At 41.2% G+C, this 131592-nt stretch overlaps 3 protein-coding genes and 1 non-coding gene across 6 annotated transcripts; 3 read left to right on the top strand and 1 right to left on the bottom strand.

The window, feature by feature from the left end:
- Nucleotides 1–3244: 3244 nt before the first annotated feature.
- nwd2 (NACHT and WD repeat domain containing 2) lies at nucleotides 3245–53062 on the top strand. The gene is made up of 8 exons (XM_030076194.1): nucleotides 3245–3259; nucleotides 4446–4617; nucleotides 14578–14666; nucleotides 26499–26615; nucleotides 39492–39695; nucleotides 41969–42119; nucleotides 44562–45151; nucleotides 49134–53062. The coding sequence occupies exons 1-8, from the start codon at nucleotides 3245–3247 to the stop codon at nucleotides 53028–53030; spliced, it is 5235 nt and encodes a 1744-aa protein (XP_029932054.1). The 3' UTR covers nucleotides 53031–53062.
- An 8372-nt stretch (nucleotides 53063–61434) lies between these two features.
- Nucleotides 61435–94954, top strand: LOC115376101 (uncharacterized). 2 transcript variants are annotated; one of them, XR_003929775.1, is made up of 4 exons: nucleotides 61435–61690; nucleotides 78000–78052; nucleotides 85059–87103; nucleotides 94944–94954. XR_003929775.1 is itself a non-coding variant. In XM_030075568.1 (3 exons), exons 2-3 carry the CDS (start codon nucleotides 78021–78023, stop codon nucleotides 85834–85836), a joined length of 810 nt encoding a protein of 269 aa, XP_029931428.1. In that variant the 5' UTR covers nucleotides 61435–61690; nucleotides 78000–78020; the 3' UTR covers nucleotides 85837–87251. The 2 variants fall into 2 exon arrangements, 1 of the variants encoding a protein (XP_029931428.1); XM_030075568.1 differs by lacking the exon at nucleotides 94944–94954 and having other exon boundaries at nucleotides 85059–87251.
- A 4523-nt stretch (nucleotides 94955–99477) lies between these two features.
- On the bottom strand, nucleotides 99478–128369 carry rell1 (RELT like 1). 2 transcript variants are annotated; one of them, XM_030076678.1, is made up of 8 exons: nucleotides 128102–128369; nucleotides 118668–118889; nucleotides 113191–113262; nucleotides 107497–107551; nucleotides 103416–103664; nucleotides 101016–101148; nucleotides 99621–99664; nucleotides 99478–99541 (listed from the first exon to the last, which is right to left on the bottom strand). In XM_030076678.1, exons 1-7 carry the CDS (start codon nucleotides 128124–128126, stop codon nucleotides 99629–99631), a joined length of 792 nt encoding a protein of 263 aa, XP_029932538.1. In that variant the 5' UTR covers nucleotides 128127–128369; the 3' UTR covers nucleotides 99478–99541; nucleotides 99621–99628. The 2 variants fall into 2 exon arrangements, with proteins under 2 accessions (XP_029932538.1, XP_029932537.1); XM_030076677.1 differs by having other exon boundaries at nucleotides 118668–118892.
- Nucleotides 128370–129050: 681 nt separating this feature from the next.
- trnan-guu (transfer RNA asparagine (anticodon GUU)) lies at nucleotides 129051–129124 on the top strand. Its single transcript has one exon. It is a non-coding gene; the product is annotated as a tRNA-Asn (tRNA).
- The last annotated feature ends 2468 nt before the right edge of the window (nucleotides 129125–131592 follow it).

Raw genomic sequence — 131592 nt, forward strand, 5'->3', positions numbered from 1 at the left:
AGACATGCCGAACTGCCTTTTTGTGACTCTCCCTTCCTCTCCAAATGTCTCACACAAACAACCATTTAGCTGAAGCCATTTGAGAAGTAGGTATCTGGTTGTATGTGTGAGTGTGTGTGTGCAAGCATATGTGTGTGTGTGTTCGGGTGTATGGTGTGATCCCTGACCCCTTGGAAAATGTCTCCACAGTGTGATATTCTGTGTGCGTTGTGATACTGGGGACTGGATGTGTCTTTGATGACAAAAGGCATGTTTGTCCGATGATGAGGATATGGATTTTTGTCTGGGGCTATGTGCACGTGCATGGGTGAGCACGTTTGCATGTGTATGTGTGAGTGTGTGTTTGAGTGAAAGTGTGCCAAGTGAACAGCCAGGGTCTGTCCTTTCTGTCTGTGTGTCTCCCCAGTGACAGATCACATCTCGTCACCGTGGTGACTCATACTGGCTTAGAGTAATACAGGGGCTGGGGGATGGGAACATGCACACACATACGTGCACACACAGACATGCACGCATACAAATACTTGCAAACGCACATTTTGCAATACATCTTGTGTGACCATACGCAAGCAGATACATGCCATGTGCACACACACTCACCCACACCTGCAGGCGTTCACTCACACTCACGTACACGTAAACACAAACTCATGCACACACAAATGCCCTTTGGCATGTAAGCACATACACAAGCACACCCACATTAGCTGCGGACACTGATTGAACACATTGGTCACCTGCCACATCGTGCCAGCCAGTTGTGTTCAGTTGAGTGCCTCCTTTTGCACAACTGTGATGCATTAATCCAGTGCAGGTGCACCGATGATTAATCTAACTGGGGATTATGAAAGGGAATGGAAGAATCAAGTAAATAAAGGTCATACCCTGTTGGGAATAAGACTTCCTCCTCCGGTGCCCGGCTTGAACTGTTCCGGGGCTTGAATGTGTCTCGGGCGTGGGCTGGTGGTCCTGCGGGCTGCTTAAATGTGTCACTCAGCCTGTGGAGCCTTAGAGTCTGCTTCAACACCTGCCAACACAACAGTAAGTCACATCGTGCCTGTTTGTTTATCTAACTACAAGGTTACAAGACTTTAAAATGTGTTAAATTGTAGCATTTGTATGCATGTTAATGCACTTTGTAGGTTTTCTGTCATTCTGGAAAAAAGTAGATCCTCTAATTACAGTGGCATAAAGTTTGAATATAATGTGCATTGGGCTTTGAAACCTAAAATATGAAATATGAAATAAGATTTGCAGCCTCTTGCAACATTAAATGGTCATGCTGTTGTTTATTAATGGGGGAGGAGCTGTGATGAACTGTTTCCATTAATATTTCCATATCTCTGTTCATTTGTCTCCATTGGACCTGGTCGGGTGCTAGTTCTGAGTCTTCTGTGTGCTTATATGCAATGTAACAAGTCTTTGCCACGCTAATAGCACCATTTGTTTCAAAAGGCAGCGTCTCATTTGAGATTGTGTCACTAATCCTCCTCTGTTTACTCTGTCCACATAATTTTGAAAGTTTTTAATCTAATAAATATCAGGTTATTTGCTTCCTGTGGAATTACTGTCTGAGCCCAAACTAAAACTGACTACAGGCCTAGTAGGTTGTGCAACATCTAAAGATCAGTCTAACATGTACACTGAGGCAGTAAAAATTTGTTTGGGCTACATACATACATTTTAAGTGATGGTGGGATAAAAAAAAAAAAAAAAAGTCCTACTTTTATCAGTAGGAACAGTCTTAAATATAACCTCAAATTTTGACAAATGACAGTCAGGGTTGTAGGTTTGTTTTTGTTTGTTTTTTCCTTTTTGTAAACTGCCCTACCTTCAAAAACATCACAATGGCTGGCCATTATGGGCCAGACGACAAAACCACATCCTTCATCAAATTCGGGGAATTGCTGCCTTGCTGCCCCTTGAACACTAAGACTGAGGGGGGAAATATATGGTTCAGCGTTTCCCTCACAAGAACAGCACAGTAATCAATTCCGTTTAGTACAAATCCAATGCACTTAAACTTCCAGCGCGAATAACCAGGGGCTGCAGAGCAGAGGTACATTTATCGATAAGGCATTTAATTCAAACCCCTCTCCCCCGCCTCCTGCTGAAGTGCTCGCCTCCTCCTGCTGGCCCAGCCACAGCAGAGGACGCACACCTCCGGTACTTATTCAATGACGACCGGTGTCGGACCCGCTACTCCAGGAATAACGCGTTACTGACTTCGTTACTCATTTCAAGGTAGAAGCCCACCATAATTTCACGTTTCAGTTCCACCTTTAGCATTAACAGAGGCACTTTTACGCCTAGCTTACCTTCAAAGATAGGGATACTCTTCTTCTGTTAGTGAAAGTATTGCTCTTCCTGACCTTATTTTCTTTTTTTTACAGGATAAATACGTCCACCTAGAGTATCTACACGTTGTGCCATTTCTTAATAGCTCACTTAGTGCAATTACGAGAACTTTTTCCATATTTAAATCGGTTGGCTACAGCATAAGCGACTTTTCCCCCTCTGATAATGGTAACGTCAATGTTAAAGATGAGGTCGTAATTTGTTGCATTGTCCGTGAATGGTAAGAGTAATAACGTTAGCTGGGGCAATACACTGCTGACGGTGCGGTTCATTATAATTTTCATAAAAACGGAGGCTAGCAGTAGACTGTCTGCCGGAGAGAGAGAGAGAGAGAGAGAGAGAGAGAGAGAGAGAGAGAGAGAGAGAGAGAGAGCTCTCCAGCCGCCTGCGTCAATATCGGCAGAAAGAGCCTCAAAGAATATACGCGGAAGTTTTATATTCTGCCTTCAAAGTAATAGCGCATTTGTTTCATTTTGAGAAAAACAGGTGAGTACCGGGTTGCTTTGCCGAATACCATTGTTTAGAAGAGATACTAAGTGTGAGAAAACGTCATTTAATTTAATTTTATACCACAGATTCATCTTGCCAATCTAGTTTTATTTTGCATCCATTATCTTTAGTTGATTGTTTCAACTTGTCAGTCAGTGGGCGCTTTATTTTGAAAATACCCACCGGGTTCGTGGTTTTATTTTGGCCCGCTTCACAATGTTTCCAGCTCAGAGCTCGGTCGGCTCGTAGAGACAGCAGGATGCCAAGGAGAGCTCTCCGCCAAACGGCGTCCGTTTTACAGTCTCCGGGTGCCGAGTCCTGGCCACGAAAACTCTGATGGGCGTTTTTATCTGCCTTTTATCGTCGTTGACGTTTGGATATTTTCGGGAGTCACGAAATGAAGCGAATGAATGTGAGCAACAAGAAGTGTCCTGTTGTTGTGCCTGTCCTCAGCATCACTCCACAGTAGTCAAGTCCTTTCTTTGGATGCGGTGCCTCAGTGATTTAGTTGTCTCTGTTAAAGGATTTGTTTAGAGTTTAGTAGCGGACTACCCAACTTTTCCCTCCCTTTTGTTGTCTTTTTCGAGGTTTTCCGTCTGTGAAACAAAGATTTCAGGATAGAACAACTCCGGAAAACCAGCGACTTGACATCTCCTGGCGGAATAACCATTGTTAGCGGTTATTCGCCTTTACTCTTCCCTCTGCAAGCATCTTCTCTGGGGTGGGATTATGACCGATGCTTGCCTTGTCCGTCTATTTGAGTTTTGTATCGTCTTATTTTGTTTGTCGGTTTGTTTGTTTCACAGTGGCATGAAAATTCATGAATGCGTCCAAGGACATGTATTCAAATTACGCATGCATCATGACGGTAGCAGGCTGTGCGTAATAACATACCTTCGACATGAACGCATTAGCAAACATCTTAAATCTCATTACCGTGCTCAGTGATGTATTTTGCCTCGGACTTTGCAGATCCATACCAACTTGATTATTGCGTGTAGTGTGTGTGTATGCATGGGCGTTAATTGGGTATGGCACGGTATATTAACTCGCTGTTTCTTGACTATAGACTACTATAAGCGATCACTTGATGTTTGTTACTGAGGGCTTAGTTCAAACAAAAAACAACAGAAATATATTTAGAAGCCCTAATTTATACACATTACCAGTGAAGCATGCAGGTCCTATTCTCAACACTGCATGCGCCTGTGCAACATAGTTGGGTGACCTACATCTAATACTGTAATACTGTAATTTATGACTGATCCGAGTGTATTATAGTGCAGAGCAATATCACTGCCCATAGAAATTAAGGAGATAAAACAAGTTTTTAAGTTATTGTAGCAAATATGTGATGCATGTCCATACCTTAGCCATGTGTGAGAATCGGGTGAATTGATGCCCTGTGTGTAGTGGAAGAGGAGAGTCTGTGCGCAAACATGCACGGCTGTCCAGGCGCATGTGTGTGCGCGCTTCAGACCACTCTAATATTCCCCATCTGCGTGTGTGTGTGTGTGTGTGTGTGTGTGTGTGTGTGTGTGTGTGTGTGTGTGTGTGTGTGTGTGTGTGTGTGTGTGTGTGTGTGTGTGCGCGCGCAGCCACGCTGGAAGTCGCCCCCCATGTGGCCGTCGGGAGTGGGGAGCAGGCAGCCCTGCCCGCGGGAGTCGGCGCTGCGCAGGGCTGCCATCAGCGGCAACATCCTTGCCCTGCCGCCACACCACGTCCCCACCGGCCGCAGCGTCCGGGTCTTCATCTGTGCCAACCCCGATGGTAAGAGTCACTACCCCACCCCCCTTGCTCACGCACGCTCACCAACATACCAGTACTTTCCAAGCCTGGAGGGTCCATCAAATGACACAAAAAATAACCACATTTTTTTTTTATGACACAGCTTATTCTTCAAGGCTGTTTATAATAATAAGGCTACATTTTGCATCCAGAGTTATCAAACACATTTTAGGGTACTCAGACTATTCAAATTACCAGTTCATTTTTGCACAAGTCCTCAAATGTAGGCCTAACCTCTTTTAGATAATAGCCTTTTGAGTATAATTGCTTTAAATCAGAGAAATTCAATTAAAGCAAGTCTCTTGTTGAAAGATTTAATTATGTGTTTCATGGTTATTTGTTGAGAGAAGTTACATTGGAACAAATCAAGCAAAATTTGCCTAGACATAGGCTCAGAATGGCTCTAACATCCTTAAATAAGGTTAGTTAGCATAAATGGATCATTTGCCAAGCTTGACATGTTTGTGCTGTGCAAGATACATGTTCAGTATTATCTGTGAATAAATTAGGTCTGTTTTTGAGGAAAAGTCAGCTAACAGTTGATTGGGGACTATTGAGCTGTGACATTGAGAGATGCACTTATCCCACGGGATACCACTAGACAACTGGGTGAACTAGAAGGCTGCAGTCAGTAGAGTGCAGATCTCCACCAGGCGTATCTCTCCTTATCCAGTGCTCAGTCTTAGGTTACAAACCACCCCTTTTTTGCCTGCTGGGAGAAGGGAAACACAAAAAAATTTAGCTTGATAGGTCCAGTAGTATGCGAGATTAGCTGCAGACAGATAAACACACACACACGGACATTAAAAACAGTATCTTTATTGGCATTATGACTTTTGTACACCAAGTCCAAGTCAAGTGAATATAAAATATGGTAAAAAGTTCTAAACATGCAGTGCTCAAGATAAAAAAAATCAACCTAATAAAATGTAATGCCTGTAGGTCTGTGGACGCACCGCCTCCCTGCACAGGAATGCAACCAAGTCAAATATGAACTTGCACTTTTCAAAAAGAAAAGCTGTGCTATGCAATCACTTTTGTTGCTGTCTAGTAGTTCTGCCTTTGCTAATGTTCTGCAAACCACAGTCAGGTCAGAGAGAGAGAGAGAGAGTACCGTGGTGGTCGAGAGAGCTAGAGCATGAATGAAGAGAGGGAGCAACGGTCGCGACAACACACGTTTATCAGAGGTTTTGAATCACCAAATCCATGAGAGGTCCTTGATCATAACTGTGCTCAAAAAATATTCAGCTGATAGGCCCTTTAGTATGCGAGATTAGCTGCGGACATACACAAACAAACACACACAAAACCAAACATATAACATCCCCTCCATACCCTAGACATATATAACATCCCCTCTAGGCCGCTGCCCTGCGATGGTAATTATGGTTAGGCCAATCTATAATTTCACAAAGCAAATTTCCCCAAGATAACCCAGTGAATCAACATATTGCTTTCAACACACAGGGTGCATAATGTGAGCCAAGTGCAAGACAGTCGGGTCGTGAGGGAGACATCTAGTTGCAGCTCCGTATTTGAATATACCCTCTGGGCAAGGGGGTAAAAATAGGCTCACTAAAACTGGAGTAAACAAGGCAAGGGAAGTAGAGTAGGGTATGAGAGAGAGAAGGAGGGCATGCAGGGATTAAAAAGGGAGGGCACTCCTGCCGATGCATTGCTGTTATTTGTTTGCCTTTGGTGAGCAAATTGCAATGGACTGAAATGAATGCAATGACCTCAGATTTCACTTAGATTCCCTCACTGTTAATGGCCCAAACTAGATGGTGAGGACTAGCATTGTTTAGCCACCTGTAGCTGGCACAGTCATTTAGACCATCCCATCTCAGCATGCCTTTGATGCTCCAATCTATGCATGGATGGGAAAACGACAAGGGGGTTATTGCAAATAGAGCTTTTAACGGCGCTTGTACAAATGGAAAGACACACAGCTGAGTTAGAGCTGCGAAAAGAGCTAATTATGACCGCTGTTTCCACCGAAGCGAGGTACTAGTATTTGATGCTACGTCCTTATAATGAAGCCCAAGAGAGAAAGAGCTGAACATTAAACCAGCTGTAGAGCTACTTTGCACTCTCACCTATTTAAAGCAGTAATGCTACTGTTTGCTCCGCATTCATACCTGGATCATACAGCAGCTAGAGGAGCACACTCAGTAGAGTGCAGATCTCCACCAGGCGTATCTCCCCTTTTAGAATACCCAATGTGCTGTGCAAAACTGGAGAAAAATTAAATGAATGTAAGATTCAAAGAGTATAGAAAATAAACTGTGAAACTCCCAAAGCCCATTGGGTCTCTGTATCTGTTCCACTTTATTAAACACATTATGCCAGTGATCAGGAACCGGTGGCCCTGGAGGTCATATGACCTTCAACAGTAAAAGTGTTTCAAAAGGAGCACGAACACAAAAACAGAAGATTGAAAAATAAGCTGCTACTAAGGTCTGTCTCTCTCTCTCTCTCTTTCTCTCATACACAAGATGTCTGTTGTACATTTAATTTTTTACAGTCGTGAAGCATCAGACTATTTAACCTACTTTAACTCCCGCTTGTTGACAGATAAGTCTGACACATTAACAGTGTTGTTCTCCTATGTGTTTCCTCTGCGTTCTGTTGACTCTCTCTGTCAGCAAAGTGTTTATAAACTTGCCAAAAAACCTCAACACACGTCCTGGATTTTTTCACCCACGATCGGAGTGCGCACGGCCACTGTTGGATAAAAGAATGAGCGAGCTAGACAATGAATGAAGTGAGGGAGCAGTGTAGTGACCCAGTAATACGCCAAGAGAAAGATAGAGGGAGAAAACACCGGTGGTGAAGTGAGCTCAACAGTGAATGATGAGAGTGACTAGCGTATTGAGACCCTTTTGTATCCCTCTCCCCAAGAGGGAGAGGGAGAGAGAGAGACAGAGCAGTGGTGGTCGAGCGAGCTAGACGGTGAGTGAAGAGAGAGAGAGCGGAAGCAGCAAGAAGAAACATTTTTCAAAGGTTGTGAATACACACACACACACACACCAGACCAAAGGCATAATCTCCTCATAATTCTTCAAATTTGTTACACATATGTCCCTGCTTGGAGATGGTTAACTGCACAGTGTCAGTAACTGAAACTTAACCTATCAGATGCGTCCTTGTGATTGTCTAAACTACTCGCTGTCCTGTCCTGTCTTTCAAACCCCGCCCTTCTGATAAGAATGGTGAAAACAAACACAAGAAGAATTATTCACAAATATGACCCATGTCTGCCCTGCATCCTCCTGCAGTGCTTGTTTCTCCATGTTCACTAGAGGGGGCTGTACATGCACCATGTTGACAGCATCTAACTTAAAATATGTTCAAATCTACAGTATGATATGGCCCAAGCTGACCATGTACACCTTGAGACTGCAGGTTGTCCATTCTCAGTAAAGATAAGTTTGTTTTTTTTTACTTCAATGTCAACCACTCTGGTATAAAAGAAACCAGAAGCATCATTATAGGGCACTCTCAGGCTGGTGGTGGTCTGTAGGTTTACGAAGCAGGTTTGTGACTTGGGCTTTGACGAAATCTCAGATGTAGTCTGGGATTTGGGGTTATGTAATATTTTCATATGGAGTAACTGTTATCTTTTCCTGGTTTTAAAAGCTGCATTATAGTAAAGGGATGCAATTCAGCAAATCTGAACTCATTAGACTGTTGTGGCTGTTTTATTTTTTTGCCTCTACCTGCTTGGTCATCATATCCACATTACTAAAGACTTTTTATGAAAAAATTCACCAGTAGTTTTCCCCACAGTATCCTCACAATATCAGAATTAAGGTTCTCCGTCAAAGATGTTCTCATATTTGATTTAGTCATTTGCAACTGGAAAGTGGTCAGTTCAAATCTTAAAATGAGGGCAGGGGAAGTAAGTAACACTTTCTCTTCTTCACCAACTACTGTCAAGGTGCCATTAAGCAAGGCAGTCAAATTTGCATTTGTCCAGCTGAGCGCCCAACTGTTGCGTGTTCACAGTATGAATGTAGCAGTGTGAATATGAAAGAGTTGCTAAAGATAATGTGTGCTTAGCCTAACTTATCGGGATAAACAAATGGCACAAAACGTTGCCTTTTCACTATTTTGAATTGAATACCAAGGAGAGTGATCTCCGCAATGCCATCCACAGTGATAAACTCATGATCATAACAGTATAAATGTATTTTTATTGTGTCTGAGTGACTGGGAGCCCCACTCTGCTTTGATATACAGTGCCTACAATTTTATGTGCTCTCTGGTTATAGTGTTGGCTGCGCTGAATATACTGACTCTAATGCCCTTAATCAAAAGCCACAGATGACTGCAATGTTCTCCCACTGCTGTATTCAGCAATTCAGACCTCTGCTGTTTTTGGTTGCGTGGTCTGTAAAGGGGCATACCACTCAGTTTCAGTTCTGGATAACAATTCAAAAATGGGGGTTTTCTCAGGAGTTGATACAGCAGTGTGGTTTGGGATATCATCCTCATTCCATGATGTTAAAAATGAGCACATTATTAACATCACTCACATTCTTGGCTCAGGTGGATGACTGTGTGTGTGTATGTGTGTGTGTGTGAGTGTGTGGCCACAGCTGATCAATTAAAAACCCTGTTATCTGCTCCTGTCAATTACCAGGCAGCAGCAACAAACCAAAGAAGAGCCAATTGCAATTTTCCTGCGTGTGTGTGTGTGTGTCTGTGTGTATGTGTCTGGGTGTCACACAGCCTGTCGAACCAGTGTGTGTTTGTGCTTTTGTTCATGTAGATCCCTATAAGCATATCAACACAGCTGCATTACCTTGCTCTTACGTCGTTAACCTCAGGGGCTTTGGCATCGCCGATGTGCTATAGACAGCTATTTGTATGTAAGTTATCACTTTAGCTCTTTAAAGTTGAAAAGAGCAAGGGGCCCGAGGGATGCGAAGCAGAAAATCATCAACCCCTCCAATGCACACCATCATTCAGTCTATACAGCATGTCATCACTGAGACCACTGATTACACTGAAATTCACCCCACAATCCTGTTTATCTTTGTTCGGTAGATTCAATCCGAAGCTTTATCCCAGCTTTCCTCGACTCGATTGTCTCTTTCCTTTGAAAAGCTCTGTCTCTTGCTCTCTGCGTAATCGCTCTCCATCTTTCCCACGTTTAAATTTTGTGTTCATCGTCAATCATGTCAGACGCTTAAATGCTAAATCTATAAAGCCCAAAGAGAATTTTATGCCGGCTGGCCACTTTCTGAATTCAATCTGGCGAGAGCGAGAGCGAGGGAGAGAGGGAGTGGTGGAGGGATGGAGGGTGGAGTGACCGTGTCAGCGGTGGCTCTTGTTTAATAGATTGGTTCTCGGGGGCCGGTGAGGGTTTGGAGGCTAGCCGAGACCAGCCCGCTCTGCGGCGTGTGAAGTTTATGATGCGTGCTAGAGAGCTTATTTCTCTGCTGATCCGTTGTCCTCTGCCTCCTTACCTCCCCTCCTCCCCTGAAGGCAGAGAGGAGGCTGAATCTGACCTCACACTAGTTTGGCAGCAACTTTCAGTGACCTCGCTCTGACTTCTCCAGAGTGCTACAGAGCAATTCCGCACCCATAGGACGTCGCACTAACAAATTCAGCTGCTGCCCTTGCACATCCCACTTGCTCGCTGGGTGTTCGAGCATACTTGATGGAGCGCACTGTAAATGCACTTCAGAGGGGAATGATGGAGATGATAGTAACCTGCCCTGTAGATACACCTGAGTGCAATTACATAGTGATTATCCACTTGTAACCGCCGTAATTGACACCCAAAAAAGTAGCATAGTTTGCAAATGGTGTATAAATCAAGGGCATTTTTAATGTGCACAGAGGGGACCCTGCTGCTATAAGGTGTAGTGCTGCTTATTAAGAGTGAAATGAGCAATGTCTGATGTATCTTAAGGTTTTATTCAGTTACTGCTTGAAAGAGAGACTCTCTGGGAACTTATCCCTAACTGAGAAAGAGGACTACAGTTGCAGTACTGTTTAATAAAATGATACTTATTTCATGTCTGTAGGAAAATTTAGCCCACTGCCCAATATCATCAATGTAGACCCCAAAAGAAATATTTATAGAATCTGTCTGTAGGTCATTAAAGTCACAGTGAAAAGGATTTTTAGAGCCTCTTGTTGCCTTACTTACTGATCACAATTACTTACTCCTGTGGAACCAGGTTTTTGGGGCAGGGCTTCACAGTGAGGGGCATCTTTCAGAAATGTTAACCAATGGGTAATCAGTTAAGAAGAGAAAGGCCATTTTATTTGACAGGGACATGATTGTTCAAAAATGCATGTAATATTGCTTAATGTAGCTTTAAATAGGGGAATATTCTGGCATGGAAAATTCGGTTGTAAGTTGAAAAAGTCATTTTCCATTTCATTGTGACTTTAATTATGAATTAATTCAAGTACTCATATACGTGTGAAGGCCCAGAATCCGACAATAGTATCTCACAGAAGATACCACAATACATTTATTTTATTATCTCTTGATGTCTCGGGCTTTATCCGTAAAACTTAGTTGTCTTGTATTAAGCAAGGGATGTGTAATCATAGCTATTTCATCAAACATGAATTGCTGTAGCTTTTGGCCGGAGAGACAGAGAACGTGTCTGCCGCAGTTAGATCCACGGCCGGCCACTATCACCATCTGTTACTGTACACTGTAGTTTTTATCTTAGTTTGTAACCTCAAGTGTCCAATGTGCTGGTGGTGGCACAACAAGCTCCAGTTGCATCCCACGTTTTTTTTTTTTTTTTTTTCTCCCCTTCATTCCAATTCAGTGACACTCAAATTGCCCGTATGTCTCTTTGCACTCAGGAACGGCAGGAACATCTGGCCTTTGTATGGATGGCTGAATTATATGGCTGCAGTTTGCCTATAGCATGTTACGGTCCTCTCAGTATCCATTTGCTCACTGACTGTATGGTACAAAGTTTGCAGCATTGCGGTGCGGATTCAGATCTTGAGTATGTGCGAGACACTGAAATGACATGAACTGGTTGTCAGAGCCTTTTTAGCAGTGGTCACAGTCAGGCTATAGTTCATGTCTGTTTGATGATTCATAGTCTCTTTCCATTAATTATACACCGAGTTCTGAGATTTAAGATTATTTTCAGGGTACGTGGCAGAGGGAATAATGAGATGAGTCCTGTTCTATTGAAACTATTGGCACATGAAATGTACCTTAACCCACTGATTAACTTGGTGCCAAAATCGAAAATCGTGATTCTGCATTTTCATGTGCGGTGAACCATGATTATTTTTTTCCTCACTGTAGCTTTTTTTTTTTTTTTTTTAGCACAATATGAAATTACAGTGAGCACATTAGCAGAACGCCCGTCACTATTTTTCATTAATAATGCCAAGCCCAGTAACAAGTCTACCTTTTTGTACTGAATTGCTGCTTCATGTTTAAATTAAAAAGAAATAAGAAAGAAACACTAATTCCGGGTGAGATGAGTTTTTTCAAGGCAAATCATAATACAATACACATAATACTGTGGCCTGTTAACTGAAATAAAAGCCACACCATGAAAAAAGCGAACCAGTGCAATCTTACCATCCGTCTGTACAGTGTATAGCTGATGTGTGACCACCCAGAATGTCACACACACATTTTATTGCATCTTTGGGCTAGATGCAAAAATACAAAGGTGGTATCTTCTTTGCATGAGGCTCTGATCACTCTCTGAAGCACACAAACACAGTCACACACACGTACATGTGGCATACATGTTGACATGGACGACCACTGTGTCATTCTTTCGCTCACTCAAGGTTTTACGCCGCTATGTGTCTCTTCTCAGTATCACTCACTCACTCTCTCGCCCTCTCTCTCTCTCGCTTAATCAGAAATCTCAGACTGGGTATATTGCCTACCGAGTGCCTCTGGAGTGTCAGTTGGGCAGGTGTAATGAGGACACGATGATTACTTTGACAAAGCCGAGTTGATGAGACTCAGAAATCAGAGAGGGCAGCAGTAGAATCACCGTTATGTGGCGGAATGAAAGCAAATGGACCAGATTAATTAATATTGCTTGCGTTATAATGGCCATTTGTTTTTGGTTTAGGTTATATTAGCTGTGCTGGGCTTCATGCAAATTTATAACATGGACGTCTCACTGTCATATAATTGGACACAGCAACACAACAAACAGTCTCCATCTTAACAAGTCTCATGTTCAGTGTTAAAATATTAGTTTACCTAAGGGGAAATGAGATAATCCCACTTGTTTCCAATGTAGTTTCACTTGTTTAAAGTATAAAGTATAAATATGAAGTATAAATATGTTGAAACAAGGCAGAATAAGGCACATCAGCCCACTAGGATCAAGAAAATGACACCTAATTCAAGAAAATTCTGCAAACAAGAATTGATGCTGACATCTTGAAACATGTTGATTAGCACTGGAATCAAGTGAGATCTTTTTGGTACTTGTTATAAGAACAAGCAAGATTTTAAACACTGAAAATGAAATCAAACAACTTGGTCATACAAATAAGAAAACAATGCAGGAACAGAGGGTTTCCTGTCTTTTTGTGTTAATTGACTGCCCATGTTTTGAGGGAGGGACAGAGGAAGGAAAAGGAAGCGGTTGAGGGGGAGAAAAAACAAGAACAGACTTGATGTATCTGAAAGAAAAGATGGACTGGTCAATAATATTAGAATAAACAGAAAAAGTGGAGGGAGTGATGGAGAGAGAGAAAGCATCAACCAGCCTTTGTTTGTGGATATGTGGGTGTGTACACAAACAGACACACATAACACACACACACACACACACACACACTAAACGTCAAGCTGCCATACCTCATCATCATCCCATAAGAAAAAAAAATAGTGGTGACTTGCTGTTATCAGCACAATGCCAACAACAACACAGTTCTGTCTGTCAGGTCACATCAAGACACAGCACAGCCAGAGAGATTTGGATTGGATTTGTTAGCTACTTTTTAGCATTTCCCCAACAAGAAAAGCAGGCGTGCCTTCTGTTATGTGCCACTGTAGGAAAATCCTGTGCATTTATTGTACTTAGCATTGTGTAATGTAATGAGATGAGAGTCCCCACTGATGCAGCAGCAGCTGCCATTTATTTCATTTGCATACTCTCATAGCAATTCGCTTTTGATTTGACATTTTGCATGGGTAGCTGGGGGCGGATACATGTATGGTCCCAGCCCAGAGGCTTACTAAAGATAGATGAGAGAAAGATACGTCAGACCAAATTTGTGGGCTCTTACTCATGCTACGTATGACATGGCTACCGACTGAGGGGGGCTGTTTGTGTGCTGACCACCATCTGCGTGTGTGTGTGTGTGTGTGTGTGTGTGTGTGTGTGTGTGTGTGTGTGTGTGTGTGTGTGTGTGTGTGTGTGTACGTGCACGTGTGGAAGTCGGCTCCTTCGTCACATAGGCCTCTGCTGGGCATGTTCTTTTTTTAACTGTCCATCCACACCCTTCAGAGAGGGATAGAGAGAGGGAAAGAGAGAGAAAGAGACTGGGCCTGTCCACATAAATTACCGTAACCATTTGGAAGACAGGGGGAAAGAGAGAGGAGGAAAGAAAGTGGGACACAACAACGAGCCATGGGCATTCACTCTGTGACGCTCCGACTGTCCAATATGATCACTGCCATGTGTCTGCTGTAGATAATCATATCTTTTATGGGTGTTAAATAAGAGTGCATGTTGGAAAATACCACGTATTGATCCCGCGCTACTTTTATGTTGATGTGGATGGCACTGAAAGATATTGAAAGCTATCCAAATGCTTCAGTATTTTGGATTCCTAGAACAAGGAGGCAAACTTTGTTTTTCTCTGTGAATGAGCGCTGATTACATCGATTGCACACAATTTAAATTTCATTGAGGAAAGGTTTCAGAGTTATTTTCACGCTCTCTATTTTTGTTTTGTTTCCAGACACGGAGGCAGAGAGGAACGCACTGAAAGAGCACGTCTACCCCAAACTACGAGACTTCTGCCGGGAGAACTATGGGATTGAGTTCCAGGTAACTTGCTTTATTGCTGTCGTTGACTATTTTTGATTTTTTTCTCTCTGTCTTGCTTCCCTCTAAATCAAGAGACCTGTGACTTCCAAAGTGGTAGTTTTGCCAGTATAAACTGCCAGGCTCCTCCAAATCTACATCATGGCTTACATAGCAATGAATGCCTTGAAGGGTCTGCAGAGCGAGCCACATTCAGAGGCCCCTTTTCCTTTAAGCAGACAGAAGGCCAGTAGAGATAAGGCTTCCATCGGTGAGTGCTGGCACATATCTAGCTCTGGATAAGACAGCACGATGCTAGGGCTTTCCCTTTGTTGTTGTTAGAGAATTACCCCATTCTCCCCGTGGTGCCCACTGATCAAGGATCATTTGCATTGCAAATTAGCATCAGCGTACACGGAAAGATTGCTATCAGAGGTTTGTTTGTTTAACAAATCCAGGAGAGCCCTCGAGTCAGGGGGAGATTTCCACTATAGATTATTCTTGGAAGGATTTGAGGAGCTTTGTTTTCGATGAGGGATCGGTGACCCCTGAATTGTTCCCTAAGCGGTAGTGAGCGAGATGTTGTCAGCTAACACTCATTTCCTGTTTAGAATATCTAGATCATAAACAGCTCAAAGCACAAACATACCACAGGCATTATAGCAAGACTTCATAAAACAGTCATTCATAAAATAGTTATTAGAGTGACTGACTTCTGTGAGGATTATCGAGTCAGTCAGCTCAACTCCATGTGTAAATCTGCCTCAAATATATCAAAACATATGAATATTAAGTCAGCTGTTGCTATCCCGTTCAAAACCAAGAGGGGCGCCAAACTTTGTGACGAAGCTGCAGCAAAGAACGTAATGGATGTAATAATCTGCCTGATCCCAGTGATGTCTCAGTGATGTCTTTTGCTTTGACTGCTTGAGAAATTTTTGAGAATTAGAGGTGTAAATTAGTGATGTCAATCAGAGAATGCTTTTGAAAACAAACTGTAAAAGAAAATTCAAAATGACAACTGTTTTGTAGACATGAGTCATGATTTACTTCTTGACATACTAATAATAATATCATGGATATGGGTAGTTTTGCTACAAAGATTTGCAGCAGGAGATATTAATTTCTAAGCTAGCACTTTTCTTTGCTGTTATACTGACATGCATTGCTTCCAGTTTGGCTAATGAGTTCAAATAGAGCATATGGCCATGTGTGGCTTCATACAAACAAACTAGCCTGGCGCATCTTAGATTTTTTGCCTTTCTTTGTGCACCACCTAAGAAATTCCTGTTGAGCCAGCAGCTAATATTAGGCTATTACAAATGCTGTCCTCCTCATGTTGCTCTTATATCTTTAAAAATCACTATAGTAAGATGTTATCAATGCAGCAACAGCTGTGAGGAGCTTACGTTAGACATAAAACGGAAACTGTCACATATGGCTCTACTTTGACCTGACAACACAAGTATTTGCTGAGGGACTAGAGTGTTACTTGATTGCGAAAACGCTGATTTCTTAAATCCCTGGTGAGTCTGCAGACAAAGAGGATTTGCATTTTAGGCATTTAATGGTGGACTGAGTGTAACAGCGCAAAGATATTATCCAGTATTTACATGTGATCACTCTAAAGAAGTTAGGGTTGCAAATTACAGTCACGGGACAAAAGATGCAATAAATATTCCTTCATCTTTAATGTGTGGTGGAGAAGTACACAGTAACACAGCAGAAGCCTGGCAGAAGAGGTCTGGCCTCGGTATCTGTGGCCACGTGCCCGTCTGGTGATTCAGCTCGCTGTGATGGTGCGTGTGCTGAAATGATTATGCAGAAAGCCTGGGAGTTAATACTATGACTCACTTTACTCTGTTCTCCCTCCTTCCCTGCTCCCCCACCCCCACTCCTTCACAACCCCCACCCTTCATGAAAATCGGTACTTTAGCTCAAATCGAAGCTTACTGGTGCCTGATAATATTTTTGCACAAATGTGCAGGAGTTCGCGCTTTGGTTGTGAACCGTTTACGTGCATGAAATGCTGGTTGATTCCTAGCTGTCTTACAGGGTGGCTGACCCGTTACAGCTACTGAATCGAGTCATGTTTATGTTTTATTTTAATTTCCTATTTTTGCGTCGTCTCTCAAGCACATCCACTGACATACATATGCCAAGCTGCTGAAACCCAGTTCTCCCCAGTCTTTCATCACTTGACTCGGTTTCCATTCAGAATGCTCCCTTAAGAGGATGGAGAGGGATCGCAGGAGATAGAGAGAGGGATAGAGGGAGGAAGAGGGCACGGAAATCTTCCAGCCCAGGGGCCGAGGGCCGCGTCCTCATTCAGTCAGCGCACAGCAGCAACCAGGGGATCAGGCTCGGTGATCCCTCTCTCTGTCTCTGCCTCTCTCTCCCTCTCTCTCTCTCTCCTTCCTCTATTTCCACTACGTCTTCATTACGCATTTGCCCGCATTTTCAGAAAAATATACAAAATGCACACAGATAAAGACTTAGCCCTGAGTGGATGGGAATAGGATGGATAGTGCAGCTGCCAGAGAAGCACAGAGGACAGGGTTTAGACAAGGTTTTAGGCAGTCTGTAGCTGCACCAGATTACTGTCGGTCTGGGTGAGCACTGGTCTGCTCTGATTGAGCTCCAGTGGAAGCAAAACATACTGTCACAGGCCATTTGGTGTTATTGGTTAGGCATTGATCAGTGGATTTCATGCTCATGGCTAGGTCACTGGCCACTCAAATATATGGACACACTGCTCACTTCAATTTGAAGAGAGGCACACATGCTGGGATGCTAATCTCCTCATCCAGTACTACTCTGAAATCCCATTATCTTAACCCCTTTAAGTCTGATTTTTCCTTACATTTCCCTTGAAGTATCTTCAAAGTAAGATAAAGCATTTTTTCATATTGTACAGCAATGTCACATACATATTCTGTATCTGCTGGCTGCAACGCTTCATTTAAGATACATCCTACTAATCCTGAGTGAAATATTCAGACACAAGATACCATTGTTTTAAGGCTGCAGCACTATATCAGATAGAAAATATCTACATGTCTTGTGCATCATTTTATATACATTTCCCTGTAACTCAGCAGGACATATTCGCACAGCAGGCACTTGTAATGACAAATGCATGTTGCCTTAACATTACAGTCAGTGTATTGCCATCTACGGCTAGCCCTTATCTAACCAGAACAACAAACCTTAATTCTCGGCTAATTTATTTATTTATTTATTTATTTATTTGGATCCCCATTAGCTGCCACCGAAGTAGCAGCTACTCTTCCTGGGGTCCACAACAAACAACAATAATTATCACATATTACAGATCTCAGTAAAAACAGTTAACAATCCTAATAAAAACCTTTCCAAGACAAATAAAAGTCAAATAAAATCAAACATCACAACACCTCAACTTAACAATCATGATTTGTTCAGTTCAATCCATTCACATTAGGGTTATTCATCATGTGTTTTTTTAGCAGCCTCTCAAAACTTGCCTTACTGGGTGCTCCAGTGATCATAGTTGGTAGCGTATGCCATAATGTAATGGCCCTATAGATTACAGATCTGCATATTTCATTTGTTCTGGGTTTTTGTTTAACCATGTGACCCTTAGTAGCCTGTAACCCCACAGGGTCATAACAGGAATGACAGACTTGTCCTTTTCACCTACAAATTCAAAACTTCCACAGTCTTAAGTCTGTCTTCGTCTCTGCTGTTAGCCTTTTCTGGCAGGGTTAAACACAGTAGAATCCACCATAAACCTACACAGCTTATGTGCACAAACAAGCCAGGGATTTTACTTCATTTTGTTTTTGCAACAACAAAACAATCAGGATAACGAATAATGTAAAGTAACGACTTGCTGATTTAAGCCTTTGGCGCATAGCGGTCACTACAGTGGACAGCTGTTTAAAAGACATTTTCTCCTAAATGCAATGGTTTCTGTGGTGGAATTGCATATCAGCTGTTAGAATGCTCTCTGCTGCTCCCCTCCATTGAGGTTTATGCAGAGACTGTCAGTTCTTGTTGCTGAACACATATTAATATTAGTATAATGACATGGTAATACCAGTCCTGCATCCTTAAAGAAGTATGGAGACTCACAAAAGTGTTCATGCCCTAAGAAGAGTAAAAACACATGAGAAAAAAATCTTGACTCAGGCTTTCATAATTCATGCATCAAAGGGTTAAAAAAGTAACTAAGTAACTGATTACTCGAATTGAATAGCAGTATCCTGTTACAGGATGCTGACACTTGCAGGCGCACCAAATCTCGGGGCCACTGGAAACAATTGTTTTGATAATGTTGCAGGACCTTTCTATGGTTGCCAAACTCACTGCACATCTTTACAGGCACAAAACACACACACACACACACACACACACGCAAACTCTCACAGACGGTGCAATTGCAACAAGAGTTTCCTGGCCACAGCTGTGAGATTCTGTTCAACGGCTGTCAGTCAAACGTCCCCCACAACTCACAACACAGGCGGCAAGATGAGAGACGAGATGAGGGGTGAGCCGACATTTCACAAAAAAAAAAGAAAAGAAAAAAAGGCTATTCACTCAGTCTATTATGCAGGAACTTTTAAAGAAGGGGAAATAAGCCTGTCATTGTGGTTTTGTCAAAAAAAAAAAAAAAAAAAAAAGCCAGTGCACTTGGAACGCATCACCCACAAGGAGAGGGCTTCAAGAAAATTTAATTGCTAAGAGAGTTCATAATCATTTCTTTTCCTTCTTTTGGTTAGTTAGTTTGTTTGTTGGGTGAGTAAAAACATACACGTCAAAAAGATGCTTTTCCCTGCCGCCATGCATTTGATCTTCATAGCTTTTTTTTCCGAAATCAGTTCTGTTTACAAGGCTATGAATAGCTTCACAAACAATACAAAGCTCAAACGGTCCAGAGGAGAAAGTTAAAACGGGGTCGAAGAGGAGATAAGAGGATGTTGATGTTTCGCCTCTTTCTCTCCATTAGCATAGGCTATTTGAGGTTTGACTGCAACCTCTGCCGTGCCTCCACAGTGACGTTTCTAATGGGAAAAACTGTTGAATAGGAGAAACAATTTAAAGCATGAAGGATGGTGTGAGCCTTATTTATTCATTCCCCTTCGCCTTCCATCTCTGTTTACCTGGCTGCCTTTCTCTCTCGTTCTTCTCTCGTTCTTCTCTCTCTCTCTCTCTCTCTCTGTCTGATTCATTTGCTCCTTGGCAGCGGGCCAGCACACACATAGGCCAGACTGTTGTTTTCCTTAGTCAAGTCTCTACAGAATGGAGCAGAGATACATATCAACATGCAACTGCCTTGACAAGCGCGCTGGAGACGCTCAGCACAGATAATCAAAATAAAATATGAAAATAAATCTGAAGCTTCGGTTACAGATGCACCTTGAACCCACGAGAGATGATGAGTCATTTCCTTGGGGCTGAAGTGGAGGATTCGTCACCTCCACCAAGGAGGTTAGATATTCGTGTCTGTGTACGTCTGCAGGATATCTCAAAACTTAGGAATGGATTTCCATGAAGTTTGGTGGACAGATAGGCCTTGAGCCAAAGAACAATTGATTAGATTTTGGTAGTGATCCAGATCTGGGATTTCTGCCATTAGACGATGATCGCCTCTTCGCCATAACTACAGAACTAACAGAGATAGAGTGTGGACTCCAAATCCCGCGGCTGTGTTTGCAGGGTCAACAAATTGATTTCTGTTCAAATTGAAGTGATAGGAAGGAGGGATGATTTGGACCAGTCCTGTACAGCACTGGCAGAGGTTTGCACCCTTCCCCTCCAAGTGCCCTCCTGTTTCGTAACATTTTCACCTTTACTTCTACCCCTCCAGTGGATTTCGTTTGCCTTGGAACCACAGTGCAGTACAGCTGTCTGAGGGGAGCTAGCTAATTGGGAGCCATTGTATAAATTGTTGGTGTAACATAAAGAATATACGTGTGCATGACCGGCTGCTGTAGGGCAATATGGCAAAAAGTTAAAGTGTAGCTAGATTTTTTTTTTTTTTTTTTTTGCATAGAGAAATGAGGACAACAAAGTGACCTTCGTCCGCTTCAGTTTGTATTTCTGAATATATTTCCAGCAGTTGGAGTGTCTCATAGTGTGTTCACACCGTTAGAAAGCTCAGCAAGGATACCTAAGGAAAGACACTTACAGTTTTTTCACTACTTCCTTACTGATATTAATGCCCAAACTAACCAGAATCATTATCTCTGGTTATTTCCCCCCAAAGTATTGATGGTAATTGTGGTAATTTCCACACAGACAAGCCTTTAGAAGTTCAGATTCTCAGCCATGAAATGAGAATATACAGGAGAAGCTGTCTTGGCACTTTGACTCTGCTCATGCGTTGGTTCCAATGGGAAAGCATTAACAGGAATCTTAAGAAAGAACTGAGTAAGATTGACAGGCGTGACTGGATAATTTAACTAAAAATGTAATTTCTCAAGAGCCAGATTAACTGTGGAAACAAAAACGAATCAAATTAATCTTCCATGGTTTGAACCATTTATTCACCTACATTATCACATGGTTTGTTTAATGACTATGTGTTGATTTGCCGGTAGGATATATTGTTCTGAGTGTTTTCACAAAGGGCCTCCTACTCATTGTAGTAGCCAGTGGCCATGTCTTCTCATTACCTCGTGTCTTTGACTGGCTTTTAACCTTACCTTGCCATGGGTGAGATGCAGCATCTAAAAACTCTGCCATAATGTCCATAATAGAGCATATTAAACTTTCATGAACAAGAAATAGTTGCAGCAGCCAGTACTTGCTTTTAGTCAATATAGAACTAAGGAAATGAAACATAAGCGGTAAGAGATATAATATCAAAGTGGAAATCCACTCTTTTTTCCATCCGTATGATTGTCTGCGCAGAGTTTTGTCAGCTTCATTTTTATATTTGCATTTTGTGTTTAGATTTAATATTATAGCAAAACTTCCTATTTGTCCAAGGATTTGCAGCTAAAAGCTGTATTTCCCTTGAGCAGCATGAAGGCTTTATTCATCACACATTCTGAGTGACTCCCTACACGTTCTTATTAATATTGCCCGTCAGTAGACAGCTTAAGATATATTTCTGCTGGTGCCATATCTATTTTTACTGTTGTTTTGCCTGAGAGCCATTCTGTTGGTGGGTTTTTTCCGCCTTTTTCCCGCCTGATTTCATGCCCTTTCTTCCTGGGCATCTTGGGCATAATCCCAAAGTCTAATAGTCTAACATTCAATAAATAAAAAGGCTTCTCCTGCACTTGACCTGCCATGGGCAAACGCCTTCCAAGGGCATTAGAAAGCTGCTTAGCAGAAGCTGCTTCGGCTCTTACGTAAGTATCAGCACCCCCACTTCCATAGTTTAGGGGAAGAGAGAGAAAGAGTGGGAGACAGATGAGAGGTAAAGCAGAGGAACAGTAAAGAAGAAGTGATGAGAAGGGAATGTAAAAGCAAAAACAGAGGAAGAAAGAGGGTGGAAAAAACAAGGAATCTGTGAAACAAGTCCAGCCAAATCCAGTCCCACAGGAGATGTCTGTTCATTGGGCTGCGCCTCCTTCGTTAAAGGAGGAAAGAAGAAGAAGAAGAAAAAAACTCCTTAACTAATCCCTTTTCCAAACACTTTTCCTCTGAACTCCTGACAATAATGCCACTTCTGCTTCTCTCTCGTCTCATCTCTCTTACCTCCTCTGTTTTCATCTATATGTCCTTGCCCATTTTGGATAAACATTTTTGCTGTTTTTGTCCCTGTCTTTCTTCTCCTTCTTCCCCTTCTTCCATCTCTCCATCCTTCCCTCTTGTAAGGAAGGACACTTGACAAGGGGACAAATTAAATCAGTAACCCCCCACACACACATATACATGAACACATACAGCGAATAAATTACTAATGTCTTCATTTAGCTTTTAATAACCATGCATCCTCCCATCCCCCCTCCTGCAGGAACCCACTGGAAACCTATTATAATGGGGGGCACTCATCTCACTTCATTTCTCCTCCCTCTGGTCCTTGTCAACACCGGGCCAAGTTTAGCCTCCCACGTAACAGTGTTGGAAGTCGGTTAGTGACATTGATACCCAGTGACTCATGTGCCAAGCAATGAGTTTGCAACAATTGGCCGACATGAGGGATGCTTATTAAGGTGAGAATGACTGTGTGGGAGAGGTTTTCCAAGGTGATAGTGTGTGGTGGTCTAGGATGAGGCAAACTGTAGTTTAAAGTGCATAGCTTCACATTTTTCTATGTCCTCACCTACAGTATGTCATCTAGCACCACTTCTAACCCAAACATGTGGGTTTTACATGGTTTTATTTGGTTTTCTTTTCTTTTCTTCTTTTTTTTTTTTTTTTTACCTTGGAGTATGCACTAAAAATGCTGTTTACATTAGCAGAAATCCTTATTAGTCTCTTATTGGCAATTTATAATATTACATAGGTTAAATGTACACAGGTTACGATTATCTACCTAAAATGTAGAGCATGTTCTGTATCGACACACTTTTATGGGTCATAAATTAATGGGTGACCCATTCACACCTCTGTTTATAGGGGCTGAACCCGATTTACCTTGGACTGTTGCAAGTTTCAAAATGTAAGACTGAAATGCTAAGTCCTGGATGGTAGAGGGATTTTAGGTCAGTGTAAAAGGAGTATAGGTCTTTTGGTGGGAAGGTGGTCTATGGAAGAAGCAGACGGGTAGTTGACTGCTGTCTCATTGCACAGCCCACGGGTCAACAATCAAGTTAATAGGCAAAGGTCTAGCTCCAACCCTCCTACCAATCATGAAATAGACAAATAGCTCTTGGGCTGTCAAAGTGAAGTTCAGGCATCTTGGTTTCAGTGATGTCCTCTGGTTCCCGACTGCCAGCATGCTCTGTTCTCTGCTTCTCTGCGGATGTGTCAGTCATTGTGCAAGGCTAAACTCATTTGAGTTAGCTCCTGTGATGAGCAGCAGACCATGAAGGAAGACAGCAGCCCTTGCTGCTAAAATACTTAGGCTCCATACCTCACCCTCCAGTTCTACATTTTACTCCTCTCTCACAGCCAGCAGGGAGTCAGACAGGCAAATAGATGGCAATTCCAGCAAACCACCGGGGTTGTATCAGCTGCACCTAGCAGGGGGACTAGAGAAGATAAGACCCTGCTCCCAGTTGGTATTAACATCCATCCTGAGAAATACGATCACAAGCTGACACCTCTAATTACAGGTGTAAACAGCTGCAACGCGCCCTCAGTGTGTCTTGAGATCAGATTGCTCAGGCCACATTTGGAGGTAGCCTGGGATGTTTTTGTCCACATTGCATTTGAGTTGTAAAAAGACGTGTCCCAGGATGAATTAAAGGACTGCCTGCTCACCTCACGTCCTCTGTCTTCAGCTGTGGTCCAGCCCAACACTGCCGACACTGGCCAGACCATTACTTTTCCAATAGAAAAAATATCCTGTGTGACTCTGGCCAGCGCAGCTGCACTGTCAGCTGGTGGATCAAATGCAAACTGAAGGGGGTTTCTCTAAAATATGTGTTGACAGTATGGAGGGTTTTCCTTCAATATAAAATTTGGAGGCAGCAGCCTTTTAGATAACACCGATGCAGTATTGTCCTATGATTTAGGTTGTAGGTTTGTATCAAATATGCACAGATCAAGCATATATTTCTGCTCGACTTGTGTGTTTTGCAGTGTTTCAGTGTGGATTGCAGGCTGTTGGGCTCTGGAAATACTATAGTGGTGTATTGTGGATGAAACACCGATACCACATTTTCAAATGCAGTCACCTAACAGAGCCAGTGAGCTGCCAGCAGGAGGACTCACTGTCTTCTTAGAGAGAGGACAGAACAAGCAGAAGAGTGGTGTGGCCACACACACACACACACACACACACACATACACACATTTACCCAGGCCCTTTCTCTGGCGTGTCTCCTTCACAGGGAGATTCCCCCTGCAGTGTGTTTACAGTTGGAATTACCTGAACCACCAGCAGTTTTGACAAATGTGTTGAAGGGGATGAAGAGGACCCCCTCTGTTGTGTGCTTGTTATGTCTTCTCACTTGTCCCCACTGGTCCCTAGTGCCTTTAACAGTGTGGAGCAAGTGTGTGTGTGTGTGTGTGTGTGTGTGTGTGTGTGTGTGTGTGTGTGTGTGTGTGTGGTTCTATAAATAAGTGGATGCTGAAGGTAGTGTCATCAGTTCACGGGGTGCCTGCAAGTTTCATCAATTTAAGTGTAAGACTTGCCTCCTTAATGCTACAAAGAACTGAAAATAAAACCACTTTCATTAATGAAAAAAAAAAAAATAGAAAATGAAAACAAATGTTGACCTATCAGACAATAATCAGCATCACTAGGTTAATTTCTCACTTGAGGGACAGCACATGTTACAATATATTTAAGACTTTTAAAACTGAATGTAAGACCGAAATGCCAAGTCAAACTAAATTTCAGTCCATGTAAGGCAAGGATTTTAGATAATGTGATTTAAGACACTTTACTTTTTTTCGTCAGGGCTTGAAGGCACCTTGGTTCAACTTACACTTAGTTTCATTGAGGCTTGACCTGCCTCTATTTTTCAGCTTTCTCCAATCAAATTATTTGATTCCTTTCACTTATGTTTAATTTTTCCCTGTTCTGTTTGTGAAATCCATAAACCTAAATGCTGTGGTCTCGCTTCCTTAAATGGTTCTTTAGCAAGTTTTGCTGCATTTCCTGAATTTGCATACCTGAAAACTAGTTGAAGTGGTGTGTCTTTTTATCATGAAATGGTGACAGTGCTCATGTTATGCAAGGAAAAGTGTGCTTAAGTGGGGCTGTTTTACAGGTGCTTAACATATCACAAGTGTGCCATTGCAGTGGCGGACTCTTGCAATAAATCAGCAAGTGAATGACCATGTCTTTTCTTTTTTTTTCCTTTAGCACACAGGAGTCGTTCATACAAAAATCCACACAGTGTTTACCATCTCTTGCATAATGAGAGCAAACACATGACGAGTGGTCATAAACATGATAAGAATCTGCAATAGAAACCCCAAGGGGCTTTTCAAGAGTCTTCTCTTGTAAAATGATCACACATTCCAATGTAATATAAGCAAAACAGGGCAATGGAAAATAAAAAAGAAACAAAGAAAAAGAAGCAAATAGGAAGAGTAGGAAGAGAACACAGAAAAAGTGATCCCCAAAAAAGATGTATCATAAACAGCACAAAACAGTGTGATAGCTGATAACTGTGATTGATATAGATGATAATTATGAATTTAGTATGAGGAGGTGGTGGTTTTGTCATGTGATGTGAAGTGGAGTTCACCATTAAGAGCTGAGAGCTATGGTTCAACTACTTATTCTATTCTATTCTATTCTATGTTGTTATACTATTCTATTGTATCCTGTTGAGTTCTATTGTATTTGAATCCATTCTGTCCTCCTCTTGTATGTTGTTCTCATCTCCTATTCTGTTGTATCCAGTTGTATTCTACTTTATCCTGTTATATCCTTTTCTCTCCTAATCTCTTCTATCCTGCCCAGTTCTCTTCTTTTCACTTCTCTTCTATCCTCTTCTCTTCACCTATTCTATTGTATCCAGTTGTATTGTGTTGTATCCTTATTCTATTCTATTGTTCTGTTCTGTCGTCTGCTCTCTTCTCCTCTGTTTTATTCTGCTCTGTAAAAAATGTTCAGAGAGAGAGTTTTTATTTAAGCTTTTAATTCACTAATTCACTGTTGGTATGAACGGTGTATATACTGCACAAATTTAATTTCTGTTGCTTTTTCTCCAAGCATATGTACAAAGCGCTTCACTCCTTATCTCTGTCCTTTGTGTGTGTGTGTGTGTGTGTGTGTGTGTGTGTGTGTGTGTGTAGGTGGTGGATCTGTACTGGGGTATAGACCCAGAGGAGTGGGACAGTCCAGAGCTGCAGCGCCTCAGAATGAAGCTGTTGGAGGAATGTCTGAAGACCTCGGCTGGACCGTGTTTCGTCGTGAGTGTTACACACCGCTCAGTCTACAGTTACACTTTGATCATTTCGATGCATTTTTTGAGGTGACATCGCAAAGACTGGATTTTATCAGAGTTCACATCCATCCACACTTGGCCAAAATGCTCCTGTTATGCATGCACAGTGGCTGAATAAAGCAGAAGAAGTCTGTAAAAATCAGTTTTTCCTGCTCTTCCTCTCAATCTCCCCGTGTTGCTCTAATGTGAAAATTAGACTTGATTGTGCCCAGCCAACCACTTCCATGCTTGCTTTTGAAGATCTGACAACAGAGTGAAACTACCTCATAACAGTGAAATCTAATTTCTCTTCCAGACGTGCCCGTTTATGAATCTGGGCATGACCGCGTCGGATAAGAAATGACACTGAAAGCCTCGGATATCCCTTCATAAACATTTAGCTCTAGCTTGATTTAGCTTGTGTCACTGTGTTTGTGTGTGTACTTGTTTGTGTGTGTGTGTGTGTGTGTGTGCGCATGCGCTTGTCTATCCCCGTTTTACAGTTGTCCACCACCAGCATTAACTGGATGTGTCAGAGTGTGTGTGTGTGGCTGTGTGGGTAACCTCAGCTCGCGCAAATACATTGTAAACCAGTTAAAATGTATGAAAAACTAAAATCACACTTGCATGAATGAGTTATATTAAGACTTATGCGAGCAGAGAGGGGTGGCATTATGTGTAATTATGGTTCACTGACATGTGAGTGATCTGTTTTAGATCATTTTAGGCCACAGAGAGAGGAAGAAAGAGAGGAAAGAAGAGGAAACAAAGAGGAGAGGAGTGGAGAGAGAAAGAAAGGGGAAAGAGGGATTGATGATGAATTATTCAAATAGGACAGAGCTCTTTCTAGAGGTTGTAATTGAGGTGAGAGATCACAGGGAGAGGTAATGCATTATGTGCTGGAAAGGAGCCTTGGCCCCCAGGGAGCATAATCTCGCTACCTACATCGAGTCTTTCTTTCTTTTTTCTTTTCTTTTTTTTTATTCTTCTTGCTCGGTGTTCCTTCACCCTGCATGCACTGCTCCCCTCTGCTTTCATTCACAAACACTGATTGACACACACATACACTCTCTGTTACACACACACTGTACAAGTACAAACACACATACAGAGATACATTCCAAAATTGTGAAAGAAAAAAAAAACCTCCAGCAAATCATTTCATCTGGTACAGCGACTTAAGATTCTACATTTTACTGAGCTGATTTTCAAGAATCAGTGCATTTAAAGATTCATCTTATTTGGAATCAAGTGGCGTATTTATAGGTACAGTGATTTTAAGACAGCGTCTCATAGACATTTCTTTGGCCACATTTTATTTGCATTGTTCAATGTCAGTTCTCGCTGTCAAGTGACTATAATGTGCCACTAAGAATGGCTGCCTAGTTACAAGTGACCCTCATAACAGCGTGAGAAGTAGTCTATGAATCTTTAGCGTCTGGGTTAGGGTCAATGCTGAATAAACAGGGAAAATAATTACTATCAGTTTCAGCCAAAGCAAAATCAGTGTGTTGATTAAACACATTTCAATAATGTGGAACCTATGTACACACCGCTTTTAAGTAAATCTAAAATTTTCAGTGATAGTTTTGGACTTAATCTTGTCAATAGGGTCAGGTTTAGGGTTAGAGTTAGGTAAAGGTCATGGTCGGAGATACATCCCAAAACATCTGTAGCATGTCAGAGACCAGTAGAGGTTTTTGTGTTTTTTTGTGCTACAGTTATGTTTGTTGAGCCAGTTAAATGTATATGATTTCTAAATGGAAACTTAATAGGCATGCAAGTGTTAATTGAACATATTCATTTTGTCACCTGATAGTTAGCTGAGTGTCAAATCTGTTCAAATCACGAGTTGTTTAAACAGTTGAACCTGCTTAGAAACTAGAGAACGTATGTCACCCCAGATGCTGTCAGTTGTTTTAAAGTTAACCCCAAAAAATGAACATTTGGTCATTATATGCTCGCCTTCATGCCAGCTAAAATATTGCTGAAGATTTTATATCAGTGTAAGACGCAGTGAGCTAGTTGGAGCAGCTTCATATCAGTTCTCCAAAACAGCCGGAGTTAATACAGCATCTCTCTGTAGAGCTCCAAAAAGGACAAAAATATAGCGTTAAAATTACTACAAACATCATAATCCAAGTGTTGTGAAGCAAAAAGATTGCACTGTGGGTCCAGTATTTACCTCATTATCTCCTAGACTTGCCTCACTTGCTTCTGCTGTGTCACGACGGTAGCAAGTAGATGTTGCCTTCAGATGCTGTCGGGAATATTGCAATTACAGTTAGAGCACACTTGAGCTTTGAGCTGAAAGTAGAAAACAAGTTTTACTGAGTTACTTTGAACTGCAACAGCAGTGTGAAGAGGAGTATATTTGCATTGGTTTGTAGCTAATGTTTTAATTAGGTTATTGGATTAGAGTTGTTGTGCACCTAAAAGTTGAACAAAGAGTGAAAAAATGACATTGACAGGTTAAATTCAGCTCTCCCGTCTATATTTATGACTTTATTTGGTCTTAGTAGCACGCTTGCTGCTGTTGTGATAGTTGGCTCACTGCAAGTCAATGAGGATAATGGGATAAATATTGCACTTTTTGAAGGTTTGTGTCAAAACACTTGGACAACACTCTTTGGGGAATTTTTTGGTCATTTTTCACCTTTTTTGCAACTCTAAAGAAACATTCTCATTCACTCCAGTTGTTTTGGCTGAAATGATGCTGCACCAGGTAGTTTTCTCTTGGTTATATTGAGATAGTTATATTGGCATTGCAAATTGAGGAGGATCAATGTATCAATTATATATGTGATATTAGACCATGTGTCATCTTGGATTTTGGACATTGTAAAATTGTGATATGGCTTCAGTGTTGTGTTTTCTGGTTTTAAAGGCTGCATTACAGTAGGGGTTGGAAAAATATCAGTTTACTTAGGTATTGCAACTCTTTTTTCTACGATAGTTTTTTAACTGATGCTTTTGATTCCTAAATCGATAAAATTCTAAAAACAAAAATTGCAATAAATTGTAGTACCGAATCGCAGTACTTGTAGAATCACAATACTTGCAAGCTCAAATATTTAAATACTTAATGTGCATCGTTTTTGGAAATATGACCCATGAAACACAGTCAGTGTATCATTCAACTTTTTCCCATAGTCCAGTGTTAAACATAGCAAACAAAAATCGCAATAAATCATAATATTAAATCACTTACTTGTACACTTACAGTACTTAAGACTTGCAAGGCATATTGAATCGGCACCCAAGTATTACAATAGTATCGAAATTAGGAGATGAGCATATCTTTCTACATTACAGCGAAGAAATGCAGTTTTCTGGACCTGTTATTTCATCATTATATCCACATTACTAATTCTTGTTTATGAAAAATGTGTATAAGTATCTTATGAAAGCACAAATAGTTCACTTACAATATTGTCACAATGTTGATGTTGAGATATTTGGTCAAAGATATTGTGATATTTGATTTTGTCTATATAATCCAGCCCTAGTAAAACATATTTTTTGGTTTCTAACTTCCGTTAAGAAAAAAAAATGCATTTTGAGAATAAAATCACCTTTATGAATAATAGATTTTGCTGTGCCCTCTTAACCTCTTCCTAGTGCTGCATGCCACTGCACTAGTTCCTTTGTAGTATGCATAAATATTTCAGGGATGTAGCAGTATTGTTTTGCCTGGTTGCCTTTGGGTTGACCTTTGCTCTCTTTTCTAGTGGTTACTGGAATGATGGCACTCTAGGAGTTTATGATATTCTTACTAAAAGCACTCATTGTACGTTGCTCTGATCCAAAAGTAGCAGCTTAACATTTAAAATGTGAATGTAGATCAACTAAATCAGGCAAATCTGGGTTGATCTGGTTTGAGTTTAGCAGAAGTGAGACCCGGTTTCCACCTGGCATGAACATCCATCCTGTGTGATCCGATCACAAGCTGCCACGTCTAAGTACAGGTGTAAACAGCAGCAATGTGTCCTTAATGCGTTTTGAGATCCGATCGCTCAGGACGCTTTCAGAGGTGGCCTGACATGTGTCCCAGGATGAATTGAAGGACTGCCCACTCACCTGACGTCCTCTGTCTTCAGCTGCGGTCCAGCCCAACACCGCCAACACCGGCCAATTTTCCAATGTAAAAATCTGCTGCCTAACACAGCTGCACTGTCAAGTGGTGGATCAAATGCAAACTGAAGTGCAGGTGGGCTATAAAGCAGCTATTTAATTAATAGAAATACAACTTGGAGGGTGGGGACGACATGGGAGTCAGATTTGGGGTGCTCTAAAACATGTATAGAAAGTATGCAGGGTTTTCTCTTCCATATAAAATTCTCGGGCAGTGACAGTTCTTAAATTCATGTCATTACATGATTAAACACATTCTAACCCTAAATGTATTCCAGCAGAGTTACTATATGAATACTACAGAAATTTTACAGGCCACAATGTGAATGTGCACGTGTTTCATCATCCTCTGGGTTTAGTTTTCTTTTTTTTTTTTTTAAACCTTGTCTATCATTTCTGACACACATCAGAGCCGTGACAGTGGGAGAGTCCCCACCCACATTCACGCGTCCAGCCTGCAATAACTTACAGATGTGAAATACATGTTAAGTAACTGACAGCATCTTAAAATGAGGCTGGAGTGAGCAAGAATGCCTCCTTTTGTCAGTAGTCTGGTGCCTGCTAATGCCATTTAATTTTCACTTCATTTATGCATTTATTTATTTTATGTGGAAGGAGGACTAGCAAAGTAAGAATAGCTTTGTATGGTGTTACTTTCTATTTTACTGTGCATATGCTCTCTCTCTCTTCCTCTCTTCCTGCCTCAGCTAAAAAAAAACAGCCTGCAAATGTAAATGATATCTGTTTATCTGCACGTAGAGCTGGAAAGTGAGATTCGATCACAAGTGGGCAGGCGAGGCGCATGTGGAGACACATTTTAATGCCAGGTGTGAGCGGACAAAGTGAAAGCTGTCCAGTTGTGGTCAGGTCACCAAAGACACATTTTAATACCAGGTGGACACAGGGCATTAGTCTCCCCCTTTTGTGCTGAAGGTGTACATGCTGTGCCGATTTCATTCATTCCCATCAGCTTCACCACCCTCCATTCCTGCTGCAATTTCACCATCTTAACCCCGACTCACCCTAACCAATAAAACACACCAGGAAAATAGACACACATCGAGGCAGGCACACACACACGCACACACACACAGCTCTTTGTTCTGTCTTGATCTGATCCGTCTCTTTCTCTGTTTCTTTATTTCTTTCTCTCTCTTGCACTTGCATGCACACAAACAGCCGCACACTCACACAGGCACATGTAAACAACGTGTTGACCTGAGGCACTTTCTCTGTCATGGATTGAGAAGCAGCAGGGGTATCTTCTAACTCTGGATGATATAGATGTTTCAGACCCATGCACACTGCCTCGTACACTCAGAGACGAACAGAGAGACTCACACACACACATAGACACTCACCCCGCAGCACACATCCTCCCCATCTGGCCAGTTAAATCTTTAATGGCCTATTCCAGCGGTCCGGTCTCTGCGGTGAATGTAGATTTGTGTTCAGAGGACCCCCAGCAGCTCCACAGCGAGTGTTAACCATCTAGCCCCACTCAGACACGTCAAACCCAGCTGACAGCCGCTTCTGTCCCCGCAGCCCGGCCCTGCGTGGCCACAGGCCAGCCACTCCCGTTTCCAGGGCCGGGGACCTCCAAGCAGCGGTGGGGACTTTGATCAGGGATTTGGATCTTCGTTTCTGACAGTTCTGGGTTGTCTGGGCCGTCTCCTGAATGCCGTTGTTTATTCTGACAGGGTGCAAGGCCTAGATATATATGAGGACAGGGAAAATGGCAGCGGCTTTGGGGTGCGGTTGTTTTTGCACATGGCAAGCACATAGGTTGGAGAGCATGTGTGTTTATGTGTGTGTGTGTTTGTGTGTACAGTGGCTGGTCTCAGACCTTGTGTACATCAAGCTGGGTACATTTTAAAATGCATCGTTTTTTCCCCTGTCTGCTCAGGCCCCTCAGCCACAATAATTCTGCATAATCCACAGAAAACAGATATATTCAAATGCACCCTCCACTGTGGATACATTTTAATATGCTGGTGTGGCGTTCTAGAGTGAACTGAGTAAACAGAGAATTTCAAAAACATGAACGTTTGATTGGCGTGTGCTTAGTGTGGACACAGCCTCAATCAGTGGATTAAGCTGAGACACTCCTCGGTCTTCTTTCATTTATCTTCGGTGTTTGATACACACTAGAGACGGAACAATTACCATTTACTTAATAAACAGTGATAAGTAATTCAGTTTTAATTATCACACTAACTTTTGTAAACACGTCATGCGTGTTCTTACCTTTATGACCTTTTCTGATTTTCAATACAAAACAGGATGAAATAATCTCAGTGTGTTCGGGTAATTATTTAACATCTTCAGCATGTTTTAACAATACCAAATATAAAAAAAAAAAAACTTCATCATTTTGGACATGGTAACCATGTTTTTGATTTTTCTTATCGCCCCATCTCTAATATGCACCCATACTTTGTTTAACATACATTATCTTTCTCTCTATCTCAATTTCTATCTGCCTTTGTCACTCTCTCACACACTTGTTGATATTCAAACCCCACTTTGCCCACTCCCCATCACCATCACCGCCTCCATCACCCACCCAGTGACACCGAAGTGCACGCCATGCCACCACCACCACCACCTCAGTGTCATCCCACCTCCACACACCCACACACAACCACATGGCGGTAGGAGGGGACTTCAAAGAGAAGCTGCTCTGGGGGTCGGCAGCTCACAGCAACTGTCACAGAGCCACGGGCCAGCGCACGGCTCAGAGGAGGGGGAGCAGGAGGGTGAACGGACGGATGCAGTGGAAGAGGCGAGAGAAAACGCACAAATTAGTTATGTGAAAACCTCTTGCACGAGGGTGGGGAGGAATTATCTTTTAGCATGGGTGACATTGCAGTGATCTGTTTTTGATTATCGTACGCCCTGGAGAACGGGTGCGTGACAGGGAAGATGAAGGGAGAAGAAAAAGGGGGATGGGAGCTCAGGACAAGGTGTTTCCTTAGAAACACTATGCTGTGGCTCTTCAGCAGGAGAGGGGAAAAAAAGAGGAGAAAAGGGATTGAGAAGCGTAGAGGTGTTTCTTGCCGCCGCAGAGGTTCTGTGTGACAACTGGAAGCTCTCGATACACCATTTGGCTCATACACACGTCTCCTCTCTCACCTCCACAAATCACTTGATGCTGTGGATTCCCCCGTTCTCCAGTAGCATAATAATAACCATATCCAACAGCCTAGTCATCATGGAGACAGTAACGAGTCAGTTTTATTGCTGTATTTGTCTGTTGTTTATGTTTGTTTTTCTTACCTTTATGTTAGAGAAGACTCAATCCTACTGTTCATCTTAAACTGCTTCTAAATTTCAGATTAAGAACTAAACTGCCTTTGGCATAGCTCCTCTGTCAAATTACAAAACTGCATTCATTCACAAAACAGCATGCATATGTCTCAATTTGTCCATTGTTTTTTTTTTCATTTAGTGGACATGTATGACCCTATTCAACTGATTTAAGGTTGTGCTCGTTTATAATAGTTGAGAGTCAACTGTTATGTCCAGTCTCTCAAGGGATATGTCAATTTTTCTGTGCAAGAAAAGAAACAATCTCTCAGAAAGTGCTGTTAAAAGGCCACAGTTAAAAACAAGACAGGTGGCAGTGCAGGGTTGTTAAACACACACACCCACACACCCACACACACACACACACCACACCTGTGTGAAGGGGGCTTTTCTTCAACCTGTCGGTGCAGTACAGCTGGTTTCCATGGCAATAGCAGGGGTTGGCATGGTGATGGTGTCATTGACCCAGAGATTAAGCATGACAATGAGCCATGACTATTTTTTTTCTCCTTTTTTCTTCTTCTTCTTCTTCTTCTTCTTTCCTCCTCACTTCTCTCCAACAGTGTCAAATTCCCTCATGTAAAACCACTAAGCTTGATGAATGCCTCAAGGACGCATGTGGTTACACAGAACGCAGCCACACATCCAGTTTTGCTGCTTTTTTGTTTACCTGGAAATTTAGCAGGTTCGCTGGGTGTAAGAGGATAGTTTGGGATACTGTAGCTGGCAACTGGTTTCTTTTTGCTTCTCCCTCATTCATTCATTCACCATGATGTAACTGCTGAAGTGAAAGGCCAGACTGGCTGGTCTGACCAAAATAAAAGTCCTCGCTTAGAAACCAAGATAGGATAAAACCATGGGAAAAAAAAAAAAAAAAATAGGGGTATCGATCTTTGGCTTAAGTGAGATTCAGTTTGATTCATGATTCACTTGTTCAATTTAAGAACTTTTTTTTGGTGGAGGGGGGTATTAAATTCAGTTCGATTAAAATTTGGAAACCATGATTCGAGTCAATGATTCCATTCAGTGCTTTTCACCAAAAGTCTTTATCCATTAAATGAGCATGTGCAATAATATAAGACTATACTTCTCCATCTGAAATGTGAAAAAAAAATCAGACAACCGATTTGCTCAACATTATTTAGTAAAAAGAAAAAAAAAAAAAAAACATTGACAAAAGTAACAATTCATAGTTGATCAACATAAGGTTTAGGCTTTTTTGTAAAGATTCACGAATGAAGTAATTCCAAGCATTTTTCAGGCCAAAGTCAGTGTGATACTGAGCTCCACAAAATCCTGGTGTATGTCCTGGTACAGAATCATAAAAACACAGATACAATTGAAAAGACAAGACACTTAAGATCTAAAAAGAGCAGTGGAATTGCAAGGATTTATAATCGATGCATTGAATGAATTGTTAAACCTTTTCAAAGATCTCCTCTGCTTCAGTGGGAATAAAGAGGGAGTGAAAGAAATTCCCAACATTTGCCACTGACATTCAGTGTGTATGCTCATGCAAGTATTGCTTTAGTTCAGTCATTGCATGTAGCGTGGTCCGGGTTTGAACGCTGCCCTCGGACCAAGCGCGCACGTCACTGAAGATTAAGACAGTGCTATTTCTACGATCAGATCAGCTGCTCCTTTGTGGAATCATTTCCCCCCTTTGCAGTGCCAAAGCTTATGCAGCAAATATATAAACAGTTCGCTGCGCGTTTCATTGATTGATTGACTGGCTGAGTGATTGATTTGTTGATTCATAGCTGTGTACAATATCTCAGTCGCCTCTCCCCGACTGCGTGCCTTGGCTCATCAGATAAAGTGCACTTAGCCGGAGTATAAAATCCCTTCCAAGGATGAAAAAGTGGGGAGGGAGGGAGGGACAGGAGTGGAGCGTGTGGCTAAACCTGGAATTGCATTTGGCCCCTATCAGCTTTGCTATTGTCACTTTAGCCTTCTGCGTGGTTTGCACCTGCGACCACTAAGTGCAATAAGAAGCACTGCAGGCCCTTGGTCCTCCTCTCACTGCTGAAAATATATGTGCACACACACACACATGGACACAGACACTTTAATACACACAGACACACACCAGTTAGGTTCTAGCTTGTCAGCTGTCACGGTGCAATCCACTTCTGCTCCAGTCCTGCTCTCTGGCTAAGGCAGGGGCGCTAAAGCCACCCTGCAAATATTTGGCCGTGTTTTCCTCAGTTTTGCTCTGGAAGATGGAGTAGGTGGCAGAAGTGAGAGTAGGTGACACAGGAGGATGGCGGGGTGTAACTGCAACACACCCCACCACCCTGTTTATGCTCACGTGTGCATGCGTGTTTGCGTTTCCGTGTTCGTTGATTCATGTGTACGCCTCAGCCTGTTAATTTTGATAGGAAACAACAGCTATTTTTATCCTTATCTGTATCTGAACACACATGCTCATGCACACACTCTCTCTCTCAGACACACATTAACACACACACACACACACACACACACAGACTCAGCCAGTCACCCACTCCATTCGTCCTGCTATATCACCGCAAGGCAAGCTGACAGAGACTTTGTCAGCAACTCACAGAGTGACTGTTCTCTCCACTCTCTCTCCCTTTCTCTCTCCCTCATTCTCTTTCTCTCTCTCTCTCTCTCTCTCTCTCTCTCTCCCCCTCACTCTCTCTCTCTCTCTCTCCGTCTTACTATATGTCTCTCTCGGCTTAGTGCAACCTTCTCTCCGGTGCCGCTATCCTCTACTGACACATCACTGCAGCTCAGTCACAGAAAGCCATCTAAAGCGGGTGGATGGGATGACTGGCAAGTTCAATCCCCGCAACTTCTTATGTGTCCTTAAATAGTCATGTCTGAAATTTAGCTGAAAAGCAATACTTGTTGCCATACCAATTGTAAGTATCTACTGATTTAGAGAAATCTATAGATATTTTAAAAGCTTTTTAGGGAACAATTTGCCCATAATACGAAAAAAAAAAGATATTTTCCTACTTATCACTAGTGCAGTGATTCTTCAGTGACTGTTCCTTTAAAATCACGGTTATTCCAGCGAGATCTCAGATTTTGTGTTGGTGTAACTGCATTTTCATTTAGAAATTCATGCAATTAAGCATGTCTTCTCTACGATAAGCACATTAAGCTAAAATGTGCACCCAGCACCTTGGATCACGGGCACTTTGCCCTCACTCTGCATTAGACTTTTTATTTTGGCAGGAAAAGAGCAACGGGAGTTATAAACTTAAGGAATCCTCTGCTGTTCTCCCCTGCCTTCTTGTTTTGTTCTTGTCTTTTAGAAATGCTCAGCTCCCATTCTACAAACTATTGTAGCAGGATTTTCTTAATAGTCTACTTGATTTATTGGATATACAGTACTTAAGTGTTCATTCATTTTGTTGTAGAACCATTCTCACATTAAGCTACTTGTTTTATTGCATATATTTGTTTTTTCCAGGACACAGGATTTTTTTTTTTTTTAACTGTTTTTATGGGTTTCTTGTTGTTTTAGCTCTTGCCTTCATTTATGTTGGCAGCAGATTACTGAGGTAATTTTGCACTGGATAAGACCACTGGTGCCTAATGTCTATGATGTACATGAAGAGTTAGATTGGTGTGTTGATCATAAATTCAGCCAATTAACCTGCATTGATATTCTAAAGGAAATCCATGGAACGAATCAATGTTCAGATAATTCTGTTGTATGTTAAATGTAAACTTGAACATTTCAGAAGATAGTCTGACTTTATTAACATGTTTATTAATGTGTATAAAACTTTTGATAAAAGTACTGAGTCTTTGGCTTGAATCATGGCTTACAAACTTGAACTGAATATATTTTTATCTAAAATAAAAAAATGTCCTTAAATCAAATTAACAATATCAGAATTGCAACTTTAATTGAATCGATGTTAAGCCAAAGGCTGACACCCCTAGAAATTAGTGTCTAATTAAAAGAATGCAGGTTAACCATCCTCTAGATCCCAAAGATGCCGGATAATGAATCTCATGCTCTAATTTTTACACTGTGTATGTAAAAATCTACAAATGTAAATGAATCCACCGCCGGGGCTTGTGGGCTTTGAGAGTAGGCTGCTCCACAGACCATGCCACATGCCGTCATCCGACTCTGCTTGTTCTTTGCATCTGTTCCTACTGCGAATGCCAAAGGAACGAGGAGTCCAACATGGAATGGCTTTGAAGCGTCATTGCCGTGAGCACGCCAACGTGGTTTTCCTGCTCAACGGAGCTCACAGTCATTTGGCTCGTCCCTCATTCTTTGTCTGCCTTTGCCCCCGGGGTCTTAGCTGCATGTGAGCCACAACGCATGGCGGAAAGATCAGCTGGTCGTTTGGAGAAGCTGTCCAGTGATGTTTTTGCTCCCGTTCTCCTTGTACTGTATGTGGCTGATTGTGCACATCAAGCGCTGCGCCAGTAATTACCTCTGATGATTTCTGATGGTACTGAATTGGCTGTCACTCAAAAGCATATGTACAAAGTGGCCGCAAGGAAGAATGGGGAGCCATTGAAGCCTAGATATGCCATGTGGAATGGAAGATAATGTTGGGACCACTATTTAATTTGATGAAGTCTAATTATCGAGCTGCTGTGTTGAGTGTTCTCATTCCTGACTAAAAAAGATTGTGGGGAAAGATTGCTGGTAATTGGCGGATTGGCTTTGGTGGATATGATTATGATTACAGTGATGATGATGATGATGATGATGATACTGATAAAATTGGTGGAGGTGATGGTGATTAGGATGACTGTGATGATGATGATGATGATAATTGTGGCACAAAAAACCTTGCTTGCAAATTCAGTGTCTTCTGTTGTTCTCATATTCACACTTTGTATTAATCCAGTCTTTCTCGTACATTGAAAGCATTCTTATTTATTTTATACATTTAAAACAAGCTGCCCACATTCACAATCATCCTCTGTATTTTTCATTACTTAACAATCAGAAATTTGTCCATGTCTATGTGCTTGATCTAATAGTGACCCATTCAGTCATCTGCAGCATGTGTCATTTAAAGTGAGGAATCATTTACATGAGGAATTTGCTTTTTCTCACTTAAACGATTGACTTAAAAAGGAAATCAAGCCTAAGAGTGAATGTGTATGTATGTGTGTGTGAAACCAACCATGAGAAGAACGGATGAACGCCCATCCTTGACTGCTCCTTCACCTCAAGTGCCACTACTGGGTTCCTCGACATCAATAATGATCTACCTTTGCTGTGTGTCCTGACATCAGAACAGATTTGAGGATGATGACAATAACTGCCTCTGTCATTTCCACATCTACTGTCCCACCTCAAATTAACACCCCACCTGCTCCTCTCTGTCTCTCTCTCTCACTTTCTCTCTTTTTCTATCCATTTTCCAACTCACTTTATCTTCTCTTCTCCTCCCTCCTTTTCCCCCAGGGTCTGGTGGGGGAGAAGTATGGCAGCATCCGTGTGCCAGGGGAGGTGGAGTCAGCTGAGTTTGAGATGATCCTGGATGCGGCTGTGGAGGCAGGGCTGGACACACACATCCTGGAGGAGTGGTACTGCAGGGACGAAAACTCAGTGCCGCCCGCATACTACCTCAAACCCAAAGCCCAAATGCTTAAGAACTACCAGAACTCTGTGAGTCCAACCAACATGACATCTAACCCATATCCACTAACTCCTAGATGTCAAGCAATAAGTAAATAAAGCGTACAAGTTGGCTGAAATGATTGCAGATTGTGTGCACATATTGATGTGTTGTGTCTCCTTGTATACGTGTATTTCAATGCATTTTAATGAAAGCCGTCCATCGCCTGGACAGGACTGATTACATGTCCGTTTCCATCAGATTTCCATCCGTTTTGACTGACAGGTCTGGATGCACAGATCCATCACCATCCATTTAGCCAATTAGGGGCGTTCCTGCATTTGTTTTGTGGAAAAATTGAAGTGAGGTGAACACAGCAGTACAACTTCTCAGCACAAAAACAAAGACGGGGAAAGCTCGGTATAACTTTGGCATGATTGTAGGCATCTCAGTTTCTTATCTGTGTCTTCTTTTTGTATGGAGTGGCACAGTTATGAGCAAAGCCCTCTTGGCATGTTTTCTCCTTACTGTACTTCTTCTACGCCCACCATGTCCTCATTCCAAAACACACCAATGGACAAATCAAGTCCAACTTCCTCCACAACTTAACCTAGTAAATTAGTTTTGGTACATCCTCTACACTGAGCTGACGGACGGATTTTAAATTTGCGACCAAGCTGGCACAAGTGAAGATTATGCTGTTGCTAACGTGCAGTCAGAAATATCAGGATTACAAATCAAGCATGCATGAATCTTATAAACAAGGTAAATTTCATGAGGGAAGGCTATTGTAACTGTGGAAGTTCCTATATAATAAGTTCTAGTGCCTATTTAATAGCCGGGACACAAGCGAGTAATTCATTTTTAGCAGTCTTTTTTTCCTGTTTACTGATTTACTTGTTTATTTTGTAGACTCATTTTATCTAATCCTGTTTTATCTCTCTTTTTTCTGGTATTTTATCCCATTGTTGTGACTTCATTTTGCAACTTGTTCCTATCCTCCTTTCTCTGTGAAGCTCTTCGTAAAGCCTGTTTAACATAAGTCCAACAAAATAAAGTTTCTTATTTTCTAGTTTCAACAGTAATTCACTCAGTAATTGGTCTTAAAGAGTGATTAGTGTCTAAATAATAAGGACTATGGCCTAATTTTTGTGACTACTGCATTTTAAGGATTAAATGACAAAAGGGCCTGACATTGATTGAAGCTTTGAGACCATGTGCCAGTCAATGAGTTGATAGATGAGGGAGCATAATTTCAAAAAGCAAATTACATCGCTAAAGTGGGACAAAACAGAGGTTCATTGATTCATTTTATTGATGGGCTAGTTTAAATTAATATTATGTTTTTTCAAGAAATCTTGGGAGCTGTTACTGTATTGCTTAATGCTGTGAAGTGAAGACAGGGAAGAAAAGAGAAGTAGCCGCCTAAACAAAATCTCTGTCCTCAAACCCAAATTTGCAAGGTAACCTTTTATGCTACATCAATCCCAAAGATCATCTTTTAAATTTGCTATGATATTTTGTTGTGTAAAACAAGGGTCCAAAGGCAGCAACATCATCCTGAAACGAAGCAACATCTCACGCATGGACGCCATAACTTCAGTCACTAACTGGAGGCTTTAACAATGTTACTAATGGAGTCTTGTCCTTGAGCTCTCCGGTTCATGAATTTAATTGTCCTTGAGGAATCCAATAAAAACACGCACACACACAAAAACAACACATTTCATATGCACATATAGAAAAGCAAACTACAAAGCTTTGTTTGGAGTGCATGGGGAAAGTTGAGGCAGCTCTTGAGCCCTTTTAAAATTCCTGTCCTTGAGTTCACTTTCACAAAAAAAAAAAAAAAAAAAAAAAACTTTTACAATGCTTGTAAATGACCCTTTAAAAGTCATTTAACAACAATTCTGTCAGCAGTTACTTTTAAATTAAATTGTTAAACTTCGCCAGGCCTACCTTCTTATCCTGTCAGTAACTTTATGGAGCTAATAAAGCATATGCCTGAGTTTTATTAAAAGCTGCATGGTATTCTTGCTTTGAGTTTCACTTCAGTATAACCATAGTATATCATTAGCCAGGTTAGCGCGTTGAAGGCCAGACAAGACACCCCTGGTAAATTCAGTCGTGGAAGAACCCTCCTTACATAATTGTCTGCATTTCTCTCCTCACATGGACCACAACAGTGCTCCTTTTCTTCCATCCAAAGAGGACGAAATATGACAAAATACACCTTGTGAGAGCTGCATACGGTGTAAAAAAGTCCTCAGTGTAAGCTGCTGTAAAGTCAAATTGTCTCTCTCCCTGCCCCTGTCCTCCTCAGATGGAGTCAAGCAGCGCAGCCAAGACCAAGAATGACAAGGCCTGGAGGAATGTGTCGGAGGAGATCAAGAGGATCTTTCGTACGGCCGTGCTGCAGCTCCAAGAGAAGGGGACCATGAAGAGCGCTCAGGCCAAGAAATTCCTTTGCTCTGGTTGGTCTGAGGTCTACGCCATTATGTCTGAGTTTTTTTTTTAATCTCAGTCTCAAATCTTTTGCTTTTTACGGTCTGTTGGTTAGGATTATGGTTACAGTGATTTCCTTGTGTGTGTTTGTTCGACCTGTCTGACCCAACACTATGAACCTAGGCTCATTCATCTTATTATGTCAGAAAAGTGTGAAAATGCACTTTTTATGTCAATAATTGATCAGTCATACTAAATTATTTTATGACCTTTAGTAGGAAGTATGTCATTTTAAAGCTCTCAGTGCAAATATTCATCTATGAAAAGCATCAACAAGTATTTACCACAATTTGCCTGTTCTCCTGTTACTCTGTCTGGCAAAAACATTTATTACTAGTCCCTTTTATAAATGAAGGGAAAACCCAGGCGACTCACATCACAAAACAAAAATTAAATCATACCTTCACAAGTATGTCAATTATTTGCAATGTGATTTCACAAGCTGTGTCTGTCTGACAGTGTTTACATGCACAAAATCCAATTTGTTGTCTGATTGTTCAGAGATGTTTACATTCGAATTGTAAATGGGAACAGTTAACGGGATTGCAGGGATATTAATAATGCAAGTTCAGCTCCACCAGTTGAACGCGTCTTTTCCCTTTCCATTTGCAGCCTTTCCTTTCTGCCTCATGAAGCTTATTATGCCATATCTCTAGATAGTTAACAGCGTAGTTATTGACTAGCTTTGTGTTGTGTTTTTTTACAATGGAACATGGAGCCAATTTGCAGGGAGAATATAATGCCTGCTAATGTGGGGGTGAGAAGTACCTCTGAAAACCATAATTATTTTTCACCAAAGTAGTTACTCTGCGCTCACCTGCTGACATCATCACATAAAACAGAAAAAGTACTGAGGTGAAATCGCTAAAGTAGACTGCTAAAGTACTCGCTGCTAATTCTCAGTAAGAGGAAGAACAATATCCTCCCACTGTTTGTTTTCACCATGTAAAGTAGGTCTGCCCTAAAGTGCTCCATATGAGAGCTAATTTAAACAAGGCTCTCCATTTGGGAATCACACAGTCATTACCCGAACTGCTCAGACACTGCTAAGCTAATCTTTCAATAACAAGACATCTCTCTCTTTTTCTTTTCTTTTTTTTTTAATGCCTCTGTGCTGGCGAAAGCCGTGGCCAGAAACAGAATTATGTTTCTGGGTTGTACGTCTGTTCCATTCTCGTGAACAAGATACCCCAGGATCGCCTTGAGGGAATTTCTTCAAATTTGGCACAGACATCCATTTGGATTGAAGGATGAACTGATTAGATTTTGGAGGTCAAAGGTCAAAGGTCAAGGTTACTGTGATCTCACATCCGTCCCATTCTCAGGCACATGATATCTCAGAAACGGCTGGAGCCAATTTCTTCAAATTTGGCACATACGTCCACATGGACTCAAGGATGAATTGTTTAAAATTTGGTGGTCAAAAATCTCATGACAAAGTTTAACGCAAATGTCAAATAGGATGAAATAACGAAGTCATGACATTTTATATCCTGAAAGGTCAACTTCACTGTGACAACATAATGTGCAAAAATATTTTTCTGTCCATAATTCAACCCCATAACTCAGGAACATAGGGGGATATGTATTGTGAATGTATGTCTCATTTGGTCAGTTACTGAGAGGGGGGGTGACCTAAGCAATACTGTATATTTTGAGGGTTTTGGTCAAGTGCTTATCTTATAGACCAGGCCTTTGAGTCAGTAGCAGCTGGGATGAAACAGCTTCTGGCCTTTTACGTGGAGGACATTAAGTATTACACAAAGCTAATTAAGTATTTGCCGTTCAAATTTCATTCTTTGATATGAAAGGGAAGCGGCTCTTTTGTGTAAGGAAACTGTAGGTACTATGCAGTTTAATTGAGCTCACTGGGCTTCAAACAGTGCTTGATTCTATAGAGGAAGATACGCTCTCTTGAAGCTCCCAACTTTCCTCTCTCTCGTCTAATTAGCAGTCTGCCATGTGAGCAGCACTGCACAGGAGTTGCTGGCAGAATTTCAGCAGAGCCAACTATTTGGAAGGCCTGTGATAAAGTTCAGCAATATTCCCTTATATGATTGTATCAGCTTTGTTTCCTACTGTATTAAAAAGGCTCAAGAGAAATTTATCTAATCAGAGACTAAAGGCTTCCAAAATCTGTTCAGCTTTGGTGCTGTAAGACTCTAAATCCTACATCTGTTTGATGGCTAGCTTTGGACGGTGTACAACATCATCCAGCGTTAGCCCTCTCAAGCTGCTTAGGGAAACCATGGCATTAGGCCATTTTGGATTTTCCCAAAACCATGCAGCAATGTAAGCTTTCGAAAACCGATATACATACGGTAGGTAGAGAAGTTCAGGAAGCGTTTTGGCTGACTGCTTTCGAAAAAAAAAAAAATGACCAAGTCGTGTTGTTTTATTTCTCATTTCAGCCTTGGAGGACGAATTAGACTTTGCTCTGGGGAAACAAACTCCTGCCTTCCTGAAGAAATGTGTCTGCTACATCCGCAAGATCTCTAACTTTGACCGCTTCGCCAAACTCCCTGAGATGGCCCGCTACATGGACATTGTGGTTAGCGCCGATCGCGTCATGCGCAACCAGGAAGCCTATGAACGTCTCTTGAAAGTGCGGGATGAGTTCATCCCCACAGTCGTGGCCGCCTCAAACCTCCGAGTCTATTCTTCGGTCACTCACTGCGACATGAAATTAGGATACTCCCAAGAAGTGGAGAGCCACTATGTGGAGGGTCTGTGTAAACAGTTCTACGAGGACATGGTTGATATCATCCAAGCCACAGTCCAGCAGAACTTTGACACAGAGACAGACCCGCTTTACGATGAGATTCTGCAGCACCTGTCCCTGTGTAAGACCTACGCCTCGTTCTTTGAGTACAAGAGTGAGTGCTTGGATTACGTGCAGGAGTACCTTCTGCCGTCCAAGGGGAGCAGGATGAGCCCTCTGGTGTTGTATGGGGGACCGTGCACTGGAAAGACCCTGCTGCTGGCTGAGGTCGCCAAACAGGTGAGCTGTTGAAATGTCAAGATGCCTGTACTGACGGGATGTAGCTTTACAGATTGAAGTAGAAGCACGACTTGTGTGCATGTATATGTGGAATTTAAGAGATAATTTTGCTGTTATGTTTATATTTGATGTGATCTCCACCCATCCCTTTGTCTCACTTTGTTCTCCACACACTCTTACTGTGTATTCAGGCTTTGTGCATGTCTGTCTGTCTGATCTGAGCATGTGTCCAACCTTGTACAACAGAGTATGAGGGGCGTGCAAACGTTCATATGCTTGCATGGCCATCTGTGTGTTTGCCAAGTTCATCCATCGCCATACTCATGCCTCTAATCTCATATGAACCCATGCATGTATTCATGTGTATGTGCATATCCACATCTGCATGAAACTTTGTATGTACCGATTTTTCTAATTTTTTTTTTTATACGTTTGTTTGTGAACATCTGCACTTTGTAAATTTTGTAAGTATGCATGCATTTCTTTCTTTGTGAGTGTGTATTTGTATTCTCTGCTCATTCACTGGCCCCATGTGTACCATCTGGCTGCCCAGCTACATTAGGATCACAATGCAGCCCGATCTGACGGCAGACGCCTATGGATCTACCCCTCCTGTTCAGCATTTGTAATGCATGTTATGGCATGTTATGGCAGAAAAAAGTGATTTTGGCAATAGGAAAATTGGCACACATTTAAGTGGACTGCCCAATTTTACATGTTCTTTCTGTGCTCATCTGAGCCTTTAACCTGCTTGAAGTCCGTGGGTTTTACCTCATCAAGTCAGTTCAGATTGTGTGAAGTAAACTGTCAGTTGCAAATGAGATTAGCAAATTTACTTTTACATACATTGCTGTCATTGTCTAAACTTTCTGGAAACCCTGTTCTTTTCAGTAACCCCCTCATATTTAGCACCTAAAGCAGATTAAAGCAAAATAATTATTTGCAAATGGTGTTTGACCTGGTTCCTTGAAGAACTGTAGAAAGACAACAAGTTGTGTGGCAGAAAAATAAAGCCATACATATGTAAATCTCAGTATTTTGTGGACATAAAAATAACTTATGGGCAACTCATGGCAAACTAAAGATAAATACTGAATCAAATTAAAGTCAAAAGAGCCTGTTCAGTTTGATAAGATTGTATGTTCACAAGGGCTGTTATCGCTGCTGCCAGACACAGGCAGTCAAACAAGTGAGGAATAAAGCTTTTTGGGGCATGTGTCTTTGATTGCTTACTTGTTACCAGCCTGTCGTGAAATTATCTTAAAGATAGAGTGTGCACAGTGTGCTTTCAAATACGGATGGGGGTATTTCCATGAGGAGTATATTTTTGAGGGGGAGGAACTTAATTTCTATGCATTTTTAGTAAATAGAAACTGCAAGCTGTTAGCTTGACCAAGGTGTAAAGAAATGCACACTCAGGTGTAAGTTGTTTTTTTTTTTTTTTTTTGACACAAGCACAAGACATAGTTTGTGAATTGTGCACAGTAATCACAACATCTGCTGAAGCACTACCCACTTTATTTATGACCAGAGGGGAGAGGGGGATACAGATCTAAATGCCTTGCTTTTCCATGTTTTATATTGCCCTGTGGCTCCTTTGGCCTTTGGGAGCAGAGCTGTGAGTTTGTCCACAGTGCTCCTGTCTGAAAAACCTAATCCCCCCCATGCATGGTAACACCATCACAATGAGCTCTGCAACCTGGGGCCAGATGTCCAAGTGATGCATATACACAAAAAGTATGCATTTGCCATTTTCCACACAGCTCTTATAAAAAAAAAATGGACTTTGCTGTGAGAATGTGCATGCTTTACAACATGCGTACACAGACTTTTGTGAGTCAGCTAAACTGAGCGATGTAGCAAAGTGGCAAAGAGAGGGATAATGTCAAAGAGAGAATTTGGGAGACATTTTAGTTTGAGCTTTAATCATTTATTTCACCATTTTAAACCAGCACCCAGTTGGTCTCAACAAAGTTTCATGGTGATAATATTTACAGGTGTATGTGTGTGAAAGGATGTACAAACTGTCATCTAAATCATACAATATTGTGCAAGAAGGTAAACACACATATTGGATGATAAATTAGACCTGGAAATAAGCTAGAGCAAAAAAAAAAAAAAAAAAAAAAAAAAATGGAGATACTTTGTGTATGTCTCTTGTTTTACTCTCTCTCTCTCTCTCCCTCTTTCTGTCTCTCTGATACACAAACACACACACACACTCACACACTCAACCCCCACACACCCCTACAGAGCTAAACAGGGAGTAGGACTCATCACAGTTGCCCTGAAAGCGTCAAATAACATCTTAATGCCTCCAGAAATCTCAGCTGGGGCCTTTCATGAATTCATGAATGAAATTATAATATCAATGAAGTCTCAAAAAATGAACTACTGCTCATTCATATTTTTTCTATTATGAGAAAAATATTCCTGTATGAATTAAAATATACATGATGCCATTGAGAATGCTGGAAGACACTGAGAGCACACAGTATTGAGTTTTATGCATTATTCATTAATGTGTCTTAATACTTACAAAATTAGGTGGTTCATATGTGCATTGCTGTAAGGTTAACAGGGGAACATGTCATAACCCACCAGTCTCCATTTGGGCTTGTCAAATATGTCTCCTGGTATTGAGCTACAATTATTGTATTTTTTGAATGCTGGGATGCATTGATGAGATGTATCATTTCAACAAATTTCAGCAAAAAACAGCAACAAACAAACATTACAGACAGATCATTTCTTTAAGTTTGATGAATACACAATCACTAGCATCCAAGATAGTATATGTGACATATACTCTGGACAGCTGAACAAATGTTGCAGCAACTCCTGATGCTATTCAGGGTAATTTTGAAAATGCTGGAACCAAGCCATGACACACATCATTCCCTGACGTATTGTCAAAATCTGATCAGTGGCATCCAAGATGTTGTGCGTGATGAACGGATTCGACCAGGACCAATCCATTGTCTCTCTCTGATTTTACTGCATTTTGGGGGAAAAATACCTTGTGTCCAACTTCCTCCTTCCTTGCTCTACTAATGAGCCCTGCTGCATATTAAAATAGTAGTTACAGCTTTACTTCATGTTGATCTCCTCTACACAACTCACTACTTCTCAGCAGATCATGTGTTTGGTCCTGTGTGTCTGTCCACAGCTATCCATGAAAAGTGCTGGGTCCATCAGCCTATTTTTTTGTAATCTGTGGGAGTCTTTAGAGTGTGTGTGTGTGTGTGTGTGTGTGTGTGTGTGAGAGAGAGAGAGAGAGAGAGAGAGAGAGAGAGAAGTAATTTTTAATTTTGCTACTTTAATTTGTGTTCTTTTTAAAATGCTTTTCTGTGAAAAGCCTATGACTTCTGCCAAAGAGCCAGAAGTGGCACTTGAGCCATAGGTTCCTGGCCACTTGTATAATGTGTGTCATAAAGTAAAACACATACAGAAAGAACACGAAACAGCCAAGCTCGAGAGACTTTGGGAGTTTTACAGTATATTGGGAATTTTATGGTATATTACAACTCAGCACATAGGATTGCCTATAGCCCAGAAAAGAGGAGATACGCCTTATAGAGATCTGCACTCTACTGAATGGAGTTTTAGTGTGCTTTGATAGTTTCTTTGGGGCTCATTGACTGAACCCTGCAGGATAAAAGTGAATTTCATTCACTGCAGTCATAGAAAATTGCTGAGTCCTATGAATTTTGGATTTTGTCAAAATTACATTTCATGTTCCCATCTGAGAATTATTTATTTTTAAGCCTTCTTTAAAAATGTTTGTGCTGTCTCTGATTACAGGAGAAAGCAATACATTTATGTTGATGTGCTCATGACCATCGAAATAGATGTTTTACAAATGATAGCCAAAATATTGTTCACTCAAAGATGGACAACTAAAAAAAAACAACAAAAAAAAAACTCTATATCAGCTATGTTCTTATTTATTCTACCCTACTCTATCAATTTTGTCTTTCAGGCATACACATGGCTGCAGACGGAGATGGGCCCTGAGACTGACCCAGTGGTCATTGTCCGTTTTGTTGGCTCCTCCCAGCTCTCCACGGACCTTCGCACCCTCCTCCAGAGTATCTGTGAACAGATTGCTATCAACTACCGCTGCCTGATCCACTTTCTGCCTAACAAGATTCAGGAGATGAGGGAGCTCCTCATCAACCTGCTCGGGGAGTCTTCATTCCACAGGCCCCTGGTCATCATCCTGGATGCTCTAGAGCAACTCTCTGATGCTGATGAAGCACGCAAACTGTGGTGGCTCCCTGTCCACTTGCCTCGGACAGTCCGAATTGTAGTATCAACCTTGCCCAACAAATATGGCATTCTGCAGAAGCTCAGACACCTCATCCATGATGAGGGATATTTTGTAGAATTAATCCAGAGAGACCGCAAGGTCTGCAGTCAAACGTTAAAGCAGCAACTACTGGGGGTGAAGAGAAAAGTCACCTCAGGCCAGCAGATATATGTCAATGAGGCACTTGCCAAGTGTACATTACCAATGTTTGTCAACCTCATCTACAGAGAGGTAGTTCACTGGAGGTCTCATAAAGATGTGGATGACAGGTCTTTGTGTTCCACAGTGCATGAAAGCATAGAACAGCTTTTCTACTCAGTGGAAAATAAGCTGGGCCAAAGATTTGTCTTCAGAGCATTGGGCTATATCACCATGGCCAAGGCTGGGCTGACTGAGTTAGAGCTGGAAGATATTCTCTCCCTGGATAACATTGTTCTTGGTGACGTTATTGTGGCAACATACCTTAAAAACCCTTTAAGGATCTCTTATGACTTGGTGGCGAGGCTCAAAGAGGAGCTTGAGGGTTATCTGGTGGAACGACAGGTACGCAATGTCACCCTGATGGTCTGGGCCAACAGACACCTTCACCTCATTGCCCAGAAGCTGTATCTTAGCAACGAGGAGGATGTCCACCAGATGCACAGCCTCTTAGCTGAGTACTTTCTGGGGGCATGGTCAGGAGGCAGGAAGAAGATCTTTACTTATGATAACAACCATTTCACTTCACTGAATATATCTCATCACAAAAACCCCCACCATCAGCCATCCCATGAAAAAGCGTCTTCTGACAAGTACTCCTATGACAGGCAGACTCCTGAGCAGCCTTGGGTGTTCCAGTGCAACCTTTTAGAGCCTGACATCTTCTTTGTCAACCACAGGAAGATGACAGAGCTAGTGTACCACCTTACCAGGAGTGGGCGCACTGATGACCTTATGTTTGGGGTGATAATGAATTTCAGCTGGCTCTACACAATGATCAAGATTGGCCAGTTTGAAAAGGCCATAACAGACATTGACCTAGCCTACAGCTATTCCCAAGAAAAAGAACTAAAGTTCCTGGCAACCACTCTTCGTAGTGTCAAGGTAAAAGTGATGAAGAATCCAGCATCATTGTCTGCAGAGCTGCAGCAAAGGCTGCTGCCCGTTGTCACTTCCCTCCCCAAACTCAGACACCTGCTCCTAGAGTGTGACAAAGATGGCCCCAAGTATTGCTCCATCGTGCCTCTCCACTCCTCTATGGACGTCACTTACAGTCCAGAGAGGCTTCCTCTCTGCTCAAGTTATATGCAGATTGTGGAAATTTTGCCCACTCTTGCCCCAAACATTGTTCTTGTAGCTCTAGAAAATGGCTCTGTCAGCACCTGGGATGTAGAAAGCAGACAACTTCTTCGACAGATTGACACAGCCAGATCCGTTGTGCTAGGAATCAGGCTAACTGGTGATGAGAAGTACCTGGTAGTGGCCACGACCAAAAACACACTGCTAATCTATGATAACCACAAATCATGCCTTCTATCTGAAGTTGAAATCAAGGGGTCTAAGCATGGTGGCATCACTGGAGGAGTGGCCTTCATAAATGGCTTTACCTTGTCCAGTCATCATGCTTTGGCTTGGCTTGAGGCTAGTAAGGACGTTAATGTGATTGACCTACTCTACGGTTGGCCCCTCTACCAGTTCCACTGCTGGTACGAGGTCACCTGTGTCCAGTGCTCTCCAGATGGTATGTATGCCTTCTGTGGTCAGTATCTCAACACTGCATCCATCTTTAATCTGGGAAATGGGGACAAGTTGGCCACTGTGACCTCAGAATTTTCTGGGGGTTTTGTGAAGTCCATCCTTGTCCTGGATACCATTAACCAGATGGTGATGATTGACAATGAAGGTAGTTTATCAGTGTGGAACACCAAAGAGATCACCAACCCAAGGCTGATGGAAGATTATGACTGTAGAGGGGATGAGAGTGAAGTGGTGAGCATTGAATTATCTGAAGATCAGCGCTCTATTCTCATTTGCAAGGCCAGGAGTATTGAGGTCCTGGACACAAAAGTATGGAAAATGGTGGAGAAGTTCAAAGCCAAACGTAGTGAGCGCTTTGTAGCTGCTGTTCTCTCCAAGAATGGGCAAAGCATTGTGGCCTCCATGGAGAACACCTCATCAATCTTTGTGTGGAGGAGAGATAGTGGGCAGTGCATGGCCAGCCTCATTGAGATATCAGGGGCTATTGTCAAACTCATCAAGTCTACCCACCATAACCTGCTCCTCTCTGTTGCCAGCAGCGGAGTACTGTCTGTCTGGGACATTGATATTATCACCGCCATGTCCAATATTGACAAAACAGGTAAGAAGATCCAGACCTTGCAGCTATCTGGCAGAGAGGACTACGTGTTTACCATGGACGGTTCAGAGGCCATCCACAAGTGGAACTTCAGCACTGGTTTCATTGAGACAGTCTTCAAACATGAGGGCATAGTGGAGAACTGTGTCCTAACCTCCTCAGGGGATCTCATGGTGACTTCAGATGACAAGTGCAGCCAGTACATTTGGCAAACTAATACTGGAGAAAATATATTCCGCATCAATGGACAGAGAATTTCACAACTCTTGATCACCCACAATGACCAATTTGTAGTGTCTCTCTGTGAGCAGAATGCTTCCAGGGTCTGGAGGCTTGCTACTGGGCACAAAGTGTGCAACATTTTAGTCACCCTCCAGAATGCACTGATCACCACTGCAAACACTTTCCTTGTGGGAACCACCAAAAACAAGCTCCTTGCCGTCAGCCTGTGGTCAGGCAGTGTGTCCAAAAAGTTTGTTTGTGATGATGGTATTACCATTGTCAACTTCAAGCTCATTCCTGACTGCCCTGACTGTGTGGTGTTCATTACATCTACAGAGACTGTCTTCATCTGGAGTGTGGCAGATGAGTCTGTCTGCAGGCGAGTCCAGCTGCCCACCAACTTCCTTAAAAACCTAGAAGACTTCCAGATCTCACCTAATGGAAAACTTGGAATTGTCTCCAAGGGTGATGAGAATATTAATGTCCTGGACCTTCACAGTGGGAAACTGAGGCTTGTCCATGCTGCTGGTATAATCTGGCGTCAGAAATTGTCTAGAGATGGACGTTATCTGGTGTATGTCTGTTTCCGGAACTGTGATGAAGATGATGATGCCGGTGTTGTGTCCAATCTGATTGTGATGCGCCTTGCTGATGGCAAAAGCATCGGCACATGCTCACTGTACAAGACACCCACTTACCTCTGCCTCTCCCAGCGAGCACTAAACATCATCATTGGCTTTGAGGACGGTAGCATCGGCACTTACACAGTGGTGGACCGTGTAGATGCTGCCCTCAAGATAAAAATTGCCACGTCAAACAGCCGACAGATTGTCAACAATGCCTCGCAGAAGGTGCGGCCCAAGTGTGGCAACCATTCCTTTAAGACGATCGCCGACTGCGTATGGAGGGAGTCAACAGAGGTCTTCTCCAGGGACAGCCCCATCAACGTGTCTGACTCTGGAGAAGCCGAGACAACCACCCCAACAAAAAAGACTGAACTTCTGCAGTGAGTGGGTGGAGATAAGAGAAGCAGGGTGAGTTAGATGATGGAGATAGATAAGGAGGTTTAGAATCTCTGGGGTTGCAGTTGATTCTTGTTTACAGCCACCTGATTCAGCTGCAGATGTCAGCCCTCTGGGTAGTTAATGGGCCGACCATTATAACGCTGCACTCAAGTTATGTATTACTTACTTCCAACCTATGATAGTTTCTGTTTGTTTTACACATGAAGACTGTTAGAATAGACTAGGTTTTTATTATTTGAAAAAAGAAAAGAAAAAGCTACATTCTATGAGGTATTAGTTTGCCATTATGTGTCCTTTTGCATTTGAAGAACAAAGTTAACATTCAAATGTCTTGGTCAAACATTTTTAAAGCCATTCCAATGACCTTAGATACTTCATTACACACTATCTTTATTTACATAGTGCACATTAAGCCATAATGTTGTTCTTGAAGAAGGGGTGTGTTTATGTTTGTTTGTATTAACATCAATCTGTACTGTACAAAAAGGAAGAACTATGAATATGTGTACATATCTCTTTTTGGCTGCTGCAATTTGTGCAACTCCTTAAAAATGTTCCGTTGTGCTTAATGCAATCAAAGTGAGTGCCTGGAATTTAAAATGTTCTTTTATGTACAGATTACAAGATTTATGACGATGCAGGGAATTTGTAAACATAGTATACGCATAGTTACATAATATTTGCATTCATGTAAAATCTGAACGATCAGTGTACTGAGGACCAGTCAACAACATGAGAGATCAATGGCATTGCTCTTTGTAACACAAGGTTTAGAAATTTATCCTTGAACAGTTTGCATAAATTTGATGTGAATTTACCTGCTGTTCCCAACCCATCAATTTGTGTCCTGTCAGGTTCTGAGGGAAACACCACTATCAAGCATACAGTGTAGCATAGTACCACACATATTCACGCCTTAACTAGTGTACTTGCTTTAGGTTCAGTGGAGTTGAATTTGTTGAACTGTTCCAGTAGAAAAAGACAGAGTGATTAGCCCACTGTTTCAGTGAAACAGCTTGGCTGTGTGAATAGATATAGAGGTTTATACTGTAAGTGGAAGCACTTTATGAGTGAATTGTGAGAAATGTTGTGATTAGATTTATTCATATAAAACATATATAATTAACTGTCTTAAGTGTTCTGAACTTGTCTTAAAACAGGTCTTGGTTTTGCCTATAGATAACACACAGGCTATCCAGGTACTTGCAGGCTACAGCTGACTCACGTGAAATGCTGCTCGACAGTCTATCTTTACGCCTGTTATCATTACAAAGTCTTCTCACTATTTTGCATTTGACAGCAGACAGATAAATTTAAATATATATATATATATATATATATATATATATATATATATATATATATACACATATACACATATATATATATATATATATATATACACACACACATATATATATATATATACACACACACATATATATATATATATACACACACATATATATATATATATATATATATATACACACACACATATATATATATATATATATATATATATATACACACACACATATATATATATATATATATACACACACACATATATATATATATATATATATATATATATATATATAGGCTGACTTGGTTAACTTTGTGGCAGGCTTAAAAAACAAAGGATGTTAATATCTGGTTGGCTGACAATCTACTGTACAAAAGAAGTAAATCTATGAGATTATACCTTGCTGGTACCTTGATAGGGTGGGGGTGTTTTTGTGTTTGTTATGATAGTGTTTTAATTTGCCCCCCTGTAGTGCTCTATTCCTCTGTGTTTATCTGTTGTTAACTAAAACTCACAGTTGTATCCTGGGATTCTGAGTTCTGATGAGACAAATCACCCATCAGGGAGGATAGATACAAACCCACACACTTTCACTTTGACATATACTTTTTAAGGGCTATTCCATCTAATTGTATGTTTACTTGTTCTCAGCTGTTGATATAATGGCCCTTGGATGATTTCAGATTAGGTAGCATATCAAGCTTTAAAATATTTAATTTCCCTACAGCTCAAGAGTGTCTAAATCAAGAATTATCATACCATATATTTGCCAAAGTCCCAATCTTAGTTTGGTGTTTCATTTTGTTGACTATGTCTCATTTGGTTTTGAGGCCTGTACTGTAATTATATTGTTACCAAATTGTTTCAGTGTTCTCCTGTGATTATGTTTAAACATGATAGAGACAATGTACTATCTTTGCTAAAAAGTTTAAATGAGTCCACTTATGATATATTGGAATGCTAGTTTAAGAGTATATTTGAATGTGTCCATATGGAAGCCAGTCAATGGTATTATTGTATGTTATGTAACTTGAATGACTTTTAATAACTTACATGTTTGCAACTCATAGTTGACATACTGGTAATGAATGTTTCTATTGTATTCTTTGTATTGTCAGGACTGACTTACCTGTTTAGAGATTTATATTTTCATAAATGTTGTACTTACATTTTGTTACAGAGTTGTTTAACTGGAATTCTAACAGAAAAGAAACTTATGTCTGAAGCAATATGAACTAGTGTGTATGCATTGTTTGTATGAAACATTTTAATGTAATAAAATGGTTCACTTTTTGCCTCCAATCCGTTTCCTCATGCTTTTCATTGTAATTAGAGTTTCCTTGCCAAGGCACTGCCATCATGCTTCCACTTTTAGATATGAAAGTATTTTAGTGTTGCTTTTGGCTTCAAACAAGACAGTGACTGATGTGAACATATGTTCTGCGCAAAATGGCCACAATTAGCTCCATCTTGACGTACCCACTAGCTAGTAACTTGACAGATAGGCTGAGTATAGCCAATGCTGGGCAACAGCTAAATCGTGGGGTTTATTTCCCAGAGTGACAAACCGCTGATGGGTAATGCTGACAGCCTCAAATGATTCACTGATTCCCAAACACACATGGACATACACACACACACACACACACACACATGCAAAAACAGAGCTGTAAAATGATTTAATGGGCTAGTAATTGCTCTTCCTGTGCCTGACGCCGGGTGCCAGACAAGCATGGTGAATATTTTTCCAACACTGGCTGACATTGTCATTATAATTAGGAAATGAATGTGCGGTGCACCTGGATTCTCAAGCAGGGCCCTGCACCCACTCTTTTTCTCTCTCAGACACACACGCACTCACACACAAACACACACATGCAAGGTAAACACATCTGGGATGGGGCTGTGATTTGCCAATAAAGCCTGTTGCTTTGGGCTACCATTTTAATTTCCCGGTGGTGTCTCTCTAAGCCAGTTTGTGTGTGTGTGTGTGTGTGTGTGTGTGTGTGTGTATGCCTGAGTGTGTCCTGTCTCCACGGCAACAGCAGCTCACAGGGGTGACAGGTTTGGCCACGCCCCTCATTGTAATGATGGTGAGCTCATGTCTGTTGGCTATTGGGGCTGCTTCCAATCCTTATGACAACAAGGGCTTGACTATCGCTAGCACATTCCACCTGCAGCAGCACACAGGCATATAATTACACCGCTTGTTTGTTGAACAGGAGGACTCAAAGGCCACGAAATGCGTGTGGGTGTGTGTGTGTGTGAGGGCGTGTGTGTCCTACAGTAGGTACAGTATAACACTGCCTCTTATTTACTCAGCATAAAATAACCACTCCATTGTTGATGGCTTTTACTCTGGAAGCCAGGGTCCCTTTGTCATCCTTGTGTTTTTTTCCATCCCTTCATTTTTACAACCTGTAGTTTCAGCAGTGGGGAAGCCAATGAGTCATCCATTTCTCTCTCTCTCTCTTGCTCTCTCTCTAGCAGGCCACATTAAACCAGCCAAGACTAAACACATTAACCTCAACAGTAGCTTAGATTTTAATGGGAGCAAAGCCCTTTCCCAAACTTCCCACCTGCATAAAACAGCCCTCTCAATCTTTGTAGCCAGGTAGGCTCACAGCATGTTATGCATGACTGGACTAGCCTGTGTCTCAGTAAATAAAAGCCTTTGACTTGACATGGAACGTTTGCAAAAGGAAGTCCCATCAACTTCAGTGCGCACAAAGACAAAGCTGACATTTCTCAAGGTGATCGATTCAAAGCAGGGGGCCATTCTTTGTTTGCTGAGGTGAGACAAGTCGCTGATTTTAACAAATGCATCAAAAAGAGACTCAACAGCTGGTGATCACAGTCACTGGGAATGATCAATAGTTTATTTCATCACTTTTATCTTGCATTTCTCCCCCCACATTTTGCCTCTACACAGGCCCAGTTAGGGGAAGATAACCACCAACATGCCCTGACCTAATTCCTCTAAAGCATGCTGGGAGGAAAGACACCGATATTTGCAGCCCGACGGTGTCTTCCTTCCCTGAATCTGGTGCTATATTTTGATTTCAGGTGAGCAGTAGGAAATGGGAGATGTCAGAAGTGCTGTTTGCCTGTGATAGGTTAAAGAGATTAGAGCAGCCGCTGTGCGCTGCTGCGTTGGCGCATCTGGGGCTTTGGATGTGAGCGCACAGCAGCAGAGGATGGAAATGAAACACAGTGAGGGAGTCGCACACTGGCTATAGTGCACAGAGCAAAAAGAGATGGGAAAAGTGGTGGAGGGACACAGGAAAAAAGAAAAGTCTCTTTCTAAAAAGCTACACGTCCACTTTGAAAAATAACAATTTCATCACTCCACATCTGAATTATCTAGGTAAGGGTCTGGGTATTATCTTTTGGCTTTTGAAGGAGTGCAATATCAATTCCTAAATTTTAGTCAAAGATATACTTTAGGAATTACTCAGCCCAGTTGCCAGGAAAAAATGTTGGCACTTTACATTTCTACAAACCAGGGAAACAGCCTGAATTTACAGCCAAAATGACTTGAGCTAATATTAGTGGACACTAGCTGACATTTTGTAATGTTAACCATGATCGTTTCCTAACCTTAACCGTGACAACGAACCATTTCAAACTTCAACTGAGTAGTTTTGGTGCCTAAAGTAGCTCATGAGCTCATGTTAGTTTGCTGATGTGACACTGGCACAGGCTCCACCACATCGGCTATAAGCCTAAATGTTGATATGCAGTGTATTTTTGCTTTGGAAACACTGACATTTCAAAGTATTTGCAATTTGTTGTGATTAGGTTTGTAGTTTATCAAACCGTGGACTTTATGCAATTCAGTTGTAGAAACATTTGCAGCCCCAAAAAAAAACATTAGTCTTGATTCATTCCAGAACAAAGACCATTTTCATTTTCCTGCTGTCAGACAAGACACTAAAAAACCACAAACGAGCTTATTCATCACCGCCTGAACAACAAACATGACATTTTTGGAATGAAAAACAATAGCTGATGTTTAGCAAATTCAGTCTGAACATGAAGGAGATGGTAAGCCCTGTTAAAAACATGGATTTTCTTTATTTAGTCTGATACTTCAGTACTATCTTCATCATCTACGGCGATTTGAGAGGGGTGGGATTAACTGCTCAAGGAAATTTAAAGAGTCTCAGTAAAGTTTTAAATCCTAGAAAATGGTACTCATCTGAGTTTCTTTTCTTTCTTTCTCTCTTTCTTTTCTCTTTGTTCCTTTTATACTATAATTGTGTAGAGTTCATCTTTCATTGTAGGGTCTTAGGTGACAAATTTCACTTAAATAAACACACACAAAAAAATGCATTTGTAATTATTGTTAGGCCTGCTGTCAGCATGTTACCTACAACAGGGATCATGTATGAAGCTGATAAGAACATTAAAATTTAAAAACAACTTGCTGGATAAGGTGACAAATCATGTTTCTCCTGACATCTGATGCTGTTCTTGGCACAGATATCACAGAGTGGATTACCTCAGTGTTGCAGCTGCTTAAAACTCTGTGGAAATTAATTGAAATTAATTTAGTCTTTCACTATCCTCTCTATCTCTCTCGGTCACTCTCCTGCCTCCGTGTCAGACTTTCACTCTGAAGATTTTGAAGTCAAATGTAAGAAGCAGGAAGCAGCAGAGTGTAAAAGGAGAAGCTCGATGTGCCACTGCCGGTCGTGTATTTGAAGGTGTCTGGAGCGGGTCTATTTTGCATTTGATGAGTCATGTTGTTGTCATGTTTTGTGTCTGAGCTGGGATGTTAGCCGCCATCCTGTCAGCAGGAATGGGAAAACATCTCCAGTTTCATGAGAAGAGGATCTGATATACAGTGTGTGTGTGTGTGTGTGTCTGTGTGTGTGTGTTTTTCCAGAGGACCGTGTCTGAATACACTCCCACCTGCATGCACAGACATACACACTCATGAAAAAACATGCATGCATAAAATCAAGCTCACCTGCACACACACCACTAATAGAAAAATGCACATTTATGCACATGTATAGCCCACGCACACACACCTCTTACTCATCGTCTTACCATCCCTCCAAACCACTTATTCAGACTAAACACTTGTCAGGGAAGTTGTTTGTCTTGTTTTACACTTAAAAGAGAATACCTCTCATTTTTTAAGTCTAATGTATGTTATTTTTGCTGTCAAGAGCGACCCAGAAACTATCAAGAGCAAGATAAGGCCACAGACCAGCCAACACAAATCACTCACATCGAAGACTGTATGGAATCTTGAGCTGCTTGAATTGAGGTGTGAATAACATCTAAGACATATGACACATAAGGTCTTTGTTGAGTTCATTTTTTTTTTTTTTTTTTATCTCACCCCAAGAGCTTTAGTCACTTCTACTCTTGCATTAGTGCCAGACATGAACCAGAAAATGTAAGTGTATTTTTCCGGAAGCTCCATAACATCTTTCCTCATTCATTTTCTATGGAGGACTCCAGATTTCACAGCTTGACGACATTACACGTTGATCATCTTCCTGCCTTCAGAAACAGCTTTCTGTGTTCACGGATACTGCTGGGGTAGCCTTTCACCACAGGGGCTGAACATATGAGTTTTTAAATAGAAGCTCTTTTTTTTTTTTTTTTTTTTTTTTTTTAACCCATTGGTTATGGCAATTACATTATAAGTGCAACATCCACATGAGGCTTACTCAACACACTGTGTTGGTGGGGAGCCCACTTAATTTTTTTTTTTTTTTTTTTTTTTTTTTTTTTTGACTCCTCCAAGAATAAATTTGCTTATCTCTACTTCGGTAAATACTGAAACCGGTTTTGAGTCCTTTGGCAGACTATGCTTGCGTCATCCTCAGGGAAGACATTAGCCTATGAACACACATGAAGGTTAGAATTTTAATTAAGTCATACACTGCAAAACATAAAGTAGGCTAACAAGTACTCTCATTTGTAGAATTTTGAATTAAGTGTATTTTCTTGGAATTTAAATTTAATAAAATGAAACAGAAGATCTATTTATATTTTTTTTAAAAATTAAGACTGTTTTTGTTTTCTTTTTGAGACAAGTGTACTTTTCTGCCTCTGTGGCTGAATGCTGGATGAGAGCTTTTCTCACACCCTTCTCTAGGCTGAAGCAAGCTTTAGAGAAAAGTGCATGATAGCAAGTGTTACGGGTGATTACAGACTCTAATCGCATCCAAGTCATATGATCAACCACTGGGAAGTGTGGAGGCAGAGGTAAGCCTTGCTGAGTGTCGTCAAGCTGGCCAGAGAATGACAGGACCAGACCGGAAGTCAGCTGTATTTGACACATACACATGTACAGGAACCTTTTTTTTTTTGGCAGGTAAAAGGGTGAAAAGGTGGGTAAAGACCTTAAAATGGTGATTCCAGTAACACCAACAACAATGAGTACAAACACAATTCAGTGATTCAATGAACTTATATGCTGTTCCCTTTGAGAGACTAATCTTCATATAACGTAGCCCACCTAATTTGATATTACCTGTTATCATGTGAATCTACCCCATTAAGATGTATGTCAGCTGCAAAAAAAAAAAAAAAAAAAAAAAAAAGCAGGGAACATTCAAAAGGCGCGTAAAATGAGTTTGATGGGTTTTAACTTCTGTTACATCCCTGCCTATATGGCTTGGAATAGGCCTATGCTGTAAAAAGGAATAAATGAATGAATGAAGAAAGTGTATTTGCATCACTACCATTTACGATTCAAATCTATTCTTTAACTTTCACTTTGAATTAATAATAATAAAAGAAAAATCACAATTACTCACCACCATAAAGCCTAATCTTGTATTATGAATATAAAAAAAAAATAATAAAAAAAAATAATAAAAAAAATCAGTAAGCACAATATTGCAAGCATATTGAATTGATGACATAGAAGATGTAACATACAAATATCAGAATTCTTTATGCTAGTCATTATAAATAAAAACTCATTATAAATCCCTGTAGTGGTGTGAAGTTTTGAAAGGAGCTATCAAGTGTTGTATTTTGAAAGTCGTGACCGGAAGTTCCGGTATGTAAACTAGCTTGACGCCGGTCCCAGTGGGTTCCCAGGCTAACCATCAGCAGACTGGTGTTCAAACAGGAGACATGGGACTCTGGAGTCACGGGGGGAAACCTCTTGTCAGCGACACACCACAACAACACAAACCAGGGAAAGGAAGTCACGTCTAGTCGAGGACGATGAGAGAAAATGTCTTTCTTTGCTCCAGCTAACTTAACGGACCGGGAGTGAAGAAGTTTAAATGAGGACTGAATTTATCCGCGCATTTCTGACACCTAGGGCGAAGTGCCACACCTTCGTTTAGCGCAACAGGTGAGTTCAAACTACATTTGGTCTGTCTGCCTTGTCTTTGTGACTCGCTTTGCCGTTAAACTACTGTTTTATTGATGTGTAATGATCGTGAAAAGTGTTGTTACAGTACTGTAGCCGTGTAAAAGTCACCTGTGAACCTGGACGGAGACAAAGTTTAGCCGTAACGTCAGCCATATGGCGAGTAACGTTAACCTCACCGGAAAAAAAAAAAAACAAAACAGTAACGGCTCTCCTTACAAATTTACTCTATAAATAACACACCAAACTATAAACTAAACAGCTATACGGTGTCATATCAATGTTATTAGAATATGTTTGTAAAGTTTTAACAGAAAACTAAAATAACTGTAATGTACGATAAACAACTGTGCATTATAGACACACTTTAAGTCGATATAGAAGTGTTATAGGAATATTACAGATTGTATGAGGATGTTAAAAAACAGGTGTGTGTGTGTGTGTGTGTGTGTGTGTGTGTGTGTGTGTGTGTGTGTGTGTGTGTGCAGGTGCGTGCGTGTGTCTGTACACCTGTTGCACTTGATGGATGGCTGGCCACACAATTCTAGGTTGACAGGCTAGTGTGTGTGTGTGTGTGTGTGTGTGTGTGTGTGTGTGTGTGTGTGTGTGTGTGTGTACACAAACTGAAAACATCAGGTGTGAGCTGGCAGGCCAAACATTTAACTCCATTATCCGTCAAGCTGATGTTGGGAGATACAATACAGTGTGTGTGTGTGTGTGTGTGTGTGTGTGTGTGTGTGTGTGTGTGTGTGTGTGTGTGGCATCCTGCATGCTCAAAATGGTCCATCACACCCCCAAATAGACTGAAAATAGATGGGTGATGGTAATCAGTGAATAGGTGGTTATTATTGGTGAGGCCTGGTGTTTACTGAGGGGGAGGGTGGGGGTCTTGAATCAGTAACCCAGACCTTGTGTACACGGCCTTGAGCTTTGTTTGCAATTCCAACATGTACTTCAGTGAACCCTGGGTTAATGTGGCTCTTCAAATGTCATGCAGCGTTTTTTGTTGAATCACAGGCTTTATAAGTAGATATTTACCTCACCGCCTAGATGACAGGTAGTACCTATAAGCCCAAATGTGTCATAAGTGTTCTTTATCTGTCCTGCAGCACTGGGAGACATGATCTCACTGGCTTTGTGTTAGTGGCTGTCATGTATCAGCGTGTCACTTTTCCACTCCATTATGCTTTTCTGAGTCCAGACCTTGGGCAAATTTCCAGATGATTCCTAGACTTTTTGTTCGCCTCACATAGATGGGACTTGCCACACAGGGTGTTTGAGAAACCGTTTTTTTTTTTTTTTTTTTTTTAATTTTCTTTTCCTGTGTGGTAGGCTCCACCCATGTGGCACCTAATTAGACTAAAGCCAGCCATTAAAAGTGTATGCAAATACTGTGTGCCCAAGGTCTAGTAGTTTGCCTTGACGTATTCTGATGCTTCCGTCTGCAGGGAGAGAGGACAAACACAGTGACGCTGCATTCTGTTGTTTACAAAATGAACTGCTTTGAAAATTACAGACTGTACAGATAACCTGTGCAGATTGTAACGCTACAGTAGCTGACATTGAGAAAATGAGGACCGTTTACACTCAACGTACAAAACATTTGGAATCAGCAGTTGGAGTCAGGCCATCGGTGACAACCATGTAGACTTGACCATCAAATTGCATGCTTTTTCCAGATTAGGTTCTGTTATTTGAGTCTATACGATTCTCACGTAATGGAATGTCAACAATTTAGATTATTATTATAGATTATTACTGTATCTTTAAAGAGTATGTGTGGCGTAGTGTAGTGTAAACCCACATGAAGCCAGGTTAACCATCTTTTTATTTGCAGAATAGTTTGCTGACCTTTTTTGCTGACCTGATAAAAATAATTGTAAGAAATATCAAACTGCCATGAGTCATATAAAGTTAGCATTTGTTAAAGGCAAAATAGCGCATAACTGCATGCTTTCCTGAATAATGTAATTGATCTTTGTTCATGCTGGTGGTTGTCTGCGTTTTTACTACAAAAAAGTCATAGGCTAATTTACCAGCCTTCTTAACAGCGTTTCCAGCTCCTTTGTAAGGACAGTCACTGTTGGCCTTCCCAAAAGTTGCTCCAAGTCACTAGATGACATCATCTAATTTATATACCAGGCTGATCTGTGCTTAATATAAAAAACTGAGCAGAATCATGAATGACCAGCTGCTTTCTGGACCGCGGCCATCCGAACAAGACTGACCCACAGAGGTGTTGTTGGACTTGGGAAGGAGAAGACTGGATGCTCGTTAGCATGCCAGGGGCATGAATTGTGGCGCAGACTATTATGTGTTATAACATCATGTTGTCATTAAATTTCATCAGTGTCTGGACACAAATATTTTCCTAAAGATCAGAAAAAGTTACTAGATTTGTCGCTAGTAACTTTTGAGGAATTAAGTCACCATGGGTGTCTGAAAACTCACTAAATCTAGTGAGAAATTTGCCAAGTTGGTGATACTGCTTCTTATTAGAGCTGTAATGGTCACTGAACATTTATTGATAATTATTTTAATGATTCATTAAGTCGTTTATCTAGTAGAAATACCAAACAGTGGCTGGCTACAGCTTCACAAATGTTAAGAGGGCAAAGAATTATTTGCTTTTCTACGTTTCAATCAATATAGAAAGCATTTTTTTTTTTTTTCGGCTGCTGGTCACAGTAAGGAAGCAATTTGAAGACATCACTTGGGGAACTTGTGATTGACATGTCATTGTTTTTAATGTTTTATAGAGTAAATGAAATTATTATGTTATTCTTATCCCCTACATTTTATTTACCATTGCATCGCTGACTGTACGTTACTTTAAAAATAATCATTCCGATCTAGACTTTTTGCTCACTAAACTACATTTGTGAGCGGCTGGGTCAGAACACAGGGTCTGGAAACAGCAGCAGGTTTGTTTGCAGTGTGAGACCGAGAGCAGGGGAGTGCTATTGATAAGTGTGTGGCGCTGGGTAATAGAGAGGAGACAGTACTTGTTTTCACCAGGCTACTGCCCAAGGCCATGTGAAAAGGATGTTTGGACAGTACACATCATACATTACGCACATTTACTCACACACACACACACACACACACACACACACACGCAAACAAGTACACAGTTAGTTTCATAATATCATCCATATTCACTAAAGCTGTTTTGACATTTCAGACACCACTCATCGGACAAACTGACTGATAGTGTATTACTTGCCCATTGGATGATTGGCCTCCATACATTTCATTCTGCTGCAGTCGTCAAGTCTCAAAGCAGAAATATAAAGTGCCGTATTGATGTGCATTGCATGTCATTTCTCAGAAAGCCTGCTGTGGTTTCTCCCTTGATGAGGACAGATTTTGTATAAGTTGGTCGCTATGAGAACTCACCATGGAAACAGCCACCCTGGCAGCACACCTGATCATACCTGGCTTATGCAAATCAACCAACTTGACGCTGTCAGCTCATGGATCACATTAGTCAGACATAATGTACACTTAAAACAAAAGTTGTTGGTTCTTACTTTGAAATAAGGTATTTAGTGTCTTTGATATACAGATATATGACTAAGTAGGAGCTATAATACAGCACGGAGTTAGTTGTAATTGAAAAAGTTTGGGTTATCAAAGCCGAGATACATTTACAACTCCAGTCTCAAATGAATAGTTTGCGGCCTTTTATGGAAAGTGTTATCAGGTTGTGTAAGTTATCTGATCTACATGGAGGTTATTAAGAGCAGGACAAAGCAATGGGTGAAACAGCTTAATTTTTTGTCACTTCACTGATATTGAAACAGTGTATTGACATTTCGGCTGTATTTTAAAAGCCCCAAAGCTGATAAGAGAACTAAATTGAACACCTTATCGAGTGGTGCTGTTCTCTTTGATCAGAGAGTCATACCAGGAACTGAGGTCTTCAGAGAAATCTCCTCTATTATTGCTTTGTTTCCCCTTTATACCTAAGACCCTTTTTTCCCTGCTCATTAATGTGTATATCAGATAAAAACACAGAGAGGAGAAGAGGTTTAATTTAACATCTGAGGAGAAAATGTCACACAAATAAGATTACGCACTGAGTGTAACCACTTCCGCTTTAGTCGTTGTCACATGGCCAAAGTTTGTTCAAACCCACAGAACTTTATTTTAGAAGTGGCAATCCCAACTTTTCAAAGATACAACACGTGCTACTGAATTACAGGGAAATGTGTGCAAAATGATGCCGCAGACATTCACATATTTCAATTTGATGTGATGATACAGTCATCAGTGTTATGCAAGTTACTTGTAATTAGTAGTTACTTCTCTTAAAAGTAATTGAACTACTTTCTCAATTTTTGCTTTTAGAGGTAATTATTTGCTAGGGAAAGTAACTTTTGCACTGCTATTAAATGTCTGCTCCAATTCTCTTATTAATGCACACATAGCTGGACTATTTTAGTGTTGCTGTTGCACAGTGTGGGGCAAGACAACTGTCAAATTTTATATATCATTGAGCCCAGTGTCACTGATGAAAACTAAGTAGTTGAACAGTAAAATACAATAGATATGTTTTGATAGGCCTATTAGCACTGGGGTCTTTTGTGATTAGTGTGTGATTTAACTAGGTGCTTCAAAAGGTTAGAATTATTATTCTTTGATGTGGATAAAGTTCTCATACCTGCATAGAGACTACAATGCATAACTATATTTTTGTTTTTGAGCTTGAGGAGGGAAAAATAATGCCCATATTTCCTGAACAGAACACTCACACTGCCAGAATTGTTTGCCATTGTGCACAGTCTAATGATGTTAGATCATAAACTGGAAAATCTGGGGAATAGGCTGTGTTTGTCTAATATTGAGACAAAAGAAACAAGTGATGAGCCCATTTATATTTGTAACAAGTTAGAACACTGGCAGCCATAAAAATGACGCTTTGAATATTTCACTCAATATTCAATGGCTTTGAATATTTCACTCAACCTAAGTGTGATGTAGCCTCAGCAAAGTGTTGCAGTCAGCAGATACAGAATATGTATGTTTTGTCATACAGTATGGAGAAAAATGTTTTTTCAAAATTTTAAGTGAATTAAGGGGAAATTTACAGGAAAATCAAGGGTCCAAGGGGTGAAACGTAAAAGAACTTTACACAGATTATTCTTAATGCGGATGATTTAAGAAAACACTTGGCACCCAGGTGTTGAAACATGTATGAGCATGTTTTGGCTTTTCAGGGTTGTTGTGGGTAATAAGATTGGTCTATCAGCCACCATGGAATGTAACCAAGGATGTCTAACCCTGCGCTCAAATATACAGTGACTTTGTCGCAGTGTGTCACCAAGTCCCTCAGTAGGTGGATTATTTGTAGGATTTGAAGTCTCTGGACGTTTTTGTAGAGGAACATGCAATGATCACATGTACCCTCCGACTTGAAGTTGCTATACGGCATCAGTCTACTTCTGCATAAAACGGAAGAACTTTTCTCAACATTCCTGTGTCACATGGTTGCTGCGATCTTGTCCCCAGCCATCCCCTCAGCCCTTATCTCCTGGCTCTCTTTGAAATTAATTACAAAGTTGCTGCCTTTATGAGCACATTGAACAGGTTCTCCTCATAGAATAAAGAGCATAGTTTCCATGCTGCACCAGCTATAAACTGGGTGAAGATGAGGAGTTTTACCAACAGGTGGGCAGTACTGTGAAGACAGCACTCATGGTATAGAATAGAATAGAATAGAATAGAATAGAATAGAGCAGGCTGCACTTTCTTGAAAATGTGCACATTCAGTAGGTAGGGATGTCTTATATGTCCAAGTTTACTTTCAAGCACACCAAGGTCAACACACACACACACACACACACATAAACAAAGAGGAGCAGAGGGAATTTGCTCCATATTCCCTGCTGCATTGTCTTTGCCAACACGTCATTGAAAGGCAGACATGCGACAGAGAAGATGTGACAAAATGCTTTGCAGATGTACCGAGATAAAGAACAAGAGACAGAGGAGGAAAAGAGTCAACCCAGGAATGTCAGACCAGTTAGCCCACTTTCCTATCACCACACCCACATGAACCTGATCTCCCTCCTTGCTGTCCCTTTTTCACAAACAGATGCTGACCAGCTTATAGTACCTGTCAAAATTGAAATTATGACTCTGTAATATAACACACCTTACATAAGTCGATCTTTTCAAAGAAGCTATGTAGTGACAGTGACATCTTGTCTGTAAAGGTGATGAAAATATGAGATGGGAAAAAAAACAAACAAGCAAATTCATATGTACAGCTCCAGCATCCGTTTCTTGGCTCCTCTGTTCAATTACAGCTAGGACAAAAAAGGGATTTCTTAGTGATTTATTAGCAAAGCTCTCTTACATTCAAGTCCTAGTTCTGTGTTTGTGGCATAGCTCATCCACCTGTATTTTGTTTTATTGAGTTGGTATGTGCGGTGTTTAGACCAGCAACTTAAGCCTCCAGTTATACAGATATGGTGGTGGATAGATTTCAGTTTTCCAAGAGCACAACAAAACAAGCTGATATCAGATATGTGAGACAGAAGGAAGAGTAGCTCAAGGACTTTGCAGAGTGTGTTTTGTTGTTTTAGCTGAGCAGGCAGTAGATCAGATCAAGATAGTGACTATCACAGGTTTTAATATTTATGAATTAACGCCTGTTGCCACATTAAGTGTCTAGCTTTCCAGAGACTTGGCACCTTTAACCTCATCAACTCTGCCACTCGCATTGGTGGGTTCATCATTGCTGCACAGCAGTGCTGAACTGTTCAAACTCACAGAACTTCATTTTAAATTCTGTTGGAGATCCCAAGGTTTCCAAAGATACCAAATTTGTCCTTACAGGGAAGAGATCCCAAGGTTTCCAAAGACACCAAATAAGTCATTACAGGGAAATGTGTTTAAAATGTTTCACAGGACATCTACATATTTTCTATTTATTGTAATGGTGCAGCTGTAAAACAATTGCATCATGGGTTTTAATATTTCACTCAATATAAGTATGATGTGGCTTCCATGGACTGCAACCAATAGATACAGAATGTACATACAGGCCAAAAGTTTGGACACACCTTCTCATTCAATGCGTTTTTTTTATTTTCATGACTATTTACATTGTAGATTCTCACTGAAGGAATCAAAACTATGAATGAACACATGTGGAGTTATGTACTTAACAAAAAAAGGTGAAATAACTGAAAACATGTTTTATATTCTAGTTTCTTCAAAATAGCCACCCTTTGCTCTGATTACTGCTTTGCCCACTCTTGGCATTCTCTCGATGAGCTTCAAGAGGTAGTCACCTGAAATGGTTTTCACTTCACAGGTGTGCCTTATCAGGGTTAATTAGTGGAATTTCTTGCTTTATCAATGGGGTTGGGACCATCAGTTGTGTTGTGCAGAAGTCAGGTTACTACACAGTCGACAGTCCTATTGGACAACTGTTAAAATTCATATTATGGCAAGAACCAATCAGCTAACTAAAGAAAAACGAGTGGCCATCATTATTTTAAGAAATGAAGGTCAGTCAGTCCGGAAAATTGCAAAAACTTAAAATGTGTCCCCAAGTGGAGTCGCAAAAACCATCAAGCGCTACAACGAAACTGGCACAAATGAGGACCGACCCAGGAAAGGAAGACCAAGAGTCACCTTTGCTTCTGGGGACAAGTTCATCCGAGTCACCAGCCTCAGAAATTGCAAGTTAACAGCAGCTCAGATCAGAGACCAGATAAATGCCACACAGAGTTCTAGCAGCAGACCCATCTCTAGAACAACTGTTAAGAGGAGACTGCGCCAATCAGGCCTTCATGGTCAAATAGCTGCTAGGAAACCACTGCTAAGGAGAGGCAACAAGCAGAAGAGATTTGTTTGGGCCAAGAAACACAAGGAATGGACATTAGACCAGTGGAAATCTGTGCTTTGGTCTGATGAGTCCAAATTTGAGATCTTTGGTTCCAACCGCCGTGTCTTTGTGAGACACAGAAAAGGTGAACGGATGGATTCCACATGCCTGGTTCCCACCGTGAAGCATGGAGGAGGAGGTGTGATGGTGTGGGGGTGTTTTGCTGGTGACACTGTTGGGGATTTATTCAAAATTGAAGGCACATTGAACCAGCATGGCTACCACAGCATCCTGCAGCCAAATGCCATCCCATCCGGTTTGCGTTTAGTTGGACCATCATTTATTTTTCAACAGGACAATGAGCCCAAACACACCTCCAGGCTGTGTAAGGGCTATTTGACCAAGAAGGAGAGTGATGGAGTGCTGCGGCAGATGACCTGGCCTCCACAGTCCCCAGACCTGAACCCAATCCAGATGGTTTGGGGTGAGCTGGACCGCAGAGTGAAGGCAAAGGGGCCAACAAGTGCTAAACACCTCTGGGAACTCCTTCAAGACTGTTGGAAAACCATTTCAGGTGACTACCTCTTGAAGCTCATCGAGAGAATGCCAAGAGTGTGCAAAGCAGTAATCAGAGCAAAGGGTGGCTATTTTGAAGAAACTAGAATATAAAACATGTTTTCAGTTATTTCACCTTTTTTTGTTCAGTACATAACTCCACATGTGTTCATTCATAGTTTTGATTCCTTCAGTTAGAATCTACAATGTAAATAGTCATGAAAATAAAGAAAACGCATTGAATGAGAAGGTGTGTCCAAACTTTTGGCCTGTACTGTATATGACAATGGGCCAGATGCAGCAACATTCTCTTAAATTTCTCTTATATTTTCTTGTATTTTTCTGTCAAGAGAAAAACTAAGATAAGTCAGCACCAGATTTATCAAATGTTCTTAACCATCCAAATCTGCTCTTGCCCAGGTGTGCTGAACAATGAATCCCACCTGACTGTAAACTGCAGGTGTGTGTCTGAGCATTTGTTATTAGCGTAAGGTAATGCTCCCTAAACACTTTACAAGGGAATTAGTGAATCCCATAAACCAGAAGGCACTAACAAAATAAGAACAAATTGTGGATATGAACAAAACAAGAAAAATTTGTTCATGTAGCGCTTTCTTCATCCGGCCCATTGTCATATGGACAACAAATGTTTTTTCAAACTTCGAAGCTGCTAAGGGGAAATTTAAGATGCTTACATGCGTGGGAAAATTTCTTTTCCTACAAAGAGTGAGAGAGAAACGGTGCAAGAACAGGAGAGCTCAAGGAGAATTTTAATCCAAAAGGCTGTCCATATTTGAAGTTCATTATACAATATCTCTAAAATATATCCTTTACAAATTGCCTTGATACATTTTAATTTTCTGCCATCGATCATTTTGAAGAGTAGAAGTCACTTTATAATGAGTGGACCATTCATTTTGGAATCAAACTCCATATTTGGTGTTATTATAGTAACAGTGACTCCAGTCATGCAGTAACCTTTTCTCAGAGAAAACTGAAATCAGGTAGAATCTGTTTCAGCGAGACTTTCCGAGGAAGGCTTTTCTTAAGCCTCATCATTGTGAATGAAATTTTCCACCTACAACAATCAATCAAAATCGCCCTGACTGCCAATGCCATGGGTATCCTCTGGATTTCAGTCCGATTCACATTTAGGGGACAATCTACAGCAATCTCACTTTTATTGCACCTGTTTCTCCAAGATGAAATGTTTCAATTTCCTCTGAAGAAAACTCTGAAAGGGAAAGAGAGAAATAATGGGAGCCTGGCCAAGGTGCCGCTGCTGAAATATCTCTCTCCTTCCCTAATCGTCCCACCATCTTCCCTATCATAAAAAACAGGAGCAATATATAATATATTGAATGGCATGGTGGGGCAGATAAAGTACTATTATTACCTGTGAACAATGGCCAGTATCTGAATGAATGATAGTCATTTGACACACAGATTGAGTCCTTGATCTTATTATGACTTTGGAAATACTCCAGGGAAACAACCTGATTGGTCATTTGGATGTTCTGATGCAAATTTTAGTTAGCCTTTATTGGTTACTGTATGGCCTGTGGGTGGCTGTTGGGGCTGACAGAAAATAGTCTTAATAACAGCCTTTGCAAGGGTATCAATTCACGATTAATCTTCTAGGTCTTTAGTTTGTCTGATCTGCTTTAATTGATGATTCCTGTTATTTTCAGCCTATTTTCAAATTTCTTTTCTTTGATCGCATTGAAAATTGCATCACTAATCTAAAAACAAGTGAATCAGTAACTGATTAGTAGCTGAGCAGTGATAGCAGTGAGTTATATCTTTCACCTGGTATCACAAATTGTGGAAAGTGGAGCACAAGCAGTAAACATAGCAGCAAATCCACCAATGTAGAGTACTGTCCACAGTAGTTCATTTGTGTTCTATTTACAATTTAGTTTCAGTAATTAGTTTTCAAGATGAAACAACAAAATCCTGTTTTTCCACTTCTGTCAACATGAAACAGAAAACCAACAGCAAGCCAAGTAAACAAGGAAGTATGAGCAAACACTAAACAACTTTCAAATGGACTATTAGTTTATAACTCAAATGCTACGTAGAGATACAGTGCAAATTACTGCAGTGTGTTAATGTGTTGAAAAGACGTGTTTGAATTACTGTTTGGATTCAACAGATGGGCATTACACATTTATCCTGTTGTATACAGCAGCAGGATTTAAATTTGTAAAAGGCCAATGAAAATTAGATCCAAATCAGTGTTGTGGTTAGCTCTGTGACATAATGACGGAGGTGCGTTCATATACAAATGGATGATTTGGCTGATCAAAGCCATTCCACACTGCAGCATGCATCCATGCTTGTATTAAAAATTATGTTTATAATGGGAAGCCTTTTTTAAGTACTTGCAGGGTACAGATGACGGGCTAGTCAGTCCATTTTAATGACTGGTTGTTAGCAATGACAAGTTATTCATTCTTTACATTATATTGCCATATGACTGCAGAGAGACAACTGTGCAAAATGTGACATGGTAAGATCACAAAGTAAAAAAAAATATTGATTTGTGTGCTTTAGTTGTGATTAATCTTGAAAGACATGGTGATGATGGGAATTCACAGGTAGACCGCCCAGCTAGTTTGTTATCTCTGGTTTTTCCAGTTTTCTGTGTGAATCTTTAACCATGTACTCTTCAAACAGTGCTAATGATGACAGCTGCTGTTAGACAGACTGGAGCCAGGACAATATTGGGTTGCCTTTCTAGTCATAGTTGTCCTCTCATTTTCCTCAAGCAGAGATCTTGGGAGTGGTCCTTGACTTTTAATGTTAATGTTTAGTTCTCAGGACAGTCCTGCAGCTGGGTTGCTGTTACTCACTGAGCCCCTTTTCTTTAGTGGAGCATCTTTAGCTGCAGGCCTACCCCTGGCTAAGATGGCATGCTGTCATTGCTCCCCGACAGTACCAGTGCCCTTCTGACTGTCGAGTTGTTTCTGCTGACCAACAGCAGAATGGTTAGCCCGAAGCAGGTAACACTGCAATCACATTGTCAGCACACAGCCAACTCAGGGCCAGCTTTGCCTTGCAAATTTGCAACCCAACTCCATTCCAATGCAAACCAGCTTTTTCCGACTCAGTCAGCCAGCCATTAGTAGGTCTGTACAGTAGTATGACTTCTGTCACAGGATGTTGGCAGTCAGCAGAAACACACGGAAAATAAAAATCATAAAGCACAAAATTCTGGCAGCAAGAAATTAAGCTAAACTGTGTTTCATCCTCTATGTACAGAAAAATACATCTTTGTAACATTAACATTTAATTATTTTTCACAAAGTGAAGAGTCTCAGGTAAAGTCTGCGAAGTTAAAACTCAGTGAGCAAAATAAAAATGTATGAGATCAGGTAGGCAAGAGCTCAGTACACATGCATTGATGCAGTATTCATTAAAAAGCTGTGTAAACTCTGAAATATAGATAGTGGATGCCATAAGATGAAAAGCAATCAACAGTATTTTCAGAGTAAGAGTCATGACCCAAGACCCTATTTTCATTCATTACTATACGGCATACTGTGAATTCATATCATAAAGCTGAAAAATGGTGGGTGAAATGAGTTTACTCTTCACTGCGGTCCCAAAAATAAATTAATAGTTTAATTTCTCTGCATAGTTTCATGGTATAAAACTTTAATTTCCTTATTTCAACTCTTCCAAAGCCTGACTACATCTCCATGAATTGGAACAGGAGACGAAAAATAATGAGATTATTTTGGGGGGTGACTGTCACTGAACAGGATATCCTGTGCCAGCTACCCTTTGAGTCTTATTGGTTTTTTTGTCGCCTACTACTGGCTGTAGTGGAAGTCATATAGCCTAAGCCACCAGTGTGAGCATTATTTATTTATACTGTCATCATCCATATACAACATTAGCTACTCAATTTCTCCAAGAGGAATAAAGCTTGGCAGGCATCAAAACAGTCTCCTCCAAAGTTGATTTTAGCAGTTATAAAATACACAACACTCATATACATATATGTTCAAATCTGTTTGCTGAAGTATCATTGCAGGTGTATTTGTTGATGCCTGTGAAAAATAAACTACCAAGTGCAAAAACAATGAAATAGATATGTATATTTTGCATGTGGTTTGAGCATATTCCAGTTACTTTTGGGCTTTGATTGATCTTATGGTGACAGTATAAGTATTCAGATAGTGGTGTAAAATCGTTTACTTTGCTGCATACTCATGAAATGTATATACCTGATCAGAGGTTGAGTATACGATAAGTATGACTTTTATCTCTGGGTATTTTTGTGTACATGTTAAGTCATGTAGAACAATGCCATTTGCTGTTTTCATAAAGAATTAGGATAAATGACAAGTGACAGGTGTTACTAATTGCTCAGGTGTTTTGTGTTGCCTTAATTGTGCATACACACAGTAAGAGCTGCGGTCTCAATTTGTAGGCAGAAGTCAAAGTGAAGACACTGGAAAAGCAAGAAATCTTGAAGATGAAATCAAGGGAAATTCCAAAATATAACAGAAATTGATGGCAGCAAATTTATACACTAATTTAGAAAATTATAGCCAAAGAGATATCAGTCGCCATGGTGCAAGGGTTAAAGTATCACAATTCACTGCTGAAAGAAGATTTTTGACAGGAGAAGCACTAAGCAAAATAATGGGAGGGGGAAACCACTTGTAATGCAGAAAGCAAGGAGAGTTATTGAAGCTTGTCATAGAGAAAAGATCACAGCCTTGATGCACACTTGGCAACACATTTTGAGCGAGTCTTTCTCAGGCAGCTGTGGACAGGAGACAGGAAAAATACAAAAGCGACACTGTGAGATGCAAACCTTTCATCAGCAACAATAACCAGGAATTTGCAAATAAGTAGAAAGATGAGCCAGAAGTGTTCACTTTTTTATGGACAGACAATTCAAAGATAAACCTTTATCAAAGCAACAGAAAGTGTAAACCATGAAGAAGGAGAGGAACTGCACATTATCATAACCATATCATCAATTCTGAAGCATGGAGGAGGCTTGTTCATGCACATGGTAAATACTCAGGTCTTGATGTTGTTTGTCATGAGTTACACAATCAGTCCTGAAGTATATAGACAATTCTTGTCTTAAAAAAGTCTCCAAGCTTATTTAGCAGAAATTCACAATACAGCAAGACAACAATCCAAAACATACTGCCCACTTAACAAAAGAGTTCATTGGGAACAAAAAGTAGACCCTTTTAAAATACTCAGGTCAGTCTTTAATACTACTGAGCATGCATTTAACTTCTTGAGGAAACTCAAGTCATTAAATTCTGCAAACAAGGAACAACTGAGCAAGGCTGCAGTTAAGACTTGGCAGAGGGAGATGTGAAGAGACCAGATACTAAAGGCTGATGTTTTCCTTTTGAGTACCTATTTTCACCTGAAATGGGATAGGGAAGGCTGCCCAACCACAACAATGGCACTGATCTCACATGGTGTAACATGCATACAAATAAACGCTCAGAAATAAAACTTCTTAGCCTCTACGTTTGTGTTTGAAATACAAATGTCATGAGAATACAGCGAAAATGAATCATTTTCACTACACTACCATAGGTTTACACTGTATGCTTTAATCTGCGGTGTGACTACTGGAACGAATGCCTCTTTGATGATCACTAATAATTAATAACAACAATAATGCAATACTTTTTAACTACTGCAGGGAAGGCACGGCCTCTCTCACTCCTGTAACCGAGCTGAACACCTGAATTACCAAGTCGAAGTGATAATGCATGTGTAAAATTATCAGTGGCAGAGGTGACTGTGTACTGGCAATTGTCGCAGCCAGGTTGTAGTCAAGGCCAGCTCAAATTTAAAAGGCTCATTTTATTAGAGAGAGACAGAAGCAAAGAGAGTTGAGGACACTCGAAAAGAGAGTGCTTGAGCGTTCTCTTGACTTCTTCGAGATTTTTTCTGGATCCAAGTTGACTTTGTCTCTTGTCTGGTCACAGCATCTGTATTTGCAGCGACAACACCCACCATTGCTCTGCTGTAGCACACAGCAACATACTTGTATGGGGATAATTACAAGTCTTGAGATGACTAAGGCATGCAAATGAAAAATAAATGTTCTTTTGTAAATATAATGCTGCCTTTCATGCAAAAAATGTAACCCATGACAGTTTGGTCCACATGATTTGATTAATAGCATTGTGAGGTGCCTTGCAATGGGTGTGAGAGTTCAGACCTTAGTGGATAACTTAACAGAAGCTTTCGTCTTTTTCTTTGAATTTGCTGCAACACAAATAGCACAATGTGTCGAGCCGGTCCCATATGCTTTCTTCAAACCATTCCCCAGGGCTGACCTGGGCCTCTGAGCCTGTTCCCCATGACGGCCATGAAGACAGTCACAATCCCTCCATGTAACAAATAGGCCCTTACATCATAGTTGCCTTGCCTTACCACAACATGAATATATACAAGACAATTCAATTCAAATGAGTGAGGCAAACTGATTATAATGATTTTGATGCATTCCCTTTGTATAATCCTCGCTGGCTTTGACCCTCTAAAACGAAATGAAATTCCCATGATTTAATTGAAAAAATATTTCAAAATCATGAGTGTTTTGTTTTTTGTTTTGTTTTGTTTTAAAGTGTAGACTCACATCTAAACAGCATGCAACTTATTTGCATGTCACTATTTATTGTTCTCATAAAACTGTCAGTTTTTTTTCTTTGCCAGTTTCACAAGGCCAAGCCCAAATATGTATCATTTTAATAGATTTAAAACATATACATACCAAGGTGTTAATGGAAGCTAATTGAAGCAGTATTTCTACCAGGTTCTTTGTGGCTTTTATTTACTTTTCCCAAAAGTTAAGCGGAGTTACAAAAATAGCACAACCTGATGATCAGCTACATACAACCTAGTAATCTGACAAAGATGCTTCGCCATTTTTGACGAGATTAAGCTAAAGCCCACCTAAAAAAAAAATCAAAACCAACAAAATGTTTTGAATCATAATGTAATATGCTGCGTCTCCCTGCTGGTATACCATATGCTTGACAGTGTTGAACACCATCCTGTCAGCTCAGTCAGCATGTACTGTGACACTCTGTCAGAAAAATTCCTGTACAGTTATCGCACTTGGCGAAGCGATTCTTGCATTATACTGAAGGTAAACATAACCGCCAGTGCTCACAGGGTCAGAGAGTTAAGGTTGCCTTGTGGGCGCACATCCTTCCTTCCTTTTGCTCCAGAAGGAGATACTCTGTCCTCTGTGTTTCTCTCTCCTTCCTCTCTGCTTGCAGACAAACCCATTCAAGAGTCAGTGATTAATTATTTACCCAGGCAATGAAATGCCAAAGCCTAGAGAAACACACCACCAGGAGAGAAAAGGTCACTCCCATCCTGCACACACACACAGTCACACACTCTATGTTACACACACACACATACACAACAGTGATGGATGGCAATAACATCTTTATCGGTGCTTCAGGCAGACATAGTTTTCATCCTCATGTCCAAACACCATAGAGACCAAGGGCAAAGCAAAACTTGACTGATGAGGTGAAATCTTCAAGAGAGCCCCAGAAAGCCCTCATTTAAAAACCACTCACATGTCAGAGGTGGTGCACTATTCAATCAATAGCAGTCTCAGACTCTGTCAAAGTGAGTGTGTGTGTATGTGTGTTTGTGTGCAGACTTGTAGTTGTGGAGCAAACCATAAAAGCTCTTTGGAGGTAACCTTTCCTTGATGAGCAAGCGCTGGCATCAATGGGAAAATGTCACCAATTGAAAATGGCATCCAGAATTTGATGACGGTTATCATGTTTTAAGAAGTTTTGTCACTCACAACTGTACTATTGGGGGTGGGGTTGATGAATGTGTAATTTAATTGTTAATGTCCCTCCACAGCTCCATTACACAGCTGGCCAAATGGGGTGCCGATGCTGCAGGATGATAAAAAGGTGAGAAGTGTGTTCTCTGTGTGTTCTTTTGTGTGTGTGTTTGTGTTTGTGTGCCTGTTAGTGTTTGTTTACGTGTCAAAATCAACTGCACCCCCAAGTTCCTTTTCATTTATGGTAATTGATGTTCCTGTTACTTGTGTTTTATATATTATATAATCATTAACAGGACTGCTGTTAGGACACTATGTATCACTGGCTAATGCTTACTGTTGGCTGTTTGTGATCTAGGAATTTAAACTCATTCTAACATTGCATTCAGTGTAATTTGCTCAAGAGTGTAAGCTTTTTTCCTCTAAATATATGCGTGAGTTTTGTGTGAACTTAAGATACATCAAAGTCTTTACTCTGTACTGATGATGTGTCTAATATAATCTGAAGTCATGTCGTGTCTGATTTGTTAACAGCATTCTGCAGCAGCAGAATTCAGTCGATTCAGTCTCATTTAAGAGAGAAATGTGCAAATGTCCACGTTTTAGTTGCCAGCTTAAATCACAGACTGTGGCAGCGATAATTATGTGAAAACCTCATGGATTTTCCCCATAGAGAAAAAGTGTTTGATCCAGAATTACATATTTGGACAAAGGTTTCTTCTCAGGGTTACGTCAGACTTCTTATGCCTGTCACATTAAACTGAATATGGTGTAAAACACAAATTGCAATCCACCTCCTCAATAGCAGCCACTTAAATTCCCAATACCCCTTTATCTATCCATAACAAACTGGACAGGAAGTTCACCCGTCGATTCAGATGTCTCCTTGCCCATGTAACGATTTCTTGTCGTGTGTGATGCAGATAGTGAGAGGCCCACTTATAATATGTCTGGACTCACATTGGCTCTTTGTACAAACGGTGCGTCAATATGCCAATAGCCATCACCCTGGGTTACAGTATTTCTCTGCAGGACGGTCCAGTTGTTAAAAGCCTACAAGGCGTCATTGTTAGGGCTTAGTGTGGCTGTGCCTTTTGCGGTGTAGAAGTACAGAGTGAGAGCCGGGGAGGCAAACGAGATTTTGATTGCAGATTAATGAAAGGGCATACCCTGATTCGCATACCAGAGTCGTAATCCCCCTCAACACGCTCACGCACTCACACACTTTCCTTTCCCATGTAGAGGATACACGTGAATGCTTGCCACACACGCACACACTTTCAAATGGACATTTGGCCTCTTTCAAGCATGCAAGTAGACAGTCTTACTTAAATTTTTATACATTCCCTCCTTCTCCGTCTCTTTCCGTCTCACACACACACACCTCCCAAATTGTCTGGAGTGTCACATTTCTTGGCTTAGCAGTGTTTGGGGATTGGCAGGGTGGGCCGGTAGGTTACTGGGTCTACTGTACAACTGGCCTCAGTATCCCAAGACTGACCCTCACACAGTCTATGCTGCCTCATAGAAGACTCAAAACTGCAGTTTTGCCTTGTCTGAATCAATTTTATTCAACTTTTTTTGTTTTGTTTTGTTTTACAAGAGTAGAATTGACTACTTTTTCACAGTGAGATGCTTTATAAAGATTTTCATGCATGTAATGTGAAATTTACAAATGGAATCGTGACATTTAAACTTTACAGAACCTGTAATCTCAGCTTCAGGTTTAAACATTTTGTTTACTTTTGTCCTCCAAATTATGAACTGAATTGCACATCTTAAGAGACTGGAAACTCCCAGTCTCTTAAGTGTGCAGTGTGGTTAGCATAAAGAAAAAATAACATTAGGATGTTCATCACAAGTTTAATGGTATTAGTGGCATAAAATCTATAGGTGTTGCTATGCCTTGCATGATTTGGATGTAATGGATGTAATCAGCCAAGTCACTGTAGCAGTGGTGTGTTAGTATTGTGGTCACATTCTGCTGGTGCTTAATAGTTGGTCTTCCACAAGCCTGAAAGAAAGTCTTCTCGTTCTTTGGCTGCTATAACAATCACCACCATCATTACACATAAACATATTCAGAGAGAACGTCAACCTAATTTCATTTGTAGACACTGCAGTTTGTTTTAGTGAGTTGTGTGTCGGAGGAGTGATAACATTTCCCAAGTACCACAGAGTGGACATCATCACAAAAAAGAAATTGAAATTCAATTCAGCATATTTTTCATAATGTGGTATATCACTACCAGGAAGCACCAGTGAAACTTGTAGGGATTCAGTGTTTTGAGCAAGGAAGAAGTTTGGTGTCACATGGGCTTGAACCATCCATCACATGAAGGGTGGCCTGCCTACTCATTACACCACCCTGCTGCCACTTCTGTGTATTGCCAGCCTACCCAACACAACCCAACCTCACCTCATGTGGAACCTCATGCCAGCAAATCAGTGTCAGACAAAGTATTCAAATCTTTTACTTAGTAAAAGTAGCAATGCCTTAATCAGTATACCCCAGAGTAAAAGAGTAAAAGTCCTTCATTATAACTGTTTTTTAAGTATAAGGAAAGTATCTGCAATAAAATGTACCTAAGTCGTCTTTGTGAATAATTGTTCCTCTCATAGTGTTAAATTAGTGAGGCATGAACCTGTAAGAAATATGTCAGTGTTGTAGCTCTTACTGCTCCATATGCTTTTGGCTACTTGACATTTCAACAACGGATCAGACTCAGTGTTTTGCATGTGAAAGCTTATTCTTAAAAGTAACTATGAACTGCAGCGATCAGATAAATAAATACAGTAAAAAGTACATTTCCCTCATGCATTGTAGTGGAGTAAAAGTATAAAGTTTCACAAAATAGAAATGCTCAAGTAAAGTAGCACTATCAAAACTGTACAATATTTGAGGAAATGTTCTTAGATACTTTCCACCTCCACAAGAAGAGCTGAGAATTATTTGCATCTGCTCTCTGACACAGGCCTGATGCCCACATTAATACAAACACAAACCACACGCCTCTCCTTCATAGGTACAAAAAAAAAAAAGTTTTATTTATGATATATACAAAAATGCAGGTGTTAATGTCTGTCAGAAGCAATACCTCTGTCCATTTACCCAGAAAACAGAGGATCACAGCAACAAGTGGTCCATTTGACTGGATCTGCTGTTTGGAAATACTGTGGCTTTGAGGCAGGTGGGAATCCTGTTGTGCAGTAAAGTGCTTTTTCATTTTGTCATGAAGCTTTTGTCCAGCTTTATGAACAAGCACCTGCAAAATGATTGGTCTTCATTTCTTTCTGTTTTTTGTAACACAGCTTGTGTCTTGCTTCGTGAAAGCATGCCTCAAGTTTCACCTTGGCGGCCAGGACACAGCGGCAGTGCTGGCGCAAGAGAGGAGCAAGAGACAGGGAGAGAGAGAGAGAGAGAAAGAGAGCAAGAGTGAGAGAGAGAGAGAGAGAGAGAGAGAGAGAGAGAAAGAGAGAGAGGGAGAGAAATGGAAAACATTCATTTTCTCAGCTTTCCACTGTGAAGGGAGAGAGAGGAGGGATGCAAGGTGAGAGAGAGGTGCTTCAATCAGAGAGGCCGTGTGTTTCTGTTTTGTATGCACTTGTGACTCTGCGTGCATGTGCGTGGGCAGGTGGTGTGTGTTTGTGTGTGTGTGCAAGCAGAGAAAAGAAGTCGTCATTGTATCAATCGATATATCAGAAAGTCGCCTATTATCCTCTTAATACTCCAGACTAGTTTTCAGCAGGCATGCATGCATAGAGAATGTGCACATTTGTGTATATTAAAGTGAGACGCCAGGGATGGGAAGATGTGTTCAGAGTGGAAAGGACGACTCGAGGAAGGAGGAGGGGGAGGAGGGCTGAGAGAGACGATATAGAGGGAAAGGCTCGAGGGAAGGCGCTCAAATCAAGGAGAAGTGAAGTGCAAGGGATAGTAGATTAGTGAGCAGCAACTATATTAGAGAGATGCAGAGGGAGAGATGGAGCGGAGAGCAGCGAGGGTTTGAGCAGGGAGAGGCACCCAGGGAGGTGTGAGATTGAGGAGGCCCTGCTGGGGTTATGAGTCTAGGAGGGGGCCTTCGGGTGGAGGAGGAAAATAATGGGAGGGAGAAAAGAAGGGTGCGAACAACATAAGGCTCTCTCAGCAGGAAGTGTCTGACAGCCTGTTACACTGTCCACAATATAACAAAAAATAAAGCCCTCCTACCAGCACTGCTGTAGGAACCTATTTAGGTGTGTATGAGTGTGTGAGTGCTCATGTACTTATACCCTTGTGAGAAAATCTGCCAAAATAAGGGCATTTTGTCCATCCTCACTCCTCCACTGTGGACTACTCTAAGCTTGTGGCTTGAAGTGGAATTAAAGAATAGGTTTGACATTTTTTCAACCCAGGCTGTATTAAAATGTTTATAACCATCACTGATACCCCCAGTGTCAGCTTACAGTCAGCCAATACTTCAGATTATTTCTAAATTTTTGCCCAAACTCCCTCCCCTTCCAGACAGAAACCAGGGAAGTCAGTGGACATAACACTGGTATTGATCAAGAAATTAATCACACCTCTGCAAATATATTATGGTCATTTTGAACATTATTACACCTATAACTTTTCAGTGATGTGGTTAAATCTGGAGTATGATTAAGGCTAGGACTAAAGTTTAGATTAGGCATGACTTAATCTACAAAATTTACAGAATTTAAACAAGGTCACCCAGTCTTGATTTGATCTATCACCCACCACTTAGACTCATTGCATTTTACATTATCATGGACATTGCAAAGCTGCTGTGTGCTGCAGCATTCCTTTGCTGGTGCACAGTTGAGCTTAAGTAATGCGTTTTACACCAACCACACTTCACAAATTCTGCTAATTGTATAATTAAAATTATAGCTAATTACCTTGTTTGATGATTCTTTGACTCTCAAATTGTGTGCTTCCTGTTTTTCTTTGCGCATGAAGATTGAAAGCAATCTCATACAAAGTTGGAAAATCCTATACAGCAGTTTTAATGAGGTTTAAAGCTAGAATATGCACCTTTCAGTCTCAAGGCAGCAAAGCGAATTGCTAGTCCTGTCCTCCTCCCCGTCAGTTGGACAAGTTCACACCCTAGCACTTGCCAATCATCATCAAGAGCTGTCTGAGGAAATCCAAGAATGGCAATTTGATAGCTGAGATCTTGTGGAGAAAGGTCCTCCCACGTTGTCTTGGAGAGAACAATCTCCTCATCAAAGCGTGCACAGAAAAGCTGCCCAGCAGTTAGAGATTGACTACATGCTCGATGCCATACATGCGATCAATTAAGACACACAGCTGTTCAATATCTCAACTGTTCCAAGCATCTGTGTACTATAGACTGTGTCACTGCAGGCAAGGTTTATCATCTTTCCAGTGAATCTAGGGGCTTCCCATTTGCTCTCGTCAGTTGCATCACTGCATTCTCAGCTTGCAATTAGGCATCCAGGATTTTTAACCATCTTCCAAGACTGAAAAAGTAAGACTGATATTCGCCTATGTTTTGGAATGACCCTAATCATTACATACAGTTAGCTTCAATTTATTTTCTTGCTGCTCTCCTTCATTGTTATTGGACGTTAAAAAATGTCCCGGACATCACTGAAAAGCCAATTACAGGGAAACTGGTGATGTACACACAGGGTTATGGACAGACAAAGAAGGATAATGTATTCTATATGCAATTCATTTTGGAGCCTATTATATGAGCAAAAGTACATCTTGCACCTTTAAGGTCAGGGTAAGCGCAGATGTTGTCAGTAGAGATCCCAAAAAGCACAGTAGTCTAAATGCAGGTTTATTTCTGTGCATGTTTGAGTGAGTATGTGTGTGTTGTGCGTCACTGTCTTTTTGTCAGCTTCTTTTTCATTCTCCTCTCCTAGATGTCTTTTTTTTTTTGTTTTCCTTGTCCTCTGCGGCAGTTAGGAACACAAAGAAAGCTGAGAATCTGAGAGCATCTGAGAATAAAAGTCAGTATTTTACAGTTTGTACTAGAGAGAAGAGTTCAGTCACAGGCCTTTATGGTCCCGTTGTGTCTGTCTACACATCCTTGTCCTCTTCTTTCCACTCCTTCCAAGACGTCGCTGCACAGTATATCTGACAGTCGTATGAGCAATGCAAACATCACTGCAGCCAAGACAAGAGCCAGCCTGTAAACATGAAGCACATGCATTCCTCAGATGTCGCAGTGGCGTCGAGCAAGTTGCATCAACAGCACACTGAAGTATCCTTGTTGTTGTCAACGTGTGCGAGTGTGTTCTATCGATTCACACACAGTGTCATGGGAACATCTGACTCCTGGATCCCCTTCAGACAGACGTAAATAGTCCCCTCTGTCTGCTGCAGTGCTGATCCAGTCAAGTGAAAGACAAGTATGACTCTGTCTCATCTGGAAGGGACAGAGACTTATTGCATATCCAGCGCCCTTCTTCTTGGACCTGGCCTGCTTTTCCTTTTGTTTTTGCTTCTCAAATACGGCCATGTCTCCAAATCTGGTGTAGTTTTAATCAAAGTGACTAAAGGCGCAGTCAGCAAAATCTTTTGGGATTTAAATGAGGGTCCTCTAGACTAAACTGACAAAAAAAAAAAAAAATTTGAATAAGCACAGAATTTCATAGTTGAGTCTACTTGCGTCTCATCATTGGTCCTACTAAATTTTGTGCTTATTCTGTGTTTTTTGTCAGTTGAATTTAAAATGTCCTCACCTCACTCTATCTCTGGCCATTTTGCACAGCACACCTTTAATTAAAAGTCATCATCATGGTGAATTATTGTTGGAAGAATTAATCACCTGTTTGACACAAAATGAATTGATTGTAGTTTTGATAATTGATGTAGTGATGATGTATTTGCTGGTTGCAGCCTCACAGTTGCCCAGGGTGTGCTCGCTCTTCTCCATTTCATATCAATATAAAATTAATGCTTTATATTTTTTGACTTCTGGTTAGACTAAGCAAGCAATTGAAGACATCAGTCTGGTGTCTTTGAGTTTAATCATGAACTTTTAAAAAATTAAAACAAGATTAATTGACAATAAAAAAAAAATGTTTAGTTGCAGACCTATGCTGAATCTGTTCCATTTTTTGTGAAGTAATGCTCCCTCTGTCTCCCTGTTTCACAGCTACATCTATGACCCCTCTGTAGCGGTGGATGGGAGGAAGAGCGACTCTGCGGGCAGCTCTCTGTACCATCCCCACCAATTTTCAGGCGAGCCCCCCGGGAGCAACCCGCTCAACAGCCATGACAAGCAAAAGCAGGGCTTCCACAACCTGGGCTACAGCAAGTCCAACGACGGCACGCTAAAACTAGAGGCAGACAACAACTATGTCAACAGGCTGCACAGCACTGGTGCCGCCTCCGAGAGGGAGCTCCCTCGGCAGGGGAGCGGGATGCACCCAGAGGGGGGTCTGTACATCATCCAGCCGGAAGCTCTGGGACCGAGATGGGTGACGCAGGACAGAGGGCCGAGCCAGGTGCCTGTTTACCCCAACATACAGGAGTATGAGAGCGCAAGGAACGGGTGGGACCCCTCAATCAGCGACGGGTGCGGGACAGGGAGTGAAAGCCTGTCAGTGGACGAGATAGATGAGGGTGTGGGAGGGACCCCGGAGTACCCCTGCGACACGGGGGATGAAGGGAGCATCCTGTCAGGGGACGTCCACACCAGCACCACCAGCGTGTCCTCAGCTGACACCAGGGATGACCACAGAGCACGAAAGACTCCGGACCTTTCCACCTTGGAGAGTGGAATTTCGGTGACAAAGAGTGAGGACGAGGAAGAAGGGAGGGACGAGGAGGAGGAGGATGAGGAGGAGGAAGTGCAAAGCGTCACAGACTCAATGGTAGCAGAAGCTCTCGCCGCGCTGGAAGCCGCCACGGCTGGGGAAGACTGTGAGTGACAGCCTCACTGCATTTGAGCACGAACGCACTTCCTCTCTCTGATCTCTCCACATTGACTCGGATTCGAAGACGGTGTGTCAGCATCCAAAACCACAATGCAACTTTGCCATAGTGCTGAATCAAAGCTCTAGTCTTTGTATATAATCGAGGAACACGGAGTGAACGCAGATAAAATGAAGGAAAACTGTGTTTACAAAAACATGCACATTTATTTTCAAACCAGAGTCATGGATATGTCTTTTTTTTTATTGTGGTCACAAAGACAAAAAATGGAAATGTCAGCCTTGTGAAGGAAAGGACAGCTTTTTTCATGCAGCAATGTTTGCATAAACCCACAAATGAAGAAACATGAGCTTGTAGACTGTGAATATTGCCTGCAGCCATATAGAAAGTCCAGTTGAACCCAGTGTGTTATACACTCCTTGGTCTGAAAAACATCTGCACACACACTGCTTTGCCATATCAGTACTGCCTGTGCGCAGATATTAGTTAATACACCACACGCTGTATGAGTTTTATTCTAAAATATTGTGTATACCCATTACAATATGACTTCAAATTCATCTGCTGACAGTGAAACAGGATTCAGCCGCTTGTCAGTTTCCAGAGCTTAAATAACTAAAATCCCGTTTGTCCAATCTTTGTGGCATCAATATTTTTGACTTTTATCACATTGCATATCTCGTTTTAGAACAAAACTCCTCACAGGCTAAACACCAGTGCATACTCTTCTATGTATGTGTGTAATATTTACATAGAGAATATGCTGTAGCTTGCCATAGCTTTTTGTCTCTTCAGGGAGCTCGTCCTTGTTTCACTGTGCGAGCGAAACAGGAAAGGTCATCAAATTCATTTTTTTTGTTTGCTACCCATGTTGGTGTCTGTTATTGTCTGCTCTTGTTATTTATATCTTCACTCACATCATTCTTAGTTTGGTAATTACCATATGAAAAGTACCAATGAGCATTACTTAAGACTGGAGTAGCAAGAGCATGAGGAGGCGGGCCTTATTTATAGAATATCCACTTAAGAGTCATTATTAAGTTCATTATGATGGTGTCTCGTTTCAAAGAGTATGAGTAAACAATAAATATATATATTAACATCAGTCTACTTGGAAAATTTGTTTACATATTTTTCATATATCATTAGATATGTATGGTATATAATTAGAAGCACATTTCTGATTTCAGTGCAAAAATTATGTAACATCTTATCCATGTATGCAATTAAATGGGTGAGAGCCTTTTATAAATAAGGCCCTTTGTCATGTGGTAGCATATCGGAGGCCGTGGCATATCAGGGGTTTGTAGCACTGAGGTTATCTATGCATATTAGCAATCCTAACCAGGATACAAAGCACCAAAGCATAAAGTTTAAAAAAGTTAAAAAAAAAAAAAAAAAAAAAAAAAAACACATTAGTGGTCTGCTCAGCAACTTTTTGACCTCAGTGGGTCTTTGAGTGTAAAAGTTAAGGTCAAAGCAGCAGTGACTAAATCACCTAGGGGCCATCAATCCACTTTACTGTTGCATTTTTTTTTTTCTTTTTTTTTTTTAATTTTATAGGTCAGGGCTTGTGTCTGTTGTCTGGCTTGTGACATTAGTTCAATTAGAAGCTTGTTTTTGTGCCTGATTATAAACTAATTGAGGCTGGATGGCACAGAAAGCCTAAAAACCAACACATACAGCACAGTGGCCTTTTGAAGAGCCTTAAACCCTCATTAAACGTTTTCTTTCATGAAGTTTCTGAAAACCTTTTTTTTTTTTTTTTTTTAACTGTGACTCCCTTTTCAGTCATTGTTTGCCTGCCAAATTATTTCTACTCCTTCTATTTGTATTGTAAAATAAAGACACTTACTGTAAACATGTGAGCTGTGACAGTACGTTTGTGTATGTTTTAGTGACTAATGGATACTGAACCGAGTGTAAGTGAAAAATCTAAAGGCACAATGACAAACATGTCTGTTTTACATATGGTTTCTGTGTTATATTTCTCAATCCTTACAGAATGAAGGACGTGCAACAAGTGGAGGTCAGGACAAAATGCTTTATCTGCCTTCATGCTGGATGTATGCAATTATTTTATTTGCTCTAGTAGTCCTGTAAACAACAATTAATGTTAAGGTTGATGAATGAGGATGATGATTTTTTTTTTTTTTTTTTTTTTTGGATTTAATCAATTAGGGCCTAATCGTTTCAACCATAAAATGTCTAAATAATGCCCAGTACAAGTAACTAGAGCCAGAAAGTTTCAAAATCCCTTCCTTAGACTGATGAGCAACCACAAAAATCAGAAAATATTACATTCATAATAAGAAGAAACAAGGAAAAAAACAATTACTCACTTGTTAAAATTATCGTCCATAAATTTTCTGTTGATTAATCGATTGGTGGTTTTAGCACTATTTATTTATTTTACCTTGTCTTTAATTTATGAAAACTCTTCAAGGAGACTGACCAAATCTTTCACAAGGATTTGTACAGTGTCAGCGAGCAAATGAGCTTCAATGGGCTGAAATCAACTTGTCAGCTCCAGAAAATCTGACATTTTACAGAAGCATGGATTCTGCAGGACACCATGCTTTCATGTGCTCTCTCTCTCTCACTCTCTCCCTCTCTCTCTGTGAATGAGTGTGATCATCCAGGGGCCCTCGGCAGGCAGCAGGGCCCTGGGGCCACGGCTAATGAACACCTCTGGGCGTTGCTGAGGCCAGTAGGATACACAGCAGAGCCTTGGAAACAGAGCTTACGCAACAGCGTGACTGAAGAGCGCGATCGGCTGACTTGGTCCCTCACCACATGAGAGGCTATTAGCGTGTCTGTCCCAGCGTCTTGGTGCAGGAGGTGGAACCGAGCCTGACGGTACCAAAATAGCCCGTGTTTGGACATTTATCTATTCATCTCACCCACCCCTCTCTATCTTCATCCCTCTTTTCCCTTTGCTCTTCTTTGCCGTAATTGCTCACTGTAATGGCTCTCTCTCAATTATAGCGTGCTTTTTTTAACCCTCCAACTTGGTTCTCTCTTCAGTTGGACTTTGCTCTTCAGACATGGCAGGGTCGTTTTTCACAGGGTCTCCAGGTCAAAAGCTTTTTTTGTCTCTCTCTTCCTGTTCTGGGTCAAATGGCATTTGCAAATAGCCTTTCTTCAAACAAAGTGAAAGATACCTACTTATGAGATGACATAATCCCAATTTTTTGCAGTGCCAGTTATTGCAAGACATTTGATTTTCTTGATCCTAGTAGGCTGATCTGTCTTATTCTGCTTTGTTTCAACATATTTATACTTGTTCCCTGAAAAAATCCTGAAATAAGTGAAACTGTAATGGAAATAAGTGGGATTGCCTCATCCCACTGTCAGATATTTTCACTCGTTTGAAGAAAAACAAGATATTTAAAGAACCATACCAGTGATTTTGAATGTTTGGCTCTTTTATTACATTTTATTACATTTTTTCTTGCAACAATCCATTTTGCAATCGCATTTGGGTCCTAAAGATTTCTGAACTTGCAGGGTGTTCATAAAGTCTCTACAATGTAACAAATTTATTACATAAGCAAATGAATAGACAAATCTGTTGAAATTATTACAAAATGAGGAGTAGATATTAAAGTTTTTTTCTCATTTAATACACCTCTATATGGGCACCCTTAGTTGCACAAAGCATTTCTTGCCATGTTCGCTGTAGCATAGCCTCATTAATAGTGGCAATGGCATCAGTGATCTTTTGCTGAAATACACAAATGCAGTGTGATTAAAAACTTTGATAACCACTGAGTTCATAGAACAAATCTGATTAACATATCTCATCAATTGCTTTTGTAATAGATTTTTTTTAAATTGTAAAGAGACTTTGTGGACACTCTGTATAATCAGTCCCTTCATTTTCAAATTTTGTTGTTTGGTTGGAACTCGCACCTTATAATGTTCTGCTCTGCGGCAAACAAAGTTGCTGCAATTGATGAACGACTGAAGTGATAATTCGCCATGTAAAGCATTTCCCCCGGGGACTATTTTCAGGCTTTCTGATCCGTTCAGATCACTCCGCCCAATTTCAAGCCATCAAAACACAACAAAGTCTTTGAAGTCTGTAAAAGTTACTTTTCATATCACAGAAGCATGAACGTAAACCAGTGGCAAAAGTACTGAAGTCTTAAGTACGACTGCTTGCTTTTGTTGATGTTAGGCTAAACATGCAAAATCACTGGTGTTGTCCTTTAAGACTGTAGATGAGACTATAAGACTTGTTAACATGGAGATTTTTTGCAGTAAAGCCTCTGATCAGAGCACAGACATGTTGCCGAGTCAGTGCTTGACCTCTCTAAATCAACAGCACTGCCAGCTCCCCCTAAAGGTTCTGGGTTTTAGTCTCAGCCCTCAGGCAGGGTAGAAGTTATGTTCCAGGAACTAGGATCCACTGAAATAGGTTTCACAGTACAGCATGCCTGGAAAGGGCTAAAAACAAAAACCACTTGTTAGTTCTTAGACTTTTTTTTGGTCAGCTGTTTTCCGAGACGTGCAGACGTCTGTAGGGAGGCTAACAACATGCAAGGCCCTCCCATGTTTTGTGTGATGTCTCATTCACGCAAAGCTTAGCTGAGGAGGCATTTTCCCCAAATCTCTAAATCTCCTCACATGCATTGCATGGTGTTGAGTTTCACACATCATAGCAGCGCCAAGTGTCACATGAGGAGCTGCTACCGGAGACGGCTTCATGTCACATATGATGTCACACAAGGGACTGCCGCCTTCAGGCCACGCTGAGACCTACATAGCACTCCGGTGTCTCTGTGTGCATTCACACTGATACTCAACAGGGTGAAGCTCTGATCCAGTATTTTTTTTTTAATCTTGTGCTACCATTCATTTTGCATTTTAGCTCTTGTTGTAATCAATTATAGAGGCAAACATCAAGTAGAAAACTTGTGGACATGGCGGGCAGCTGATTTGCCAGCAGCAGCGGGCGCGGTGTAACAACCATGAGGTGAAGAACAAGCAGCCTCTCTGTTTCTTGTTCCTTTGTACTGACTTTCTCTAATGCGAACGCTGAAAAAAGCCCAAGACGTTAACTGGAGCCCCAAAGCTCATGGAAAACCCCGCCAGATGAGAAAGTGTTGCTTGTTCCCAAATCAATTTCTTTCGTCAGTCAAGTCACCTACTCTTTGATACTAGTGTCATGCCTTGTTTTAAGGGATTGTCGCCTATTTCATCATTTTTAATGCACTGAGAGCGCAGTCGCCAGGAAAAATGCTGGTGTTTTATGTTTCTGCAAAGCAAGGAGACAATGAAATTTAACATTTCATAAATTGAAATGTGCACGTAATCAGTTGGTTGAGCTTCCATTTTTTCCCGCACCTCCATTTGCTGCCCTCGCCGCCAACTAGTTTGACTCGCTCATTTGACAACGTCAAGTGAGCCAATGACTGGAAGTCACAAAAATGGTTTTGTCCATATTTCCGCTAAAAATAAGGAGAATTCAATGAGTAAAAAACACTTCATCAGGGGGCAGGTGGGGTGGTGGATGGTAGAGCTAAAAGGACTTTGCTTGTGCACACCGGGCTTCACCTCCTGTGTCAAATAAGAATTGTGTTTGTTTTTAGCTTAGTCAGTGCAATGTATTTTTGGTTCAGAAACACTGACATTTCAACCTCAAATGGCAACATTTTATTCTGGCGGCTGGGTTGTTGAGAATGACATTTTTTTTACATCCTATTGTTAGATCTTTTTCATAATTTTGAAAATGAAACGAATCAGGTTACAAGATTAAATAACTCAAGATCATTGTTTTTAAGGTTGCACACACTCACACACGGTGTTCCTTTGAATGTGCAACCAATGACACAAAAGAAAAAAGCTGGCACAAAGTACAGCGTGCACCATTGTGAAATGAGAATGCACATCTGACAAAGGAGCATCTCCATACGTGCGCGGACAGTAATGACGGCAGACTCGGCACCGCCTGCTGAAGAAATCCACAGTGACTCGTTTTTAATCAGAGCACCATCTCACATCACAACCGCAGAGCTGAGCCCGCGTGTCGCCAGCTGGGCCACCGGGCCTGTCTCAACACATACTGAAATAATAATCAAAGCAACTGTACTTGATTTGAAAATACCAACCCATTAGGATGAGCATAAACACTCAATGTACATTATAGAAATATGAGATCACCTGTGAGAATGAAGCATTTCAGCCCAACATAACATCAAAAGAGCATGTTGCTTCAAAAAACAGCCCTAATGATTAATGCAGTGTGAACACAGTTTTATATATGCGGTGTGCACATGGGGAAGTGCTCATAAAGTGTGTGAATGTGTGTGATGCAATTCCACAATTGACATCCTAATAGAAAACTGTGAATAAAGGAGTACAGACACTTAATGGAGTCAGTCAATTCAGTGAAACAATTTTGTTTCCATAGTCTGTACTTTATGATAACTTACTATTGTCATCTCACTGATTCAAGGATATATTTAATTTCATCATTTTTAAATTGAAAAGCTGAAAAATTGTGCATAAAAGACATAATTGTATGAAAAACATGGTTCATCTACTTTCACATTTTTATTTAATCAAAAATATTTAATTTTTTTACAATTCAAGCATTTTTAATGACAGTATTTTTCAATGCACACAACTTAAAAAAAATAAATAAATAAAAAAAAAAAATTTAAAAATCCAGTTACTTTTGTGTCCAAATAGAAGCCTTTTAATTAGGCTACTTTTACTATACACAATAAAATTATTTTTTTTTTACCATCAAAGTTTCCAGTTGCAAATCTTTCTTATTTTTTTGTTTAATTATTTATGTATGTATTTCTAATTTAACCCCACACCCCACCCTATTGGCTCTGCAGGCTACATACTGGATCTCAACCAGCTTCTCAGCAACAGCACCAAAATCAGTTTTGCAGGCAGCAGTGCGCTCCTCTGCCGCTGAAAGGAGGCGGAGCGTGCAGGCGACTAAAAGGGAACTTGTGTGTCAGATCCCTCTATGTTGTTTTGATTAGGTCCATTAGGCAGACTGCAGATAGTCCCGGAGGTGTGTGCGCTTGCTTAACATGTTTGTTTTTCTCAAGCCTTTGTTGGAGTTAATGATGTCACCCTTAATTGTGGCGCGCTCACTTCCTTGTCTCAAAGGAGCAGGGCCGTATTTAAATAGAAAATCTCCCCCGCTCGGTTCTAAAGATCTCGTGCTGTTGACTCTAGAGCTGTGTACACGGACAAATCCCTCCGACGCCGGAAACACGAGTGCCAGAGCGCCTTGGCCCTCTCGAGTCAAACTAACAGCGCAAATGGGGATTTTTTTCCTTTTCATTTATTTCCTGCTTATCACTGCAGGGGCTGCCGTTTTGTGTCACATTCACAAACAGCAGCGGTGAAAACTGACTATCACGGGGATCAAAAGTGTGACCACCAGGGTGGTCTTCATTATTTGTTCAGGTCACATTTCGTATTCTGAATCCCAGCTGCATGTCAAGTGAAAGTAATGTGCCGCTAATGAGTTTCATGTGATTTATAGATGCTCGGCGTCTGGGTTTGATTAAAAACGGGGGTTGTGGGTCAGGGCGCCGGTTACATCGCCCTGTAGAGATTCAGCAAACAGTCGAGTGACACTGAGGAACATCTTCCTTCTGTCGCCTGATGGCTGAGAATTAACAGGCGGCGTTGAGGTCCGAGCTTTATCACGTGCACAAATACTTCCCACCAGATTTTTCACCTGAAATCTCACCACACCGCACGGCATTTCCTCCACGTGGTGACTCAGACACGATCCAAAAGAGACTTGTTTCCTTTCCGGCTTCCCAGAATATTTGCTCATGTTTAACTGCGGTTCTGGTTTCCCTTTAAAGGAGCACCGAGTGATTCCCCGTGAAGTTCCTTCTTTGCATTCAACACGTATCACCAAGTGTGTGATTGGGTTTCAGGCCTGCGCACCGGCTCCTCTGATAGTGAGGCTGTCAAATGCAGCCTAATTTTAGTCTTGGTTTGTAATGAAGCTTTTGTTTGATTATTGTAATCTTTTACAATTAGGTTTCAGGTTTACCTGTAGCTTTCAATGCACACTCCCAGTTTTAAAATTATGATTCATCAGTGTTAGCATTTGTTATTACAAGCCTATCTCAGGTAGGATTACAGCTCACAGTTTTTTCTTTATACAACAATTGAATACTTAAGGACTTACAACATTAAAAAACATGCACTTTTAGGTTTGTTTCCACACATTCTCTCATCAGTGATAACACACATGCCGCTCTCAGAAAGCAGGTCGAATCACTCCCATGTGGGACTATCACGTTTCCTCAAATAGGTCCTGCATCCTCACCCGGCAGCACCTGTCCTGCACGCACGTGACGGCGAGGGGTCAGCGGCATACCGTCAGGGCCCCGGGACAGACCTGCGACCAGCGTTACCGGGTCAAATCGTGTCCATGTTCTGATTTAGCACAGACTCCCTGCAGTAGATGAATCTAAAGCCGTGTTATAGAGCATTATTATTGTTTTGTAGTGCACGTTTTCATTTTTTGCAACTGCTATTTTTAGTTTATTTCACTTTACGGAAGTGATTTTTCGCCAACAGTTTTAGTCTTCGTCGTAGTTTTTGCCAGTGTTGAGCTTGTTACTCGTAAACAGCAATGCATTACACATTACTCATTACTTTTTTAATAAGTAATGCATCACTTTACTTAGTTCCTCCCTGTGGGAAATGATTTGTGGCACGACTCTTTACATTACATATGCATTCTTTCGCAACATCGCCTGAGATGCATTGTCACGTAATTGCCAGTCAACAACACAACGTTAAACCTTACATCTGCCTACGGATCAGCACAAATCCCCATCCTAATATGAAGGACACAGGATATTTCTTTTTTGCTCTTTAATAAAGTAACACCACAAAGCCGACAGCGGAGGCGGTGAAAAGCAGCCTGTTTGATTTGATGTTGTTGTTTCCAGCCTGGGCACAGTTTGCACTTCACCGTCAAATTAGTCTCCTCGGAAGTGATGTGCACATCTCCACACCTCAAAAGTCGTAGCCTGCTCTGCCAATTTTGTCTGATCTCACACACAAACTCTGGTCAAAGTGAGGCAACAACTCGTGAGAGGTCAGGCGACTGTTGCACAAACATGAAGACACATGAGACTATTTTTTTCTACCCGCCCCTTATGCAGATAACTGAAGAACTTATGTGATGGGACTAACATCACAGTTGTTTGATTTGCAAGTGTAATGTGCTTTCCAGTACTGAGTTAGAGACGAATGTAACATGACAGCCCTGAATTCTGATATTCATTAACAAAATAAGAGTCGTCAGTCAGTTTGGTGCTCAGCAGATGTCAGGAGTGCGTTACTCATTACAAAAGAAACTTCTACACTCCTCTGTTCTGTACACAGCAAGTCTGCTATTGTCATTGGCAGCAGGAAGCTCTTCTACTTGTATCGAAGACTTTCATGTCAACACGGCAGCGTCCATGACAAGGTGCACACGCTGCGTAAGGAACACTTTGAATCTTTGTCTCATGTGAGAGGTACATTATTTAAACCATTCTTGAGGACATATTTATTCATTTTTTATATGTGAACTATTTCTACGGTCTAAAAATGGCTTTAACCTTTAAATTATGAAGCCGCTGACAATCAAAGCCCTGAAATCAAAGAAGCAGAGAAAACACTCAGCCGTCAAACGTGCGTTCACGTCCTTGGAGATGTTTGGGATTGAGGCCGTTGTTCGGTGGATGCCACCTGCAAACTCACCCACAAAATGCAACACAAAGTGGAAACTTGAATCAAACGGGCCACTTTGTTTTGAGTTTGGCACGGTGGGCGGTGAGCCGTTGGAGAAGGTCAGTGCATTTATGGCCCTGACGTAGCTCAGAGGTGTTAAACATTGACTAAACTTCCTCCCCTGCGGTCCCAACTATTTCCCTAAAAAAAAAAAATAAATAAATAAAAAGATTTGCCCTCAGAGCCAGAGCTCCATCCTTGTGGCTGATAGCCAACCCTCACCCCCCCGAGATAAGATGTGGGGCACTTAGCCTGGCATCGGCATGGGAACCCTGTCGCCTGGAGGCCTGAATAATTCAGAGCCCGAGATAAATTTACTGCTCATGAAGTCATGTGACAGAGACAGAACAGAGCGAGGTATTATCATCTGCACCGCTGTTGTGTGCAAGCCTAATTTAAATGCAGAATTTTGACACATTATATATTATAGTGTGGGAACGAGAAGGAAAAGCAAAGGATGGGTGTCACTGCTTGGTTCAATGCACGAGCTAAACACACACACACACACACACACACAAGGAAAGAGTCAATATTTGCACCAGGTCCTTTTGTTGCTTACCTATGTCCTGCACTGTCAGCCACATTTCCAACAGGTTTTACACCCTGAAGCCATCTTGTGGCCTTGTGTGTGTGTACACAGGGCAGGTTTAGTCAAAGCCTAGAGCCATGGGTGCGGTGCCGATGTGCGCCATCAGGGTTTATTTTCCACTGCATGTAAATGTTCCCGTCCATGTCACCACTTTGAAAGTCAATCCTCCCTCCAGCGCTGTCGAGCGACACACACTGCAGCCGCCACAGACCTCATTTTATCACGTCCTCGCCGTCTTTCACAATGGCTGGACAATAACTAGATTATCCATTCATGTTTTAGTAATTCGGTGAAATAATACCCTAATTAAAGGGCCTATAATCCCTCCCTGTGGTCTTCTATCCTCTTATTAAGGTCAGGGATTTGCGTGGGACAGTGTTTGTGTGAGTGCACCTGATGGAACTTGTGAGGTCAAGAGGAGAGGACGGAGTCAAGAATTGCTAATCCTCGGTGTTGCGCACCGGCACATAACTCCTCTCCTTTTCGTCTCCATCTCATCTCCATTATCTGGGGGGAAAAAAGTATCCGAGAGGGAGCCGGAGGTCGTCGGACTACCTACTCAAGATGAACAAGACAAATCATCTTTTCATTATGGCACAAAAGAGAGAGGATGAGGAGGGGAGGGGAGCGTGGAGGGTAAAAAAAGGAAATGAGAAAGAATAGAATATGAAGATAGATGGATGGCTTTGCTCGAGGAGAGGAAGAGAGGGAGAGGTTAGGTCCACGGGTCACAGGACCACGATACTTTAATCAATGTCATGTCCAGGAGCTTCTATTCAAACGGTTTTATTTGTGTCAACATTAAACTTGATTATTTACAGTGCTTTTTAAATGGTTAGTCAGCTTTATTTCCTTAAATCCTTTTTTTTATTATTGTACAATAAACAATATACAGTTCTAAAAACACTCCCAAAATATGAACAATATCAAAGGCACGTGTAATTATAAAAAAAAAAGGCACAATGAAATGAGATTTACAAATAACAATTTGACTGTATCAAAAATGATAGCGCTTTGATCGTGAAGATCCAGGGAAACGGCAGATAGATATTTGGTTGGGTGCTTCTCGGCCATCGGGGCTCTTTCTCTACTTCATTTTAATAATATAAAGCTTCAACTGTGAGTTAACTGGATTTATCACATATAGCTTGATGTTTACACCTTAGTTTGTCTAATGAGGGGAATGAAGAGACATACACTCTGCACTAAATATATTAAAAAATATATATATTGTTCTGCTTTGGTTGGTTTGATTGAAACAAAAAAACTAAAGAGTCAAGATGATTTGATAATTGTAGGACATTGCATAGCTCTAACTTCATAAATTACTTTTTCATAAATTGGTATTGATATTTATATTTAATGAAAAAAATCAAGTATTGATTACTATAAAATAGATGGGGCTTCCCTCATTGGTTTAAGCAAAGTAAAAAAAATTTGGTGTGGTGTTAAAGCCAGACCACATGCACTTGGAGGTAACGTGAACCAGAACACGACGAAGAATGATTTCTATGCAGTAAACGCGTTGTGAAAGACAGCGTCCATTGTCTGCATTTCACACACATGCACACACACACACACACACACACACACACACACACACACACACACACACACACAAGCACACACAGAGACAGAAATGAAAGGCACATTTCTATAGAAATCAGGAGGCTTACTTCCTGGTGGACCAACTGATAGCTCATCCATGAAGGATGAAGTCGTCTGTACAGTAAATATTTATGAACCCACGTGATGATAAACAGGCAGCTCACAGAAAATACAATAAAGGTTGGATTCAAACAGGTAGCTTCATCAGATGGATTTTCTGTATTCAGTCTACAGCTCGGCTAATAACAGCAGGCGATTTCCCCTTTCCGTCAGGCAGTGTGGACGCTGCAGAAGGCCAACAGGGCGGCAACACAGGGCAGGATCTAAAGTGAACGGGTAGATGTAATGTGGCTGGGTCAATTAGCTCTGTGATAAGCAGCCTCACATTTCAGCCGCTCTGCCTCAGCCTTTCCAAATCATCTATGACCCAGCTGTTGCGAGAACATAAAAAAATAAACTCATCGTGTTTTAAATACCCTGTATGTGAGGATACCTTTAGAAATTTTGGCACAGTTAAAAAAAAAAAAAAAAGGAGTCATCCAGTCTGTGAGTCTATATTCAGCATTACAAGATAAAAAGAGTCTTAATAATGTCTGCTTGACACACGAGGAGTTACAGATTACAAATGAAGGCATATGGTCGGTCGATAGGGACACCGCGGCTGGGAAGAGAGTGTACCTTCTCAGGATGTGATTTTGTGTTTCACTGTTCTTTGCAAAATAACACTGCCTCCCGCAGCTTGTACAACAAGTCGAAAACATTCAGTGAGCAGCATCTGTCTGGGCGTGAGAGGCTTGTTTCTTCTGTGAGAGATTTAGAAAAGCCCTGCGACTCGTTCTACCCAGAATACCGTAAGTGCTTCTTTGTGCGAGGTGAGACTGGGGGCTGGAGAACCGCGGCTGATGCGTTATCAGCGCGGAGAGGTGGGATTGATGGGTTGAAGGATCAGCCGGACAGATTCACGTGGCAGGGGGGGCGGTTCATCTGGAGCAAATCGGCAGGAGGTCATCACAAGACGTGGTTTAAGAGGAGGCTGCGTCCATCACCTGGTGCTTTGGTTCGTTCTGCCTCTTGGTTTTGTGAGCATGATCAGCTGACCATCTCGCCCCTGCTTCCTCTTTGGGCTTGCCAAACTGCAAAACAACATTTGACTGTTCCATGATGTGCAGGGCGCGATGCAAATTATTTTGGGAAGGTGGACAACAACTTAAATTAAGTGATTCAAGGCATTCAAACACTGTTTTATATCCACATGCCACACACACACACACACACACACACACACACACACACACACACGAGGGATGAGGATGGTGTAGTGAGTAATAAAACCCAGATTCAGAATCCTCTGACGTCAGACGCCCGCTCTGCTGATGAGCCCCTGATCAAAACACAACACTATTATCAGGGGAAATCAATCAAGAGCGTCAGATATACACACTATACACACACTTTATCCCCCGGTTATGAATAAAATAACGGACCAGAGGAGCTACTGGCAGTGAGGGGTGTCTGCGCTCACCCTCGCCTCCATCTTCATCGTTATCAGCTCTTTTCAGTCCCTTGAAGCGGCAGAGCCAGTTTCTGCAGGCTGGATTAACTCTCCAGCTGTCCGTCACTTGTTCTGCAAGTGCCGATATGTTGTTGACGTTCTCAGTTTGGTTTAAAAAAAAAAAAAAAAAAAAAAGTACAGTTCTCATCTCCCGCCTCTGTTCCCGGTCCTGTGAGGTGAACAGGTGCCGTTAGATGTGTTTGACAAATGGAGACGCACATGAAGCTGATAGAAATACGACACATTACCTGGGTGTTTATCGTTTGTCGTCGTCCGAGTTGCCTGTCTGCTCCTGATATGAGGAAAATAATTCAGTCATGAGAGAATATCTATAAATTCTCAATCAATTTCTGAATATACTGTAACCTAAGGTACCACTTTTCCCCACATTTATCTATCTCATAATATTTGAATGAGTGCTTGATACACACAAATACAAATAAGTTAAATGCCATTTTTAGCTGTAAATGAGCTGTTTATATTGTGTTCCCTGTAAACCTGAGGTGCACTCTATCTCCACCCTAAAACAAATGTCACATGCTCCTTGCGTTATTTATTCAGTCATGGCTGGTAGATCTGAGCTTGCCCATCCCAAAACTTTGCACGAAGCAGCAGAGACTGCAATAGGTCGACCTCATGCTATTAAATAACACTGGATCTGCTCTATTGACAATAAAAACAGGCTGATTTTCCCAGGACGTGACATTTGTGATGTGACTTTTCCATGATTAAAATGTTTTAAATGGATAAACTACATGCTTGCTCCACTTTTTTTTAGTTGCATCTAAATGATCCTTAACTCAATCAACCCTCAATTTTGCATAATGCACCTTTAAATTCCTGGACTTTGCCGGCCTGGAATAGACTTTTTGAAATTCATTGACTCTTGTGAACCCTAGAAAAAGCTCCGATAATTATTTCCGCGTGTCCGCACAGTCATTTGTCATACGTTGTCAGCAAAACATCGCTAGAACATGTTACTTGAGCAGATCACTTATTAGAGGCTTTCTTCTCTAACTGTGCAAGAGAAAAGTTCAATCTGGCAAATACCAAAAGGTCGGAGATATTTCGAATAACATTTAAAAATGCAAATGATCTGATAATGTAGCTATGCCATGATCTGCACAAAAAAAAAAAAAATGCCTTGAAACTTACAGAAAAGGCGAGTGTGTGAGAGTGTGTCAGTGAAGTTATTGAGGTGAACAACAATAATAAAAAAAAAAAAAAATCAGAGACAAAACCAAATCTCACAATGTAATATCTTTAACCACATACCTCAATATATTGATACTGTGATGATATTAGGGATGAGAACTAGTGCTTTCATTTTTTGATATGCAATCATTAGTAATGTGGACATGATCACCACGCAGGAATAGAGAAAAAAATGGCTACAACAGTCTAATAAGTTCAGAAAATTGCATCCCTTCACTGTAATGCCGTGTTTAAAACCAGGAAAAGTCAACACTTGTCTCGATATATCAATCTATCACCCTGGCCTAGATGACAGGACTGAGACCGTTGCTTTTTCAGCAGGCACACACACATTTTCCATGTATTTATATACTTTACATTACAACTACCGCACACTGACTCTGCCCCTGCACGGTAAATATGGCACCTCTCCTCTCCTCCTCACTGACCTGCTGGGACTCAGAGGTGGTCCTGCTCTTAGGCTCCGCCTCCGTCGGGGACGTCGGGACGCTCCCGTTGGAATCGGTGATGAGCAGAGTCCGCCTCTCCTTGGCCGTCTTTTCACACTTTGTCACACGGAACCTGAGGAGAGAAAAAAAAAAACAAATAAATGAATAAATAAACTCCTTGTGGTAAACGGACTGCATTTCTATTTCCATTTCTCACATTCACCCATTCACACTCTGATTACAGAAGCTGCCATGCAAGGTGCCAAGGATTCAGCATCTTGCTCAAGGACACTTTGACACGCTCTTTGGAGGAGCCGGGGATCACACCGGGAACCTCCTGATTACCAGACGACTGGTCTACCTCCAGAGCCACGCCGCCCCATCATAAATTGCTGTAGAATATATTTTTCATTTTAATAACAACCCGGGGGAGATACAGCATTGCCTTATTCGAGCCATACACAGCAGAGCAGGGCAGTCAACAGGCAGGATCCCAGAATTTATATGGCTGGATTGTGTGAGAATTATAAGGTGGAGCATTAACAGAAATAGGTGAGACTAATATAAGACAGCCAAAGTAAGAGAGAAAAATGTGCAATGAACAAAACAGGTGTGGTGGTTATTTTCTACTTTACAAATGTCTCCAGTGCTTTTTCATCCTGGTTGGGTCCCAAATGAGAAATTAAGTCTGGAGGCTTGGCTCACTAAAAAAAAACACCCTTCTGCTCTTATGTGGAGCCCTGCTGCCGGCCTAACCTGACACACACATTATAATAAATATATAGTGTTAAATTTTTTCAAGGAAGTTCTGAGATCCCAGTGTGAATTATATTTCTAGGTCAAAAGAAGATATACCGACCTTGGCTGACTTAACTGTTTACTTTGCCAGCGAAATGTATCTAAAAATGTACGCGGAATAAATAAAGCAGAGCAAGTGCTACTGAAGGGAGATGGCACACTCCAAACAGGTTAATCACTCGTGTTGCTGGGCAGGAACTCATCAGTGGGTATCGGACACTTTCATTGAAATCACAGCTGGGCTCTTTGCTTCTGTTCCCTTCTCAGCGATAACACACACACACACACACACACACACACACACACACACACACACACACACACACACACAAACACACAAAAACATAGGCACATCCTCTGTCTATGCCTCTAGCTCACTCACTCAACTGTCCCCCACCTATCCCATTCATCTGCCCACCCACTCAAACACACGCGCGCACACACTCCAAAGCTTTAATTAAAATCAGCAAATGAATATTCGTATCCAGGTCGTGCTGTCCCTCTGTGTGCGCGGCCATTCATCTGGGTGTGCAAATGAAAAGCAGCCTCTCTGCATCCCAATCAGCCCTCAGCGGGACGCCAGGAGGAGGAGGAGACGGCCGCATGAAGGGGACGAGGATACACACACACACACACACACATACACACACTCCCGGGTTCACTCACACACTTGAAGACTTCCTTTTTGCAAACGTGCTCTAAAACCGGAAAGGGGCGGTGTGTCGAAACTGAATGCATCACCGCGCAAAATGTGACAACACACATCGTGGGGCAGAAAAATTAATCGCCACCTTTTATTTTGCTGCTGTCGTAATGACACATGAGATGACTTGCCCAATTTGTTAAGAATTTCTTAAGGAGAGAATGGACGTTTTATTCGATAGGATGGGCATGACTGTTTGAAAATGGTGTATTATTAAAACTGTTGTGTCCACCTATTGGCTCAGCATGATGTCTCCATTAAGGATGCACTGTTCTCCGAGATGTATAATTAATGCGATTTTAATTTTAAAACATGTTTAAAAAAAAAAAAAAAAATCATTCAAAATTCCGACATGTACTATTAAACAGATGAGTTCATAGTTTAATTATTAATAGGTGAATATTCTGGAATGGAAATTAAATCAAAGTGCCTTTAAGCATTGAACTTTTACACCGAGCTGAGCAGAGTCTAAGCCCTGATCGTAGTCCGAGTCGCTCTCCGGCGTCTACTCACCCAGATCCACCCTGACAGGTCGACCTGTGTATGTCCCGGGTCACTGGTCTGGTGTGAAAGTGCATGACAAATGTTCCTGTGTTGATAAGTGTGGAAGTGTTGATTGGAGTGTTGTTCGTGCACTCACAGAGCGGATATGGCTCTGGGGCTGCTGTTCAAAAACCATCGAAAATGTGTTAAATTATTGCTGGTGGTGTGAACTTGTGCAAACACCACCATACCCAATTTTTGCACTTTCATGGTTTCTGCTATGTGATATGAAACCCTGAAAGGTTGACATTTTGGGGGCTTTCATCACTTTCGGTGCTTTTGTTCCTTCCTCTGTGACTGACACACACACACACACACACACACACACACACACACACACACATACACATACACACCTGCCGACAGCCAGGACAGTGACTTCTCCATGGTGGCTGCGGCGCTGCTCTGCCCTGCTGCTCGACGGCTTCCTCACCAGCGGCCATTTCTTCTGGCTGCAGCGAGTGCAGATGTTCTTGTGGCCGCCCGGACCCCCGATGGTGTGCAGGTGGTTGCAGGTGTGCTTGGCAGAGCCCGCAGGAGCCCCAGGTGACACGGGAGTCAGCGGAGGGGTCGGGGTGGAGGGGGAGGTGGGAGTGAGCGGCGGACTGAAACAGAGGAGACAAAGTCAGGGACACAGAGTGGCCTGCATGCCAAACTGCTGAGGGAGCATCAAGCATCAAGAAACTGCTCAGCTTTGGATGCGTGTACATGAGTCATTTAGTGTCATATTCAGTGTTAAAATCTTGTTTTTCGTCAAATGACTTGTTAAAATGGAGATTTTTGCAGTGTAATCACAATGGATCTTAAACTTCACTTTAACTTACTTATGCCTGCATCATTACAGGTACAGCAGAGTAAATTAGCCACTGAGGGAGATAAACCTAAAAATATCTTCTAAAGGGTCTTTGTGTTACAGCACCATGTAACATCCAAAGATAGAAGTCAAAAGCAAACCACTTGTTTTTTAGATTAGCTGTCAAAAGTTTGATAGTGAGAGCTGAGGCTTTCCACAGATCAGCTGTAACCTGACTGCAGTCCGAATCATTTCCATTTAGCAAAGGTGTAATTTAAAAAAAAAAAAAAAAAGAAAGAAAAGAGAAACTGGTTACAGCTCCTACAGAGAGGTCACTGAGCTCCACAGCATTTCTTTTATCGCGGCTTACCATTGTAAAAGTGACACGCTGATATTTTATATTTCAACGGGGCAAAAAGCAATTACCGACAAACCTCTTTGAGGCCACTCATTCTGAATGATGATTACGCTCAAAGTGATAATGGAAGCAATTTTCTGTCCAAATAGGCATCAGATGTGGTATCAGGTGTCTGATCAGTGGACAATTACATGTCAGGCACTTACATGTACCTGCACGATGCAACCAAAGTTTTCACACTATATATTTCACCAGAATCACGTTTGGCTTCTCACATTGCAAAAAAAAAAAAACCCGCCAACTGAGTCATTCTGTCTCATTTTGAGCTTTAAAATCTTGTCTCCAGTGCAACTTTTTTCTGGGAACAATTATAAGGCAGGAGAAGGCAGATCAGCCTACTAGGATTAAGAAAATAACATTTGATTGCACAGAATCCTGGAAACAAGTTGATTTGCATTGGAAACAAGTGGGATTATCTAATTCAACTGGCAGATTTTAACACTGAATATGAGACTAAATGACTTGTTAGGAAGGAGATTTTTTTTGCAAGGCATGAAGTGCTTTAACAGGCACTTAGTCAGGGCAGCTCGATGTCGTTATGCTCATCGGTTCTGACTTTTTAGATGCTTCTCGAGAGGCAGTGTTCACGTGTGTGTGTTTTAAGCAGGATGGAAAGCCCTTCAGAGTGTTTACATAGAAAGCCTCGGTGTAATGTGTAGAAGCACTGCCTATTCACTCTATACAGAATATAAACATATATAAATAGTGTCCTCTTGCAGTCTAGGGAGAGGCAGAGTAATGGCTTGAGTGGCATCAGGCGTGCTTGCGGTGGCAGCGTGTGTGTGTATGTGTGTGTGTGTGTGTGTGTGTGTCAGCTGGCCTAAGAGCATTTCTTGTTGATTTGTCTCCATCAATGCGGCCGAGGCACCGTGGAAATGGATACGCAAGATTGGACTGGGGAAAGACGGATGCTGAGATGAAGACAAACAATATGCGTGTATGTGAGCCATATTCTCGTCTATTTTCTATATATTCTTTTACACACACACACACACACACACACACACACACAAAATTGGCTCTATGCGCAGAGTGAGAATCCCAGAAGAACCGAGGTGAAAAATGTGTGTGGCCAACAGTTGGAGGAACAGAGATGGCAACAGGGAAATGAAGTGATGTGAATATCATCTCCTCGAAAGTGGGAAGGGACACAGGGATGGTGGAGTGGTAGAGAGAGAGAGAGAGAGAGGGAGACAGGGAGAGAGATAGAGGGAGAGAGGTTATGGATTAGTGATGTGGAGAACAGGACTGAGGAGAGGAAGTTAAGTACAACCGGGAAAAGAGAGACAGAGGGAGAGAGAGAGAGAAAGAGAGAGAAAGAGAGTGAGAGCGAGCGAGCGAGAGAGAGAGACCTGGTCACACTTCAACCCCTCTCTTTCTCTGTCTCTTTCTCTCTCTGTCTGCCTGCCTGTCTGTCTCGCTCCCTCCCACTAACTGTCCCATAAATTAGCCCCGTTCCACCATCTCTAAGTGATCCACTGGCAGACTGCCCAACCTGGCTGGGGGAGAGAGACAGAGAGAGAGAGGGAGAGAGAGAGGTTGAGAGAGAGAGAGAAATGGAAAGAGAGCAAAAAGGAGGCAGTGCAATGGAGAGCCGTTTGAACAAAGACTCAAAGTGAAGGGAAACGGGAGCAAAAACAAGGAGGGGGGGGTATGTGAAAGAGATTTGGAGGGAGAACTGAAGAAGTGAGAGGCAATTGAGTGATGCTGGGGGAAATGTGCGCAATTGCAGATTTCTCCAGATTTTTTTTTCTCTTTCCCCAGGACACCCGATTCAACTGAGCAGTATACCTCAATATCTAATCCTTGGCACAGACCCCACTCCTACATTTTATCCCCAAACGCCTCGACTTATACTCCAACACATGAAAACAACTCTGTCTATCTCTAAACGAAATGTAGCAGGATGAGAAGGACGCGAGAGAGGACATAGTCAGCTATTTTACTTACCTTTCCCCTCTGTCACAAACATCTCTTTCTCCTCCTATCTCCCCCTCCATCTCCTTCCCTCCCTCTCCCCTTGTCTCAACGGCGAAGCGGCGCTACCACTCGCTCATTTCCTCCTCTCATTTCTTTACTCAGATGGTGAACGGTGGGATGGAGAGCGAAGTCATCTAATCTCGCAGCGACCAGCTTGCACCGTCAACTCCAGGTCCCGTGACGTGGGGGCCACTTTGAGGCGGCGAGCGAGCAAGTCGATGCTTTGAGACGTCAAAGTCAAAATGTGAACGATGGGCCTATAGATTTTATGCTATAAAAGGCCTCCTTGCCATCATTTATAAAGACATCCAGAGCAGGAACACCTGCAGCGTGTTGGCCCAGTTCTCCTTTTTAAGAGCATAGCAGTCATATGTCTTATAACTGAAACCATTAACGTAATAATTTTCATAATCAAGTAAAAGTGAAAGTACCAAACAATTTCTACTTTCATGTTTCACAAAAGCTAAGATTTACTTGTGTTACCTTGTTTCTTTGTGATTATGATAAATTTTATTGTTTTGGACCTTATTTGGGCCCTGAAAACTTGAAAAAAAAATCTCTTTATAGTGACATTTGGCTGACAAAATTATTCATCAGTTAATCATAAAAATAATCAATAGATTAATTGTCAATGACAAAAATCACTAGTTGCAGCCTTAATTCTGATTGGAGATTGATTAATGGAACATCAACAACTATGCTTTGCTGTGACTTGCCTTAAAATCCCATATTTTTCTTTTTTTTTTTCATTTACCCCCGAAACACCCTGAGATCTACCGTCAGCATGCTGCGTGCTCTAATGTGATGAGTTAAAGTTATTATGGTGTGCTTTCATGTCAAGGCGGTGCTACGCTGGGCGCTGTGAAGCATATAATGCAGTGATTTGGGACGCATTGTCTTTTTGTTCTCCCCGGTGGTTTGCCCTCAATCAAACCTTGCCAATCTGTAAATTACCATAAGAGAAATGTGACTGATTGCCTTGCCTGTTTGATTCCCACTCTGCCTCAATCACCACGGCACTGAGGGCCTGGTCTGCTTTCTAGGAGGCTTATAGTGCCATCTAGTGGTTCACACAGGCAACACAGTTGGCATTTGACCGATTCCAACACTGAGGTTTGGGTGGGTAAGCAACGACACCATCAGACCAGCCAAATAAAGCTGCACCTTAATTGGAGATGCTGTTTTTTTTTGTTTTTTTTTTTTACAGGCAATATTCAGGAAAAAAACAGCATAAAAGGAGACTTACCCATCTGAGTCAATGCTGTTCTCATGGATCATGGCTTTAAGAGCGTCTGTGTTTGCTAGAGAGAGAGAGAGAGAAAGGGACAGGGAGAGAGAGTGAGAAAAGTGGGAGGGTGGGAATTAGCAAGCAGAACGCTCCAGCGACTTCAAAAGTTAAGCGCTTATTGGAAGATGGGTGTAACAGATAAATCCTTGACACAATTAAATGGCAAACCACATGCAATCACTGAACATGACCTCAGGGCAGTGTGCCAAGCCAACAACAACTTTTTATTGAATCCAGAAGACCATAACATAAAACAAAATATCCTAAGACAAAACTTCAAAGCAAGAGAGGACTCTGACAGCAGTTTAGTATCAAGGCACTGATGCCATTATTGGCAAAATAAAAGTCTAGATACTTAAAATTTGGCACTGGTGATGGAGAAAAGTCCTGGTTTTGTTACGCTGAACCTGAACAATAATATCTACCAGGCATCAACTTTTGCTCACAGATAAAGCGGCATGCAGATTTACATAACTCACTCCCAGAGACAGATTTCCCTGAGGCATAGCCCCGATGTGTTCACTCAATCCACCATGAGGAGCTCAAGCTTATACAGATAAAACACACTGTGTACACAGATGACGAATCTGTTTACACCTTAGGAAAAGCGGAGCATGCTGAGATGCAGCCGGATGACTCACAGCTGAACACAGGAGTTTCATGTAACTGAGCCTGGACCTCTGACTCAATCTGCCATCCTCCCATTTACTGTGCCATTGAGCATTTCACAATAATGAACTCAGTGACTTGGGTATCATGAACCTGCTTTGAGTTGTCTTATTTGCACAAGTTTAACCGTGATCCCAGACGGGTGGGGCTTTTGCTCTCAGGAGTGTAACTGAATTAAAACATACAGGACTATTTATCAAATAAAATTATTTGAAAAGGGCTTCAGGACAAGGTCAGTTGAATTGCACACAGGAAAAATCCATCTTTCATCCCTTTGACACTTTTATACAAGCTTATACCCTGCATTTCTGAGCCCTCTTTGCTGTTTGATGTTGTATTTTTCCAGTTCTTGGAGGTAACAGCTGGACAAATGTAGACAACTCCAGTGTAGCTACAGCAGAGTTTGACAGCAAAAAAAAGGAAACTATTTGAACCATCAACCATAAAATCTGAGTTCTGGTGTTAGCCCCAATTTCCAAATCGACAGCAGCCTCCATTGACCAGGATGCAACAAAGAATGAAAATGCTTATACATCAACTGTAGAAAAAAAAAAAAAAAAAAACACTACTCGGTAGAACTACACCGATTGGCCACTGGTTGGCTGATTTTAGCAGCTGATTCGTCTTTCAGAGATATATCGGTATAATATTGGTATTGGCATATATGGGACAATATAAGTGCTGATATGAAAACCTATGTCATTACAGAGCATAATGCAGGAAAAGATGCTTGTAGTAATATAGAAATTAATATTCGATCCTTCTCCTTAATATATTGATTCATTCATATATATATATATATATATATTGTTCTACTGTGTGTTTACTCATTTATAGCTATTTATAATTATTAAAATTTATTATTTATTACCAGTTCACTTACAGTATATTATGTTGAACAATAAAGTTTAAACTGTAAAATAATCCTGTATCCCTTACATATTTTTGCCACAGGTGTTTGATAACCACCTTTGAGGGATCACTGCAGAAAATATGGGATCATGTATATATCAGTCGATATATCGATCTCAGAATGTTTTTCTACTCCCTAATATCGGTATTGGCTCCTGTATCAGCAAAGCTCTACTACTAGGTATTGTTCACTGTACTTGACTCTTCTCAAAAATGCCCTGTAAGCTGCACAAAATTACTGGTTATTATGTTGAAGAGAAGAGGATTGTAATCAAATAACTTAATGTCATCTTCCAGGGAGACCTTTATTCTGAAGTCTGTTATGTAACCAGTTTACATGTGCAGCCAGTCAATGTGTTTATGAGCCTGTTAGGAACGTGCTGTGCACACGTCTTACACAGTGCAGGAACAACTCAAGCACGGCAGCTCTCCACAGACACAAGAAACCAGTTTAATAATTGTGTTGAACCAAAAACAGCCCATAACTCTTACGCTGCAAGATCAACTGTTTTTAAATTCTGGTGACATCTTTTAAACTAAATGGTCAGTGCTGTATACACTTCTCTTGTATTTTCTGTGAATGAGGGCTGAGTTTCTGTGGGTGGCACTCTCTCCTTCAGTGGTAATGCCATAATACCAGAGTCTGATAGTTGATACCAGCACCTGTGAAATTCCATGATCTTCGATACAAAAATCCCGTTCTGCACACACTCCTTTATTTGAAAACTCTGTATGAACATTAACAAGCTAACTGATACTTTTTGTGTTCCAAGTATTTAAACATATAGGCTACAAAAGAATAAGAGCACTGAGTTACAAGTGCAACACTGGCCTGCAGCCTTCAAGTAGAAAACAAAACACTTGTTTCAAATTAGAGGAGTCGTATTAAATGTCCTGCTGTAATAGTAAATACAGTGGTATGATCATGTGCTCTCACTTTGAGTTAAGAGTCCTGTAAGCATGACTGCAACTTTAAGGGTTTCAGTATTTACACTTAAAGACTAATAGTGCATTGTGAGGGATCAAGCTCTGCCAAAGCTACGGACACTAAAAACATTAGTATCAGTATTGTTTTCAAAATGCTGGTGTTGACTTAGTCCCTGATATGAGTATTAATTCTTGTTACATCCCTACTGTTAAGCCATAGTGGCTGTCTGTTCCCATGCTAACCTTCCAATGCTTCCTCTATTATCCTAAACAAACCAAAAGTTACTGCTGCTGAAAATATAAACTGCATCCTGTGCTCTGCAGGACTTTTTCCCACTGGCCACACTGGAAAAGCTTTCATGAACTCAGTAAAGTCTGAATCACAGTCCTTGACAAGTAGCAAACTGGACATTGGCTGTATTTATAGGCTGTATTTATGAGCCACATGGCTTCAAATACTAAATATTTTCGCAAGCTGACTCCTAAATCATAAGATGTCCCCTGATATTTGCGCTTTACAACCATCTCCACAACTCCCAGTACCTCCCACGTCCACTGATGGAGTCTGACATTTATACACCACTCCCAGTTAAACCCATCATAGTCAGCACTACAGATATCACACATGTATATACAAACAGATGTTGCATGTGTGTATGTACAGTGTGTATATTTTAGAAACTTCATTAGTTCCAATCTGCTGCATGTTACATTCCCCCCAAGTAGAACAGAGAAATAAAGGTTGCTAATGGGGAAAACTAACACAAACTGCATGTAACAAAAAAAACAACAAACAAACTGGGTCTTGGATTCAAAAAGGTGGCAGGGGATTATTTCTCCTTCCTGCCACCCACTAAATCTATCAAAATGATAGAAGAACTAAAAAATTCAACCCAGTAAAAGAAAAGAGTGGAAGTCAGTGGACCCGCAGAAGGCAAAACACAAACCCCCACACAAAAGCCTGTTTTATCCTTTCAAAATACCAAGAGAGCCAACTGATGGTGTTGACTCTCACACACTCACAACCAAAAAAACTGAACTGAGCAGCAACTGCTCCTTATATAACCTCCCAGCCCTGCTGATTAATCAAAGACCTTCAGCTGGGAGTGGACATCACAGGTGCACCCACTTTCTCCTAATGAGCAAGGTGATTTCTTGTGGAGGAAAACAAAACTCTAGTACTTACCAAAACAATTCATAACATGCACAACATAAAAGATAAGAGCTAAGAGTGTTTTCATAGTCTGACAGCCTAAGGAGCAGGATTTACAAATCAGTTAATATAAGCCTGTAAGTGCTTAAAGCTACAGCTTGTTGAGCTTATACATACAGTACATACACATATATTGCACATGTACTCTATATATACACACACACACAGATCTATTTTGCTGTATCTATTTTGCTAGTTTATCTTTTTTATTCCTGAGCTTACTTTCTTTTTTTGATGCACAAATGATTATGGAAATGTCCTTTATCCCTCTGATGTTAACTACATTCCCTTGTGCTGCTGTATCAAACGAATTTCCCCAATGGGGAATCAATAAAGGTGCATCTGATCTCATCTCATCCTATCTTACTGTGACTGAACACACTTATGAATCAGCTCAGCGCTCGGCTTATCGGGTCAGATATGACACTTCCACCACAGGACAATGACGGCCTGTCCCAAAGGGCAGGATGTTATTACCTTCATAACCTTTGTATGTATTTAATGGAGAAGTGTGAGTGAGCTGCTGCTCATGCAGTGACAGGACTCTTCCCACCGCTGGGAGGGAGCCAGTTCTCAGAAATGTGTCGCTAATATGTAGAGGAGGGAGAGAGGGGGGATTGTTCACTCTGTCAAATTTAACATCAGGACTGGAGCTTCTGAGATAGGACCTGTCAGAGCTCTATAGTGCAGAGGTAGAAAATGACACTGCATTGTTGAACTGCATTTAAATCTGCACTTTCACTTCAACTCGTGCCATTGTTGAAGAATTTATTCCTAGTTTTACTTAATTTATCAAAAAACCTATGTCATGAGTACAATGAAATCTGGAATCTGCAATGAAAATGATGTTCTACACTTCATATCATAAATGACAAAAATTACTTCCTTAAAACAAGTTAAAAGGAATAACGTCCAACCCTTGTACCGACACTGAACCATTAAATTATTTGCAAAGGTCACACCAAACCTGAAATCCACTTAAGAGGGCAAAGTACACCAACTGTGTGAAACTGAAACCATAGCACCTCTAGCTAAAATATTCACTATTCCAACCTCTGGATCGAAGTTATCTACAAACACGTATTAACGGCCTGTTTTCACTGAGCACTCCCGCGCCATGGGAAGTTCATTAACGCTGAGGTAAATAATCCTGATGGACAGAAAAGACATGTGTTTGCATGCTGATCAAGTTGGCTGTGTTGATCCTTATCCCTCCTGTTACCATGTATCCTCGCAAACAAAGACAACACATTCACATGGTGTAAGCACAGCGCTGTTACATAATCCAACTCCTCGCATCTCGAGGAAATCATTTGTTAGTCATGTCACCATTCAGTTTATGACAACAGGACAATAAAATATGTGTGACTCCTGTGGGAAACAAGGATGAGTGATGTCACCATACAGTTTCTGTGCAACCTAAAGTCATCAGAAATTTCCCCTTAACTCCCACTGTAGTGGCTGATTTGTCTTTGTGTTGAACTTCGAATAACCCCCTCTGTCATGAGCCAAAACTCTGCAACCCCGCCCACGCACCCTTCCAGGCAATACACACACACTTCCTTCCTCACCCAATACCATGTGACGATGTTCTGGTCAAAACAATAATTGAGGGCTGGCTGTAATGACTTCATGAGAAGTGGACTAATAATGGATTAACCCCTCGTCACTCACTCACGCTTTGAGACGTCATTGGTACAAAAAATGAAAACACGGCAAATGTAAGCACGATGAATGACACCGATTGGATTAGGGATAGTCATCAAAAAACTTCCTTACTTGTTTATATTCCACAATTGAACCAGAATCACAATGTATAATCAGCAATCATTTGTTAAAAATGTGGCAAAAGCTATTATATTGGGTATGGGTATATTAATATTATGCCTGCTATAATATTATACACATTCCTGTAGTTATTATGCACATACCTTCATTTGTCATGATGTAGCGGACAATCTGTGCAACGGTGTCATTGTTGTCACTGAAGGTGTCATTTAGTTCTGGAAATACAAAGACACACACACACACACACACACACACACACACATTAAATATAAAAAACTATAAATGAGAAAAAATGAGAAACTACAAAAATTTCAGACATGATACTTGCTAAAATAAAGTCAACTATATTTAGCCTACAGTTTCACATACATTACACAATAATATAAATCACCATTTTGTTTACTGTAGGTAGTATTTATAGCACTTATGTAAAAAATTAATTACACACAGGATTACAAGAGCACCAGAGACAAATCCAACAACAATAAAACAGGTAGTGTAAACTACATAAAAGCCTGTGTGTAAAAGTGTGTTCAGATGCCACCTCAGTGCTCCTCTGGCATGGCCTCAAGGCCCAGGCAGCTAAATTTGAACCTGATCCCAACACCTTCGATTTTACCATGTCATTATGAGTCATATTTTGTATGTTGACTTAACTCACCTTGGTTGTATTGGATTAAACCAGAGGTGTGATGCAGCAAGTGAGGGTTTCATGCAAAAACTCACACACACACACACACACACACACACACACACACACACACACACACACACACACACACACACACACACACACACACACACACTCACACACACCTCTTTTTGCCTGTCACCTGAGACCTGAGCTGTAGCCACAAATATACATACACATAGATACATACACCTTGTTCTTTCCACCTGCGCATCAAATACTATAAAGAAACTCAGCAGAAAATCAAAGCATGTATGAGCCCTTCCAGCCAGCGACACAGACACACCCCGGGGAGGTAGAAGGACTTCCTGTGGATTGTTTCATGAGGTTTGATCGCTGCTGGTAAACACCGCTCTGATCCTGTCAGACATTTCCAAGAACCTGCTGAAAAGCCGAGGCTGCTTTTAGACTGTCACAACTCGCAGACCTGCACAATGTAAACGGTGCCGGCCTGCGAGTCACTGTATATCAACAGTTTCACGCAGTGGTGGGAAAATGTACACACTCCAAGAGAGTGGAAAACACAGAGAGAAAGATGGAAACCTGATCATGGAGAAAGAGGACTGATTCTGGGCTGAACGAGGGAGGTCCGGACACAAAAGCAATGTTCTTCGGTTCTTTGCCATGCCAAGCGATGCTCAAATAACTGGAACAAATAGTCCTGACTGTGGCAAAATAGCAGTGGTCTGGAGTTTGAAACATATTAAAAATGCTACAAAAAACTAATACATGCTAAAGCCTTGACTTTTTTTTTTTTTTTTTTCGGTTTATTAGACCAAACAAGAAACTGCTGTACACTGGTACCTCTACTTAATTATGACATGCACCACTGGGTTTTTATTAGAAACTGTGAAACTAATTAACTGTAGTCATACATACTTGGTACAAATCGAACAAACTCACTACATCCTTAGACCTGCAAAAATAAAACTACTACTGGATTTTTCATTTCATCAAAATCTCTAGTCCACAGTGCATGTGTTCATGTGAAAAAAAACAACATTTCAGAAATCTAAATATTTTTTTTTCTCTCCAATTATTTGAATTTTGCCATTGCCAACTGTGGAAAGCACTGCAGCATTGCAAAATAAAGCACATTTAAAGTTTTTCATTTATATTATGGAGCATTCAATCTTTGTAAAAAGAACTTGAAGATATACCTATGCTCTATTGACAAAGTTTGCGAATTCTTTTAATTTATCTTTAAAACTGATTTTTGACACTAATTTGAAATCTACCTTAATATGGATGGAAAGTGGTTATTATGAACCCTTGTGCTTGCCTTAGCCATAGTGGGGAGTCCCCTTTTATTTACTTATTTAAGTCATCTCCACCTGCAGTCTGCTCTGAGTTGAAGCTAAATACTCAGGCCAGCTCCATTCCTGTCTGTTGAAGTCTTGGTGGTGTTTTGACACTGTGAGGCAGAAGGGGCTGGGTGTCCTGAAAGCCTCAGTGGGGGGAAAAAAACTCCCATCTTGAGTTTTTGGCTTCCGTGTTGCTGGCAGGAAACACACATTTGCTCCAAGAAAGAAGCCAGCTGTAGGCCTCGCCTTCACCGACAGGAAAATGCTGAGTCCACTTGACAACGGTTGCAATAATTAATTGAATTTTACAGAGGCGTCCAGGGATGTTAGCCAGCACGGCAAATAGTGGAGATATGATCTGTCAGGAGGGAAAGCTGCCGAGGAGATCGTTGTGCAATGGCAGGGAGAAGAGAGTGAGCAGTGTGCACCGCTGTTTCTTTCCCTCCCCCTTTCTCATGCCTATAACATACCCCAGGGCAACCCCGCCAAGCAAGACGTTTCAAGTCCTCACATGAGACTCCTCTTCACTCTCCTCGCTCTTCTTTAACACCAGCTGCCTCGAATGGGAGCCAGAACAGAGTAATGGCTGTGCAAGAGGTGTCATGAAAAACAGAGCAAAGCTGTTTCAAATTAAAAAGGAAAAGGCGAGGAATACATCCCAGAGTGTTGACATTCACAGATTTAAAAAACTGGTCTTTGAGAAGACAGGAAACTCTTTTGTTTACATCAAATGAGATTTCTCTACAACTATCTTTATGAACCAAGGGAAGTTTTAATGGCCTTGTGCAGAGCGTGTCCTCCTGCAGCTTTGTTTCACTGAAGTCAACACGCCTCTAGTTGAGTCAGAGCTTGAGTGATGTGAATATGAAATGCCTTGCTGGTTTCTATTGTCCTCCACTCCTTGGAAAGCGAGGCCCCCTCTCAGTGGAGTAAAAAATCCTAAGATAAGAAAGTGCCTTCACAATCCTGCCACTGTCAGCCACCCCATTTGACTGAGACGCCGATGTGGTACGGCTCGTCGCGTCCTCTGTTTATGATTTCACAGGGGACTGCTGATGATTCATCCACCAGTGCAAACGAATACCAACGAATGGCACTTCTTATCAACAGTGGATGGGTTTTATGTAACAAGGTGCAAACATCTAAATGAGCTCTGAGGTAACATCCCAGCATTTTCAGTGTTTTACGCATTGAGAAATCCTGATGAATGATGGGTGATGTCTTTGGCTCTCTCTTCCTCCTCGTGCCTATTTCTGGTAAAAGTCAGTGTCATCCTTTGTAAATTTGCTTTGAAAGGCACCACACAAATTAAGTCTATCATTATCATTTTCTCGCCTACCTCCTACCCGGCATGCAGCCAGTCATGACAGACTGGAATGTACCACATGCCTATGAGCGGCAGCAGGAGGGTGAGAGCGTCTTCTGATTTTATTGCATGGCATCGCCGACCTTGAATCTCACCATCACGTGAGCTTAGCAGGAGAATGGAAAACTGGGTAGTGGAAAACTTCCTGCAGACAAATAATGTGCAACTAATATTGAGACTGAGAGAGGAACAATCACCTCTTCTGCATTTACTTTTCCATTAAACGGTATTGCAAAATCACTGCAACGACACCATACTTGAGAATATATAGTCTGACTGATGGCACAGAGCATGTGATCACGGGTGCGTTCCACAAGGCAAGATTGGAAAATTAGCAAGAGAGCTGTGGAAAATATTACCACCAAAACGTGCAAGTCAAGTTTAGGAATATGATTCAATCATCCAGATTGATGACTGCTAATTTTGAACAAAATTTCCGAAGATGCTTTGTAATGCATTCATGTTTTACCGCTGATAACAACAGATGTATTCTCTGACACCTGTTAAAACACTGCTTTTTGTTCACTTTTAGAAATGACAAGAGAAAAATGGGACATGGTACAAATGCTGAAATTTCTATATGGCTGGTAAAATGAGCATAGCTACATGAGCATGACTTTAGTGTCTGACTAAAAGATTTACTTACATGCAGGATCAAAAATGCCATTCTCTAGTTATATCATCATTGTATCATCATATAACATCATTGGCACCCATCTACCAAGCATCAGTGATATCGGGGAGGTGAGGTGCCTGCGCAGAGCCAAAAGGATCCTAAAAGACAACACCCACCCCAGCCACAGCCTGTTCACCCTGCTGCCGTCAGGCAAAAGATACAGAAGTTTCCGCTGCCGTACCACCAGACTACAGAGCAGCTTCTTCCCTCAGGCTGTGAGACTACTTAATGCACCATCTGAACTCCTCCATGCTTAATAATTCTATCTTTTATCAATCAATTAATCAATCAAGAGGGAACCACATTTTAATTTCACTATACAACCTGTTGTATAATGACAAATAAACTTCCTTGTACCCTTGTATCCTTGTATATGAAAGATCAAGAGACTTTATTATTATTATTATTAGTAGTAGTAGTAGTAGTAGTAGTATCATTTTTTATTATCATTTTACTATTGAACTGATCTGCAAAAGGGCAACATTAAAAAGGCAATAACAAAATTCCACTGTTGCAATAAGTAATCTGTGCCAATATCTAATCTGTTGGATATTGTATTTGTTGTATTCTTATTGAGTATGCCACTTTGAGGAGCTTTGAATATAGCCTTACAACACAAATTACTACTGTCACATGAAAACATACCAACAATTTGTTGATTTTCATGTTTTAACTTCAGTTGAAGGATCATCTAGTCATCTCTGGATCTCTTGGTTTTTGAGTCATGGACAGACAAAAAACTTTATTAAATTTGCAATTTTAAAGTTCCAGTTCCTTTAAACTGAACTACACTAATCCTACTATACTATTTATTATAACAACAATAACTTATTACTCCATAGTAATAAGGAGAAAAAAGGAAAGAATCAACACTAAACACTGTTGTGCAAGTTTTTTCCAACTCATACCATATGAAGTGTGCTTATCATTACATTGTGCAAATTTGTGTCTCTGCCATCCCGAAATATTTTATCAAAGGTTTAAAACAATGAATTTGCGTGTCTTTTTCAACATTTGTGCAGCAGATAAGCATTTTTCCAATAAGTCTGATCACGAGGATTTTCTTCAAAAACATCTGAATTTGAGAAGCGTGAGGTTTTCACATGACACTGGCCATATGTTCATTTTTTTCCAAAGCAAAAGGAAACTGGAAGTATGCATCACTATGTTGCAACGCCCCATACTATTGGAAAATAAATGTCATGCAATTTGTAGCCTCTTTCCTATTCATCTCATCTTTCCTCCACTCTCTTGTCTTTCCCCTTGGGTACTTTTGGACTGGGTTGAACACAATGTCAACACAGAGAGCTTTAGTGCAGTAAATACAAAGGGCTAATCACAATAGTGTCAGGTATTTCACCAGGTGTGTTATTTAGAGGGCGGGACCTGGACAGGGAATGTTGACGCAACCATAATAACGCATAACCACGACACTAACAAGGTGTAGGAAGTGCTGTGACAACACATTATTCAACCATTCTGTGCCTCACAAAGCGAGTCTTTGAGTGAGTCTGCAGTGTCCCATTTCATTTCAAATCCGCAGGGACTCAATCAACCCTGTCCTTCCCCTCACAGTGTCTCACCTCCACCCAACTCGGGGTCCCTTTCCACTCCATTGCACTCATCCTTCTCCTCCCCATCTTCATCCTCAGCCTCGGTGGTGCATCTGTAGCCCTTCCTCTTCAGCACATGGCAGATCAGCACTCCCAGCAGGCCCAGCAGGAAGAAGACCGGCACCAGGACAAAGGCGATGTACCCGGGGTTGCCCTCTTCTGCTCCTCCGCCTCCACCTGGACCAGTCTGACCTGCTGCAGGACGAGCAGAAACATGACGGGCAGAAGAAAGGAGGGGAATCAGATATTAGACGGAGCGGAAGACAAACACAGACCTTAACAAACAACATAAGGCAAATTTGTATGATGTTGCTTCTTAAGGTCCTATGGTGCTAAAATTTTCAAAATTTTGGTTATGACTTTGTGTACAAATGTTCTGCTTCTTGTTACACCTCTACTAACACCACTGATTCAAGTGAACCACACATACTGAGGCATATAGAGACTGTAAAGGGAAATACACCACGGCAAAGACAACAGTCAAGTGCTATTATGTCCTTGAATGTAACTTGGTATCTATAGTCTGTAAGCGGTGTGTTTGAGGCCCATGCTGAGCAGCTGACAGGATATAACGGCTATCAGCTGTCAGCCCAGGTGGAATAATGCAGCACAACAGAGCTTTCATGTTCTTTTCCTGGCTGAATCAAAAGCCTGCTGCCATCTCTGCCCTTAGTTTTAGCTCTGCTGTGATTGGCGAGTCTGGTGCTGGTTGTCGTGTCAAGGCTTCACAGAGAGAGAGAGAGAGAGAGAGAGATGGCAAGATGGACAGCCGGGGAGAACTAAATCTGAGGGAATGTTATCAGGAGGGCAAAAAAAGAGAAACTAGATGAAAAAGATGGACATGAAATGTGATGGAAACCACAGAGCAAGACTGGGAAATAGAAGAGTGAGCGTGTGTGGGAAAGAGAGAGAGAGAGAGTGAAAGGAAAATAAATGAATGAGTGACTGTGTGGAGGACGGCAAGGACAGCTTCAGTCGCTGCCGTCCAAGAGGCATGCTTATTCAGAGGGGGAGGTGTTATCCCTGCAACGGACTCCTTCGTCTCTCTACTCTGTCTGTCCTCAGTGGCTCTCTTTTCAAATCTTATAATGTATAATGCCGTATAATGTCCTACAATCCTCCCATGACCACCATCTGTCTAGAGCCACCAAAATATAAAAAAACAACTAAAAGTGGCTTGATAAGCATGGCCTGCAAGTAGTGGAGCTGGGTGATATATCAATATTATACCAATATTGTCATATGACACTTGTTATCCTTCTGTCTCTCCATTCATTTCCATAGCACAGCAAAGTTTTAAGCACATAACAAGGTGGATTATGCAGATAGAAAAGGCAAGAGTACAGGTATCTATTTTTTGAGGAAATTAAACGGCTTTTCTCTTGTTATCTTCCCTGAATTGGAAAGTAAATCTGGCAGGTAGAGCCTGCGGATAACCTTGTGCCAGGAGGAAACGGCCTGATAGTGGACCACAGTGTACCAGAGCTTTATTGGAGAGACATTAATACAGTATTCTGGATTAACAGTCCAGGGGAGCACAGAGCAACTAATGAAGATATTTTTCCTTCTTAATGAACTGCTCTAGCTGTTTTACTCTTAGTGCAGTACATGATATTTGATTTTGTCCATATTGCTTTAATTAACAATATGAGTAATAAGCACTGGTATCACTGGGAAAGTTAACCTCTGCTTCTTGCATTTGGGCCTGCCAGGAACTTTACACCCTGTCTAAATGTACCAGAAGAGGCCGTAATTTATAACCGTACAAAGCACACACACAATGCAACGATCGTAAAACTGACCCCTTCGATTCAAACCTCTCTGTGCGCCCACTCCCATCGACCTACACACAGGACTTTAGACCCATCAGGGATAAGACACTACAACCTCTGTGTACCACTCAAGGGTGACTGTGTCAGGAGGGGCCATTTGGTTCAATACACTTTAGTTTCAAACCCATTCAGGAAGTAGATTTTCCTTTAAAACTATCCAAAAAAGACATTTTCTGTCAAAACACAGTCTCACTCCCACTCAACGGACAATTTATTGGGAAATTACTGAGATAAGCAAACACTTTACATGATTGCTTTTCAGGCTGCCTTTTAATTTTCACACTGAATGAAGTGAAAGTAAACTGACCCCGAGTCTGAAAGGTCAGAGGGCAGACTGTGTGACCTGCAGCCAGCTAGGCGAGAGCTCCCCTGGCTCCTGCTGTCGACTCACCACGTGAGGCATTCCAACACAACACACAAGGGGGCTTTTGTCCGTCCTCCTGTCTACATCAGTGTGTCTGTGTGAGACAGAGGGAAAGTGTGCGTGCTCATGTGTGTTTGAGAAAGAGCAAGTAGGGTGCAGTGTGGAGGAAATACTAATCGCTCTGAATATCAAATTAAATGTTCAGCCAAGGCTATTTTGGGTAACACCCCCACGATGAAGCATTTACAACAATAAACACGTGCTTTTTTTACCATAGCATAACATAATAATAGTACATATAAGGGTCAAATTAATATGCATAAACATATTTTACATCAAGAATTCATAATTTTGCAGAGCATGACTTCGCTATAAGTGTATCTAACAGTGGGTTAGAAGGTATTTGGTCCATATTTACACACTATTCATAAATGAGTGACAGGGGAGGGGTCGGTGTTAAAATAGCCCATTGGAAATGCACTGCATGATGCTGTATGTCTCTTTATGTGTGGCATGTCTGCATGCTTGCATACCTAAACATATGCCCAACCCCATGCATGCAGGCATGTATGCTCTTCCTATTGTCCCAGCTCCCTGGTGCATCAGACTGAGCATGGTGATAAAGAGCATTGTCTGCCCGGTGACCGTCCTGTGACCGTTGTGTGTCCATGCGCTCACATCTGAAAATGAGGCTACTGACCGTCACACTAGCGCACTGTCCCGGCACCCAACTAGCCCGATGCCTCCTGGGACTGAAAGACGAGTTGCATTGTTGTCCCAGTGACTCATGGGTAATCAGAGGACAATTAGAGGACTGTATCATCACCATTAAGATGAAAGACTGGAATATAGCAACTGGCAAATGGGCTGAAGAGATTGTTTATGGAGGCTCAGTTTGCAGTTGCGTCACAAATCTCCTAGCAGCCACGGCTGGCGTCATGGAGGTCCAGGGGAGGATTGATCCTGCACAAATAATGTCTAAATATATGACTACCGGTCCAAAAAAAGACTCTCTGAAAAACATGCATCCGCACAAGGAATGATCTGATAACTCGATCCAATCTAAACTATTTGGTGTTTAGCTTCACTCCGACTCTAAAGCACCTTAACTTGTAGCTTGAGAAGTGTTTGTTTGACTTAACAGGAATGAGCAAGCATCACTAACAAAGTAAATAAACAGTTCCCAGCCAAAAAAAAAGCACGTTTTCTATACTGTTGAACCAAAAGTTCAGAAACATGGCATCCCACGTATATGGATTTCCAATATGGCTCACAGGACAGTGTTTCTCAACAGGTGGGTTGCAGTCCAAAAGTGGACCGCAGATCAGCTCTAACTGGACTATAGACATCTGGACCAACTTTGTCAAAAAAAGAGAGTGCTTTAACCTTTTTTTTTTTTTTTTCCTTTACTTAGTGTGAAATTGTTCATAGAAAATCTGCATCTTCATGGGCCAAAGCAGCAAAGGATTGCAAGTGCATGATATATTGTGGATTGCTGCACTTTTCATCTTGCTGAATCAAATCGATTGGTTCTGAAAGTAGCCTATGTGTAGACCGTGACTTAACCACTGTCCTAGGAAACAGGTCAAATCAGCTCAAAGATGCTAAACGACATTAAGGGGAGTGACTGGGTCTTTCAGGAACTCAATGTTTTTCCAGTGCCCTAGGACAGTTTAGTTGTATTCATGATCATTTACAGCTGTCTCTCACTGATAAAAACAAGATAGTAGAGTTTGTTCACTACCTAATCTTCAAAGTCACGAGGACGCACTGAGGAGCGGTCATGAGCTCATGAGGACATAGTGTCTGGTTAAAGGTATCAGAGATCAGAGCACAAAGTCAGTCTCAGTGGCAGTTCTGGGTTTCACATCATGACAAATCCCTGGTTTTGAGATTTCAGAGAGAACCAAACAAATACAGGTTGATTTGTCCATGGACACTTCTTGATTCTGAAACTGAGTGGCAGAGCAGGAAAACTAACCCTCACCCTTAACACAGCAGCCGGTACATTCAAAAGTAACTGGCCAATTTCTCCATCTTAAAACAGAACAGGACCTCCAAACAATGACTGGTTGTCTCCCAAAGTGGCTGGCAAGCAGACGTAACAAGCTTTTGAGTGTGGTAATGTCTACGGTGTTAAGTTGTATTCCCTTTATATGAAATCTAGAGGGGCAAAAGTGTTTCTGTCCTGTGTCTAGTGAAGAGCCCTCTGGTGCCGAGCGAGGGGTGAAGAGGTCAGCTTCAGTGTTCTGTTAGACTTAAATTTCCTGCCATAAGATCAGGATTTAGCCTGTGAGCAGCTCTGTCCGCCATAAGATATCGATGTCTTTGCCGCAAACAGCCCCTTTCACAAAATGATGTAAAATCAATCCTCACAAAAGCGCCAGAGGAATAATGATTTGTATTAGAAATACCTGAGTAAAATAACTGCAAAAACTCAGTTTGTCAGACAGTTTTGGCAGTGTGTTCCTGAATCATTATTGTGATTCTCTTTCCCCACATCTTCTCTTCACCCTTCTCCTTTTTTCCCTTCTCTTTTCTTGTGCTCCTATCCAACCTCCTCCTCTTTCTTTCTTAAATATCTGATCCAGTAATGGAGAAGAGGCCTGTCATTTTCCTGGCGTGCATTAATTCATATCAAAGCAGAGCATAAGTGCAGGCGTGCAAACCAAACAAATGGTAAGTGACTAAAGCTGATGTCCGAAGGAGTAGGCTTGGAAAGAGGAAGTTAATGTTTCTCCCTGCTGGCATCAGCAGAAAGCCTTGTAACACCAGGCAACATGTGACCAGTTGGTACACTGTTTGGGTGCTTTGTGGATTATATTTTGCTAAATCAATTTTTGGCTGCGCAGCCACCTTGTACTGACTGTCTTCTAAGAAAACCTCCACTCTCAGATTTTGCAGGGGCCAAACCTAAAACCAGCCTGGGCAGAATCTTGCAGCCTAGAAATGACTTCAGAGACTCCAGGCACTTAACAACCTTTTCTTATCAGTAATTTATGTCTCTCAGCAATATAAACAGTATCTTCATCATATCTGTAACTACAATAGGCGCGACTGTGTTACAATATCTCCTCCCTCCTTCCAAATAGAGAAACTAAAATGGTTTATCTTCTGCTTGCTGATAAGAACCGCTGTTTTAGTCTTCATTGGTTGATGATGACTAGTGGCCATAAGTGACCTCACCTGCCCATTTCAAACCACCTCCACCGTCTCACTCCTCATTAAAAGCAAGAATACCAGCCTGAACAACTGCAGGCCTGCTACAATGACCTTTGTGTCAATCAGGAAAACCTTTGAACATGCCATACTGTCTTACCCCACTGCCATACAATCAATCTCCCACAGAGCCAGCAGGACTGTCAAACATGGCCTGAATAATATAGTGGGAATTATATTGTTTGCATCATGATTTTCATTTGCACGGTACAATCTATTAATTAGAATGATGATGATGATGATGATGTGTACTTCATTTATAAAACCATATTTAGTTACACATTTTAACTTTATCAAAAAAAAAAAAAATGCAGCCCCGGTGATTTGGATACCACACTTGGCCATATTGTAGATTTTGATTAATTGTTCAGCACTGCTGTCAAGAGCACAGTCAGAGTAGGTATCGGGATACGGGAGAATCTACTCTTTTTGAGGAGAGAGAGATTAATTCACTTGCCCTCTGTACTTCCATCCTGTTTCCTTTTTAGAGGGAAGAGTGGTGCAAGAAAACAAGTGGATGGAAAACGTGCTGGGAGTCAACGGGAGGACAGAGAGGAGGATCTCACGTGTTTCCATAGGAAGTAGACTCAACTGCTTCACCATCTCATGGTGATCCTTGCCAAGATTTCTTACATTTTTGCCCTTTTAGCTTCCTGTCGTTATCATTTAAGTTTTCTGTAAACCATGTTAAAGCCCTTTGAGACTTCAACAGTGATAGAGGTCTCTAAATAAAGTTCCAAGTTTTTTGTTAATGTGCCATGTACATTTAGTGGTCCCGATTAGATACTGTATTATAATTTTCATTTTCACTGCTATTAAAATGTCTTGATTTTTTTGCTGGGGCCTGTAACCACAAAAAATGTTCAATCACAACTGGATAATACAATTTGTAAGCCAGTACATCTCAGTCATAGCACTTTATCTGAAACATTTTATTTGCAAAGTTGTGTTGTCACACATTTTACCTTTATCAAAAGCCTGCAGCTAATGTGATATCGCACTTCACCATATTGCAAATTTGAAAACATTTCAGTTAATTGTTCAGCCAAACTCCAGATACACTATAAGCCCCAGTAAAAAAGATTGTAGAATAATTGTAGAACTAGATAATATTCCTGTCAGTCATTTACAAACTATGTTCCTTAGCAAGCTTTCAGAAGATAAAAGCGTTTCATCTGACTGCTGCAGCACATGAGGATGAGAAGTGCATTTGTGGATTTTAGGTCTGCATTGAAGACTGGGGTTAAAGGTCACATCTGTCTGCAGCACAGCCACTTCCTGATATTCAGGAAATCACGTGCGACTGAGAAGGCCCATCTAAGACCCTCTGACCAAAGGTGACAAAACATTTCCAATTCACTTGGGGCAATCCCATCATTTTAACCATCGCTCTTCTTTCCAGGACAAAAAGCAGTTTTTTTACATTCAATATGAAGGTGGGAGTGTCTGATAAATCATTGGTATGCTCACTGACAGGTGGAAATGACTAGACTCTTACATAATGAGAGATACAGAATTATACAACAGCACATTATGTCAGATACACCCTGTATAATTACACAAAAAAATTGTCTCTTCAGTGAAACAGCATGTTTTGCATAGATAACAAGTGTCTTGGACATTGACATTGTGTGCCTTGACATATGCCTGCTTCCCAGTGAGCCTGCACAATCTGCGAGGGAAGCTTTGGCACCAAGCTGCTTAATTTCATTCTTATGTGTGATACTCCACTGATACCTGAGGGGGAAATCTTGTTTATTTTTCAAATAAAGCGCCTTGTCCAGGTAGGGGGTTCAGTGTCATTCTAGAGGACTCCTAACAGAGACAGAGCACTGGGTTTTGCAGTGATCAAAACTAGCTATTCACACTGTCAGACTTCTCAAGACATCAATACTAGAGCAAACTAATCGTACACCTCGAATCCAATCCATGTGTGCGACAAGGACCTCACTTTAACTACCAGGAGAATCTGGCTGGTTTTGATCAGCAAAGTGTTAATAAATCTGTCCGGAACATGCAACATGTTTTCCATCCACATTTTATCAGCCACCTGCTGATAAAATCTAAGTTTGGAAAATATGCATTGCCAATTTGACTATGTTTTGGTGATGCTAACCAGAAGAATATGACTATGTATTCTGACAGGGAATACGATCCGACTAACTTATCCCGTTCCCACAAGTGGCTAAGGCTGCTCATTTTTATTCATAAGCCTATCAGTATCCTGAATGCCACAACAAAGCAAACAGCAGGCTGTAAGTGATGCTCTCAGAAATCTTTGGACGGTGAGACATCAAACACTCTGACTCTGAGCCTTTGCAAAATGAAAGGTCTTGTGGGACAATCTACCTTGTCCGCTTTATCCCTCTGGCTCTTTGTCCATGCAAACCACATAGGTTAAACCTGTTCGGCCTGTGTGAGTGTCTTGAAGGAGCCCAGTTTGCCTGAGCCGAACTGTTACACGAGACGCCCTGAGAGACTATGTGAGACATATGCAGGGGTACACACACCACGTGAGTATATTTTATTTTAGACCCGGTGCTGGATGACGAGGTCTAAATTGAATGAGCATGAGGATTAAACACTGGCCTCACTGCCGCTGCCTGTCATGGAGAGTGGGAACAGGCCCAGTCACTGACAGCGTCCGTCACTTCTGTCACTGGACAAGTAGTGAAGAATATTTAAAAATGTGCCACGGCCTAAACAGGAGCTGAAAGAGAGCACTGGATCGAGGATTTCATGATACAGAAAACTCATGGATTTATTGTAATAAACCCACAAAAGTGTTTGTTTTCAGTATAAAAAACTTTAACAGGTTGAAGGTGATGGCATTATTATTGTTCATTTATATTATTCATTTATATTGTTCATTGTTCATTTCAGCTTCATCTATTGAACTTCAGAGTCAATAACTGAGCAAATCCTTAATGATAATGCAAATACCCTAGTAATAATCAGCCATTACTTCCCAAATCCACCATTATAATGTTAACAATAATTATGATTAATAAAGCATGATAGGTCAAAAGGTACACTGGCAAAGCTTTTTAACAGCTTAATAAGTCCGAAAGCAAAGTTTCAAAAATGAAAATAAATAGCAGTGTTGTGATGTTTTCCCTCAAAGTAGAAGTCAGAAAAATAACTGAGGCAACACCTGCTCAACTTCTCAGAGATCTTGCTCTGTTATAAAACCTCAGAAACCACGCAATCATAAAACTGCCATAAAACCAGGGCAGTTAGTTCCACTTACTCACTCAAAACAAAATCATATTTAATAATGATACAGCCAGTAAGGACTATGATTTATTTAGTAAATAAGGCATGCTGTTTTCAACACTTAAACACTTGATTGTTACAGCTGAGTGAGTGAATAAAACTTTTAAAGGGGCATTTCACAAAAAACTGCAGGCGTGAGCGTATGACAGAGAAAATGGGAGAGAGAGAGAGAGAGAGAGAGAGAGAGAGAGAGAGAGAGAGAGAGAGAGAGAGAGAGAGAACACACACAATCACACAACTGTGCACTTAAAACATATACCGACCAGTGCTGAAACAAGTCTATGCCCTTGTTTTACTGTTGAAATAACATGTGATTTTGCCAAATGTAGCTTTAAGTAGATAATTTTCTATATTCATTTGGTCTAAAATAACCTTTACAATAAACGGTGTGGTATTCATCACTGAAATTATAGTGATGATGGTATCCCTAGGTTTTCCTAACAGTGACTGTACAGTTGGCATACAGTATTTCTATGATATTTTCTGTTTTTTTTCCATGTTTTTGTTTTTGTTTTTTGTTTTTCTTAACGGGTAGCATCGACAGTCTGGCGCCACAAAACCGTTACTATCAAATTTGAATTTAACTGACAATTCAAACCAAACTTTTACAGGGATGCAGTGGGGAAAATATAGCGTAGAAATGACTGAATGTGGGATGCAGCTCGACCAGTTCGCTCCAACTTATTAGAGGAGAAAAAGCTGTGGAAACTTACGTGTCACGACGCTTGAATTAGCCATTGCCGCTCAGGGCTGCAGCTTGCCGGCTGTCTGCTGATGTTTTTTTGGACAAGTGGCAAGATTGAGTGCTGGTCACCGACTGTGGTCAATCCAGAGCAGCGACTTCATCTGAATTTACAAAAAGTCGACGTATTTCCTCATTCTCAATGCACGTATACGCCCTGCTCTTAAAGCGGTACTCCAACAGAGAGGGGGGAAAACAGCAGGCGAGGCGAGATGTTTCACTCCCTCCCACATCCGGAGTACCGACTCAAGATTATTCAGTGATTTACAGTGATTTTATTAAAAAATAAAAAATAAAAATGCGGGGCTAAATAAAAATCTGAAAAATTTGACTGGAGGGATGGAACACCATTATTCCAAAAGATACTGCACATCTGCATATAGTGAGGGATACTATAGTAGGGATGCAGTGCATATAGCCAAATGCACATTAGAGAGGTCAGTGGTATTAGTGAACAGAGCTGTGGAAAAAGTGATGTGATTAGATGAGTCATCCTTCACCATACACCAAGAGGGCGCTACAGGCCTGAATGCTGGACCACTGGGGGTCCACTGGCTGTGCTGTGCTGTGCTATGCTGTGCTGTGCTGTGCTGTGTTGGCATGGTTTGGGCTCACTTGGCTCCTTTAAGGGAAGACACACTGCAAATCAACACAACATTATTCTGAGTGATCACCTTTATCCCATGATGACAGGTGCCACCATCCACAGGACGCAAGGAATCACTGAATGGCTTGATGACGATGAAAAAAAAATATATAAAACATAATTTACATCTTAACACATTTGGCAGATTGTGAATCGACGTGTTCCCCATCGTCATCTAACAAGGAAAATCCCAAGGAAGAACAGTGAGATAATAATCACTGTAGATGAGTGTCATGTGATCAAATACATGTATACCCCACCCTCACCAGCAGAGGTCTCTGTGGCGCAATCGGTTAGCGCGTTCGGCTGTTAACCGAAAGGTTGGTGGTTCGAGCCCACCCAGGGACGCTTCCTTTATTTTTGACGCATCTTCCTATGAAGCAAAACAATAATGGGTGAATAAGAATTACACAGAGCCAGATAAGAATCAAAATAGATTAGTAAAAAATACATTTCCAGCAACTCTTCAGCCACTATAGGGAGGCTATTAGTGAGTTTAAGATCATCACTAATTAAGGTTAGACGTACACAAATCATAGCGTAGGAGTGTAAAAGCTGGAAGTTAAGAAAAACAAACTTGATCTTAAATTTGACAAAGCAGATTACTGAATTTAATTTCAGAGCCCCTCTGCAAGGGCCTCCCGTTGGCAAATATCCACACATCTGGAAACAAAAAAAAAAAAAAAAAAAAAAAAATGATGAAGTAGGTCCAGTTTGGCTGAGCTGACAGAAAAGGGAAACAATACCATGTTTGACTACAACTTTGGCATATTTTGACCAAATTACTTTAATGGTTTAACATGAGTTAACAAAGGAATGATGCAGTCAACTCTTTTCTCTTGTCATTTTTCACTTGAATCTTTTTGGCTTTATATATCCTTTTTTTTTTATAAAGACATCATTTGTTGAGGAACATTTAATGTAAAATACACACTTGTGCATGAATCATTATTTTTACACAGGACATATTTTGCTCAGTAAATATAGGCTGTTAATTATGTTAGCTGGTTAAGAACTAGGTGACTGTCTCTATGGGGTGTCGGTCAGGACACGGGGGCAGGTCAGGTTTTCTTTTCCTTTCTTTATTAAACAACCTGGTGCATCCTTGGTAGGTGTGGTCTATAAGCGAATAAAGATATATGTCTTAATAATAACAGAAAATGATAATACAAAATAAGATAATAAAAATATTACTACTCATAATAATGACATCTGTAAAAGCATATAAATGTCCTACAGACAGGAAAACAAGGCTACAGGTCAACAGTCAGGCAAAGGAAACAGTGCAGTACTCAGAGCCTACAGGCGCAAACAGGCACGATCACTAAGGTCACAGTGCCCCCTTGTGGCGACACACGTAATATAAGTTCTACTCAATTAGGCAAGGTATTGCAACTACAAACAATTAAACTGTTATAATGTACGGTGTATACACGGTAAACATGTAAGATATTACACAGAATAACATATACATATGCTAGCAAGGTGAAAAGGTATTAGTCACTTGACCACAACCAACTTAAAGCATTTACACTGCGCCGCCGACGGCATGACGCCATGGTGCGCTCTCAATAATTGAAGTGCGTGCGCAGCCACACAGCATTTCACAAACAGTCTAATTGCATTCAAACAGATATCGGTTATTATAGAATTCAGTAAACAATTACAAATAACTTACTTAGAACGGCAGGGACTCACACCAACGGAAATATGATGCACAGAATTCAGGGAACATAAACGTTTAACTAATAGAAAGTCCGTCCACTCCCGACTGTGTAGGCAACTAACTGAGGAATTTTACCGGCACGGAGGGTCTTGTGCTCTGATTGCTGCGATTGGTCTACAGTTGTGATGGAGTGCTCCCTGGCCAATAGGGACAAACTACCAATTAAACATTAAATTAAGTGAAACATAGCCTATATTATATTCTGAGCACTATTTTGTACATAGGCTGTGTTTGGCCCTCGAATTAGTTGTGATTTTTTTTAATGCAACCCCTTTAGTGACTGAGTTTGACACCCCTGTCCAAGACCATTAAGACACACTGAAGACCCAGTTCTTTACTTTATTTTACTTTATTTGACACTGTATGACACAACCTGTGCATTTCTATGGCAAGGTCCTTGGTTTCACAGTTACAGCTATGGTTACAAGCTTAAGATCCTGCAATCCAGTGCAGTGCTGCCCCCTAGTGGACAAAGTCGTGTCTCTACCCCAGGAACATCCAGTCTTCACTACGCACTGATCTACACTGAGGTCATTCAACATGCTGCTTGACTGGAAATAACAGAAATTATTGTGCACCATAGCAATAGTGTGGCATGGAGAATGTTTTATGTTATTTGCACGTAAAAAAAATATGTGTTTTGTTATAATTTCCAAAGACAAAAGTTATGGAAATACAGAATAAAAAATGGAATGTTAAAATTAGAGTTGAGTAGAATAGTTATTAATACATTACCCTGCAGTTTTTATGTTGGTGTTGGTATTTTTGCATTGTGTAACAGAGAGACCAAACCTACATGAGGAGGCCTTTGGGCTCTCGCTGTGGAGGCTCATCTGGTGTCCTCCCAGGACTGCATCTTTTATCATCTGGATTTCCCACAAGCAAAACAGCAAAACAAATACATTACAAGGGAGGCCTCGAAGAGACAAGGGTTAGAAATCAAATCAAATCAAACTACCCAGGTAGATGAGAACACTGATTCTCTTTTTATTTGGAACTTGCACTGAGTTAAGCCAAAGTAAATAGCACAGGATAAACTGAACTGAACAGAGATTTATTGGAGAGAAACATCTTTTCCCAGAGTGCATTA

This window comes from Myripristis murdjan, chromosome 18 (assembly GCF_902150065.1).
Source record: "Myripristis murdjan chromosome 18, fMyrMur1.1, whole genome shotgun sequence".
Lineage (NCBI taxonomy): Eukaryota > Metazoa > Chordata > Actinopteri > Holocentriformes > Holocentridae > Myripristis > Myripristis murdjan.

Coding starts and splice junctions, on each gene's coding strand:
- nwd2 (XM_030076194.1), top strand. Junction 14,667..26,498: donor ACTATGGGATTGAGTTCCAG/GTAACTTGCTTT, acceptor GTGTGTGTGTAG/GTGGTGGATCTGTACTGGGG. Junction 45,152..49,133: donor TGGCTGAGGTCGCCAAACAG/GTGAGCTGTTGA, acceptor TTTGTCTTTCAG/GCATACACATGGCTGCAGAC.
- LOC115376101 (XM_030075568.1), top strand. CDS start 78,021: ATGGGGTGCCGATGCTGCAGGATGATAAAAAG. Junction 78,053..85,058: donor TGCTGCAGGATGATAAAAAG/GTGAGAAGTGTG, acceptor CCTGTTTCACAG/CTACATCTATGACCCCTCTG.
- rell1 (XM_030076677.1), bottom strand. CDS start 128,126: ATGGCTAATTCAAGCGTCGTGACAC. Junction 118,893..128,101: donor TAATTCAAGCGTCGTGACAC/GTAAGTTTCCAC, acceptor CTCGTCCTGCAG/CAGGTCAGACTGGTCCAGGT. Junction 113,263..118,667: donor GGACCCCGAGTTGGGTGGAG/GTGAGACACTGT, acceptor TTGTATTTCCAG/AACTAAATGACACCTTCAGT.